General features: G+C 38.9%; 1 protein-coding gene and 1 non-coding gene across 5 annotated transcripts; both read right to left on the bottom strand.

The window, feature by feature from the left end:
- Positions 1–27203: 27203 nt before the first annotated feature.
- On the bottom strand, positions 27204–27312 carry LOC132267992 (small nucleolar RNA R71). The gene has a single exon (XR_009469154.1). It is a non-coding gene; the product is annotated as a small nucleolar RNA R71 (small nucleolar RNA).
- A 10931-nt stretch (positions 27313–38243) lies between these two features.
- LOC132267258 (uncharacterized) lies at positions 38244–101101 on the bottom strand. 4 transcript variants are annotated; one of them, XR_009468954.1, is made up of 8 exons: positions 100798–101101; positions 84145–84257; positions 49282–49329; positions 48315–49186; positions 47899–47998; positions 43923–44074; positions 39622–39819; positions 38244–38638 (listed from the first exon to the last, which is right to left on the bottom strand). XR_009468954.1 is itself a non-coding variant. In XM_059768378.1 (6 exons), the coding sequence occupies exons 1-5, from the start codon at positions 100811–100813 to the stop codon at positions 39760–39762; spliced, it is 441 nt and encodes a 146-aa protein (XP_059624361.1). In that variant the 5' UTR covers positions 100814–101065; the 3' UTR covers positions 38244–38638; positions 39622–39759. The 4 variants fall into 4 exon arrangements, 2 of the variants coding, with proteins under 2 accessions (XP_059624361.1, XP_059624360.1); XR_009468953.1 differs by having other exon boundaries at positions 47896–47998; positions 100798–101100; XM_059768378.1 differs by lacking the exons at positions 48315–49186; positions 49282–49329 and having other exon boundaries at positions 100798–101065.
- Positions 101102–144179: the final 43078 nt, after the last annotated feature.

Raw genomic sequence — 144179 nt, 5'->3', positions numbered from 1 at the left:
TTTGTATTGTGATACATGGTTTGACATATTTATATACATAGATCTTGTTTATTCAATGATTTGTGTAGTTTAATGCTTCCAATTGTTTATTTCATTCTATCCATATGTTTATGTATGCTAGAATATATGTTCATGTGTTTGTTTCTAGATTTTGTGTTCTTGATGCATGTCTATGTGTATTGATGCTATAGATCTAGAGATTGTCAAGACATAGTGCTTAATAAAATGCTCTTGTAGTTTATTTGATGGTTCATACTCATTTCTTGATGGATTGTGCCTTTCCCTTAGTTTAATTAGTTTAATTTCGTCATTAGCTTAATTGTAGCGTAGTTGTAGTTTCGATATTAAATGGGAGGACAATTCATGCTTGTTGTTTGATATTCCATACTTATGAATGCAAGTGGCATATTTCTCTAATTTTGTGATGTATTTGGATTGTGAGCTTAAAGAGGAATTAATCGCTTAGTTTGATATATTTTGCTACTCATTGTGTTGTCTAGACAATATATATTTAATTGGTTATCCATGCTTGTTGAAACAACCACACACACACACCATTGTTGTAAATGTTTTCCCCCCTCATTAATCATTCATTAAGGGTGTAGAAAAGTTATGTTTAGTGGTGATCTCTAAACCCCAAGATCTCTCTCTCTTATTTTCCCTCTATTGTATTTAATTGTTTACTTTAGTCTAAATTGCATCTTAGTATAATTCAACCACCAACCAATCTTTTAATCACTCGACCTACTAACCCTAATCTCGATTCAGCAACCTAATACGACCCACCAATCCCTTGGGACGATCCCTACTCACCCTTGCTATATTTTTAGTTAGCGGTAGTAGTGGCATCTATAAATGTAAAACTTGGCCACGCTATTTTACACACAAATTTGGCCTCACACCATGAGAGACACCAAGTTTTTGGCTCCATTGCTGGGGATTGATTGAAGGCAACGTCGTATTTGTGGAATCAAATTAGGAATTAGTATTCTTTTGATCGTGTCTTTACTTTATTTTCGTTTTCATTTTGGTTACTTGTTGTGTCGATTCTTATTTGACTAGGTACATTGAGTTAGAAGGTGAGCAAGGGAGCATTTTAAGTAACGAGCTAAGCAAAAGTAAGAAAAAAGCTAAAATCTGAAAAAAATTTGCAAGGCCAAAATTGAATATTGAATTGAAGTGCTAAAGGACCCTTTGTGAGCTCTTTCTTAACTTAATCTCTAGTTAAATCGTCGATCCACGTAGAGGCTTGTATTTCATTCTTAGATAAATCATGAGCCCGTGTGGAGGCAATTTACTTTTCTTTGCATGATTGTTCAAGCACGGGAGTATGGGATCATTGTATGTGGAGATTTGTTGATTAATTTGTTGAGTGATAAGCGCTGAATACGGTATATTCAAGCGCCCTAAATTACATTATCAAAGTCCAGTTATTAATTATTTTATGTAGATTAACTCCATTTGCATGTTTTTATGCATTTTCAGGTTGAAGTGCAAAAAGGAAGCAAAAATGATGCCTTGTGGAATTTTGAACAAAAAGGATACCATTTCTGAATTTCTGGCAGCAGTGATCCTGACTTTTGTCGCCATTTTCGACCTAGTAAACTCAAGAACTGTACTTCCCTCATAACATGAAAGATTTATAACTCTGAATCAGCTTTCCAAATCTTCAAACGGTTTGTCATTCGGAGCTCAGAGCAGAGAGTTATGGCCTTGTTACCAGAGGTGCGCAGAACTGCCTGGCAGCAATGCAATTCTGCCTTGATCTTCATTTTCGACCAACCAGACTTGAGAATTGGGTCTTCATCAAAACATGAAGTTTTTAAAGCACTGAATTAGCTCTCTAAATCTTCAAACATTTCATCATTCGGAGTTCAGGGTACAAAGTTATAGCAGTTTTACCAAAATAGGTCAGCGCTGAACAAGAAGAGCATGTTGCACATTGCACTAAGTTAGAGTGCTCGAGATCACTTTTCGAGTGCTCGAAAATCAGGCAGATTGCACTTGGAAATGGCTCAATTTCAGCCACTTGCACATTGGTTTCCTCAATGCCATCTTCCTTCTTTATGAAGTGGTTGGAGGTGTTCCTTGGAGGAGAGAGAGAGGGTTTTGTTGGAGAATAAAAAGCTACCAAAGGCCACACATTTGTTATCCTTGAATATTTTAGCAAGATAGAGGAGAGAGAAGAGAGCAAGGAGGAGGGTGTTCTTGAGTGCTACAGTAGGAGCACGAAAATTGAGTCTTGGATGGAGCTTCTTCCTTCTTCTAGCTTAGCAATGGGTAACTAACTCTTTCTCTAGGGAAGTGATGAAGTCCCTCCCTTGTAAGCATGTCCTAGGATAGTCTATTTTGGGGATTTGCCATGTATATTTTATGGTCTTTTCATAACCAAGAGCACCTCATTTGTTGTAATGAATGTTGATACATGTATGGATGATTTCTTTAAGTTGATTATCTTGTCTTAGATGATGTCTTAGAGTAATCATATTACTTGAGTTTTTCACGGTGAGAGTGGAAGCAAGGTTATGAAATGGTTTCATGGCATGTTGATAGGTAACCTTGATAGACCATTGCTTAGGAAATCCTTTGATGGTGTATGCTTAATCTCTAACTCCATGTGTTTTATCATTTTGTCAAAGAACTTGATAGTCTCTCATTTAAGTAAATGTGTATAAGCTACACCTTAGTTAGGTAGTCTAAGCATGTTTATCTTTTGATGGATTATACTTGTTTGAGACCTAATGTACCTCTTGATTACTTATATGGCAACCATGTGTTGCTATGTAAGCCTTGACCATCATATGTTGTTTTTCCCCAAATTTAGGTCTAATCTAGCATATGTATAGGGATGGAGGCGGATTCACTTCCCTAGTCTCCTCTTCTTAATCTTTTCATCCTAAATTCCTTGCAAATTAGTGTTTTATGCACTTTGAATTCCTAATTTAAGTGGCAACAAACAAAACCTCTATGAACACCCCTTCATCATCCTAAGAATGACTCTAAACACTTAGGTTGCCTTAGACTAGCGCAGTCCCAGTGGTTCGACTTACCCGACCAATAGCCCTATTTTACAATGATTCGTGCTATTGCGAAGGTTGATGTTAGTTGATCAACCGATCAATTTTTGGCGCCGTTGCCGGGGATTTGCAAATGGTTTAGCAACCAAAGTTTAGGGTTAAATTTAGTTTGATTGTGCATATTGTGTCTTGTGAATATTCTTTGTGTGTTTTGATCATCTTCGTGTTGTAAGATTCTAGGGACTCGAAGCTCGCTGTGGGATTGCTAGCAAATTGTAAGTCTAGAGGACCCCAGGTAAGTCTCGTGACTTCTAGTTTCGAATTGTGGATATTGTGCATGTGTTAAGCTTAGAAGTAGATAAATAGCAAGCCCTTGTCGGGGCTATTTCAATTGTGTAGTTTTAATTCCAAGCATCGGTCCTTGTCGTGGCCATTTATTTTCTGTCTTGATAATTGAGGAGAAAGGGAACATCGTCTGTGGAGTATTGATGATGAATTGTGTTGTTGAATATATGCTTTGTTGTTGATGTTTGGCCGTAAGTCACTATCTCTACCCACACTTGACTCGCCTATTGATATAAATTCACTTGAAAGAACTCTTAGACGGAACCTTAGGGAGCCCACTCTTACAAGGGATCTTGAAACTGAATTCAATATAATGGGGGATAACGTAGGAAATCCGGGGAATGAAAGGGCTGAAATTCCTAATGTAGAACCAATGACTCTTAGAGATCATTTCATTCCTACCACCTATGCTTCTCCTTCTTGTATAGTGATGCCAAACATCGATGCAGCTCAATATGAGATCAAATCTAGTACCATTCAAATGCTTCCATCATTTCATGGCTTTGATAATGAAGATCCATATAAGCATCTTGATGAGTTCCTTGAAATCTGTTCGACCATCCGGTTGAGAGGTTTTCCGGACAATGCACTTCATCTCCATCTTTTCCCATTCTCCCTAAAGGATAGGGCAAAATATTGGTTGAACTCCCTCGCTCCCATCTCTATTACTTCCTGGGCTCAATTGCAACAAGAATTTCTTAAGAAGTATTATCCGGTGAGTAAAACCAACCAAATGAGGCGTTCCATTCTAAGTTTTTCTCAAGTTGATGGAAAACAACTCCACGAGACTTGGGAAAGGCTACAAGATCTTCTTCGAAAATGCCCTCATCATTTGATCCCAAAATGGCAATTAGTGCAAGCTTTCTATGCTGGCTTGACCGAAACCCATAGATTTATGGTTGATTCTTCTTGTGGTGGGATGTTCATGTCCAAGAATGCGGCTGAGGCTTGGACCTTACTTGAGAATTTGAGTGAAAATTCACTTCAACACAATTCTCGTAGGGCTCCAACCGCAACCACTCCAAACAACACCAACCCTTGTCAACCAAAGTCAATAAGGGAGGAGTCATCTCAAGTGGATGCCATCGCTCATAAATTCTACCAATTGATGGCACCACATCTTCCTCCTTCATTGTCTCAAATTTCGGCTAGTTCAGTTTGTGCTTCATGTACTAGTCCATTCCATTTCTCGGAAGATTGCCCCACACCGGAGCAATTTGCCAATCCCAACCAAGAGCAAGCTAATGCCATTTTCTCGCGGCCCGGGAACAATCCATATTCCAACACCTACAATCCAGGTTGGCGAGATCATCTGAATTTCTCGTGGCGGCAACAAGCCCCACAAAATTCCCAATTCCAAAACCAAGGGCGGCAAAATCAGCCCTCTTCTCAATATCAAGGTAGACCTTTCCAAGCCTCTTCAAGCTACCGTCCTCCTTACAATCCAAATGTCTCCAATCAACCTCCTGTGTGTCCAACTGACGAGATAGTAGCTGCAAACAAGCAAATGATGGAATCATTAAATAAGCAAATAATGGAGGCCAACAAGCAACTCTTGACATCCTTGCAGCCTACTCTCCAAATGGTTCACTCTCATACTCAATCCATAGCTAATCTCGAAAATCAAGTGGGCCAAATAGCTAACTCGGTGAATCAATTGCTTCAAAAGGACAAGGGCAAGCTTCCCTCTCAACCTTTTGAAAATCCTAGAGGAATGCATGTGATTGACGAAACCCCTCCTCCGAGTGGGCCGACTCATGAACAAGTTCAGGCTATCACCACCCTTCGGAGTGGTAGAGTGGTTGACAACAAGGTCGATGGAGACAAAAGTGAGGAAGTTTCTCCTTTGAAAAATCCAAATTCAAGCTCTTCTAATCCAAATTCTTGTCCAAATACCATTCACGGAAATCCCACACATGTCACCCCAAATGTGGACACGACTTATGAGCCAAAAGCTCCGTTTCCTCAACGTCTTCAAGAGTCGACACATTTTGGGAACAAGAATTGTAAAATTCAAGACATGTGGGAAGTTTTTAAGCAAGTGAAGATTAACTTGCCCCTCTTGGATGCTATCAAGCAAATCCCTCCCTATGCAAAATTTCTCAAAGATTTGTGCACTCAAAAGCGCACTTCTAAAAATCATTTGCCAAAAAAAGTGAGGTTGACTGAAAATGTTAGTGCTATCATTCAGCATAGCACTCCCCCGAAGTATAAGGATCCGGGTGCCCCCACAATCTCTTGCGTCATTGGTGACAGCAAAATCGAGAGGGCCCTCCTTGACTTAGGAGCTAGTGTGAATTTAATTCCATACTCAGTCTACCTACAACTTGGTTTGGGAGATCTTAAGCCGACTTCCGTGGTTTTGCAACTTGCCGATAGATCGGTCAAGCATCCACGAGGTATTCTCGAGGACGTTATCATCAAAGTGGACAAATTCTACTTCCCGGTAGATTTTGTGGTTCTTGATATGGAACCGGTCCATGACCCAAAAAAGCACATTCCCGTGATCCTTGGTAAGCCATTTTTAGCCATGGCTAATGCATCAATTAATTGCCGAACCGGGGTGATGGACATTGCTTTTGGAAACATGCAAGTCAAACTCCACATCTTTCATGCAACTCAACATCCCTCCAATGAGGATGATTGTTTTCTTGTGGATGTTATCGATGAAGTGGTTGAAGAATCTCTCCCCTTCATTCTAAGCAAAGATCCTCTTGAAACTTGCATGTCCCATTTTGACTTCTCAAACTTTGATGTTGATCAAGCCATTCAAGAAGTCAATTCCTTGCTTGATATTAGTGCTATCATGGATGTACCTCCTTGGAAAATTCCAAAAGAACCACTTCCCCAACTTTCCACCACTCCTCCGGTCCCATCATTGTCATCTCCGCCACAACTTGAGCTTAAGCCGCTCCCGGCCCATCTCAAGTATGTGTTCCTTGGTCCAAAGCAAACCCTTCCGGTCATTATTGCCTCGGACCTTCAAAAAGACCAAGAGACCAACCTTTTAGCGGTGCTCCAAGAGCATAAAGAAGCTATTGGTTGGACAGTGGCAGATTTGAAAGGAATTGACCCCTCCATTTGTATGCATCGCATTCATATGGAGGATGACGCAAAGCCTACTAGAGAGGTCCAGCGCCGGTTAAATCCAAACATGAAGGAAGTGGTAATGAAAGAGGTGATCAAATTGCAAGATGTGGGAATCATCTATCCTATCTCTGATAGCAAGTGGGTGAGCCCCACACAAGTTGTCCCCAAGAAATCCGGGCTCACCGTTGTTGAAAATTCAGCGGGTGAGCTCGTGCCACAACGAACCACCACCGGGTGGCGTGTGTGCATTGACTATCGTAAACTCAATTCATCAACTAGGAAGGATCATTTCCCACTCCCATTTATTGATCAAATCCTAGAAAGGTTAGCCGGCCAAAGCTTCTATTGTTTTCTTGATGGTTATTCCGGCTATAACCAAGTGGCAATCGCCCCCCAAGATCAAGAGAAAACAACATTCACATGTCCCTTTGGTACTTTTGCCTATCGACGCATGCCTTTTGGTCTATGCAATGCACCAGCAACGTTCCAAAGGTGCATGATGTCCATATTCTCCGATATGGTTGAAAAGTTCTTGGAAGTTTTCATGGACGATTTTTCCGTATTTGGCTCCTCCTTTGACTCGTGTCTCAAAAATTTATCTCTTGTGCTCCAAAGATGCAAAGAGACGAATCTCATTCTAAGTTGGGAGAAAAGCCACTTCATGGTCCAAGAAGGCATTGTCTTAGGACATGTCATTTCTAAGCGGGGAATCGAGGTAAACAAGGCAAAAGTTGAGTTAATCTCTAATCTTCCTCCTCCGAATTTCGTCCGTCAAATCCGTTCTTTTCTTGGCCATGCCGGATTCTATTGTCACTTCATCAAAGATTTTAGCAAAATCTCACGGCCCTTGTGTAATCTCTTAGCCAAGGATGTTCCGTTCAATTTTGATGACGCTTGCATGGAAGCTTTCATCAAACTTCGCATTCTCCTCTCCTCCGCCCCAATCATGAAACCCCCTAATTGGTCTCTTCCCTTTGAGATCATGTGTGATGCATCCGACTATGCATTAGGGGCGGTTTTGGGCCAACGTGTGGATAAACTTCCGCATGTCATTTATTATGCTAGCAAAACTCTCTGCAATGCCCAATTGAACTACACCACCACTGAAAAAGAATTGCTAGCTGTGGTGTACGCCTTGGATAAATTTCGCTCTTATCTTCTTGGCTCCAAGGTCATCGTCTTTTTAGATCATGCCGCTCTTAGGCATTTGTTAGCGAAAAAAGAGACAAAACCCCGTTTAATTCGATGGATCCTCTTACTTCAAGAGTTTGACATTGACATCCGGGACAAAAAAGGGACCGACAATGTTGTCGCCGATCATCTCTCTCGCTTACTTGTTGAGAAATCTTCAGAATTCGCAGTCATCCGTGATTCCTTTCTGGATGAGCAACTTCTTCAAGTTTCACATTCTACTCTTCCATGGTTTGCGGATATTGTCAATTATCTTGCGGTTGGCAAAATTCCAGCTCATTGGTCCAAACAAGAGAGGGACCGGTTTTTCTCCCAAGTCAAGCATTTCTTTTGGGAAGATCCGGAACTATTCAAGTATTGCCCGGACCAAATCATACGGCGATGCATTCCTGAAACCGAGGCCACAAGCATTCTAAATTTTTGCCATACTCTTGCTTGTGGAGGCCATTTTAGTGCCAAAAAGACCGCTAACAACGTTCTTCAAAGCGGGTTCTTTTGGCCTACCTTGTTTCGGGATGCATACAATTTTTGCAAATCGTGTGAATGATGTCAAAAACTTGGATCCATGTCCCGAAGAGACATGATGCCCCTCACCAACATTTTAATTGTTGAAATTTTTGATGTGTGGGGGATTGACTTCATGGGACCATTTCCATCTTCTTATGGCTATGAGTACATCCTTGTAGCGGTGGATTATGTGTCTAAATGGGTTGAAGCCGAGGCTACCAAAACTGATGATCATAAAAGTCGTGATCCATTTCATTCAGTCTCACATCTTTAGTCATTTTGGTACGCCCCGAGCAATCATTAGTGATGGCGGATCTCATTTCCGAAATCGTTATCTAAAATCCGTCCTTGCTAGGTATTCCGTCATTCATAAGGTTGCTACACCTTACCACCCTCAAACGAGTGGTCAAGTAGAGATTTCTAACCGGGAGATTAAGCACATTTTGGAAAAAACGGTTAGACCGGACCGCAAAGGTTGGTCAGTAAGGCTAAACGATGGGCTTTGGGCTTACCGGACAACTTATAAGACACCCATTGGCATGTCACCATATCGACTTGTCTTTGGCAAAGCATGTCATCTCCCGGTAGAATTAGAGCACCGTGCTTATTGGGCCATAAAAAGGTTCAATTTTGATCTCAAACAAGCCGGCTCTAATCGTGCATTGCAATTAAATGAACTTGAGGAATTGCGTAATGACGCGTATGAAAGCGCAAAAATTTACAAGGCAAAGACTAAAGCTTTTCATGACAAACACATCGTCAAGAAGTCTTTTGCCCCGGGGCAAAAGGTCTGGCTTTTCAATTCCCGCTTGAAACTCTTTCCCGGTAAACTCCGGTCAAGATGGGATGGTCCATACATTGTCACTACCGTCTTTCCTCATGGAGCAATCGAACTTCATGATCCTGCAAGTGGATCACTCTTCAAGGTAAATGGCCAAAGGCTTAAGCCTTGCATTGACGGCACAATTCTAACCCGAAAAGTTGAGGACGTCCTCTTGACGGATCCAATTTATGAGGATTAGTGCCTGCTCTAGCTTTGTCTAGCTATCGACATTAAATTTAGCAACTCAAGGGAAGAAATTCTTTCAATTTCCAAGCTTCCTTCTCTTTGAAATTGCTCGTGCCTTGCAAATTTTCTGGGAAACGGTGTAGAAATGCCAAAATTTAACTTTCTCTGGAACTATCTTAAGTTGTGTTCCACATTTTTAGACTGGCTTCTTGGACCTTCTCAATTCTCTATCAGGCAATTTTCTCGGACTTCCGACATGGCACTTACATGCATAGCCTCTTATCTTCAATGCATTGTTGAATCATGGTTTCTCAAAATCATCCATGCGTTGGAAAGGTGCTACATTTTGAAAAATTTTCCAAATTGTCCACGCATTAAAAAGAAGTTGAAAAGTTTTCAAAATTTTCCATCCATGCATTACATTCGAATGAAATTGCAAAGTTTTCAAAAAAACAAAAAAAAAAAAAAAAAATCAATTTCAAGCCAATGTATCCAGGCAAAATCCCAATCGCATCATGTTTATCCTTGCATAGGACTTTTGCATGCATTCACAATGAATAAGAATAAATAAAAAATAAATAAAAAATAAAAAATAAAAAAAATTCATGCATGCTTCCATGATGAAAATTTTGCATTCATGCATGCATAAAAATGAAAATTTTTTGCCTACATCCATGTTGGATGAAAGATTCAACTTTCATGATGCTCAAAATTCCAGCTTTCTGTGCTCATTTTGAGCAATCCAAAGTCCCTTTGGAGTTCTTGCAGCTTCAAACCCACTGCCTCCTTGTCGAGTACTCTCCCTTCCTGTTGGAGTGCTCGATTTTCATGCATTAACCATGCCCAGCTCACTGCCAAGAATTCGAGCACTCGCCTAGCCCATTTCGAGTGCTCGTCATTGCTCACACCAAGCACCCAGCTCACTGCTCTCAGTTCGAGCACTCGCCAAGCCTCTTTAGAGTGCTCGAACTCTCCAACCAAACCATCCTCATCTCTCTCATCCAACCTTCCCAACCACCTCTCCCTCACCAACCCAGCCTCATCTCCAACCAAACAACCCACTTCATACAACCCAACCTCACTCTCTCATGCCACCCTCTCGGCATTCCCCAACCCAACCCTCACCACCCTGCATCCCCAACCCACTTCCTCACCTCATGCATGCCATGCATAAACACCCACATCCCTCCACCACTCGGCCACCTCTCCACTCTCCACCAAACAACCCACACCTCCCCACCCAAGCATGCAAACCATGCATGCTCCATCACCTCACACCATCATCCAACCATCCCAACCACCTCTCCTTCACCACCCAAGACATCCACGCATGCATGCAAGCTCCATGCATGCATGCAAAACCAAACTCCCTCACCAACTCTCTCTCTCTCCACAACCCAATTATCAAAACAAACCACCCCTCACCTCCCTCTTCCTGCAAACCCACCACCCTTCTAAAAAAAAAAATCCCCAACCACCTCTTCAATCCAAACCTCTAACACCCCTCTCGGCATCTATCTCTCTCCCCAAACCAAAACCACCACCTCCTCAATGCATGCAGCCCATCCTGCATGTAAACCCAAAGCTGCTGAGTGCTCGAAACTACCACTCATCTCTCTGCCAAATTCTAGAGCACTCGAAGCCAAGCTTCGAGTGCTCGCCCCTTGCTTGAGTTCTTACATAACAACCACCCGAGCCTACTACCTCCACTTCGAGTGCTCGAAGTGAAGCTTCGAGCACTCGACCAAACACCCACTTCCTCTCTCTTTTAAACCACCCTCTCTCACTCGAAGCTCCCACCCTCTCTTTCTTTTAAACCCACAAACCCATCTCACACCTCACACCCAACTCCCTCTCTCTCGGCTTATCACCAACCTCAAACAAACCAAACCATACCTCAACCTCATCACCTCGCAGCCAACACCAAATCCCTTCCTCAAGCTTCCCCAACTCCTCACCACCTCTTGGCCTCCCTCTTCATCTCTCCCTCTCACCCCTCACCTTTGGCCACCCACCACATACAACCTTCTCTCCCTTCCACCCTACCTTCCCCGTTTTCCCTCTCATTCATGCATGCATTCACTCCATGTGCCTCCATTCTTTTTCTACTTCGCAAGGTATGTGAGCTTCATTTTTTTTCTCAATTCCTTGCCTTTATTTTCGTTATATGAAGGATGGGAATGCATTGTGGAGGTTGTGTTGTTTGTGGTTGCTGAGTGCTCTATGCTAGAGCTTGTTTTGATTGTAAAAAATTTTGGTTTTCTTCATCCCTCCCACTCATCTTCCCATTCTCTCTTTTGTGGTGCACGCCAGGTGCTCGCTGAAAGTCCTCAACCAAGTCCACCTCTCTAAATGTCTCGTGCCGGTTCTTCTCGCCCTCCTCGACCCTCTTTGGGTGCCCGTGCTGTCAATCGTGAGCGACCACGTGATCTTTGGGATCGCAAACACCTCAACTACAAACTCTCATTTCCGCTCACGGATGCCTTTGACATTCTACCCACTACTTCGTGGGCTGTCGCCGAATTGACTAACCGACGTCTGCAGCACATTTGCGCGCCCCTTGCCAGGGTTGCCTACCCCCGTGTAGTGCGCCTCTTCTACCAGAATCTCCAATGCCCTGAAGAGCCACCCATTTCTCTCACTACATCCATTGATGGCACCACCTATGCTTTCACTATGACTGACATCATTCAGGTTTCTGGTTGCCCCATTGAGTGCCCCGATGACATTGTCAATCGTGAGAATCTCCCTTTATATGAGGAGCCGGATACATTAACTGTGGAGCAGATTGCCGCTGCCATTTGCACTATTGACGATCCTACTAGGCCCCGGTCTTTTATCCGAAAAACCAATCTTCCGGAACGCCTGTGGTTCATTGACACTGTCTTCAAGCACAATGTCTGCCCTTTGGTGCATAGCACCGAGCGTCGGGGCCTCCTTCTGCAAGCCTTATATGCCATGGACCAAGGCCAATGGTTCTCCATCCCAGAGCTCATTTGGACCACATTTATGAAGTTTTGGCATGATGCTCATAATACACGGGTTCCGCGAGTTGAAAATCGGAAATTGCCTTTGCCGTTTTTCATCACTCGGCTCCTTCAGCACAAGGGTTTCGTTGTTCCTCCCCATGAACCAAAAGGCGAAAAGATTAAAATTTTTACCCAGCACCGGTGGATTAATGTTCTTAGCCATTCTAGTACCCCTCAGCCTCCTGCTCCCCTGTTCATCCACGCTCCTCCTCCTCCTCCTGAGGATGCTTCCACCGCAGCAGCCGCTGCAAGGGTAGAGCCCCCGGTCGCCTCTCACCAGGATCAGGCTTTCATTCGGGCTAGCATTGCCGGTATTCATGAGCGACTGGATCGTTTTGAGAATTCTTTGTCCGCGTGCACTCAGACTCTGTGTGAGACTTCTTCACGTGCCGAAGAAGATCGTCGTCTTGCTGCTGAAGACCGTCATGTCGCAGCTGAGGAACGTCGTTTGGCTTCCGCTGAACGGCGTAAGACTCAATCTCTCCTCCATTCCATCCTTGCCCGTTTACCCTCTGGACCATAGCTTGTTGCGAGTGTGGACCTTATCTTTTTGTTTCATATGTAACTATTTCTCTTGTATCTTTTGTTTTCCTTTTGAACTATAAGAATTTGCTATGTATAGGTTGCTCTAGTCGACCTGATCCCTGTACAGCTCTTTTTGTAATCATGTAAACTCTTTTTGCAATGCAAATTCTTTCTGTTCTGTTAACTTTCGGTACATTCTTTTTCTGTATTTATGCTTGTGCTATTAATACTGTTTGTGGTTGTTTCTTTTTGTTCTTCGTGATGCTCTCCAGGTTGCGCAGTCCAATTCAAGTTTGGGGGTTTTTGTTTCCAAATGCCGTTTCCTCCCCCTGGGTATTGTTGTTCCTTTTTATACTCTTTGTCATTTTTGTCTCTAACTTACATCCATGTCCCACATTGAGGACACTGTGCAGTTTAAGTTTGGGGGTGCATCAAAGCATTTTTGGCATATTTTTGGTTTCATAATTTTTTCTAAGCAATGATAGTATAACTTGACACTTGTCGGAGATGAAACATATGTTTAATACCTTGTGTATAGAAGCAATTGAAATTTTTGAAAATAAAGAAAAATTTGAGTTGAAATGATCATGTAGATTCAAATTAGTCTGTATAAATGTTTCAATTAGATTCTTGCTGGATTTACACTCTTATAAGCTTCACAATGCACAGATGCACATTGAAAACTTAACTGTGAGGCATGCAACTTGATCAACCTTGACCTTGGCTTAGTTAATCTGATTTGATGAACCTGATAGATGAATATCTTTGGCATGATTTAAATATCAAAAAAATAAATAAATAAATAAATAAATAAATTTTGACCAGTTGACGTTCGTAGCCTTTCCAACTCAAGCTATTAAGCCCTTTGGAGTGTCTCTACACTTAACACCCTAAAGCCGTCTGGTTTGGGAGTTGTTGGCCTAACGCTTGCTACAAGAATTGGTTAGAAAGCTTAAAGGACTTAAACATTGCACGGTCATTCAAAAAAATTGTAATAAACATGGTTAGCTAGAGTTCGTAGCCTTTCCAACTTGAGCTATTAAGCCCTTTGGAGTGTCTCTACACTTAACACCCTAAAGCCGTCTGGTTTGGGAGTTGTTGGCCTAACGCTTGCTACATAGGTTGGTTAGAAAGCTTAAGGGACTCTAGCATTGCACAACCATTCTATGTTTCGCTTATGAGTTGCAATAAATTGTTAACAGGCAACAAAAGTTGTCTTGAAAATAAAATCATGCCTTAGGGACTTCATGTAAAGGGGAATTCATTGATTTGAAAACTTATGCCTTGGAATTGGAAAAGAAAGTAAAAGCCGCATCTTGAGGATTCAATTCACTTTCACTGGAGTTTGAGTTATTTCCATTTAAGAGATGACAATTGAATTATTTATATGGACTATGATGTTGATGCATGCATGTTGAAATGGTTTTTCCCATTTTTTGTATCAATGCTTCATATATACAAGGTAGTCTTCCCAATGATCCCGTCTCCAGCTTTTTTTCTGTTTCAAGTTGTATTTGAGCTATGTTTATGTTTATCTTTGCCATGGTGAATATTTTTGTAATTGTATTCCCATGTTTTCATTCCATTGAGCTTTGCATTTTGATTTTGCTAAGGGACTAGCAAAATGTAAGTTTGGGGGTGTGATAAGCGCTGAATACGGTATATTCAAGCGCCCTAAATTACATTAACAAAGTCCAGTTATTAATTATTTTATGTAGATTAACTCCATTTGCATGTTTTTATGAATTTTCAGGTTAAAGTGCAAAAAGGAAGCAAAAATGATGCCTTGTGGAATTTTGAACAAAAAGGATGCCATTTCTGAATTTCTGGCAGCAGTGATCCTGACTTTTGTCGCCATTTTCGACCTAGAAAACTCAAGAACTGGACTTCCCTCATAACATGAAAGATTTAGATCTCTGAATTAGATTTCCAAATCTTCAAACGGTTTGTCATTCGGAGCTCAGAGCAGAGAGTTATGGCCTTGTTACCAGAGGTGCGCAGAACTGCCTGGCAGCAATGCAATTCTGCCTTGATCTTCATTTTCGACCAACCAAACTTGAGAATTGGGTCTTTATCAAAACATGAAGTTTTTAAAGCACTGAATCAGCTCTCCAAATCTTCAAACAGTTCATCATTCGGAGTTCAGGGCACAAATTTATAGCAGTTTTACGAAAATAGGTCAGCGCTGAACAAGAAGAGCATGTTGCACATTGCACTAAGTTAGAGTGCTCGAGATCACTTTTCGAGTGCTCGAAAATCAGGCAGATTGCACTCGGAAATGGCTCAATTTTAGCCACTTGCACATTGGTTTCCTCAATGCCATCTTCCTTCGTTATGAAGTGGTTGGAGGTGTTCCTTGGAGGAGAGAGAAAGGGTTTTGTTGGAGAATAAAAAGCTACCAAAGGCTACACATTTGCTATCCTTGAATATTTTAGCAAGATAGAGGAGACAGAAGAGAGCAAGGAGGAGGGTGTTCTTGAGTGCTACAGTAGGAGCACGAAAATGGAGTCTTGGATGGAGCTTCTTCCTTCTTCTAGCTTAGCAATGGGTAACTAACTCTTTCTCTAGGGAGGTGATGAAGTCCCTCCCTTGTAAGCATGTCCTAGGATAGTATATTTTGGGGATTTGCCATGTATATTTTATGGTCTTTTCATAACCAAGAGCACCTCATTTGTTGTAATGAATGTTGATACATGTATGGATGATTTCTTTAAGTTGATTATCTTGTCTTAGATGATGTCTTAGAGTAATCATATTGCTTGAGTTTTTCATAGTGAGAGTGGAAGCAAGGTTATGAAATGGTTTCATGGCATGTTGATAGGTGACCTTGATAGACCATTGCTTAGGAAATCCTTTGATGGTGTATGCTTAATCTCTAACTCCATGTGCTTTATCATTTTGTCAAGAACTTGATAGTCTCTCATTTAAGTAAATGTGTATAAGCTACACCTTAGTTAGGTAGTCTAAGCATGTTTATCTTTTGATGGATTATACTTGTTTGAGACCTAATGTACCTCTTGATTACTTATATGGCAACCATGTGTTGCTATGTAAGTCTTGACCATCATATGTTGTTTTTCCCCAAATTTAGGTCTAATCTAGCATATGTATAGGGATGGAGGCGGATTCACTTCCCTAGTCTCCTCTTCTTAATCTTTTCATCCTAAATTCCTTGCAAATTAGTGTTTTATGCACTTTGAATTCCTAATTTAAGTGACAACAAACAAAACCTCTATGAACACCCCTTCATCATCCTAAGAATGACTCTAAACACTTAGGTTGCCTTAGACTAGCGCAGTCCCAGTGGTTCGACTTACCCGACTAATAGCCCTATTTTACAATGATTCGTGCTATTGCGAAGGTTGATGTTAGTTGATCAACCGATCATTGAGGGGGCAAAGTGTTTACTTAGTTGATTGCATTGTTGTGCGGTCTTAACCAACCCCATCATAACCAATGGAAAATCTAGAGGGTCATCTTGGTTATTTAGACCCAAACTTCATGGAGCATCCTCCTTTCAACCAATTTCCTCCTGGAGTTCAAGCTCCAATTCCTCCAATGATCCTTCGTGATCATTATAATCTTCATCAATATTATGCACCAACTCGCATCATGCTTCCTAATTTTGAGGCCAATCAATATGAAATTAAGCCCTAGACCATTCAAATGTGTCCACTATTTTATGGCTTAGATGGTGAGGAGCCATATAAACATCTCAATGAATTTCTTGAAATATGCTCTACCATGAGGTACATGAATGTCCCGGAAGAAGTTCTAGACTTCTTCTCTTCCCTTTCACACTCAAAAACAAAGCAAAACATTGGTTCAACACTTTGGGGGCAAATTCAATAACATCTTGGATGCAAATGCAAAATGAGTTTTTAAAAAAAATTTACCCTGTAAGCTTGACCAATGTAATACGAGCTTCGATTAGAGGATTTTCTCAAAGGGAAGGGGAGTTGTTGCATGAGGCTTGGGTGAGATTGAATGACTTGCTAAGAAAATGTCCACATCATGGTATTCCAAAATGGCAGGTTGTTCAATATTTCTGTGAAAGCCTAACTAACATGCATAAGGACATAGTGGATACATCATGTGGAGGTTCATATTTTGGAAAACATGAAGATGATATTTGGCACCTTTTTGAGAAAATGAGTGAAAACTCTTTGCACAAATATCACACTTCTCGGTTTGATCATAATTCTAATAAAAAGGAAAAAAATGCAAAACTGTGTCAAATTGAATAATCAGAGGAAATTGTAGCCGAGGTTAAAACTCTTTCTAAAAAACTTGATCAATTCTTATTGAGTCAAAGACCGGCTATCAATTCATTTCCTCTTCATCATGTTTCTCGTCCTTATGAGCCTTGCATGACATGCTCAAGTGTTCTACATACTACCTCCAATTGTCCCCATGGACATGTGTTTGATGAACATTTTGAACAAGTCAATGCTATATTTGTTCATCCTTATTCAAATGCATATGTTCCAATGTGCAATGAAACATCAAGTCCTTATCAAGCTAAAAATTTTCAAAGCAAATACATTCCACCTCATAAAAGGAATGGAGGTTCCTAAGGGTTTGTTTTTTCTTCTCATCATCAAAGAATGAATCTCTTCTCACATCCTCAAATGTATGATTCTCAAGTTTGTTTTCATTATCTTCATGCACATTCTAGCAATCCTACATTCGAAGATAAGGTTTTGGTAGCTTTGGGCAGTTTAGAAATGAACACCAATTTGTTGCATTCTCATTCTTAATCCATATTAAAGCTTGAATCCCAAATTGGGACCATAGCTAATGCATTGAATGTAAGAGAAGTGGGTAAATTACCAAGTCAACCCGAGAGGAATCCAAAAGCCCAATTTTGTGTAAAAGTAAACCCTACCTCGAGGTGTTCTTCCCAGGCACAAGTGCAAGCCATCACCACTTTGAGAAGTGGTAGACAAGTTGACAATAGGGTTGAATAACCAAAGGAAGATAGTGAACCAGTGTAACCAAAAGTTGTCACCCGTCCCGTTTCCAATCCTACTCTTACTTCCTTGGATGAAAATGTCCCTAATCGAAATTCTCAATCTTCTTCATCAATCCCTCTAGTTGCAAGATCTTATGAGCCAAAAGCTCCATTTCCTTATGCTTTAAGAATTAGAAAGACCATCATAGAAAATCTGCACTAAGTGTCATTTAGCAATATCATGGTGTAAACACTTTCTTAAAAGATCATTATTTCTTTACCATGAATTATGGAACTGTTCACCTCGGATTTAGGAAAACGCCATGATGTCTCTTCTCATTTGTGAGGTTTTACCCATAGTCTAGTACTTTTTCAAGAATTAATTCCTGTTGCATCACGTCCCAATTAAATATAGAATTAGATAAAACGGACTGCAACCAAGTTCTTGCTTTATCCTTGAGAAAGAACAAAAAAAGTCGCATCCTAAATGAGTCATTGGAAAGAGTGGTCAACTTGGTAGTTTTAACACAATCCAAAAATACATCTAAGTGCGTATAAGGATCCTCTATTGCAAATCCATGGAATGTAAGAAGCATTTGGATTATAGCAGGCTTGATCTCAAAGTGGGTTGCATTAGAATTTAGGAATACAAAGTACGACGGGGATGAATATGAAGTGGGAATGAAGTGATCCCTCAATTGTTGTGGAGGAACAGGTGCTGCTAGCACTTGTTCTCTATTTCTTGGTGTATTAGGATCAACTATGTTTGTCCTAAAGGATTCTCCTAACAATTCAGAATTATTTTTAAGTTTTCTAAGTTGAGTTAAAGTCTTTTCTATTTCAAGGTCGTACAAAATTAATGGTTCTGATTGAGAACGACTACTTAACATGCACTAATTCTACTAACACAAATAGTAACAAAAATAAAAATTTCAAGTTAAAGAAACCAACAAGAACTCACAAAAGGTCCAAAAACCGAAGCTTTTATTCCTTAAGTGTCTTCGCCATCGCTGCTAATTTCCTGGACTTAAAAAGAAAAAGAATTGAGGTGAGATATCAGAAAGTCCGAAGACTTATAAACCAAAAATAAACTAATTTAAAACTAAACAAATAAATAATAATCTACCGGGCAACGGCGCCAAAAATTGATGTGTGTTCAATGAATAGGACTATATAGAGGGTATCGATGCCACAAGGAGATGAAAGTATTTGTTTTGTTTCTAACTAATCCCATTTTTGATTCGAAGAAAACTGATTTAATTGATTGGTTGTCACGAACATAAAAGAAAAGTAAACTAAAATTAAGATAAAAGATCAGAGAGAAAGATTCTTAGGGCTTGACTTCACCACGAACCTCATACTATGGACAACCATTCAACTTTGGGATTTCAAAAATTTATATATTAAATGAATTAAACTCAATAACATTCGTTTAATTCGGATTTAAAGAAAGAAGTTTTCTGGATTTCAATTAACTATAACCTATCTACGGTTAGCTTGAACTATCCATCTACCTACTTCTAACAACTTTAACTAGTTTTGTAGTATAATCCATCTTTCCTAAGCATAGACTATGAAAATATTCATTCATAAAAAACATTGGAACACCATTGCATGATCTCTATTCTTATAAGAATGGTTTGAGAATAATTAATGAATAATTAAATCTAAGACAAAGTATTAAATATTCAAAAACTATTTAAACATTAAAATCCAATTGATGTGATGCAATTGCTTAGAATCATGCAATCAAAATATATAATTCATTAAAATTCCCAAAGTTAGAACAATCAAACCATAGTACTTAGATCGGGTTACATCAATACCCTAAGAGAGGAATGAGCTACTTATGACAACGTAAGATATCATCTGTGTTGTTGTGGTATTCATCGCCACAGATTGCACTTCTCTTCTCAGGATCTTCACCTTCTAAAACTATAGAAACCCTAAAAGCCGCCACCACAATATGAGAATAAAACAAAAGAGCGAGCCTTTCTGAGGCCTTGTGCCTTCTTTTATAGAATAATTAACTTCTTCTTAGGGTTCTGACGGGCTTTTAGGTTTTCTGATGTCTCCTAGCCCATCCTGAATGAAACAAGACTTAAAAAGGACAAATCCCACATCTAAAAAGTCTAATCTGTCATGGAGAGCTCAAGCTTTAGAAGCTTAAGCTTGAGCTATTTGGCACGGGCTCGAGCTTTCAAAGCATAGCTCGAGCTTTTTAGAATATGGCTCGAGGTTTATGGAATGGTACTCGAGCATCACTTTTATACTTAGCCAAATTTCTTCAACTATTTTTTGAAGTATCTTTTCCATCAACACTTAGAATATTTTTGGGTTTTTCCTTTTAACAGTGCTCGATCCTTTCTTCATGGTGCTCGAGCTCTAGGCCTAAAGCTCGAGCTTTTTGGCTCAGGGCTCAAGCTTTGTGGAATAGTGTTCGATCCCTTTAGTCTTGGCACGAGGTCCTGGAAGCATAGCTTTCTGAAATTAACTCTTCAAATTCCGATGCCTTAAGGGCTCGAGCTTTTGGGCAAAGGCTCAAGCACCTTGAGGTAAGGCTTGAGCACCCTTAAGTAGAGCTCGAGCTCTAGAGGTTAAGGCTCGAACTTTGCTGCCTTAGTTGAATTTCTTGTTTTTCTACTGAGCTCGAGCCTCAGTTTAAAAGCTCGAGCTTTGGCATTTGAATTACTCCAAACTTCACCATTTAGACTCTCGGCTTGCTTTGAATGACCAGTAATGACTCTGTAAACGTTGATATCAGTCTTTTCATCATAAAGTCTTGGTTTTAACCGTTTCTTTTGGAAAGTACCTATAAACACAAAATAAACATAAATTAGTCTAAAACTGGATGGAAGTATCACTTAAGGACTTAACATACATATATTTAACGGCTCAAATATGCAATATTCAGTGCTCATCAGCGTCTGCCCGCTTCTTGTGCTGGCCTCTTGTCAGCCTTGTTTCACAAACTTGTTTCGACTATAACTCTCTCGTCCGGACTCCGAATCAAGTGATTCTTAAGTCTAACTTTGTTAATTTTTCGTTGCCTATCCAATGGTGTGCACAGTAGCATCCATCTTAGTATGAAATGACCATTTTTTCCCTTGGTTAATTTTTTGTCGGGGTTTTAAAACCCTAGTTTCTGCACTAGTCTCATTAAGTTTTGTGGTTTCATGGGGAGTCATTTTTATATCTTAGGGATGACGTACATCTCTAGAGGCCTTATTTTATCTTTCACTTCAGCATTTCAGATTCGTTATTGGGTCAACTTTAGGGTCATCATTGACACACCGAGTTTGGAAAACTTGGGCCATCACATGAAACGTCGATAGAACCTGGCGTGCCCAAGAAATGATCACACTCCCCTTACGGAGGTAGGAGGAGGCAATTTGGAGATCAAATCTACTTTAGCTCTATCAACTTTAATACCCCTCTCTGAAATGATATGCCCTAACACAATACCCTCTTCAACCATAAAATGGCTCTTCTCCTAACTAAGAATAAGATTTTTTTCCGTACAACGCTAAAGAACTCGGGACAGATTTTGGAGACAATGTTTGAAAGTGGATCCAAAAACAGAGAAGTCATCCATAATAAGATTTGTTTCCGTACAACGCTAAAGAACTAGGGACAGATTTTGGAGACAATTTTTGAAAGTGGATCCGAAAATAGAGAAGTCATCTATAAAAATCTCAAGAAACTTTTCAACCATATCCGAAAATATAGACATCATACACCTCTAGAATGTTATAGGAGCATTGTGTAAACCAAAAGGCATCCGTTTATATGCGAATGTACCGAATGGACAGGTGAAAGTAGTTTTCTCTTAATCCTTAGGATCTATCGCCACCTGATTATAGCCGAAATATCCGTCTAAGAAACAATAATAACTCTGGCTAGCCAACCGCTCTAAGGATTTGATCAATGAATGGTAATAGAAAATGATCCTCTCTAGTAGCAGAGTTATGTTTTTGGTAATCAATACACACACGCTATGGAACTAATTCTCCCTTGGAATTCTCAACTACAGTAATACCTGAATTTTTAGGTACTACTTGTGTGGGGCTCACCCACTTGCTATTTGAGATGGGGTAGATTATTCTCGCATCTAACAACTTCACCACTTCTTTCATAATCACCACCTTCATATTGGGATTCAATCTTCTTTGGAGTTCCCAATATGTTCAAGAATTCTCCTCCAAATGAATCTGATGCATGCAAATTGTGGGGCTAATTCTTTTCAAATTAGTCACACTCCACCCAATAACCTCTTTATTTTGCTTAAGAACTTTTAAGAGACTGCTTCCTTGGGAATATGTAAGATTGAAAGCAATGATCACCGATAGGATGTCATTTAAACCCAAGAAAGCGTACTTGAGCTTGTTCGGTAGTGGCTTAAGCTCAAGCTTAGGTGGAGACTCTAGAGAAGGAATAAGCGAAATACTAGAGAGTGGAGGAAGAGGCTCAAGTCTAGATTTCCATGGAGAAAAATCTATGATAGGAATGGTATTAATCATAGAATTCACTTTAGCAATCGAGGATTCGATGTCGAAGTCCTCAAAATTAAAGTGATTCAGACAAGCTTCTAAAGGATTTTTAGTTAGAATAATTGGAAGTGATTCCTTAACCAACTCATCGACAACATCAAGGAAGAAGCATTCACTATCATCGTGGGGATAATGAATAGCATTGAAGATGTTTAGCTTGACTTTTATATTTCCAAAAGATAAATCCGTGGCGCCAGTCCTACAGTTAATGCAAGATTTTGTTGTGGCAAGGAAATGATGCCCAAGAATGACTAGAATATACTTCTTAGAATCGTGGACTGGTTCTGTATCAAGAATTGAGAAATTGACTGGAAAATAGAACTTGTCCACTTTTATGAGTACATCTTTAACAATACCTCGTAGTTATCTGACATAATAGTCAGCAAGCTGTAGAACAACTGACGTAGGTTTTATATCTCCCAAACCTAAGTTCTTATACACCGAGTAAGGAATGAGGTTCACACTTGCTCTAAGATCAAGAAGTGCTTGCTCTATCACATTTTTTTCCAATGATGTAAAAAATTATAGGACCACTAAGATCTTTAATCTTAGGAGGAATGTTGTGTTAAAGTATAGCACTAACTTGCTCGGTGAGACAAATTTTCTTAGGAACTTAGCTTCTTGATTTTCTCTTTTGAGTGCATAAGTCCTTGAAAAATTTAGAGCTGGTATAAATCTGCTTAATAATTTCAAAGAGAGGTAGATTGATTTTGACCTATTTAAAGACCTCCATCATGTCTTGAATTTTCTCCCTTTATTTGCCAAAGTATGAGGTTTCCTTGAGACATTCAGGATAAGACGCTCTTGGCTCATAAGTTGTCTTAAGGTTCAGAGCAGATGAAGAAGAAACTTCACCTTAAACTCCTTAGGAGCTCAATGGAGCAATATTGGAGGGAACATCCTTGGGATATGGATTATGAATGATAGGATTAATGAGAATCCTATGCCTTTCTTGTTCTTCCCAATCCTTCTCAACTTGGTTATCAACCACTTTACCACTCCTCAATGTAGTGATAGCCTGAACTTGCTCATGATGAACACTTAAAGAATTAGGTTAATCAATTATATGAGTCTATCTTTTTGGGTTGGCTACTGGCTGACCTGACAACTTTCCATCCTATCTTCAAGATAGAGTACTTGCTATTTGCCCAACTTGTACCTCTAGCTTTACTATGGCTTGTGAATGAGAATGAAGAAGTTGGATATTTGCTTTAAGATCAGTAAGAACATTGAGTACTTGTTCCTCAAAAGCAAAACTTCTAGGAGGTGGTGGAAGATGATGCGATATTTGTTGTTGCACAAAAATGTGTTAATTTTAGAATATTTAGAATTGTGCTAAATGAGCATTAACTTTTACAATTTATAAAAGCCACTTAACACTTATACGATGAAGTATAGTGAGAAAGGATCGTCCTCAGGGATTGAACTCGTGTTAGAATCTAATTTGACTTTAGTGCTAATGAGATTGAAAAGAGGTTTGGGTTTGTGATTAAACTACAATTCAATTAATAAACATATGCAATGAAAACTAAACTCATTGAATTGGGTTTGAATGAAAAGAAGAGAGTCTTAGGGCATAGGAATCACCACTAAGCTTATTCGTTAAACCACATGCTTTCAACTAATTGGGAAAACATTCTTGTAATCTAAATGCGACTACAAATTGTTAATAAGCATGGACTTTCAAATTCAAGCATGAATTGTCTACTTAACTACAATTACTCTAAGGCGTAGTACAACCCATCAAGCCTAAACAAAATCCATCAAACTAATTAACAATTTTAGTACATATTAATCAAGAGGATAATACAATTTGCAATAATGAGCCATGGACTATCAAAATCAAGCATAAGTTGTCTACCTAACAATAAGTAAACTAAGGTGTAGTGATAAGCGCTGAAAAGTGCGTATTTAAACCCCTTAAGCTTAAGCATTCTAGTACCTTTATCTATCTTACTTTACCGTTATTAGATTGATTTCGTGTTATTTCCATTTTCAGGCACTTATCCTGAAAATAAGCTAACTCCGCCACATAAGAGTATAAATGAAGCAATTCTGAGATGAATTAAAGAAAGGAGCCAAGTGGAAGCAAAAGAAAGAAAAATGTGGAATTCAACATCTTCAATCGATCTCAGATCAAAGTTTGATCGATCCAACATAATCAATCTCAGCACTTCAAGACGGATTAGAGCCATGATGACATTTTCAGAGATCTCAAAAGTTCGATCGATCCAACATCATTCTTCGATCGATCGAACTACCTTGTCCTTATCCAAATGATTGATCTTATTTAGTTGTACCACCCTACCAACCACTTTTGTCCTTTTCCCAAAAATATCTTCGAAATATCTCAGATTTGTTTTTATCCAAAAAGGCGCCGCCATTGAGGATCGATCCAACTTCAGTTCGATAGATCTCAGCCATGTTCGATTGATCCAAGTCCAAGGTTCGATCGATCGAACTTCCTCCAGTGCAAAAAAGTTAAATTTCCAACTCATTGAAAGCTGTCCTTATCCAATCATTGGGGAATATTTTGTGCATGACCCCAGCTCATTTTGTGTGTCACTTGACCTACCTATATATAGAATATGATACACTTTTTGAGGAAGGTTGATCTATCACAATAGAGGCTATTCTTAGGGAGGAAAAAAGGAGGAGAAGGCTAGAAACATAAGCTTGGGAGCTCTTCATCAACCAAGGAGTAGATTTCTTCCATGGAGTTTGCCCTTGAGGGTTGGAGAAGCACTCTTGGGGCTAGTGTTAGCCTCAAACATGCTTTCTACATCTTGAGTTTGTGTATTATTGAGGGATTAGTGTTGTAATACATGTTTTGGCACTTATATATATATAGATCTTGTTTATTCAATGATTTATGTGGTTTAATACTTCCAATTGATCATTTCATTCTATCCATATATCTATGTATGCTAGAATAGATGTTCATGTGTTTGTCTCTATTTCTTGTGTTATTGATGCATGTCTATGTGTATTAATGCCATAGATCTAGAGATTGTCAAAACATAGTGCTTAATGAATGCTCTTGTAATTTTCTTGATGGTTCATGCTCATTGCTTGATGGATTGTGGCTCTCCCTTAGCTTAATTAGTTTAATTTCATGTCATTAGCTTAATTGTTGTGTAGTAGTAGTATAGTTATTAGATGGGAGGACAATCCATGCTTGTTGTTTGATGTTCCATACTTTTGAATGCAAGTAGCTTATGTCTCTAACCTTGTGGTGTATTTGGCTTCTGAGCTTAATGAAAGGATTAATGACTTGCGGGATATATTGTGCTTTTCACATGTTACTTAGACAATATATACTTAATTGCTAGATACATTGTGCTTTTCACATGTTGCTTAGACAATATATACTTAATTAGTCATCATTGCTAATTAAATCAACCAAACACACACACACATCAATATTGCAACACATATTTCCCTCATTAGTCACTTGTTAAGGGTGTAGAAAAGTATTGTTTAGTGGTGACCTCTAAACCCCAAGATCTCTATCTTTTACTTACTCTTTATTGCATTTAATTATTTAGTTTAATTTGCTCTCTAGTTTAATCAACCAACCAACTATTTGTTTAATCACTCGACCTACTAACCCTAATAGTGATTCCACAAGCTAGTACGACAACTCAATCCCTTGGGACGATCCCTACTCATTCTTGTTACGTTAGTAGTAGTGGTGGTAGTGGTTTTATAAATTTAAACTTGACCTAAAAGGCTTTTCTTGAACCACACAGTCACTACATTATTTTGGCGCCGTTGCCGGGGATTAGGCAACGTTGTATTTGTGGAATTCATTAGGAATTAGTACTCTTTTGATCGTGTCTTTACTTTGTTTTTATTTTTCTTTTGATTACTTATTGTGTTTATTCATCTTTGACAAAGAGCATTGAGCTAGGAGGCAAGCAAAGGAGCTAAGCAAGCAAGGAAAAATGCTAAAAAATTAAAAAAAATTGCTAAGCTAAGCTATAAATTTTTGGAGTTGAAGTGCTAAAGGACCTTTGTGAGACTTTTTTTACTCAATCCCTTAGTTAAATCGTCAACCCGTGTGGAAGCTTGTTTTTAAATTCTTAGATAAATCATAAGCTTGCGTGGAGGCATTCTTAATTGTTCTTTGCATCATTGTTGCTAAAGCATAGGAGTATGGGTTAAGTGTTTGTGGAGGAATTTCATTGAATTGTTGTGAAGTTGAAGTGATTATTCATTCATTGTGTTTGTGTGTTTTACATTGTGCGTGCATGGTCGTAGATCACTAAGACCAACTCTTGTCCCTCTTGATTTGTATCTTGAATCCGTAGTTAGAAATCCTAGGGGAAGAGGAAGTTCTAGTTCTACCCAATCTATTACATCAATGGAAGGCCATAATGAAGAGCATGTAGAGGACCTTGGTCACATAAACCAACAAGGTATCCTCTATCCAAATGTGCATCATGAGAACATTCAAGTACCATTAGACATGCCTAGGCCATTCATTCACCAACCACAACAACAAGGCCAAGTTCCGTTTGGAATGCCAAGGCCAATGTATGCTCCACTACCCCCCATCATTCAAGGCAACCAAGGTGTCCATGTTGCACCTCAAATTGCTAATCCTCCACTTACTTTAAGAGATCACTATGTGCCTAATGAATATAATGCACCCACATGCATTCAATTACCACCATTTAGAGCACATCACTATAAAATTAAGCCACAAACCATTCAAATGCTTCCTAACTATCATGGACTTCCAAGTGAAGAACCTTACAAGCATTTGGATGAGTTTCTAGAAGTATATTCCACCGTAAAATATACGGACATGCCGGAAGAGGTCTTAAGGCTCAAACTTTTTCCATTCACCTTAAAGGACAAGGCAAAATATTAGTTTAACAATCTTAGGCCTTTTTCAATCACTTCTTGGGCAGAAATGCAACAAGTGTTCTTGAAGAAGTACTATCTTGTTTCTAAGACCAGATAGTACTTCAATTCAGGAGAGCCATGAGAACGTCAATTCGGGAATTTCACATGGGGATGAAGAAATGTTTCATGAGGCATGGGAACGCTTTAATGAATTGCTTAGGAAGTGTCCACATCATGACATGCCCAAATGGCAATTAGTTCAATATTTCTTTGAGAGCTTATCGGACAATTATAAGGGCATGGTTGATGCTTCCATGGGTGGCTCTTACATTAATAGGCATGAGGATGACGTGTGGCGTCTTTATGAGAGCATGAATGAAAATTCTTTGCATAGAACATTATCATCCAAGAATGGTAGAAATTCACAAGGTAGGAAGAGTGTTGGCTTACATCAAGTCGACCACTCAAATAAAATAGCCGCCGAAATGAAGTCTTTATCTCAAAGGTTTGATCAATTTTTTATTAACCAAAACTCGGCAAACCAAGTATCTTCATTCCCTAACCATTCTCATCGTGTATCAAATGAAACATGTATGACTTGTTCTAGTGTTCTTCATTCTATTTCTCATTGTCCACACAAAAAAGTGCAAAATGAACCTAATGAACAAGTCAATGCAGCTTTTGTGAACCAAGGGAACAATCCTTATGGTACTCATCATAATCCAAGTTGGAGAAATCATTCGAACTTCTCTTGGAAAAACCAATGAGAGGGCTCAAACCCTTCCCAAAGCGGTTTTTAAGGAAAGTATATTCCACCTCCACTTCAAAGCCAAGGATCCTAAGGTTATAGACCTTATCAATCACAAGGGAATCAATTTGCGAACTCTTATTTTCCCAACTAATCTTATTCCTAAGGAAATGTAAGAAGTCCCGCCTTTGAAGAAAAAGTTTTAAATGCTTTGGGCACTCTTGAGGCAAACACACAATTGCTTCATTCCCACTCTCAATCTATTGCGAAGCTAGAAACCCAAGTAGGGCAAATATCAAGCACTCTTAATGCAAGAGAGAAGGGAAAGATGCCTATAAATGCCCCACCTAAGCAGCAATGTGTTGTGGAAACCAATTCCTCATCGGAAGGCCACACCATTGAGCATGTTAATGCGGCGACTACCTTGCAGAGTGGTAGGATTGTGGATAACCAAGTGGGTATGTCCAATGAAGAGAGTGAACTGGTACAACCTCAAGTTGTCACCCGTCCCATTTCACATCACATTCCTCCTTCATTGCATATACATGATCTTGTGAATTAGAAAGCTTCAAAATGTGATTTGAAGAATGATTTTGAAAATGATTTGAAGAAAGATTTGCCGAAAAATGAATTTGAAAGGTTTTGTTGAAAAATGATTTGAAATAAAGTGATTTGAAAAATTCTTGTGTTGAAGAGTTTTCAAAAGAAAATGCTGAAAAAGTGTTTGAGCCAAAAGTTCCATTTCCGGATGCCTTAAAAGGATCCATTTCAAAAGACAAGCAAAATGCAAAAACCAATAAAATTATGGAAATGTTTAGGCAAGTGAAAATCAATCTTCCACTTTTGGATGCAATCAAGCAAATTTCGGCTTATGCCAAATTCTTGAAAGACTTGTGCACCCAAAAGCGGAAAAATAAGAGCCAAACACCAAGAAAAGTGGTTTTGACCGAGCAAGTGAGCTCAATTTTGCAACATAACACTTTACCAAAGTTTAAGGACCCCGGTTCACCTACCACATCATGCATCATTGGTGATCATATCATTAATCGGGCACTTCTTGACTTAGGAACAAGTGTTAACATTCTTCCATACTCTGTTTATGTCAAATTGGGCCTAGGTGAATTGAAACAGATGTCGGTAATTTTACAACTTGTCGACGGATCCATTAAGAAGCCTAGGGGTATCATTGAGGATGTTTTGATAAAGATTAACAAATGTTTCTTCCCCGCTGATTTCGTTGTCATTGACACGGAACCAGTCCCCAATCCTAAAAGCCAAATTCCTGTTATTCTTGGCCGTCCTTTCTTGGCAACCGCTAATGCCAACATCAATTGTAGGACGGGGATAATGAAGATCTCATTTGACCACATGAAGGTGAAGTTGAATATCTTCAATCCTACACCCAACTCATTTGACAAATATGAAGGAGAGGTTAATGTTGTAGATAAATGCTATGATCTTCAATGTCAATGAAGTGAGCTTTTGTGTAAGACCAAAACTTCAAAGGGATCATCTTCAACCTTGCATTCTCAAAGTGTTGTTTCAAATTCTTGCTTTGAAAGGGCATGGAAACCCAAAGATTGTGATTGCATTGACAAGGGCTCAAAAGTTTCTTTTGAGCTTAATCCAACAAGTTCTTCAAAGAACCATTTGTTGGGTGGAGTTCAAAGCATCTATCACCCCAACAAGGAGGGAATGCATTACAAGATCTTTGATCCTGGCTAAAAGAGCCCAATGTCTTGCTAGAGATGTTAAAGACTAGCACTACATTTCATAGGGCGTCAAAACCCTATTCCTCCCTCATTTCTATCTTAAATTTCATTTCTTGCGAAGTCTAGATACTTGTTTTTGGTTCATATGCACTGCTAGGAACTGTGGTTAGGATTGCATGAGCTTTCATGTTGGAGTTGAGCATTTTGCATAAATTTGATAGATCTCAAATGAAAGGTCGATCGATCGAACTTCTACCTGCATCCAACACTTAGAAAAATTTTCGACCTGCATCCACCTGCATCCAAATCACCTCTCTGTCCCATCGTTTAAACTTGTTCTCAGATCGATCATAACTTTTTCGATCGACCCAAACCTCAAGTTCAATCGATCTTGAGTTCCAACACTAAACCAAATTTTTGAACCAAAAACCTGCATATTTTTGCTCTCTGTCAGATCGATTGAACATTTTGTTCAGATCGATCTTAGTTCTTCATCTCACCATCTTTGACTTTGTTTGACTTTTTAATTTTCAAAAATCCAAAAATATTTTTATTTTATTTTATTTTCCAAAAATACCAAAAAGATTTTCTTTTATTTTCTTTTATTTACTTAATTTTTCAAAAAAAAAAAGATTTTACTTTATTTATTTCAAAAATCCAAAAAGATTTTATTTTCTTTTATTTTATTTTTATTCTTATTTTTCAAAAATCCAAAAATATTTTCTATTTTTCAATTTTAATTTTTAATTTTAGTTTTTAATTTTTCAAAAATTCCAAAAATACTTTGAAGAGAGATCATCACAGTTCGATCGATCTGAAATCTCAGTTCGATCGATTGAACTGGACGGGAAAAGTTTTTAAAAAATAGAACCTGAGGGTCTCAAGATTAATTCATTAGATCGATCCAACCCTCTTCTAAACCCTCAGTCCCTCATTCCCGTCACCACTGTGCACCCATCTTCATCATCATCTCCGGCAAATCCCCGGCGAGATCCAGTGAGCTTCGACTCTCTCTCTCCTCTCGGATCTGAGTTTGCATCACCCCCTTCACATCTCATCTTCTCTCCTCAATTTTGGGTAAGATCCGAACCTCATCTTTGATTTTAAGCTTCAAGTTGTTAAATACATGTTTTAAATGTTGAATCCATGATATATTGATGATGATTTCCTCCATTGATGAAGCTTGAGGCACTATGTATATATGTGTATATATATGTTTATATGTTTTGTATATTTTTTATTTTTGAATTGATTTTGGGAGTATGGGCTTTGTAAAGTGAGTAGGATTGATTATATGATGTGTTGATGGGCCCGCGACACTGTTCGTGAACTATAGCCCGCGACACTGTTCGACACTTTTTGACTTTCATCTCGCATAGTTCGATCGATCAAACTTCTATCTCAGATCGATTTGGTGAGATCGATCGAACTCATTTTTTTCAGTTTCTCAGATCGATCGAAGTTTTAAGATCGACCTCACAAATTTTTGTGATCGATCGAACTTCACAGATTTCATACACACATTCCATGCATCTTATCTTGTGTCCATGCTATCTCATTCATGCCCAATGCCTGTGATTTTTCACATTGGATGCATTTTATACTTATACTGCTTAGCATGTTCACCTCCTATCACTTGTATAGATTCATGTCATAAATGTTTTGTCTATCTTATTTGATATGCATGTTTCTATTTTGTGCTTTCAATTCTTTATTCTGGCACTGATTCCCTTTGTAAGTTTTAAATTATTTTTCAGGTCATGCCTAAGTGCAAAACTATAGCCCGCGGTCACTATCACCGATGGGGCAGGCACACTTCTGATGCCGAGGCCGGTCCTTCTCATGTACAGGAGGAGCCATTAGAGCCTACTCCACCTCAGTCACCTTCTCATGAGGCTGATCATATTCCATCTACTTCTGAGGCTCAGCCTGCGTTTACACCATCTCTATTTCCATCACAGGATGAGGCTGAGGCTGAGCATTCACCATTACCATCTCCACCATACCAGCTAGCTCAACCAGCTCGAGAGCGTGATAGGCCCGCGCTTAGATATGCACAGATGTCAGTGGCCCATGAGTCAGTTTTCGACACAGATTCCTTCTCCAGATCGGTGCTAACCCGATCAGCTTATGATGATATTATCCGCAGGGGCCTTGCAGCTATTCTTGCCCCAGAAACTGAGCCAGTCTACCCGCGGCTAGTACGGATGTTCTTCCAAAACCTTCGACCGTCCCCGCGTCCCACGGCAGAGCTGGTCACTACCATAAATGGCCACCAGATTACTATTACTATGGACACACTAGCCAAATCATGCCATTGTCTTCATCAATGCCCTCCGGAGCTACAGGAGCTATATCCGAGGCTATAGATGATACATTCCGCACGGATGTCATGACTGCACTCCTAGACTTATCTCACGATATCCGCGGAGCTCGCCCTGCCCGTTTTCCCTCGTCCACCTGAGATTCCCAGTTTCTTCTATCTTTTCATACTACACCTCTGTAATCTATACTTCATTTTTGTCACTGTATATTATTTGCAGCCGGATATGTCGGCTTTGCTCTTTTGATGTACTCTATACTTTATTTTCTTTATATATACTTTTGTTATGGATGTCATTTATCATATTCTTATATCTGTCTGTTTGACTCCATCAGGTGCATCACAGTGACTACAGTGAGAGAGAATACTACACAATTTTCAGGACCACCCTTATATCTCTCTCCCTACTTTATCTGCTTTATCCCATTTACACTTGCATATCCACTGTGCACTGATTATCCCTTTCGTTATCTGATGAATTTATTCGAGTACCAAATTTCAGGACCACAGTTAATCCTAAGTTTGGGGGGGCTATGCCACCCACTTTGGATACTTCAATCCCAGCCATTCTTTGCCTTAATTGCACCGGTATACTCTTTCCTTTTGTTCTCTTTGCACATTGAGGACACTATGCCGTTTAAGTTTGGGGGCAATGGTGTATGTTACAGTGTTTGCTTTTAAATTTAAAATTTTGAGCATTACTTGTGTATTTGAGAGATTTTCTATGATTGGTCCATATTAGCGATGATTTTGATCTTTTGAGGATTATATTGCTTAGAATTTAAAAATTGCTTGACTTGAGAGTCCAATACTCCTTGTATACCTTGTGGAAGCCATTTAGGAATAAATTTTTCGAAAAATTGATATCTTGTTTGCAATTGCGGTCCACATCATCTTGATTATGTGATTGTTTTAAGATTCATTCTAGGATTCTACACTAGCACAGGCGCACACTAGCATTCATTTGTAAGGTACATGCTTTATTGATTATTGAATTGGTTATATCCCAATTGGGCTAGTAGTGTATTGAAAACTTTCATTCTTGATAAAGGTGGATAACAACCCCTTTTCACAAAGTAGCCGGGATTCTAGCCTCATCAAGCACTAAACTTCTCGCGCCGAAAGGTGGAGGGCCCAAACTCTAGGTTAATAATTGAACTTGCTTACAAAAAAAAAAAAAAAAAAAAAAAAAAAAAAAAAAAAAAAGCAAAAGCAAAAGCAATAAAAAGTGAGGACTTCTCCCAAATGGTGAGAAGTGAGAAATGATTAAATGGAGGTTGTCTTGATTTGAGTTTGTAAGTTTGTAGGGGTATTTGAACGCTTAATGCCCTAAAGTCGTCTGGTTTGGGAGTCATTGACCTAACGCTCGACCTCATGAATCGCTAGAAAGTTTAATAGATCAACACATTGCACCATGCTTCCATCTTTGATCCAATAAAACAAAATAAAAAATAAAAAAATCGAGTGAAAAGAATAAGCGCACCTAGAACAATAAAACTTTAATAAAAGGTTCACTTTTTGTCTTGATGATCGGTACTAGATTTGTGTGCTAGTTTGAAGGTAAGGATGTGATTAATTCTTTAGTTGGCTTAGATAGCAATATATTTGATACCGGTCCACTCAAAAAGGATTTTAGAATTGTTTTGATTTGCATGATCATTTTCTTGATGTGTGGAGGACCATATTTGCTTTCTTGATGTTGAGATTTTGGGAGATTGCTTGGAAATGTTTGAAAAATTGTATACTTGAGGTAGTTTTCTCCCAATGCTTATTTGCAATATTGGTGTCTCTTTTGAAAGAATGAGCTTAATGTTTGTAGGTATCATTTCTGGAAACCCTCACGAGACTTCACTCGTCCACTAGGGGTAACCTAGGGGTTTAAAAGGCTTGTTGCATATACTAAGTGCAATCGTGTTCCCTACGAAAGTGGTGTTATCCATTTATTACTTTCTAGTTCATAGTTAGTTAGTTATTCATTTCATTCCTTTACTTTCTAATTCATTACTAGGGACTAGCAATATTTAAGTTTAGGGGTGTGATGAGCGCTGAAAAGTGCGTATTTAAACCCCTTAAGCTTAGGCATTCTAGTACCTTTATCTATCTTACTTTACCATTTTAGATTTATTTCGTGTTATTTCCATTTTCAGGCACTTATCCCGAAAATAAGCTAACTCAACCAAATAAGAGCATAAATGAAGCAATTCTGGAATGAATCAAAAAAATGAGCCAAGTGGAAGCAAAAGGAAGAAAAATGTGGAATTCAACATCTTCGATCGATCTCAGATCAAAGTTCGATCGATCCAACATGATCAATCTCAGCACTTCAAAATGGATCAGAGCCATGATGACATTTTCGGAGATCTCAAAAGTTCGATCGATCCAACATCATTCTTCGATCGATCTAACTACATTGTCCTTATTCAAATGATTTATCTTATCTAGTTGTACCACCCTACCAACTACTTTTGTCCTTTTCCCAAAAATATCTTCGAAATATCTCAGATTTGTTTTTATCTAAAAAGGCGCCGCCATTGAGGATCGATCCAACTTCAGTTCGATAGATCTCAGCCATGTTCGATTGATCCAAGTCCAAGGTTCGATCAATCGAACTTCCTCCAATGCGAAAAAGTTAAATTTCCAACTCATTGAAAGTTGTCCTTATCCAATCATTGGGGAATATTTTGTGCACGATCCCAGCTCATTTTGTGTGTCACTTGACCTACCTATATATAGAATATGATACACTTTTTGAGGAAGATTGATCTATCACAACAGAGGCTATTCTTAGGGAGGAAAAAAGGAGGAGAAGGCTAGAGACACAAGCTTGGGAGCTCTTCATCAACCAAGGAGTAGATTTCTTCCATGGAGTTTGCCCTTGAGGGTTGGAGAAGTATTACCATGAGTGGCTAGACATCCTCTTAGGGCTAGAGTTAGCCCCAAGCATGTTTTCTACATCTTGATTTTGTGTATTATTGAGGGATTAGTGTTGTAATACATGTTTTGGCACTTATATATATATATATATATATATATATATATATATATATATATATATATATATATATATATATCTTGTTTATTCAATGATTTATGTGGTTTAATGCTTCCAATTGATCATTTCATTCTATCCATATGTCTATGTATGCTAAAATAGATATTCATGTATTTGTCCCTATTTCTTGTGTTATTGATGCATGTTTATGTGTATTAATACCATAGATCTAGAGATTGTCAAAACATAGTGCTTAATGGAATGCTCTTGTAATTTTCTTGATAGTTCATGCTCATTGCTTGATGGATTGTGGCTCTCCCTTAGCTTAATTAGTTTAATTTCATGTCATTACCTTAATTGTAGTGTAGTGGTAGTATAGTTGTTAGATGGGAGGACAATCCATGTTTGTTGTTTGATGTTCCATACTTTTGAATGCAAGTAGCATATGTCTCTAACCTTGTGGTGTATTTGGCTTGTGAGCTTAATGAAAGGATTAATGACTTGCTAGATATATTGTGTTTTTCACATGCTACTTAGACAATATATACTTAATTGCTAGAGATATTGTGCTTTTCACATGTTGCTTAGACAATATATACTTAATTGGTCATCCTTGCTAATTAAATCAACCAAACACACACACACATCAATATTGCAACACACATTTCCCTCATTAGTCACTTGTTAAGGATGTAGAAAAGTATTGTTTGGTGGTGACCTCTTAAACCCCAAGATCTCTCTTTCTTACTTACTCTTTATTGCATTCAATTATTTAGTTTAATTTGCTCTCTAGTTTAATCAGCCAACCAACTATTTGTTTGATCACTCGACCTACTAACCCTAATTGTGATTCCACAACCAAATTCGACTCCAATCCCTTGGGACGATCCCTACTCACCCTAACTATATTTTTAGTGAAGGTAGTAGTGGCTTTTATAAATGTAAAACTTAGCCCTCGCCTTAATGCACACTCTTAAGCTTATGGTAGGACGACGACCATGTAGTACAACCCATCAAGCTTAAGCATAACCTATCAAATTAATTAACAAATGTATCCAATAAAAACCATGCATGACCATCACTAAACACAATTACAAAAAGCATCTAGTGTAGAGCATAATCCTCAATTAATCACATAAGACAACATGCAACCAACATAAAGAATTAATAGGAATAATTAATCATAAACACCTTGGTACAACCAAGTTTTGATATACACAAGACCGTAGCACAAATCACAATATATAAATCTCCAAAAAAAATGAAAGACAAGGGTTTAGATTATAAGCTTAGGGCTCATCCAAGCCTTAAGGAGAAGTTTAGCCAATTATGGAGGAGGTAGATGTGGTTATGGAGCTTTCAAGAGCAATCCCCAAACATAGCTTCATCTTTTTCCTCTTCTTATTTGCTTGAAACCCCAAAATGAAACTTTTCTTTACAAAATTATTCAATCCCCCTTTTATAGATGACCCTTGGAGCCCAAAACAAGTCAGAAATAAGCCCCAAAATGATGCAATCCCATAGTCATTTGGTAAGTGAGATCCAAGCAAAACCGGGAATAAAACAGACTGTTAGGATAATTCATGATCGATCGTGATTCAGGTGCAATCGATCGTAAGTAACTTATGATCGATCGTGATGAGTTGCCATTGAACTTATCCACTTTGATCTTTTCGCTGACGTGGCATTGCAATCGATCGTAAGGAGCTTACGAAAGATCCTGCTAAGTTGGCATCCTTATCTGCTGATGTGGCCTACGAACGATCATAGCTTGGTTGCGATCGATCATAGGTCCAGGTGCGATCAATTGTAGGCCCCTTTCTTAGCATTTTTCTGGATTTTTCTCGATGCACTTGCTTAACTCTATAAAGGCTTCAATGAACCGATTTTAGTCCGTTTGAACCTTATTGACCTGAAATTGACAAAAACACAAATTAGGACCAAAACGGGAAAATAAAGAAAGATTAAGGTCCTAAATATCCAAGATCAAGGGTTGAAATGTGCATATTTCAACACTTTTTAATCCTATCCACTTTTCGAATGAATGGCCATGTCAATTATACATAAACATATACCATTGTGTGCAATACACTCTTTTGTTATTTACTTTATTATTTTTTAATGTATTTATTAAAAAAATTAAATAATTTTTTTTAGAAAAAGTTTTTTTTGAATTGTTTATATGTATTATTACCAACAGCTATATTCATAGCCACTATATTCCCAACTGCTAATAGAATAAGATGTAATTTTAATATTGCATAAGAGTAAAAATAGTCTTTGACATCAAACATATTCCCAACAATAGAGAAAAATACAACCGCTGTATTTGTTATCATGTAGACATATTTTTATGAATAAAATAAAAATATATTATACATATTTTCTCAAAAAATTTAAAAAACACATTATATTAATTATATGAGGAAAAAAATTGAGTGAATTTGAATGTGGTATTTATAGAGATTCCAAAGAGGGAAAAAAAAAAAAAAAAAAAAAAAAAAAATTCAACGAGTACAACTCTTTAAAAATATTTAAATTATTACCCAAAGAAAATGGCTCTTTTTAATTAATTAAATCATGCCTCGTTTTAATTTATTATTGCCTAGGGTTGAATATGTTATTATGGCATAGATTGTGGCCCACCTTCGCCACCAAGGAGGTTCGCCACTCCTTTGGCAAAATCTACCTGGCATTCCAGTTGGCAAGAAATAAATAAAGAAAAATAAAATGATCGTGCACTGCTAATTCAACGCCGTCGTTGTCGCCAGGCACATTATTGTCGTCGCCAATAAGAATAGTCCGTCGCGCCGGCCATTTCAGTGATCGCCGTTGTTATCCATTGTCGGTAAGTTCAGTTGATGTCTGCAATAGGTTCAACCATGTTGTGTTAGTGCACCCAATCCGGATTCTACATCGCCATACGAAATGACCCTCCTCATCCCAGAAAAGCTTACTCCAAAGCCAGAGCAAAAAATCCGAAATAGCCCCCAAATTATGGTTATCATAAGAGAATGTGTACGGAAACAAACTCTACACCACAAAAGCTTACTTCGGAGGCAAAAGCAAAGAAATTTCCTTACATTACAAAGTAAATGACGATCCGAGACTGTTTCAGCTTTGATCACAAAAGGGTTTTGCAGATTAAGCATTTGAAGTCGAAGTTCAGACACAATGAGAGGATTAAAGTTGATGGGGTCCACCTACAGGTCCTCACGGGACGTACACAACTAGCTCTTTGGGGAAGATGATCAAGATGAAGGTCATCGTAGTTGGGATGTAGCCCTGTCATGGAATGGGCTAGTATGGAAGAGGTCGAGGGGATTTCATTGCAGGTTTCTTTGCTTTTGACTTATTTAATGATTTAATGTAGCATATCCACATCGACAGCCATAGATTAGGCAGAGAAAAATTGACTAAATCGACTAATTTCTCAAGTGCAATTATGAATATGGAGCATTGAGTGGAGATTATGATGTGGGCCCCACAAATTGGAGTGGCTTACACCACGTCAGGCTCTCCACTTGTTATAAAACTCTCCAAATGAGGTCTCGCAATAGATGCTCAAACAGAATTGATCGTCAATAGAACCACATAAGAAACTATCACATAATTAATTGCTCTATACTGCCCTAGCATTCCACAACCCAAATTTATATGCATAGAAAAAGAAATTTGCAGCAGAAGGTCTTTCTCTGTATAAATAAAATTTGACGACTTGTTAAACATTGCTTGAAGAGAAAATATTCATCCATTCAGTTGCTCAAGATGCGGCTGCCATTGCTTGAAGACCTGAAAACAGAATTGCATACACATTTTATTAAATAGAAAGACACTATAAATTTCAAATTACCAAAAGAATATACATAGATATAGATTGCATAATCCATCAAAATAAAATGTATTTTATTCATGAATCCGTGTTTTGCATATATATATATATATATATATATTGATATTTATCCGTCAGCGTAGCATAAAATACCTTCAAAAGACTCAAAAATGTTTTGACTTTTTGAATTTCTAAGTACATAGAGATATGCTGCTTGATATCTTTTAGTATTTACTCTGAAAGACCCTAAAACCTCAATTTTGCGACACTAATTTATAACTACTAAAAGGCCAAATTTAAAATGCTCACTACCACAATTAAACCCAAACTGAATTATTTTGACTCAAGGCCCACGTCCAGCTTAAGCCCTGATGATATGAATTTTCAAAATACATGACCTAGAAAAATACCGAAGGCAACTAAAGATAAGTAGCAACATATTAACCTCAAACAGATGAGAAATAAGACTAGCTACCATAGGCAAGAGCATGATTGAACAAAATCATTTATGAAATAAATATTCTATACAAGTATTGGAAAAAATTAAACTATGCAAAAATTAATGCACTTTGCAAGAAGCAAGCCAATAATGCATCTAGGTCTCCTAAAAACTGCATACTCTCATACTGGATTAAACTTGCATATACGAAACAATTCATGTAGCCATTGTACAAACTAGGCTAACTTAAGGTCGATCAAGTGCTTTTGAGCACTTCTACCAACAAAAATCTCTAGCTAGATCCTTGTTCTCAGGAATCCATAGAAAGATTTCTTCCTTTAAATTATGGAGGATCTTTACAAAAATATATTTCATTCCAATTGTATAATGAACTTAACCTTTTGAGTGAAGAAACTAGTAAGACATAAAATGATTATGTCATAGTGTAGCCTAGCAAATATTAACTCATTCTCTGTGCTATAGAAAGGGTATTGTATCACATACCATACTGAAAGTTTGCACTCAACCTCAAACTGGACTGGGAGGATTGTGGAATCATTTAGCATCTTCAGTGTTACCAGGCTCTTCAGAGTTAGCAGGCTCTTCAAGGTACTTGCGGAAAGGCCCAAAGTTGCATTGCTCTCAAAGGCACTCGCGTACGCTCTCACATACAATGCCATCATTAGGAAACTCCTTTCCGCACTGCATTATAGAAAGGAAAAACAAACTTATAAACCAGATGCAGTCCACAAACTTCATGTATTAAAACAGGACAACATTCAAAGAAAGAAATTGTGTGGAAGTAAGCTGCAAAGAAGAAATTCACTAGGAAGGGGGGAAAACGAAAAAAAGAAGAAACCAGAGAAATAGAAAGAAATATATACTCATATATATAATTTATATATATATATATAGAGAGAGAGAGAGAGAGAGAGTGAAAATTACACAGACACACATTTGGTGCGGAGGGAGGTGTTTATTGCCAGCCTCACGGATTGATGAAATAAAGCCATCTAAAGATTGAAGTCATGGTGCTTGAGGTTGATTTTGCGTTTCTATTATGATATGGATACCAATATTTTGGTTTTCCTTATCTGTTTTAGGGGACTCCTGGCAACGTCTGAACACTGATCTGATACTCCAAAATTTTCTAGTGAAAAACTACACTACTGAGATGATTCACTTGTTGACTCACCACTCTATATAGTGCAGGAAGTGAAGTTGTAAAAAGATTCATTCGACTTGATACAACATCTACTCCAGAGTTGTTCCATCTGTGTAATTAATTTCCTGAAAATAATGATTTCTTACAAAGATGCCCACCAAAATCAATAATTTTGTTGGTCTCTGATAGGATGGAGGATGGTCTACATCTTAGACTAGAATCTATACCAGAGGAAATATTTGTCAAGCTACTTCATCATCATCATCATCATCCTACCCTTTATAAGCAAACAATGCTTCCACACTTGAAAGGTGCATCATCGGGTCTACATTGAATATGAACATAACATGTAAGTCCACTTTCCCAAATTTTATAATTTATAATTGCTATACCTAATGTTCCCCTCACACGTTCATTATTTATCTTATATATTCTAATGATTCCTATTATCCAACATAGCATCCTCATTTCCGCTACATAAATGCATTGTATTTGTGCCTTTCAAAATTCCCAACACTTCACTCAATTCAATATTGTTGGTCTACTAACCATTATATCGAATTTTCCTTTTAATTTATTTGGTATTTGTTTGTCACAAAGGATACCACTAGCTTTCCTCCATTTGTCCACTCGGCTCCAATCCTTTTTTTTTTTTTTTTGATAGTTAAGCAAATTCATTCAAAAACGTTTAAAAGGGGAACATGTCCCAATGACAACAAAGGGATCCTATGGTCCCAAAGAAGAAATAAATCAATCATCTCCTCCGGGGAGGAACAAAGCCTACACGAACCCCACAAACATAAGGATGAAATAAAGCTGACTTAAGAACATCAATTAAGGATTCCTTTCCTTCAAAAGACCTATTATTCTGCTCCCTCCACAAACACCACCATAAACACAAGGGCGCCATCCTCCAAAACCCACGAGCATGGCCTCCCACATAGCACCCTCTCCAAGCCTCCATCAATCCTCTCGTAGATCGAGGCATAACCCACGAAATCCCAAACATTCCAAGCAAAAGACACCAGCAATCCAATGCCACTGGACAATGCATAAGAAGATGATTGACCGATTCCCCATTGCACTTACACATACAACACCAGTTAACTGTGATTTGTCTTTGCCTCCTCAAATTATCAAGCGTCAAGATCTTGCCCTACACCACTGTCCAAGTAAAAAACGCCACTCTAAGCGGGACCTTAGATCTCCACACTGTTTTCCACAGAAACGTAATCCTTGTAGTATTTGAGAGGCATCGAAAAAAAGATCTCACTTCAAACATTCCCCACGAAGAAGGCACCTAAACAAGTGAATCTCTATCTCCGCCACGGATCTCAAGCCGATATAAACGATCTAATAACCCGCAAATATCGTCCAACTCCCAATTCTGAAATGCTCGCACAAACCACACATCCCAAGTCAACCTCCCGCTATCAAGCCGATAGCAATCAGCGACCAAGACATGCCTATCAACAGCAATCCTAAACAATCTGGGGAATGAATAAGCAAGTGTATAATCACCACCCCAAAGATCCTCCAAAAAACTCACATCCCTACCATCTTGATCTCTGAATCTGATGTGTTTGGAGAACTCATTCCATCCTTTCCTAATGGATTTCCAAACACGAACACCCCCCCCCCCCCCCCCCCCCCCCCCGGGGGGGGGGGTGTGTTTCTTCCCCAAGCCGACACAAAATAACCCTCCTCCACAACGACGTTCCACTCCAAATCTCCACAACCACTTACCAAGGAGACAACGGATATCCCCCTGGTGCAAACCTCGCGAGCTACCAAAAAACCAGTCGGAGACCCATTAACCAACACTGAAAATCTGGCTGAAGATATGCAAGCCTCAATCCAACTCCTCCACTTATCCCCAAAACCCATTCTCTCCATCAAGTACAGCAAGAACTTCCAGCTCACATGATCATAAGCTTTCTCAACATCTAGCTTACAAAGAACCCCTGGGACGCCACTCCTCAACCTCGTATCCACATATTCACTAGCGATAAGAGCTGAGTCAAGAATCTGACGCCCACCTATAAAGGTGTTTTGAGATTCCAAAATGATATCATCCAGAACATCCCTCAATCATAATGTTAGAACTTTAGCTATTAATTTATAAATACAGCCCAACAAACTAATAGGTCTAAAGTCCTTAACATCCGAAGCTCCCCCCTTCTTTGGAATAAGTGTAATGAACGATGCATTCAAGGAACTCTCAAACCTCCCCTGAATATGAAAGGTGTGAAATGTAGCCATCACCTCTCCACTAACCACCGCCCAACTCTCCAGGAGGAATCTCATAGTAAAACCATCCGACCCCGGAGCTTTGTCCCCGTAACCATTACAATTCCTTAGCGCCTTCAACACTTCTTCTTCACACATCCCTGGAAATCCTCAGCCCGTAACCACATATTCTTAAAACGGAAAGGAGTACTCCTCGTCCTCAATCCCCCACAGTCTAAAACCACAGGAATATGATCAAATGTCGGTCTAGCCAAAGCTTCCTATACCATGTCCGGAAACTTCTCTTCCTAGCCTCCCGAGAGAAGGAAACGATCCAATCGCGACAATGTAGGAGCCTCTCTACCACTCCCTTATGTAAACTTAGCTCCCTCCAGCGGTAGATCATGTGGGTGGTAACTGTCAATGAACTCAGAAAACTGCTCCATAGCCGATGACCATCTTCCTCCTGTTGATCTCTCTATAGGGGATCTAACAACATCGAAATCTCCCCCACCCCCCACACTCCACGGAAAACCCCATTGATCCTTCACTACCCCAACTCTTCCGACAAAATGTACCTATCCCCATCCTTAACTGGACGATACACACTAGAAAACATCCAACAAAACCCATCCTCCATAGACAAAGCACACGAAATAGAAAACCTCCCTCTCCTCACCTCTGTTTTCGAAACCCATCTCCAATCCCACTTATAACATCACCATCTATCTCCACATCTTTTTGTAGTATTGATCATAGGTATGAAACATATAAAACATAATAATAATAAAAGAAGAACCCTGTATGTTAACCTGGTGTTAAGCTATGGTTCCTTTTTATGTTTGTGCAATTATCCTCTAGGATGCATACAATTGTTTAATTCTGTGTTGCGGACCACACTAACCATAATTTAACAAACATTAACATGGTGCAACATCCATAATCTCTTTCCACATTTCCCATTTAAAGGGTAAAAACCTTAATCTTTTCTCCAGCTTTAGCTTCCAAGGGATTTTGTGAATACATAAAACGAGGTGAGCATTCATCAAAAGGTGGAATGCTAATGGCAGTAATCACAATTCCAATTTATTCTTGACAATTCTGATATTACCTGTAGTTTCAAGAATCTCATTCAACATGAAGTATCGATCCATCAGCTAAAACATATATCTTAAAAATTAGCATAAAATAATTGATTGTGTGTGTGTGTGGGGGGGGAGGGGGGAATCCAAATCTTCTGGATAAGAATTTTTAATGAAAATATGGTATTTAACTTTGCTGGTTTTAAAAGAATATCACAAAATTTGGAAAAATGATGCTCAAATAAAGAAAAGATGGGAAAAAAGAAAAGCTTAAGCCAGTACCATATAATGCATCAACCATCCCATGCGATTTGAGATGAAGTACTTACATCTTTGAGCCACAACTCAAACATTTTGCAAGCAAAAACAGTGCTGCTGTCGTGCTCTTCGGAATTATGAAAACCCTTAAACAGTGCATCCCAATCAATGAAAGCACTCCTGCTGGCAGCAACTTCTTGAGTTAAGGTATCATTGCCAATGCCTGAAAAATAAACCAGAGAAGAATATGCACGTGAACTTAAAAAGAGAATGCAATCCAAATAATTAATAAAATCATAAGATGACATGAATTGGCTCTTTGAATGATTTCTTTCATTAAGCTCAATTTTCCATCTAACCTCTGTTAGGATAAGCAATCTTTATATTGGAAAATTCCATGACCAAGAATGCATTGTGAATGGGCAAGCCAGTTGGTCAGTCTGGTTATGTATGTCCATCACTTTAGTCATTTTCTTGTTGAAGAGTTGAGGATCAATCCTTAAGCATGAAGGATTGAAATCATTGCCCTAGAGTGCAGAATAATGCCCAAGATCAATCTCAATGGCTCAGAGTGAACCTTAAATGAGTCTCTGACTTTCGAAGTTCAAAAAGATATCTTACAGCTCTTTGTAATCTTTTATGTTTTGGCTCTCGCAGCTTTGATCCTCTAGTTTTTCGTTTTGGTCTCTGACTGATGTTTACCAAAGGCATGCCTTTGCTTATAGCTTTGTACTATATTGTTTTATTAATAATATTTTTTATCTTGCCCAAGGGAAAAAAAAGGTCCAAAGAGATCTCTAATATCATTGTTTTACTGGGAATAGGATCCCTGGACACCATACAGGGCTAAGGATCTTCATATGTATATGAACACAGAGGTGAAAAAGAATAAATTCTGATATTCTTTTTTCAATATCACATATGTTAGTTTAAAGGCCTATATATATAGAAGTGTATTACAAATTCTATCTAAGGAAAAGATATATACAGATCATAATTCCTATAATTAGTAAAATTAAAAAAGTCAACTATCTAACCATGGATAATTCCTAAAAATCCTCCCTAACTAATTTCCTAACAATTCAGCCTAGATCTTTCCACACTCCCTTCAAGCTGGCTCGAAAAATATCTTCCATTCCCAACTTGCATGTAAGATTGTCAAATTTCCCCTTCGGTAATCCTTAAGTGAGGATATCTGCTACCTGCTTTCCTGTAGGAATATAGGGCATACATATCACTCCTTCCAATTTCTCCTTAATAAAATGTAGATCAACTTCCACATGCTTAGTTCTATCATGTTGGACAGGATTGTGAGCTATGTTGATTGCAGCTGTATTATCACAGTAAAGCTTCATAGGCATCGAACTTGAGATTTTTTTTTTTTTTCCCTGAATATCGAACTTGAGATTTTAAGATCTTCAAGTAATCTTTTCAACCGCAAATGTTCACAAATTCCATGAGCAACTGCTCTAGACTCAGCTTCTTCAATACTTGCTACGAAACAGTTTGCTTCTTGCTCCTCCAAGTAATCAAGTTACCATCAACATAAGTACAGTAACCTGAATTAGACCTTCTATCCGTCACACTACGTGCCAATCAGCATCGGTATAGGCTTCAATACTTAGATGGCCGTGGTTTTCAAATAACAAACCTCTTCTAGGTGATCCCTTTAGGCATTTGAGAATCCGGTAGACTAACTCAAAGTGTTCTTCTCCTGGTGAGTGCACAAATTGACTTACTACACTCACTGCAAGGTAATATCTGGCTGAGTGTGTGAAAGATAAACGAGTCTTCCAACCAGCCTTTGGAATTGCTATCAGTTCACTTTTTCTGCACTTGCTGCCTGCAACTTTAAATTGGGCTCCATAGGTGTTTCCACCGGTTTGCAGCCAAGTAAACCTGTCTCCATAAGTAAATCCAACACATACTTCCTTTAGAGAGACAAATATTCCTCTCTTGGATCTGGCAAATTCCATTCCTAGGAAGTATTTCAAAGCTCCAAGATCTTTTATCTCAAATTCCTTCGCAAGAAAAGACTTCAAATCCTTCAATTCTCTTTTATTATCTCCGGTCAAGATTATGTCATCCATGTAAACAATAAGTATGGCTATCTTACTATCACTTGAATTTTTGTAGAAAAGAGTGTGATCAGCCTGACTTTGACGATATCCATGACCCTTGATAGCTTTAGTGAATCGATCAAACCATGTTTTGGGTGATTGTTTCAAACCATATAGCGATTTCTTCAATTTACACACCTTTCCAGCTCCATAATCATTTTCAAATCCTGGTGGTAGATTCATAAACACTTCTTCCTCTAGCTCACCATTTAAGAACGCATTCTTTACATCAAACGGCTGCAATGGCCAACTCAAGCTTGCAGCAAGAGACAACAGTATGGAATTCACCTTTGCCACCGAGGTAAAGGTTTCTTGGTAATCTATTCCATATGTTTAGGTGAAGCCTTTAGCTACGAGTCTCACCTTGTATCTCTCAATATTACCACCACCCTTATATTTTACCGTGAACACCCATTTGCAGCCTACGGTCTTCCAACAATCTCCCAAGTTTTGTTCTTATTAAGAGCCCTTACCTCTTCCATAACAGCTGCCTTCCACTCAGTATGATTCAAGGCCTTCTGTATAGTTCTAGGAATTGAAACACTAGAGAGATTAGTGATAAAAGCTCTATAATTTGGAGATAATCTATGGTATGACACATATTTAGCAATAGGATGCATGGTACAAGAGCGAGTACCCTTCCTAAGTGCAATAGGAATATCAACGTCATGAGAAAGGCTCTCGTCATTGCTGGTTTCAGAAATTAAAGATGGATTAGAGACAGAAATACTTGTTTCATTCAAGTTGCCTTTATGCGGAGAATTTTCTTGGCAGGTAGTAGGTTGGGGCTGTTTATTTTGATCCTTCCTTATTCGAGAGTAAACACGGAGCTCAGATTGAGGTTGGGTTTGAAGTGGTTCTCCCCCTAAAGTGTAGTCTATAATGTTGGACTCAATAGGCTTTGGAGAGGTTGAAATAGAGGTAGAGTTTGGTGAAACACTCGGCAATGGTAAAGAGCCCAACACTTCCCAAAAATGATCTTCCCTCTCATTACTCTCCCCCTGAAGAGTATTTTTGGTCAAATAGGGTTGAGTCTCAAAAAAAGGTCACATCCACACTCGCAAAGAATTTTTTTCTAGGTGAGGTTATAACATTTATACCCTTTCAGTTTAGGAGAGTACCCAACAAACACGCATTTTTCAGCCCTAGGATCAAGTTTTGAACGGTCCCATGTATGAACATGTACAAAAGCAGTGCATCCAAACACTTTAAGAGGTAGTGAGGTGAAGATCCTAATATAGGAAAAAACTGACAGCAAGCTATTTAAGGGTGTCTCAAATTTCAACACCCTAGTTGGCATTCTGTTGATCAAGTATGAAGCTGTAAGAACAGTCTCACCCCATAGATATTTAGGAACCCCCATAGTAAACATTATTACCCTAGCAACCTCAAGTAAATGGCAGTTTTTTCTCTCAGCTATCCCATTTTGTCGTGGGGTATCGAAGCAAGTGGACTGATGGAAAATACCCTTTCTTTCAAATAAATCACCAATAATAGAGTTAAAAGAATTCTTTTCCATTGTCGGTTCTAAATACTTGAATCCGGGTTTGAAACTGGTTTTCAATCATGGCATAAAACTCTTTAAACACTCTTGCAGCCTTAGATTTTTCTCTCAAATGATATACCCAACACACTCTAGTATGGTCATCAATGAAAGTGATGAACCACCTAGTTCCAGTCACGTTAGTAACCCGAGAAGGCCCCCACACATCACTATGAATGGTTTGGATGCTTGATATAAATGAGAAGGATAAGAAACACGATGGTGCTTTGATAATTGACAAGATTCACAATGAAATAGCAAAGGATTTAAATTTTTGAACAGTGATGGTAACAAATGTTTTCAAGTAAAAGAAACTGGTAAAGCCTACCCTATAGTGCCATAACATTATTTGACTTTTAACAGAAATAGAAATATCATTACTACTTGCAGCTTGAGCTTGTCCACTCTTGAAGATTTCATTATCAAAATAATAGAGTCCATTAACCATCTTAGAACTGCCAATCATCTTCCCCGAATATAGGTCCTACATTCACAGTGAGAATCAAGAAATTTGACAACACAGTTAGAATCCTTGGTGAGTTTACTAACTGATAAAAGATTGCATGAAAGGTTGGGCACATAGAGGACAGATTTTAAAACAAGGTTTTCTGAGACAACTATAGAACCTTTTCCTGCAACTAGAGACAAACTACCATCAGCAATACGAATTTTTAAGTGACCAAAACTTGGAAAATATGTACTAAACAAATGTGATAAACTAGTCATATGATCAGATGCACCAGAATCAATGATCCAAGGTGCCGGATTTAAAGAACTAGTGAGAGCACTTAAAGAGATACCTTTTTGGGCAAGAGAACCTGAGGAGACACTTGAAACCTGAGTTTGGTTCAGCAGTTTGGAGAGATGATCAAGTTGCTCCTTAGTGAATGGAGATGTCTCGGTTTCAGTAGTAACCTACATTCCACGCCCATTCTTGTCTCCAAATCTGCCTACCTTCCAATTTGCTGGTTTTCCATGTAGTTTCCAGCATGTTTCTCGCGTGTGCCTTGGTTTGTTATAGAAATCACACCAGATCTTGGTTTTCTCTTCAATCTTCTGCTGTGGGTGATTTGTTGGTTTTGGATTAACTGCAACTGCTGCCATTTCAGTGGTTGTTACATTGAGTGCAGAGTTCTCATTATGAGTGCTAGAGGATTTCTTTCCCATCATCACCAACCTGCGGCTTTCTTCCCTCTAAACTTCCGAGAAGACTACTCTAGTGGTAAGCAGTGGCTCTTTGCCTAGAATACATCCTCTTACTTCGTCTAACTCAGCATTGAGTCCAGCTAAAAAGTCAAATACACGGTCCTTCTTAACTGTTTCTTGAACTGGCCACTATCACCTGTACAGTTCCATTCAAAATCATAAAAGAGGTCGAGTTCTTGCCACAAACCTTGTTATATGTTGTAATACTTTGTAACAGTCTGATCTCCCTGTCTTGTTTCTCGGATCCTTGTTTTAATTTCAAATACTAGTGCGGAATTGCCCAAGTCTGAGTATGTCTCCCATAATTCTTTAGCAGTGGAGAGATACATAAATGTTTGGCATATCTCCGATTCCATGGAGTTCACTAGCCATGACATAATCATGGAATTTTCTGCATCCCAAACGGCATATGTTGGATCATCTTCCTCTAGGCCTGCTTTGCACCAGTTAAATAACCAATCTTCCCCTGCCCTCGGACGAACAACTTTACGGATTGAGACCACCGTAGAAAATTATGTCCATTCAACCAATGAGTGGTAATTTTGAGGATTGGGTAGTTACCTGAACCGGATGAAGTGATCCAGGATTTCCGAGCATTTGAAGAATCGACTGAAACGTCCAGAAATGACGAAGGGAAATAGAAGAATAAGTCTTCTATAATTCTGCTATAAACAACCAGAATTAACGATGAATGTTTGCTGATTTTATCAGATAATCAGCAGAACAATGTAGTAATTTACCGTCCTAATGAGGGCGGCTCTGATACCATGAACACAAAGGTGAAAAAGAATAAATTCTAATATTCTCTTTTCATATATCACATATGTTACTTATCAAAAAATATATATATATCACATATGTTAGTTTACAGGCCTATATATATAGAAGTGTATTACAAATTCTATCAAAGGAAAATAACTATACAGATCATAATTCCTATAATATAGGAACTATTTATGTAAAATTTAAAAAAGGCAACTATCTAGCTATGGATAATTCCTAAAAATTCTCCCTAACTAATTTCCTAACAATTCAGCCTAGATCTTTCCACAACAAACAAGGGGTACGAGAGACTCATCTACATAAATGAAAGAGTATGTTGTAAGATTAAGAGTTCCACAAACATGAGAACACCTAGAGATTATTGTGTGGTTTTTTTCCGGTTATGCATGGTACTTCATTGGTAATATTTGAATATAAGTTAATTGTCGCGACCTGTCTTAAGTTAAATGAAGGTTAGGCCACTCAAGCGCCACGGATGCGCTTTTGGTAAGGTAACATGGCAACTACATGACATGCTATAGTCTTTTAGTTTCTAAAGTGCTCCAAAATTGTGTGTAAATAAGCAAGGAATGATGGAGATTTCTAAAATGTGTTTGATAATAATAGAGTTTAATAGATTAGGATTTCAATGGCAATCAAAAGTGTGTAAAAATCTAAGATACTTGGTAAGATTGTTGTAGAGAGTTGATATACACCATTTGATTAGATTAAAGATGGCCATTAATTTGCTAGGTTGCTGCATACAAATAAGTAGGGGGCGAAGAAACACTAATACTAAAACAGCTAAGAGAAATAGTACGACAAACAATAAAATAGTAATATAATATTATGTTATTATACAAAAAATATTAATTTTGATAATTTATCACAAGGACAATCATGGGAGCCTTTGAAACATAAGGTATATATGGGACATTTACATGACAACTTTTTCAATTTTGAGGCATATAATTCACATGTCATGTGGAGTAGCAACGCATCACTGCTTGGGAGCATCAATATTAACAACTTTCAGTATTGTGGTTAGGAAAAGTGTACTTCTAAGTACAGAACCATAGCTGTCAAAGGCATCCAGGCGCCTTACAGCGCAAGCCCGACGCCTCAACATAGCCGAGCATGCCTTGGCTCAGGCACACCAAGCCTAAAGCAACCCAGATTGAAGCCCTTGTTTTTCTATTTTTCTTCTCACGTGACTCACTAATGGTTATAAAAAAATTTAAAAATAATAATAATAAATTAAAGATATAAGAAGTTGGGTCATCTTGGGACAAAATGGGAGTCGAGAATTGAGATCTAGGGCTTGCAAAGAGAAAGCTGCCGCGATTTGCAAGGAGAAAAAAGAAGCAGGGTCATTTTTTTTATTGACCAACGTCGATTGATTTGTCCATGTTTGTATTGTTGTCCATTATTGAAAAACCATCTTAACTGGGTGCCATTTTGTTCCCCGACTTGTGCCTCGCTACAGTCAGCGTGTGACTCACCTTGCACCACATGCCTCAAGCTCCAAAAGGAATTGACGCTTTGAGTCTTCAACAATTATACTGACAACAACTATTTTGTTACAACAAAAATAAGCAATTCCTCAATGAAACCATTGGAACGCTTATCTAATCCATGAAGGAATTTATCTTCATTCATTAATCAAGCAAAAGGGTACTTTTCAACAGTACCAAATGGCAAATAACCAAGCACTAAACCTAATGCGTTTCAAATTCTCCACTTTTGGAGAAAGATGTCTAATTTATACACCATGAGAGAGAGAGTACCCACAAAGCTTCCAATCCAATAAATTCCAATTTCTTTGGTCTTAGTTAACAACTCTAAACACTGTCTACATACTCATTTGATGGTGAAACATATTCCATATCACCCCTCCAAACCTTTGCCTATCACCATTTTAATTTCTTTTGCCTTGCAAATACAAATTTCTTATGGGCCTTGCAGGTCTTTAACATGATAGTTCTACCCTTATATTTGAATACATAGGTATCATCCAGCTAAATCATAAGACCAAGGGTGACCAAGGATCATGTGGGTGACCTCCATAGGTAGACGTCATACCAAATCTTATCTGAATACTCTTTCATTTTTATTTTTATTTTTTATAAGTAAGAATAATATAGAAATCGTTCAAAATGGGAACACATCCCACGAAGTACACAAAGGCCAGAGCCAAAGAACGGAGAAAATAAAAACTTAAGGAGCCTAAAAAATCAAACTCCTCTATGGATTTACAATTTCCCCCCATCCCCCAACTAATAATATGAAATTTTAGTAAGAATAATATAGAAATTGTTCAAAAGGGGAACACATCCCGAGAAGTACACAAAGGCCAGAGCCAAATAACAAGGAACTAAGGACTCAAGAAGCCCAAAAAAATCAACAAACTCCTCTATGGATTTACAATTTTCCCCTATCCCCCAACTAAAAAGAGAACTAATAGTATGAAATTTCAAAACCCCGTGGAAGATTCTTCCCCGTCGAAAGATCTTCTATTCCGCTCCTTCCAAATGCGCCACCAAACACAAAAGGGTGCCGTCCTCCAAAAATCACAAGTGTGGGCTCCCACAAAAACAGCCTCTCCAAGAGTCGATCAAACCTCTCAAAGACTGAGGCATAACCCACTGAACACCGAACAAATCAAAGATAAGGCTCCAACAATCATGAGCCACGGAGCAATGCTGAAGGTGATCCACAGACTATCCATCCCTCTTACACAAGCACCACCAATTGACAGTAACCTGTCTTCTCCTTCTCAAGTTATCCAACGTCAAAATCTTGCCCCAAGCTGCACCAAACACCTCTCTGACATTGTACATCAATCTTACCTACCCAAGCTACCCTATATGGCTAAGGGATAGGAAGAACATGCACAGATAAAAGGGCAAAGAATTATGTCGGACACTGACAAACACCAAAAAACGTGCCTTAAATTTTTTTTATATTTAATATACAGACACGGCCATGATACGTGTCCGACATGTGTGTCGCATTCTTCGGTAATTGTTCATACTCATCTAAGTCCTCTAATTCTTCTTATGGAAGCCTCCAATTTGTGACTCGACGGTGAACATGTGAAAGAGGTTTCCTATGGGAATGTAGAATTTGACTCTCCCTTAAGTTAGAATCTCCTTGTTGAGGGCTTCGAGAAGGCTCCAAACCTAGGGAGAAGACCACGACGAGGATTTAAAGACTTTATTCCGTAATGATGGAGACTGTCATTAGGACCCGGCATGGGTCATGGAAAAGCTAATGTGTCAGCCTTATGCATCATAGAGTTGGGCTATTGAGTCCTTCATAGATGTCATCGAGTCCATAAAAGTACTCATGTTTTGTTCTAAATTTTGAAAACTCTCATCCATTGCCTGTGGGCATCATCATGAGCTGGAAAGCTTTGGAAAATGAGGAGATGATGGCTGCCAAAAAAGCTAGGGATTTAATGACTTCATGAATTTTAGCTCTCCAAAGTGAGGAAGGTTTGTGGTCTACAAAATTGGATCATATAAGGTAGGATTTTGTGAAATATTATCAGAAATTGTTCAATGTGGATCAATCTCAAACTGTTACTTCTATTCCCATTGATTCAATAGTGAAATTGACACTTGAAGAAGCTCGGATTCTGGAATCCAAATTTTCTGATGGAGAAAATCAAAGCTGTTATTGACCCGCTAAGCCCAGACAACAGGCCTAACTTGGTGGATCCTCTCCAAGGTTTTTTAAGCAGTTCTTGGGTATTTGTGTAACAAGGTGGTTCAGGCTATTCAGTTCTTCTCCCAACCGTCCAAAATGTATACAGGGTGAACTCTTCTTTTATATGTTTGAATCCCAAAGCAAATACATGTGCCAAGGCCACCGACTGTAGAGCTATTTCCTTATGCACTACAGTCAATAAAATAATACAAAGTGATTAGAGCTCATTATTGGTAATATCCATATACAATCAAAAATGGTCGCCGCCGCCCCCACTCAAGGAACATTTCAACAACAACCTACTCATGTTAAACCAAGTTGGTGGAGGCCAAGGAGGGCGTTATCCGGATAACGGGCATGCAGCAGGGGCTAATTTGAATTTCAAATCTTCAACACGTGGCCCTTTGAACAGAAGATGTTCACGTGACCATTTTATGACATCGGCTTAGGCTGGGCCAAGAGGAAGATCGCATTCTCATGCGCCTGGACAATTGAAATATGGATGAGAATACCGGGAACTGGTTCATGGAATGCATTGAAGAGGCTGCAAATCTGTTGGGGTTGTCATGTGCAGGGGAAGATAAACAAGTTCATGAGATTTTTCAAACTGTGGACAACGAATGGGCCACGGTTAAGCACACGAAGAGTCCGTGTTGGAAGGGGGAAAGGGAACTTAGAAACCTCCTTATTTCTTATGTGAACTATTAGGGGCGGAGTGGTGGAGGCAGTGAGGGGAGAAGTGGAGGAGGAAGTGAGAAAGAGAAAGGCCAGGAGAAGAGGAGGGGGGTGGGGGGGGGGGGGGGGGGGGGAAGATATCTATGAAGCTTAAAATCGTGTCTTGGAATGATCGGAGATTAAACGACCCGAACAAAAAGAAGGTGGTGAAGGCCTTGTTGAGAAAATGGGAGGCGCGTGTGCTGTGATTGATGTGGTTGGGTCTTCAGGGGAAATTGTGTTATTTTGGGATATAAGGTGGGTGTCAAAGGTTGATGTGTGGAAAGGAGGTCATCTATCTCCATTTTGTTCTCTTTAGAGGAAGATGACACCAGGGGGTAGTTTTCGGGAGTTTACGGTCCAGTTGGGGATGCGGAGAGGAGGTGGTTGCGGGAGGAATTGGTGGTTGTTAGGAACAAATGGTCAGCCTCGTGGTGTGTGGGATGGGATTTTTTTTTATGAGTAAGATTGTATTAACAAGAGCGTCCATAAGGGGAACACATCCCAAGGAAATTACAAAAAAGGCCAAATAGAGCTTCTAAACTCTCAAAGAGTACAAAAAATCAACCAACTCCATCATGGATTACAATTTCTCCCTAGAACCCAACAAAAAAGAGTGGTAATGTTGGCAGATCAAATCTCCTCATATCTGATTTCACAGATCATGCAATATGATCTGGAAGATTTGTACAAACAAATCTGCACGTGAGCTGTCAGAGTTTATACAGCTGTAGTTGACTATTTTATTATTTCTTTTTTTTACCTTTTTTTAGCTGTACACTTTTTGTATATATATACTCATGTAATACCTCTAATTTTATGTAGTGAGAATCATTTTATACTCTCATCTTTCTTGTCTATTTCCACTTCATGGTATCAGAGCCGGAAAAGAAGTTCTAATTCTTTCCTGGTTCATTTCTCTTTTTGGCCTTCATTGCCATATATCTTCTTTGTTTTTTCCTCTTCTAATTCGAGTCCTTCAGTACCCTATTTTAAGTCTTTCAGTGGCAGAAACCTCAATCCAAGCCAAACCATTCATTCATTTTGAAAATCCCACACTTCAAATCACCCCAAAAAAATTAAATGGCAAATATTTCCTTGAGTGATCCCAATCTGTCCACCTTTTCTTTAAAAGTAAAGGGAAAATGAGGCATCTTCGTGGGTCAGTAAAAGTACCAAAGGTAATTGATCATTCCTATGAGTCGTGGGAAGCAGAGAATTCACAAATCATGACATGGTTGACTAATTCTATGCAACCTGAAATCGGCAAGCCTTTTCTCTTCCTTTCCACGGCAAAAGAGATATGGGATAGTGTGTCTAGAACCTACTGACGAAGTTCTCGAAGGATCTTTGAACTAAATAGAAAAATCCATAAAACAAAGCAAGGCAATCTGCCCGTAACTGAGTATTACAACATTCTCATGGACCTGGGGCAAGAATTGGATCTTCATCGACACTTTGAGATGAAGGATCCGGAAGATGCAACTCAACTTGCTGAATTACTTGAACACGACCGAGTTTTTGAGTTCTTAGCTGGACATAATTCTGATTCTGATGAAGTCAGTGGACGAATACCGGGAAAAGAACCTCTTCCCTCACTGCAAGAAGCATTTTCTCACGTTAGTAATGAGGAGGACTGGAAGGCTGTTACCACTCCTCAAGAGATCTCGGCACTTAAGTTTTTTCAAGAGTAGCCTAAAAACTTCAATCCTGCTGCTGGACAATTTAAACCAGCAATGAGCAAAGCTGGAGAATCCGACAATAGGTGTTGTGATTTCTGCAAATAGACCACGGCACACTCGAGAGACCTGTTGGAGGTTACATGGAAAAACCCCTCTTGGAGACAAAGGAAACAAACAGCCACCAAGGAGAGTCTATCAGGCCGCAACAGCTCCAAAAGATGATCCTTCTAAAGGTGTTGGTCATGACTCTGAAAATCAGCCCTTCACTAAAGGTCAGTTGGAAACTCTGTATAAACTCTTGGGACAAGCCGGAATCTCAGGGAGTTTGAAATCAACACTTGAAACCACCAATGCCTCTAGTAACTTTGCTCAGGTAATAGCTATACAGCTTTGAGTGCTTTAAACAATGTTTGTTCTAACCCTTGGATCATTGATTCCGGGGCAACAGATCACATGACTAGTGATTCACATGTCTTCACAACCTATAATCCTTGTTCAGGAAAGGATAAAGTCAAAGTTGCCAATGGTTCCTTTATTCCAATTCATGGGAAAGGGTCTATTCCCATACCATCTTCATTAGTTTTACCATCTGCTCTTCATGTTCCAAAAATTACATGCAAGTTACTATCCTTGAGTAAAGTCACTAAAGAGCTAAATTGTTCCGTAACCTTTTTCCCCACTTAAAGTATTTTTCAGGATTGTACTTCCCGGAAGAGGATTGGTAGTGTTGAAGAGAGAGAGGGGCTCTATTACTTGTGTCCAGAAACGAGAAAAGATGCTCAAGCTTATGTCTCTAAAGCTAATGGTAAAGAAAGGGAAATCTGGATACTTCACTACAAACTTGGTCATCCGAATTTTGTCTATTTAAGGTTCTTGCATCCTGAAATATTTGTTGGTCTAGCAACTTCAAGGTTTCAGTGGTTTTGTGAAATGGCTAAGAGTCATCGAGTACCCTATCCAATAAATAATAAAAGGTCTGAGATTCCATTTTCTATTATTCATAGTGATGTGCGGGGACCATCATCATGTGTCAGTTCATACTCAAGGTTTAGATGGTTCATAAGTTTCATTGATTATTGCACCCCTATAACTTGGATTTTCCTATTGAAAGAAAAATCAGAAGCTGCTATGATCTTCAAATCTTTTCATGCCATGATTGAAAATCAATTCAAGAAACAAATTCAGATTTTTAGATCAGATAACGGAAAGGAATATTTTAATAAACTATTGGGCTCATACTTTGTTGAAAAACGAATAGTTCATCAATAACAAAATGGAGTCGCTGAGAGGAAGAACAGATGCTTGTTAGAAGTTGCTAGAACTCTTATGTTTACTCGGGGGGTTCCAAAACTTTATTGGAGTGATGTTGTTTTACCCGCAGCATACTTAATAAACATAATGCCCTCAAAAACCCTTCAATCCAAAACTCCTGTTCAAACCTTACAAATGCTCTTTCCTAGTGTTAAGCTATTCGGGTAAGCCATTCGGGTCACTCTCTCCAAAAATCTTTGGGTGTGTAGCTTATATTCATTTACCAAGGAGGGAAAGATCAAAACTAGATCCTCAAGCCTTAAGGTGTATCTTTCTCGGATACTCTCCCACACAAAAGGGTTTTAAGTGTCATCATCCTCCTTCCAAAAAAACTTATGTCTCTATGAATGTTAAATTTTTTGAAGAATTGCCCTATTTTTCTAAGACTGATCTTTAGGGGTTTTTTGGTAAGTAAGAAGTAAATAAAAAGGCATTCAAAAGGGGAACGCGTCCCTTATAAAAAAGTGGAACCGAGGGCTAAGGCCCCAAAGAATCCAAAAAAATAATTAAATCATCGGAAGAGGAGCAAGAACTCCTCTTCACATAATTGAAAAGAGAACGAATAATATAAAGTTTCAGCGTCGCCGTAGACGACTCCTTCCCTTCGAACATTCTATTATTTCTCTCCTTCCAGATGCACCACCAAACGCAATGTGGGACAATTCTCCAGTAATCGCCTACACCTCTTCTCACACGACATCCTCTCCAAGCATCAATCAAATCCTTAGAAGAACGTGGCATTACCCAACGCGTGCCAAAAAACCCAAGAATAAGGTTCCAGCAGTCGTGCACCACGAGGCAATGCATGAGGATATGATCAACTGACTCACCATCTTACTTGCATAGGCAACACCAATTAACAAAACATTTCCCCCTCTTCCTTAAATTACCAATCATCAGTATCTTACCCCATACAGCGGTCTAGAAAAAGAATGTCACCCTAGTTGGAGCCATAGAACGCCAAATGGTCTTCCACGGAAAGTCAAGGCTATCAAAACTAGATAGACATAAGAACAAAGATCGCACTTCGAAACGACCATGGGAAGTGGGGATCCATGTCAGAGCGTCATAACCTCTGCCAACTCCCTCCTGCCAATACAACTGATCCAAAAGAACACATACCTCGTCCAACTTCCAATCCTGAAAGGAACGCCGAAAGTGCACATCCCAAGTAATCCCACTACTATCAAGCCGATAACAGTCAACTATGTAGGCGTGTCTGTCAACTGCAATACTAAAGATTCCACACTAAAGATTCCAACCGCCAATCTCTTCCTCAAATTGACATGAGACTAGCCTTTGCCAAGGACGATGTCTTTCCCTCCTATATTGCCACAACCATTTACCCACGAGAGCTTGATTAAAAGGAACCAATCTTCTTATACCAAGACCACCAAAACATCATGGGCTTGCAAACTTGCTCCCATCTAACAAGGTGATATTTAAACTTTCTCCCCTTCCGCCCCAAAAGAAATCCCTTTGAATTTTTTCAATCCTATCAACAACGGAGCATGGGATTTGGAACATAGATAAAAAATATGTGTGAAGGCTCAATAAAGTGCTCTTTATAAGAGTAACTTTACCCCCCCTTAAACAAGTATTGCTTCTTCCATCCTGCCAATCTCTTTGCATACCTGTCAATCACAGGATCCCTACTCCCCACTCTCCTGGAAGAAACCCTTAAGGACAAACCCAAATAAGGAATGGGAAAAGAACTCATCTTACACCCAAAGACTGCAGCTAAAGAAGAAATATCTTGAACATTCCCTACCGGGACAAGCACGCTCTTAGCCACGTTGACCTTCAGCTCAGAAACCACCTGAAAACAAGCCACGATGCACCTCAAATATCTAAGTTGAGACACATCAGCATCACAAAAAACCAGGGTATCGTCTGCAAAAAGTAAATGAGAGATCTCCACCTGATGGACTAAATCTCTTCCCACCCTAAAGCCCTTAATAAAGCCAAGATCCTCGGCCCTTCGCATAAGTCTACTTAAGCCCTCCATAACAACTAGAAAAAGGAAAGACGACAAAGGATCTCCTTGTCTTAAGCCCCGAGTACAACCCAAAAAAACCAACGGGAGATCCGTTCACAAGAATTGAAAACTTGACAGACAAAAGACATGTCTCAATCCATTTCCTCCATCTACTTCCAAACCCCAATCTTTTGAAATAAATATAGTAGGAAATTCCAATTCACATGATCATACGCTTTCTCAATATCAAGTTTGCATAAAACTCCAGGAACACCACTTCGCAATCTGGAATCCACACATTCGCCAGCAATAAGAACTGAATATAGAATTTGCCGTCCTCCGACAGAATCCGAGATAATCCCATCCATTACTTCCCTCATCCTTAGAGCAAGCACCTTAGCCATGAGTTTGTAAATACAACCCACTAAGCTAATTGGTCTAAAATCCCTAATGTCAGAAGCGCCTCTGTTCTTAAGGATAAGGGCAATGAATGAGGCATTTAGCGACTTCTCAAAGACGCCAATAGAATGAAACTCCTGAAATGTACCCATCACCTCGTTTCTCACTACCGCCCAACTTTCCATTAGAAAACGCATGGTAAACCCCTTCAGGCCCCAGAGCTTTGTCCCCGTTACAACTTGATAAAGCCTTTAAACTTCATCTTTAGTAAAAGGAATCTCAAGCCCATCTCTATCCATCTCAGAAATAGCCTCAAAATGGAGTCCGTCAAGTTTGAGTCTCCAAGCTAACGGCTCGGCGTAAAGCTTCTAATAGAAAAAAACGGTCCCATTACGCACCTCTTCCTCCCTCCATAACTCCACACCTTCCACCCGAATTCATCTTATGTGTGATTACTCCTTCTGTGAGCATTAGCTAGTCTGTGAAAAAATTGTGTTAAGGTCTACCTCTTTTGGCCAAAGAGCCCGGGATTTTTGTCGCCACGAAATCTCCTCCATACTAGCAATCTCAGCAAGAACTGCCTAATAGAAAGCTCTCCTAAAACGTAGAGACTTCACATCCCCGCCCGCCTCCTTAAGACGATCAATCTCGAAAAATTCAACAAGGACTCTATTCTTCCTCCATTCAAGACAACCATCTACTATCCCACATAACTAAAATTTCACCTGAAGTACCTGTAACATTTAAGGCCTCCCATTCCACAAACCTTCCTCCCCACAAACTCCTAACCACCCCGTCAGAAATGGATGCCAACTTGGTTTCTTGCAAACAAACAAGCTGGCCCCCACTTCCTTAAAGCTACCTTTACCACCCTCCTCTTGTTCGGGTCGTTGAGACCACGAACATTCCAAGTAATGATTCGTAGCTTCATTAAAAACCAGATAAGATTATCTCCCCTCCTCCCTTCCTTATGTTCCTGCTTCTAGTCCTTCCCCTCTCCTTCACCAACCTTCTCTTCCCTTCATAATTAACATAAGGGATAAGATTCTTGACCTCCTATGCACCTTTCTAGGACGATAAAGGCCTGGGATTCATGACCTCATTAGTCACTGCAACCTCTCTTCCTTCCACTACTGCTTGAAGAATGGATAATGTCCGGTCATTATTACCCTCTGATGAAACACCCAACAACTCACTAGTGACTCCTATATTTTCGACTACCCAGTCCTTTCCCATATCAGCAGCCGTTCTAGAAGAGCCAAGTCGCATAACAGCCAATGGTTCCACATCAGAACAGTCATTCTCCAGCCAAGGGGCAAGCTCATTAGAGCAAACCTGTTGGATGGAACCCAGGTCATCAGTCACCTCATCTTCAATATCTCTTCCATTCTCATACATCGTATCCGAATCTGTAACATAGTCATCCATTCCATTACACAACACACGAATCTAACAAGCTCGTTCTCCTCAACCCCTGCAAGTGGCAAACAATTAAAGCCTTTCAAGGCTACACATAGATAGGACTGCAAATGAACCGAGCTGTTCATGAACAGCTCGGGCTCAGCTCATGAAGGGCTCAGCTCCGGCTCGTTCGTTTAACAAACGAGCCGAACTTGAGCACAAATTTTGAGCTCGTTTAATAAACGAGCCGAGCCCGAACAATGTTAGGCTCATGAACAAGCTCGTTTATAAGTAATGTATAAGGTTTTGATCCAGCCCAACAACTTTGATCCATTGAACAACATACCCATTTTTATAATTACATTCCTATTATCTAAATGAAAAGCCCAAAGACAAAATGGCCCATATTTCATTTTAAAAGCCCAAGTTCAACTAACCTACCCATTAATGTTAACACATAACAAACCCTAGTCTTACTACATATCATTCTCTGCAACGATGCGCAGCGCCAACGCAGCCCATTCTGCATCTCGATTTTCATTCTTCTTCTTGTCACTCTTTGCCACGATCGGCGACGTTCTTCTTTTTGATACTCTCTGCAACGATCGGCAACGACCAGCCTCTCCCTTCACCGATCGTGCAATATTTCGTATTCTTCAGTATCATGAAATTAATTGCAAAAAATGAAGATGCACAACTGTTGATGATATCATACAACCTCAACCTCAAGGTATGCACATATATATATAACAATATATCTATAACTCAACACACAAATTGTTTGTGTTATGTACTCTGTGCAAACGAGCCCGAACCGAGCCAAGGCCGAGCTCACTGATATTCTGACAAGCCGAGCCCGAGCTTGGCTAAATCAAGCTCGCCCAAGCACCTCCCAGATTTTGGTGAGCCAAGCCCGAGCATGCCAAAGCTCGGCTCAGCTCGGTTCATTTGCAGCCCTACACACAGACGGAGCTCTTTGAGTAGAGCCGAAGCCTCATCATTAGATAACTGAAAATGGAGATATCTCTCCACGTAGACCGTGACCCCCTCAGGCGTGTCCTTAACTGCACAATCCACTGGGTCAACATACCCAAAAATAACAGACCCGTAAGCAGCCTTCCCTTCCGTATTCAAACCATACTTAATTTCAGATATCAAAGGCATCACTAATAACTCACATCTCTTCTCCATTACCAACTCAACATCACTCCTCAACACCCCACAAAAAGGAATAGAAGAAGGAGTAGTAAGAGAGCTCCGAAGGTGAAGAGCAGAGGACTTAACTGGGTCGTTAGTAAAAATCCACTTCTGCTTGTCTTTTCAAGACCATCTTATAGCCATGGCGGTGACTACGGGAGTCCCGAGACGAAAATCTAGAGATTCTTCCCTTCGATAGTGCAGTTTCAGGAAAAGACTATTCTGAAATATTAGCGCAGCACTGAGTACGACGAAAAACCTTCTCATCAATGCTTACACCAGTCTCGTCAGCGCCGAGTTTCATCCACCTTTCTCCAGCAAGGTCCATGAAATTACAGAGCTACCGTAAAGACGACTCCTCTGTGGATGATCTAAATTGCTGGGTTTTGTAATGATAGGGGTTGGGCTTGGTGTTAATAAAAAAACAAAAATGAGGTTATTGCCCCCAGGATACCTTTCTTTTTGAATCTGAACATTCATGTGGCCCATATCGTGACTCTTCTTAGCTGGGCTTAGGCATAGTGTGTGGGTTGAGCTTGTCATTCAGAAAGGAAATGGATAAATGGTTGTTGGGCCCCTATGTAAACTGTACTCTTCAAGTCCTTTATAGCTTGTGGCCCGTAAGCAGCCCAGTACCCTCATCAAGTCCAAACATAGGCCCATCAGAGGCCACTGCATAAGTGGCCTCTGTGATGCCACATGACCGTCCATGTGGTTGGTATCCATTAAGGTGATCATTATGAAGAATTGAAGGGCGCTGACTGAGGGCGTTAAACGCACGGCTCTTATTTCTGCCTTCCCCACTCGCAGCTAGCGCGTTGACAAACACTAACCTCTTTCCTTGGGGACCAATATGGATTTGCATATTCCGGCGCCGTCCACTAATGATCGTTTCATCAAACGTGAGGTAGGAACCCTCATCAACACCAAAATAGGACTTCGGGAGGATGCCAAGTGAGATTTCATCTATCAAATTGACCTTGAAGGCCACTCGCTGCTCTTCAACGAAGACAAACTCCGGCATCACATCTTCGGCAGAAACATAGAGAAGAGTTCTCTCGCCACTCGCCGAAACATTCGCCTCCACGCCTCTAAATCCATCGCATAAATCTCCGATGGCTTCGAACAGCTTATGGGACCACAGATTCAGGGGCAAGCCAAACAACATCACCCTTCGTATCTTTTCTCGGTTTCCCACTGCTGAACAGCCCACCGCGAAGTACCAAATATCGATGGCTAAAATGGCGTCGCCCCATCTCTTCCTTCCTTCATCCAAAACCCTTAGTGCCTCAACCTCCAATGGTAGCCTAAACAAAAATAGGCCGTCAAGTAGTGAGGAAACTTTCACCCCACACGAAACCTTCCAAGACTTCGTTGCCCACGCCTCGATCCCTTCAATACATCCCACATCTCGATCAAAGCGGCCAACTAAACAAGATCAATACAGATTCACGTTCAGTTATGCTTTGGTGATCACCCTTAAAAACCATATCATTGCCAATGGAACAACTTTGATCTCTCCATGGAGATTTAGGCGTGGTAAGCTCGCCGCTTTAAGATACGATTGTTGCATATCATGAATCCCTACCCGAGAGCCAGAGATACAAAGCAATAGGCACCGGAGTGAAAGACTCTGGCGTCAAAAAGGGTAAAGAGAGAAGAGAGAAAAGTCAACCATGGTCAATGCGCATATTGAAACTTCAGGGGGAGAAACTTGATATGGAAGATCAATCTTACTCTTTGCTGATCCCAGTAGACCAATCTGGAAGTGTGGAGACAACCGCTACGGAACAAGGAGAAGAAAGCAGAAATGAAGAAGAAAACTCTCCAAGTCCACTGGTCTACTCAAGAAGGAAACAACAGACACCAAGAATAAATGGAGATCCTAAATCTGATCAAGTAACAGAATCCATCTCTCTCATGGTGAATTCCAAACTCCGGTAGCAGGTAATCCGTCCAATTCTCAGCCTTTAATTGATACTGACCTTGATATTCCAATTGCTATTAGAAAGGGAGTGAGAAGCTATACTAAACATTCCCTGGCCAAATTTGTATCATACCGCCGCCTTGGTCCCAGTCTTAAGAGCCTTCACCTCTAAAATTTCTTCCGAGACCATTCCTAATTATTTTCAAGAGGTATTTAAAGATCCAAAGTGGAAGACAGCCATACCCGATGAAATGAGAGCACTACACAAAAATAAGACTTAGGAGATTGTTGAATTACCAAGAGGAAAGAAAACAGTGGGCTACAAGTGGGTATTCACTATAAAATATAAGGCTGATGGAGAAATTGAAAGATACAAGGCTAGACTCGTAGCTAAGGGGTACACTCAATCTTTTGGAATTGATTACCAAGAGACCTTTGCCCCTGTAGCAAAGATGAATTCCATCAGAGTTCTGTTGTCTGATTTTGTCAATCAAGATTGGCCCATACACCAATTTGATGTAAAAAATGCTTTTTTGCATGGTAAGTTGGAAGAGGAAGTGTATATGGATCTCCCACCAGGTTTTGAAGAAGGATCGGAAAATAAGAGAGTTTGTAAGTTGAGAAAATCCATGTATGGTCTTAAGCAATCTCCCAGGGCCTGGTTCGAGAGATCTACAAGATTCTTGAAAGGTGGCGGTTATTTACAAAGTTAGAGAGATCATACCTTATTCTTTAAGAACTCTCCACAAATGAAGATCACAGTGCTCATCGTCTATGTTGATGACAGCATTGTCACAGGTAATGATGTGGAAGAAATCAAAAGCCTGAAAGAATGCTTAACAAAGGAATTTGAAACAAAAGATTTGGGGAGTCAAGGTACTTCTTGGGCATTGAGGTAGCCTGAACCAACAACAGCATTTTGTTAACCCAAAGTACATTCTAGACTTACTAAAGGAAACTGGGATGACGGGCTGCAAACCTGCTGATACTCTAATTGATCATAATCCCAAAATTGGAGCAGACAATGGAGGAAACCTTGTGGAAAAAGGGAGGTATCAGCGGCTAGTTGGTAAATTGATCTATTTATCTCATACTAGGCTGGATGTAGCTTATGCAGTAAGCGTGGTAAGCCAGTTTATGCATTAAATAATGTGGAAGCTGTACAACGAATCTTGAGATATCTGAAGTCTTCACCAGGAAAAGGGCTTATGTTCTCAAAAAATGGTCATCTACAAATTGAAGCCTTCACTAATACAGATTGGGCTGGATCTCCGATAGACAGAAGACCAACGTCTAGGTATTGCACCTTTGTAGGAGGTAACCTAGTCACTTGGAGAAACAAGAAACAAACTGTCGTAGCTAGGTCGATTGCCGATGCAGAATTCTGAGCAATGGCTCAAGATATATGTGAAGTTCTATGGATCAAAGGGCTGCTTAAAGAACTCAAACTGGAACCTGAAGGGCCAATGAAAGTCTACTGTGATAATAAAGCCGCAATCAATATTGCACACAATCCCGTCCAACACGATCGCACCAAACACGTAGAGTTGGAAGGACAAAATTCTACACCATTCATAATGACTACACAACAACTAGCAGACATCTTCACCAAAGGAATTCAGACAACTAGTTTCGGTTCTCTAGTTTTCAAGCTGGGAATGCATGACATCTACATACCAGCTTGAGGGGGAGTGTTGGCAGATCAAATCTCCTCAGATATGATTTTACAGATCATGCAATATGATCTGGAAGATTTGTACAAACAAATCTGCACGTGAGCTGTCAGAAGTATTGCACACAATCCCGTCCAACATGATCGCACCAAACACGTAGAGTTGGAAGGACAAAATTCTACACCATTCATAATGACTACATAAAAACTAGCAGACATCTTCACCAAAGGAATTCAGACAACTAGTTTCGGTTCTCTAGTTTTCAAGCTGGGAATGCGTGACATCTACATACCAGCTTGAGAGGGAGTGTTGGTAGATCAAATCTCCTCAGATATGATTTCACAGATCATGCAATATGATCTGGAAGATTTGTACAAACAAATCTGCAAGTGAGCTGTCAGATTTTATACAGCTGTACTTGACTATTTTATTATTTCTTTTTATAGCTATACACTTTGTGTGTATACATACTCATGTAATACCTCTAACTTTATATAGTGAGAATCATTTTATTCACTCATCTTTCTTGTGTATTTCCACTTCAACTAATAATAGGAAACTTCAATAATCCAATAGGATTCTCCTTTCCTTGAAAAGGTCTCCTATTTCTTTTAAGCCATAAGCACCACCAAATACACAAAGGCGTAACCTTCCGACTATGCCCAGATCCTCCACCAAATCTCTGGAGGATCTGGGCATAGCCCACTGTAACAACAAACCCAATAGCTTGACCCAGCAATCCCTGGCCACCAGACATTGCAAAAGAAGGTGGTCCACAGTTTCTTCATCTCTCTTGCACATGTAGCAACAATTAACCACCACCTGTCTCCTCTTCCTTAGATTACCCTGAGGAGATTGCGCTGATGGAGGAAATCTCATAGAGACAGAAGTCCAGAGCCTTGTGGTTAATAGAAGGTGATAGGAACACAAAATTATTCCTTCGTCTGGCCAATGCCCACAGAAGAGGAAATCACATTGGCAGGATGAGTTTCAATGAGGCTATGGTGACTAGGGAAGACGATGTTCGGAATAGGTTTATGTCTTTTTATCAACATAGCTTTTCATGGAGACTGCTAGCAGGAGACCATAGCTGGAAGGCCTTGAGTTTGTAGGGATCTCGGGTGAAGATAGGGATTGGCTCCAGAGGCCATTTGAGGAGGAGGTCCTGAAGGCTTTTAAAGTTGTGATGGTGATAAAGCTTCAGGGCAGACGGATTTGGCTATTTTCCAACAGAATTGGGAGGTGGTGAAGACAGAGGTAATCGGTGCTCTCATTGCTTTCCACTCAGATGGTCATTTTGAGAAGAGCTTCAATGCTTCTTTCATTACCCTTATCTCTATGAAGGGTGGAGCTGTCGAGGCAAAGGACTTTAGGCCTATTAGTTTGGTGGGCGTTGTATATAAAATCATTGTGAAGGTCTTAGCTAACCGTTTGAGTAAAGTCTTGGACGAGGTGATATCGGAATCCCAGAATGCCTTCGTTGGAGGGAGTCAGATTCTGGACTCAGTCTTGGTTGCTAGTGAGTGTGTGAAGGCCAGGATGAAAAGTGGAGTCCAGGGATTGTCGATATCGAGAAGGCATATGATCATGTTTGGTGGGGCATAAATAGAGGATTTGGATTCACCATTGCATTTCTAGAGCGCGCTTCTCTGTTTTGATGAATGGCTCCTAGGGTGTTTTGCTAGCTCAAGGGGGTTGCGTCAAGGAGATCCTTGTAGACATTAAAATTTTGTGGGTCTTTTACCCGTGATAAATTGGACTCACCGCAAATTATGGGTTGTGGATAATTCAAATTATTTAATTAGCCCAAACTTTAGTGGGTCATCTCAAGTCATTAAACTAACCCAAGCCAACTTCAAATGGGTGAGTTAAATAAAAGGATAATTATTCCCAATAAAATATATTTGTGGATAATTACTCTAATGGATAATTTTTTTTTTTTTTTTGATAAGTAAAATATATTAGAAAAGCGTTCAAAAGGGGAACGCATCCCCAATACACAAAAACGAAAAACCTAAGGACCAATAGATCCAATAGATAAAATAAATCATCAATCGAGGAGCAAACACTTCCTCTTACATAACAAAAAAGAGAACAAAGACTACGAGTTTTTAAATTTGCTAGAGACGATTCATTTCCTTCAAAATTTCTATTATTTCTCTCTCCAAATACACCACCAAACACAGTGTGGGACAATCCTCCAAAAATCACGGGCATGACCTTTGACTGGGCATCTTTTCCATGCGTTAATTAATTGAATGGTATGCTTAGGCATCACCCATTGAACGCCAAAAATACAGAATATAAGATTCCAACAATCATATGACACAGGACAATGTATAAGAATGTGATCCACAGACTCACCGTTTGTTTTACATAGGCAACACCAGTTAACAACAGTATTGCCCCTCTTTCTCAAATTATCCAATGTCAAAATCTTTCCCCATATGGCAGTCCAAACAAAGAATGCGACTCTAAGAGTAGCTTTAGAGCGCCAAATAGACTTCCATAGGAAATCTTGGCAAGCGAAATTGAACAAACACAAGAACATGGATCAGACTCCATATCTACCATGAGTGGAAGGGACCCACAAAATATCGTCACAACCTCTACCAACATCCTTCTGTCTATACAACAGATCCAAAAAAACGCATACTTCTCCCATCTCCCAATCTTGAAAAGAACGCTTGAAACACACATCCCACGTAACCCCAATGCTATCAAGTTGATAACAGTCAACTACGTAAGCATGCTTATTCTCGGGAATATTGAAGAGACGAGGAAAGGAAAGAGACAACAACTGATCACCACACCATAGGTCTTCCTAAAATCGAACAAACCTTCCATTACGAACCTTGAATCTAATGTGGGTGGAAAACACATCCCAACCCTTGCGAATGAACTTCCACACGCCAAAGCCTCCCGTAACAGAGACAGGACGAGGGGTCAACCCCCATTCTTCTGCCCAAAGCGACACGAGGACAACTCTTCTCCATTGTTGATGACGCTCTTTACCAAACCTCCATAACCACTTTCCCAATAAAGCTCTACTGAAAGGGACCAGCTTTCAAATGCCTAAACTGCCTAATTTCAAAGGTTTGCAAACTTGCTCCCAATTAACAAGATGATACTTGAACTCCTCTCCTCTTCCACCCTAAAGAAAGTGTTAACCTTGAATCTAAGGCTATTCATTAATGATGTTCTATGCGTACTAATGTCTACCTTGAGCAAAATTACAAATCTAAGCTTTCATCAAAGACAAAACATTACACAGAAAAGCAAAAATGAAGAAGCATCATAAAGGCATGAGAAAAAGTCAAAGGAATCAAGACTCAAAAACAAGTCATCAATGGATCAACATCTCATCAAATGGGATTAGCTAGGATGGTGAGCTTTTTAGGAAACCTTGTTAAAGCATGTATGGACATCTTGAAGCTCACACTCTCAAAATCATGCATAGAAATTCATTCATTAAGGTTAAGGATCATTGGACTAAGTTTAAACATAATCAAAGCATGCTCCTAGAATTTAAGTTCCATTTCGGGGATAATTTAAACCGGTCGACCGGTTCTATCCATGAGTCTGAATCATAGCTTCTTAGGTATTTCGGTCTACTGAAATACAGGACCAACTCAGTTCAGTCTACCGAACTAAGAAAATGAAAAGTTATTCTAAGAGTTTCAGTCTACCAAAATAGAAAGGGCAAATGAATCGGCTCGTCCGATTCTCACAGAATGTTTTAGAACAAAGGAGGAAGGAGTTTCGGTCAACCGAAACAAAAGAAAGAATCCTTCGGTCTACCGAAATAAATATACTGGCCAACCTCAAACAGTTTCGGTCGACCGAAACACAGTGTCTTATTTCGGATGACCGAACCTGCGAGATTCAAAATTTGAAATGGCTATCTTGTCTCGAACTAAGTGCCCAACAGCTAGAATACATATCAGATAGTTCTGAAACTCTATATAATGACTTGTAAACTTCATAAAAAGGTATTGCATTCATTGGGAAACATTTTCTTGCAATCTTAGAACCTTTTTATCATCATATACATACTTCATATCTCCAAAGAGTAAAGAGCTTCAATTTATTCATACATACTCTAGAGTAAGCTGAATCTTGTACTTTAAATCTAAGAGAGATCATCTTGTACTTCAACCATCTTATTCAAATCTTATAAGGGCTGGTGTGGCCCAAGGAAGACTAAGAGAAGGTGTTTCTCTTAGCACTTAGAAGCAAGGAAGAGCTTCTTATAAAAGGTTTGCTCTCCACCCGCAAGGAGAAGCCATAGTGAATTGGGAAGTCTCAAGAGGGGTCTTGAGCCGAGGAGTAGGAGTTTCCGAACCTCGCTAAAATCGCCGAGTACTTGTTTGCAATCTCTCTCTTTATCTCTTATATCTATTGCTTCAAGTTCTTTTGAATTTATTTCTCGATAATTGCCGATAGGTGTAACTTAGACTTCAAATTGCTTTGTTAAATTATTATCGAGAACCCCCCCCCCCCCCCCCCCCCCCCCCCTCTTTTCTTCCTTCTAGAGTCCTTAATTGGGCAACAATTGGTATCAGAGCCTAATCTCTAAAAGACTTAAGTGTATTAGAGAACGATCATGGCAAACTTGAATGGTCACTTTCACTAAGAAGGTCAATCTAATTCTAGACCTCCTTGGTTCGATGGAACAAACTATGGTTATTGGAAAAATAGAATGATAAACTTTCTTCAATCTGTAGACTATCAAATTTGGTTGGTTATTGTCAATGGACCCTTTGTTCCAATGAAAGTTGTTGACTCAAGAAGTGTCCCCAAAACTGAAGATGAATGGGACATAGAGGATTACAAACTCATTTCCCTAAATGGTAAAGCCAAAGTTAATCTGAATTGTGCCATAAGTCCTAATGAGTACAATAGAGTCTCCACTTGTACCACGGCTAAAGAAATCTGGGATAAACTTCAGATTACTTATGAAGGGACATCACAAGTTAAGGAATCCAAAATTGACATTCTTATGTATCAATATGAGCTGTTTCATATGAATGAAAATGAGTCTATTAGTGCAATGTTTATAAGATTTACTGACATTATAAATGGCTTAAAGCATCTTGGTAGAACTATTACTAACTCTGATCTTGCAAGGAAAATTCTAAGAAGCTTACTTGAAAAATGGGATGCAAAAGCCACAACTATTAAGGAGGCTCACAACCTCAACACACTTGAGCTAGATGAACTTCTTGGCTCTCTTCTTACATGGGAGATCACTCTAAAAGATAGAGAAGGAGATCATCATCGAAAGAAAGAAATCGCTCTCAAATCTTTTCAAATAGAAAAGGAAGTTGCCGACAACGAAAGTGAAAATGATGATCTAGCTCTTATTACTCAATCCTTCAAAATATTTCTTAATAGAAAGAAATTCAACAAGGGAAAATTCAAAAAGGGTGACTCATCCAATGAACAAAGCAAATGAGACTCTCCTACCTGTTTTCATTGCGGAAAACTGGGACATTTCAAAGTTGATTGTCTTGCTTATAAAGAGGAAAAGAAAAAGAGAAAAGCAATGCAAGCCACTTGGGAAGATGATGACTCAAACGGTTCCGAAAGTGGATGAGGAAAAGGCTATTCTCTGTCTCATGGCAAACAGGGATGAGGTAAACTCTAATTTTGACTCTTCATCTTAATGTGAAATGTCTTATGATGATTTGGTTGATGCTTATAATGGCCTACTTGATGGCTTTAGAGAATTGCATGATGAACTAGGTAAAATGGTCAAAAAATGTGATTCTCAAAGAAGAGAAAGCTTATCATTGAAAACAAACTTCAAACTCTTCAAAATGAAAATGAACCCTTGAAATTAATTATTGAAGACCAAACTGGTGGTCTAGCAAAGTTCATTCCAGGAACAAAAAATCTAGAACTCATGCTAGGTGCTCAAAGGAGTGTCTTTAATAAAAATGGACTAGGATTTGATCCTTTTGATAAAAAGGCATGCCTATTGAAAAAGAGAGAGCCTTTGGCTAATCATTTTGTTAAAAGTACGAACACATATTCTAAATGCAACTATTGTAAAAGATTAGGTCATCTTATTCAAGATTGCTCAAAAAGAAGGCCGAAAATTATCAAGAAGTGGGTTCCCAAAGGAACGTACGTGCTTCTAGCTAACTCTTACGGACCCAACAACATTTGGGTACCAAGTGAAGACTATTTGAAATCTCTCTTGTAGGATAAATTGAAGACCTCCACATCCTCTAAGGACAAATGGTTTCTAGATAGCAGATGTTCAAGACACATGACGGGAGACTACTCAAAATTCTCTTCTCTAAAGACATACAACGAAGGAAGCGTCACATTTGGAGACAATTCTAAAGGCAAGGTAATTGGCATTGGAATCATAGGTATTTCTTCTTCCTTATCTATTGAAAATGTCTTGCTTGTTGAAGGTTTAAAGCATAATCTATTTAGTGTTAGTCAACTTTGTGATAAAGGGTTTGATGTGATCTTTAAAACAGATAAGTGTATCGTTAAAAGAAATGAAACTCAAATATTTTGTGCTCCTAGAAGTGGTAATGTATATACTTTGCTCTTGGGAGAACTTCATGATCAAGATGTTAAATGCTTTTTGTCTTCAAATGAATATAGTTGGTTGTGGCTAGAAGGTTAGATCATGCTAGCATGGATTTAATCTCAAGATTGTCTAAAAACGAATTAGTCAAAGGTCTCCCAAAGACAAATTTTTCAAAAGACAAACCTTGTAACGCTTGCCAAATAGGTAAGCAAGTCAAGTCTACCTTCAAACAGGAAAAAGGATATAACCACTTCAAAACCACTTGAATTGATTCAAATGGATCTTTTTGGACCGGAGAAAATTGTTAGTCTTGGCGGTAAACTTTATGCTTTTGTAATTGTTGATGACTACTCTAGATTCACTTGGGTATTCTTTCTTGTACGTAAGAATGAGACTCATTCAATTCTCTCAAAATTTTGCAAAAGAGTCAAAAACGAAAAAGAGTGTAAGATGAAAACCATTAGAAGTGATAGGGGGAGAGAGTTTGACAATCAAGACGTTAAAAGATTTTGCGATGAAAATGGCTATAATCATAATCTTTCGGCTCCTAGGACTCCCCAACAAAACGGAGTTGTTGAAAGGAAAAATAGATCGCTTCAAGAGATGGCTAGAACCATGCTAAATGAGCACAAATCACCTAGATCTCTATGGGCCGAAGCCGTTAATACTTCATACTATGCCATAAATAGAGTCATCATTAGAAAAATTCTCAACAAAACACCTTATGAGTTGTGGAACAAAAAGAAACCTAATGTTGGCTATTTCAAAGTTTTTGGGTGTAAATGTTTCGTTCTAAATGACAAAGACAATCTAGGAAAATTTGATGCTAAATCCGATGAAGGCATCTTTCTTGGTTATTCTTCTAGAAGTAAAGCATTTAGAGTATATAATAAGAGAATGTTAGTTGTGGTTGAATCCATACATATTGTGTTTGATGAATCCCCAACTTCTCCTATAAAAGGTGTGATGAACAATGATAAAGAAATTGAGCTTGAAAAGGGTACCAGTGAACTTAATGTTAATGAATCCCCTATGGTGCTTGAGAAGAGTATCAATGAACTCAATATAAATGAGTCTCCTATTGATGTCTCTCAAAATACCAATTCAAGTGATGATATCTCTCAAAATAAAACTACTCCAAATGAATGGAAGTTAGTTCATAATCATCCACTAGATCAAGTTATTGGTGATCCATCCAAAGGTGTTAGTACAAGGTTACAATTAAGAAATGTATGCAACTTTGTGGCATTTGTTTCTCAATTCGAACCTAAAAATATACATGAGGCTGAAAATGATGAATCTTGGCTTTTGGCAATGCAAGAAAAACTCATTCAATTCAAAAGGAATAAGGTGTGGCATCTTGTCCCTAGACCTCAAAATAAAACAATTATTGGCACAAAATGGGTTTTTGGAAACAAAAAGAATGAGTCGGGAACTATTGTTAGGAACAAGGCTAGACTTGTTGCAAAAGGCTATAACCAAGAAGAAGGTATAGATTATGAAGAGACTTTTGCTCCCGTAGCTAGGCTTGAGGCTATAAGAATGTTACTTGCATTTGCATCTAACAAAAATTTCAAATTATTTCAAATGGATGTAAAGAGCGCTTTCTTAAATGGTTTTATAGATGAAGAAGTATATGTAGAACAACCACCGGGCTTTGAAAGCTATAATAATCCAAACCATGTTTATAAATTGACTAAAGCTTTATATGGTTTGAAGCAAGCTCCTAGAGCTTGGTATGAAAGACTTAGTGGGTTCCTACTTTCAAATGGTTTTGGTAGAGGTAAAATTGATAATACACTTTTTACCAAAATCATCGATGGTAATTTGTTGATCATTCAAATTTACGTTGATGACATTATTTTTGGATCAACAAATGACTCTCTAAGTAAGAGTTTGCCACCTCCATGCAAAACGAGTTTGAAATGAGCATGATGGGCGAACTCAACTTCTTCTTAGGGTTGCAAATCAAACAAACTCTTGATGGAATTTTTATTTCCCAATCAAAGTATACTAAAGATTTACTAAAGAAATTTGGCTCGGAAGACGCCAAACATGTTAAAACTCCCATGAGTACTTCATTAAAGCTTGATAAGGATGAGGAAGGCAAGGAAGTTGATATTAAGAAATATAGAGGGATGATCGGAAGTCTTCTTTATTTAACGGCTAATAGACCGGACATCATGTTTAGTGTGTGCTTATGTGCTAGGTTTCAATCTTGTCCCAAAGAATCTCACTTGAATGCTGTCAAATGCATCTTTAAATACTTGAGTGGCACTATTAACTTAGGACTGTGGTATCCTAGGCACACATCCTTTGAACTTGTAGGATTTACGAATGCTGATTTTGCCGGTTGTAAAGTTGACAGAAAAAGTACAAGCGGCGCTTGTCACTTTATAGGTCAATCCCTTGTATCTTGGTCATGCAAGAAACAAAATTCAGTCCCATTATCCACCACTGAAGCCGAATATGTTGTTGCTGGTAGCTGCTGTGCACAAATCTTGTATATCAAACAACATCTTGAAGACTTTGGTTTATTCTTCGACAAAATCCCTATCAAATGTGACAATACCAGTGCCATTTGCATATCAAAGAATCCTATTCAGCACTCTAAAACAAAGCATATTCAGATTAGATATCATTTCTTACGTGATCATGTATCAAAAGGTGATATTGAATTAATGTTCATTAGTACCGAGAATCAATTGGCTGACATTCTCACGAAGCCACTTCAAGAAGATAGATTTTGCAAACTTCGTTGAGAAATCGGAATGGCAATAGAGAAAGAGATCCATGACCACTGATGAACACTGAATACATTACACTGAACATTCTACTTCTGACTTTGTTTGGCAGACCGAAACTATGCTTCGGTCGACCGAAATAAACATTTCGGTAGACCGATACTATATTTCGGTCGACCGAAATAAGAAATTTAACTCCTCTTCAAAATGCAAATCGGACGACCGATGAAGCCATTTCGGTCGACCGATTCTTCGGGGCCCCAACACGTAAGGCCCAAATATGAGTTTAAGAGGCCCGCGAATCCCATTTTGATATCAAGCTCAAAACTCTCTCTCTCGCTCTTAAGAGGCGACTGCGAACAACCCCATCTCTCTCATCCTCGCATCAGAGGTAAGTTCCATTTCTCTCACTTTGATTCAATCAACTCCTCGTCAAACTCCTCTATTTTGATTATTGATCTCTGTATAGCATTCTATGATCTGATATCATACTAGGTTAGATTTTCTTGCACAAAACCTTGTCATCTATCTCACAAAATCTATCATCTCTAGAAAGAACTCATGGCCTCTCGAAAAAATCCTTCTAGAACTGATAGAGACCTAGAAAAACGCACTAGCATTCTCATGATATGGATGCAGGAAGGTCTAACCCACCAAACCCTGAGCATTCCGACTCCTACCCTGCCCCAAACATGCGTCTTTTCTAAGAACCCAAGTTCAAGGAAATCTATGAAACCAGATTCCTTCATAAGATAGTAGAGAAGGGAAAATTCTTTGATAGTAGTGAAAGTGATGAGTTGATTCAACACACATTCTCACTATTTGATGGTATTGGCTTGGGTGGATTTGTATCCCTCAAGGTGCCTTATTATCCTAAGCTAGTGAAGCTATTTTACACCCATCTTGAGAAAGAGCTAGGACAAAACACTTATGATTCCTTCGTTGTAGGCACTCACATTCGCCTTACCCTGTCCAGTATTCGCCGCATTCTCAAAATTCCTCACGGTGATATCACCTACTTCACTGCCTATAACTAGTACCATGGGGAAGAGCTTGATCCTCTCCAAGCTGTTCAACAAATGAGCCATTCTCCCACTGAAAACATTGACAAAATATTTGCGAGTCAGTTAATAGTACAAGCTCGTCTCATTTACCATGTCATCATTCATACCAACCTTCCCAAATCTGGCGGTCGCTCGGATGTGTCATTTATGGAAGCCTTTCTAATCTGGTGCATCCTGAATGAGAAGAAATTTGACCTTGCTTTCATCATCTATCATCACATGCAAGACTACGCCAAGAAAGAAAAGACTCACCTATTCTATGCCATGCCTCTAACGATAATCTTCAGAGCCTACAAAGTACAAATAGAGGGGGAGGATAAAAAGGAGCTTACCAATCTCTACAGATTTGACAAATAGTTGCTCGGTCGAATGGGTCTCAAAAAATCCGAAGCCAACATTTGGTATGACCCTAAGTTTGGAGATCCGACAAATGAGGTCCAAGACATTGTCATGGCAGAGCACCAAGCAGGAGATGCTGAAATGGGTGGTCATAAAGACAGAGAAGAAGAACAAGTAGAGGTAGAAGGAGAAGAAGAGAAAGTAGAGGAAGAACAACGAGAACCTATTCCTCCTTCCGAAGAAAGATCCCTCCGTGAGCTTCTGCTTGAGAGTATTGCTCTTTCGAAAGAGTAAATTGCCCTTGAGAAGGAAAATCGGGACCACATTCTCGCCTTGCGCGAAAGAGTTGAAGAGGTAGCAACCGAAGTCGATGTTGTCAAGCACGACCTTGCGACCTCCGAGCTACGGGACTCCCTCACTTTTGACCTCTTATCTTGTCTCGAACTGAGTGCCCAACAGCTAGAATACATATCATATAGTTTTGAAACTCTATATAATGACTTGTAAACTTCATAAAAAGGTATTGCATTCATTGAGAAACATTTTATTGCAATCTTAGAACCTTTTTATCATCATACACATACTTCATATCTCCAAAGAGTAAAGAGCTTCAATTTATTCATACATACTCTAGAGTGAGCTGAATCTTGTACTTTAGATCTAAGAGAGATCATCTTGTACTTCAACCATCTTATTCAATTCTTGTAAGGGCTGGTATGGCCCAAGGAAGACTAAGAGAAGGTGTTTCTCTTAGCACTTATAGAAGCAAGGAAGAGCTTCTAGTAAAAGGTTTGCTCTCCACCCGCAAGGAGAAGCCATAGTGAATTGGGAAGTCTCAAGAGGGATCTTGAGCCGAGGAGTAGGAGTTTCCGAACCTCGCTAAAGTTGCCGAGTACTTGTTCGCAATCTCTCTCTTTTATCTCTTATATCTATTGCTTCAAGTTCTTTTGAATTTATTTCTTGATAATTGCTAATAGGTGTAACTTAGACTTCAAATTGCTCTGTTAAATTATTATTGAGAAATTTACTTTTTTATTACACATCAATTGTAATTTAAAAATTGACCATTGTTTGCAAAGACTCTATTCACCGCCCACCCACCCCCCCTCTATTCACCGCCCACCCACCCCCCCTCCCTCCTTCCCCTTCTTCCAGAGTCCTTAATTGGGCAACATAAAGTTTCTCTGAATTTTTTCAATCCGTTCGGCAACAGAGCATGGGATTTGGAACAAAGATAAAAAGTAGGTGGGAAGGGACGATAAGGTACTCTTAATAAGAGTGACCTTCCCCCCTACAAAAGATATTGTTTTTTCTATCCTGCCAATCTCTTTTCATACCTATTAATCACCGAATCCCAACTCCCCACTCTCCTGGAGGGAACTCCCAAAGGCAATCCCAAATAAGGAAGTGGAAAAGCACCCACTCCACACCCAAGAACTACAGCTGAGGAGGAAATATCTGGAACATCCCCCACTAGGACAAGCACTCTCTTTCCAACATTGATCTTTAAGTCTGGACACCGCTTGAAAACAAGCAAGAATGCACCTAAAATATATGAGTTGGGAGACATCGGCATCACAAAAAACTAAGGTATTGTCCGCAAACAACAAATGGGAAATCCCTATCTGATGAGCAACATCTCTACCGACTCTGACCCCTAATGTAACCCAGATCCTCCGCTCTTTTCACTAATCTGTTCAATCCCTCCATGACAATAAGGAATAAGAGAGACAATAAGGGGTCTCCTTGTCTCAAACCGCGCGAGCTCCCAAAAAAACCAGCAGGAGATCCGTTCACAAGCACAGAAAACATAACGAACGAGATACAAGTTTCGATCCATTTTATCCACCTATCTCCAAACCCCATCCTCCGAAGAAGCAAGTAAAGAAGAAACTTCCAATTAACGTGATCATAGGTTTTTCAATGTCAAGTTTGCATAAGATGCCAAGAACTCCACTCTTTAACCTAGAGTCAACACATTCCCCTGCGATAAAAACAGAATCCAAGATCTGCCGTCCTCCAACAAAAGCATTCTGTGACTCTAAAATAATTCCATCCAAAACATTTTGCATCCTAAGAACAAGAAACTTGGCAATAAGCATATATCCAATTAAACTGATTGGCCGAAAGTCCTTAATATCAGAGGCGTCGCCCTTCTTAGGAATAAGGACAATAAAAAGGTGCGTTCAGTGATTTCTCAAATGTGCCATGAGAATGAAATTCCTAAAAGGTTTCATTTAGGAAAAAAAAAAAAAGAAAAAGAAAAGAAATTCCTAAAAGGTGCCCATCACCTCACTGCACACCACCTCCCAGCTCTCCTTGAGAAGTTAATAAAATTAAAGGTACTCATTTAATTTTTATAAAATTAATAAAATTATTGTTTGCTCCATATTTCAATCTTTAATTTGCAGATTCAAAATTTGTGTGTACAATCCTTCCTCACCCTTTCTGTTTATCATTGTCATGGAGGCCTTTAGTAGGTTGACGAGAAGGGCGGAAGAGTTGGGTTTCATCCGAGGGTTTGGAGTGGGAAATGGCCCCAATTAATTGGTTGTCTCTCATTTGCTTTTTGTGGACAATAAGATTGTTTTTTGTGATGCGAGGGTCGACTAGTTGAGGTTAATGAGATGTGTTTTGGCTTGTTCCAAGTTGTCTCCAGACAAAAAATCAACATTGAGAAGAGTGAGCTTGTTCCGATTGGGACAGTTGAGGAGATCCACGCCTTAGCTGATATTCTTGGGTGTGGTGTTGGTTCTTTCCCGATCTCTTATCTTGGGTTGCCTTTGGGAGCTTCTTCTGGGAGGGTGGTTTTAGTTTAGGATCCTGTGGTTGAGCACTTTGAAAAGAGACTAACAGGTTGGAAGAGGTAATACCTTCTGAGAGGGGGGAGGCTTACTCTCATAAAGAGTACGTTCTCGATTCTTCCCACCTACTTTATGTCCCTCTTCTATATGCCAAAGTCTGTCACGCGGAGATTGGAGAAAATTCAAGGACTTCTTATGGGGTGGAAAGTAAGGTGAATTTAAGTATTACCTGGTGAATTGGGAGAGAATTTGTTCCTCTATTAGAAAGGGAGGCTTGGGTATTCGTAGGTTGGGTTTGTTCAACAACGCTCGGTTGGGCAAATGGCTTTGGAGATTTGGGAGGGAGAGGTGCATGTTATGGAGGAGGATCATTGTTTGTCAATGTGGAGAGGGAGACGGAGGATGGTCTTTAGGGAGGTGCGTTCCCCAGCACGGGTGGGTATTTGGAAGATTATCCAGCGGGGTGGGATGAGTATTCCAAACACATCCGATTCAGAGTCGATAATGGGAGGCATGTTAGATTTTGGGATGACCTCCGGTGCGGGGATTTGCTATTGGCCAAAAGATTCATTTGGCTTTTTAGGATCTCTATAGATACGCATCCTTTAGTGGCAGACTGTTATCGGCTCGATAATGGTAGATTGACTTAGAACATTCGGTTTCGTCATGATTGGGAACTTGCGGAGGTCTTCGATATCTTTGCGTTGTTGTAGGGCATGAATGAGATGATGTGGGTAGGATCCCCTAAAGGGATTTTTGAGGTCAAGGCCTTCTACCAGTTAATGTCAAAGGCCCCCAGGCCAAGCTTTTCCTTGGAAGGCTATGCTATTTGGAGGACAAAAATCCCCCTTTGCTTGCTTGGCTGCCATAGGAAGCATTCTCACTATCAATACTCTTGGAAGGAGAAGGCACATTATCGTCTATATGTGTATGTGTAAGAAGTCGGGCGAATCAATTAATCACCTCCTCCTTCATTGCCCAGTTGTGAGGGATGTTTGGTCGATGTTCTTGGTTATGTTTGGTATTTGTTGGGGGCTTTCGGCTTTCACAGTTGATTCGCTTGTGGCTTAGAGAGGATGTATAGTGGAGAGCAGAGCCAAGGATGCCTGGATGGCCACACCCCTCTGTTTATGGTGGGATTTGTGGCGTGAGAGGAATAAGAGATCCTTTAATGGAGAGGAGTCTCCTATTTGGTCTCTCAAATACAACATACTTTCTTCTTTATCTTTTGGGTCAATGGGAGAAATTGTAAATCTTTAGATCATCTTTTGGAGTTTACGGATAGTTTGAAACTATAGTGTCGCCTTGGGCATCTTAGTATTTCTTAGGGTTCGCTAGCGTCATTTAATAAATCTTACTTATTAAACAAAAAATGTTGAAACAAGTTGGTGGCAAAAAAAATATCTTCTATTTCCTCCTCTAAACATAAGGCTGGTGGAAGGTGACTAACAGCTCATCATGTAACAAGCAAGGTGGAGATGATCAATGACGAAGACTTTACTTGTACCCATGTCTTCTAGTAGGTCAAGGACATAAGCATTGGAGCTAAAATTCCTAAAGAATTTTCATGGTTCAGCACTTTGAATGAAGTTCACTGTGTAAATGCCTTTAGGATAGCAATCAGGCCTTATCCACATCATAGTCATGTTTATCATCATCATCGCCTTTAAACCATGTGGATAGGGTCGGCCACTTGAATTCTCTTTTTTCATTCTTTCCCATTATCTATCATGTCTTCTCTTAGATTCAATATTTTTAAATCATTTTTATTACTTCAACCCACACAAGTTTTCGTCTGCCTCTTTGTCGCTTACCTTCTATGAAAACTATTTTCCTCTTTTAACAAGTGCATCATAGGGTCTACGTTCAATATGGCCAAACAACCTAAGTCTACTCTCTAATTTTATCATTTATAAGCGCTATAGCTAGTGGTCCCCTCACACATTCAGTTTGAATCACATCTCCTCTAGTTAAATCTATCATCCAACATAACATCCTCATTTCCCCTACATGAATGCATTGTTCTTCATTCCTTTTCAACGCCCAACACTCTGCTCTATATAATATACCCGGTCTAATATTTTTATTTATTTATTTTTGGTAAGTAAGATTATATTAGAAAACGTTCAAACAGGAAACGCATCCCGCAAAAACTACACAAGGCCAAAAAGAGCCCCCTAGACTCTCAACAAGTCCCGAAAAAAAAATATTCAAGTATTTCCCCATAGATTTACAATTTCTTCCAAAAACCTAACAAAAAAAAAAAAAAAAGAACTAATAACAGAAAATTTCAGCGCCCCAATAGGAGTCTCCTCTCCGTCAAAGGATCTCTAAAAATCCCTGAAGAAACCCATAGGAATGTAATCTCTAACTATCCCGGGCCACGGAAAATGCGACAATAGATGATCGATAGTATCTTCTTCTATTGGTCTAATAAATATTCTATCGAATTTTCCTTTTGATTTATTTGGTATTCTTTTGTCACAAAGGATACAACTAGCTTGCCTCCATTTTGTCCACCCCACTCCAATCCTACTTTACTAAATCAACAACTATCTCAACATCTTTTTGACGTATTAATCCTAGGTAACGAAAGAAGTTATTTTGAGTAATTCTTTGGTCTTGTATTGTAACATAATTTAGTACTCTTCTTTTTTGTTTTTGGACAAGTAAGTTTGTAACTGAAAGCGTTCAATAGGGGAATGCAACCCACAAAAACAAACAAGGACCAACCTCAGCCTCTCAATGTGTCCAAAAAATCAACTCTCTCCCCTAAGGATTTGCAATTTCTACCAAAAACCCAACAAAAAAGAGAACCAAGAATAGAGAACTTCAGAGCCCCAATAAGAGTTTCCTCCCCATCACATGCAACACCTATTGAAAACAATACGTCTCCTCCTCAAATTGTTCAGGGTCAGAATCCTACCCATAAGCCACCTTGTAGATGTTTTTGTGCGCCATACTACTTTCCAAGGGAAAGCAACTGTCAGGGCATAAGAGAGAGCTCTATAAAAAGAACACACATCAAGCGCCCACAAAGCAGAGAGTGCCCACCCTCAAGAGTCAACTACATCACCATCCACCTCTTGGCAATACGTATCCTGTAGGCCACTTCCAACTCCCAATCCTCGAAGTGCCTTGAAAGGTGCACATCTTAGGTAATCCTCCCGCTATCAAGCTTATAACAGTAGGCCATCGGAGCATACATATCAGTAGCGATCAGATGTGTTTGGATAGTTCATCCCATCCCTTGCAAATGAAGTTCCAAACACCAACCCTCTAAGAATCCTCACCTCAAAAGAGCACCAACCACTACTCTTCTCCCCTAATCTGCCAGCAATGACCCTCCTCCACAGACTCTGTCTCTCCACTCCAAATCTCCACAACCACTTTTCCGAGAGAGCCTTATTGAAATGCTTCAATCTTCGACTCCCCGGCATCCTAACTAAATTAGTTTGCAAACCTGCTCCCAGTAAACAAGATGATGCTTGGACTCCTCCTCCCAAAGGAAATTGTGCTAAAGCCTCTCTAACCTCATAACCATAGAAGAGGAAATCTGAAATAGAGATATGAAACAAGTAGGAAGACTCGACAAAGTGATCTTCATCAGGGTGACCCTCCCGCCCTAAGAAAGATACTGCTTCTTCCACCCCCAGGCCTCCTCTCAAACCTCTCAACCACTGGGTCCCACCCACCAACTATTCTCAAAGGCAATCCTAATGATAATCTAAGTACGAAATAGGTTAGGATCCAACTCCATATCCAAGAAAATCAACAAAGGCAGAGATCTCCACAACCTCCCCCACCGGACCAGCACACCCTTCCCCACATTGATTTTCAAGCCAGAAACTACCTTAAACAAAATCAAAACACACGGCAAGTATCTCACCTTGAACATGTCATCATCACAAAAAAAAAAAAAAAAAAAAGAAGAAGAAGAAGAAGAGAAAAAAAAAAAAGGTAGTGGGAAATCTCCAACGGGGAAACATGATCTCTACCCACCCAAATCCTCTGATGAAACCCAAATCCACTACTCTACTCATCAGTCTACTAAGGGCCTCCATCACAAGGATAAACACAAAAGAAGAGGGAGGATCCCCTTACCTCAGACCTTGCGAACTGCTAAAGAAACCAGACGGAATCCGTTCAGCAGAACTGAGAATCTCACTAAGGAGATGCAAAACTCAATCCACCTCCTCCACTTCTCCTTGAACCCCATCCTCTTTAACAAGTAGAGTAAAAGCTCCAAGTAACATGATCATACGCCTTCTTAGTGTCCACACACACACTAGCAATAAGGACCGAGTCCAATTCTACCGGCTGCCAACAAAAGCATTGTGGGTATCCGAGATGATACCATCTAGAACGGAACTCAAGCACAAGGCTAGAACATCACCTTTTAGCTTATAAACACACCTCACCAAGCTAATAGGTCTAAGTCATGTACTCTATTGTGTTACCTTTAATGAAACTCCACCACCATTTATAGGAGAAAAAAAATAAGAGTGTTCCAGAAATGGTAATGTTAAAATAAATGTGTGACATGGTACCAAGAAGAAGTAAAATTGAAACTCCACCACCGTTTTGTTTTGTTTTTTTGTTTTTTTCATTCTTAGGTGTTGTTGATTGTTGGGGTATGCCCTGGTCATCTTTTCTCATTTATCGCTCTGGTTTAGAGTTGTTAAGCCTATAGGCTTTCCTATGTACTTTATTTCACTTTGTATCAATAAAAACACCACATTCAGGAAGAAAGAAAAAAAAAATGCAAAATTGAAGTTGATTCAATTTCGTGAGATGGTTGAAATGACATTTATTGGAGATAAAATGTTAGAAAACAAATTAAGCTTGTTTGGCAATGTGCAGCAAATAATTACAGCACCATGCTAGTTAGGAAATTACGTGATCCTTATCGAGCATAATTCTGGGAAAAATTCAATCAAGATGTTTATTCCAAATAAAAATTAGTGGTCACATCCTTGTCATGTCAAAGAAATAACCCAAAAACAATCTGCAAGCTTTGAGCTAAGACGGTAAAATATAAAGGTCACTTAACCAAAGGAAAAATGCACAACGAGCGTATTGTGTGTCTATAGATATGCAAAAATAAACGTTTTGAAACAAAACATCAATACCATAAGTTTAAAAAACTTCAATCTCTTACCAACCTTAGGCTTTCGTCGGAAGAAGGATGGCCAATGAAAAGATCGAAACCAGGAACTACCTCCTGAGAATCCAAAAGAGGATGACGAACTAGAAGATCGAGAACCACACGTACTTCCTAGAAAGCCAAAGCCACATTTAAAATAGTGACCAACATTTAATTGAAAAGAGGGCGAAATAAACAAAAAAATTAAATCTATCAACTAAAACCAACATTAGGTACATATGAACAACATTACAATATTTATCATGCTGCCACATAGGTACATTCTCAGAAACAAAAAACACATTGCAACTTAAGGGATTCAAGGGCAACACACCAAAATCACATAATTAGACATCACCAGCAATTCTTTACATAAGAAGATTGCTATAAAAATAATTTAGAGACACACAGAGAGAGCTAGTAATTAAAATTTATGTATTATTTTCTTCTTTTTTTTGGCAAAATTAGATTCTTGAACAAAAAAATTAACACATCAAATTTCATGAGAATCTAGCCATGCAATTTTAAAATCCGGGATTTTAAATCCAATGGTTATCAAATCCCATATTCTCTTAAGCTATGTTACATGGACTCAAGTACAGATTTGGGACATGGGTATGTATCCATGAGTCGGACGTGTCAAATCTCCAACAAAAGGACACACAGACACGGCTAAATATTCACTTTATTAATTATTTTATTTTATTTTATTTTCTAGAGTAAAATAATATTTTTATTTAATATAATGTTCAATATAGGCATTTAACTCATTTTAAAGTAATAATATAATGTAATTGAATGATTGGCTATGTTTTTTAAGTACATGTCCAACCAAAAGTGTCAGACACATCACATACCCAAGTCTGAGGATATGTGTCTGACACCAGTACTTCACTACTTTTGAAGAAGCAATTTCTTGAAATTTATTGAAATTCTCTAAGCAATTTAAACCCCTGTTACATGGACTCTTTAAAAGTATTGAAATACCCATGTCGGACACATATCCCTCACACATGGATATGGGATATGTGTCCGACACTTTTGGTTAGACATGTACTTAGAAAACATATCCAATCACTCAATTACATTATATTATTACTTTAAAAAGAGTTCAATGCCTATATTAAACATTATATTAGATAAAAACATTACTTTACTCTAGAAATAAAATAAAATAATTACTAAAATGAATATTTAGCCGTGTCCGTGTGTCTTTCTATTTAGAGATTTGACACGTCTGACATATGGATACATACCCGTGTCCGACACCTATACCCGAATCCATGTAACATAGATTTAAACAACAGCAAAATGATGAGTATTTTAACAAACATTTTCAATGTTCATGTCATTTTGGCTGGGACAGGAATTGGTAAATCCTACTTTTTTAGGATAGAGAACAAATGAAACAATTAAAATACCAATTCTAAAAACCCCATCCTCCGAATCTAACAAGAGGTCCATTAGGAAACAAGGGATCATACCTTGCCTAACATGCTTTTTAGAGATTTCTCCCAATTTTAAAATTTTCTTCCAGCTTGTAAAGCTGTTCTCCTCAAGGAAATGAATGTTACCTGGAGAGAGTAAAGCACACATTCCATAGGTGTCTACCTATAGTTAATTGATTCCAAAAATAAGGCTTTTGATTTCAATTCCTCCCTCCTCCCTCCATTTTAGGAAGGCAGATCTCCTCCCAAGCAATCTTTAGAGCCACCATAAATAAAGCACCCCCTTTCAATAAATCCTCTAGATATTTCTTTGTTTCCCTAATGACTTTCTTGGGCAATATACAAACGGAGCTGCTCCATAAAACTTGAATAGAATGGTGACTGTGTGGGAGGATGAAGTCTTTTCTGGAGGTTGCAAGGTTACCAAGGTTGTCACTGGGGGGAAGTGTTAAGATAGCTTTACCGCACAGAGGTCCATCGATTTACATTGATGAGGCGTCAGTAGAAGGTAGGGGAGAGATTTTAAAGTCCTGCTTGGTTGGGTGCTTTGACAAGGACGTTGTGGGATGTGAACACATAGAAGACTAGGTGGAGCGGGCGTGGAACTCTTCATGTAGGGTGGGTGTGACGCCATTGTCTGATTCTCTCCTTCTGTTTAGATTTCCTTCATCTTCAGAGGCTCAACGGGTACTAAAGTAAGGAAGAAGACAGTGGGGTTCTGCTACACTGAGGATTGACGTTTGGAATTTTAGGGTCAGATGCTCTGGACTTCTCAAGGATAGAGGACTCAAGAAGATTCGGTTGTTTGGCCTTCTCTCTGGTGTCATGCACTTTTTGTTGAAACAGGGAATTTATGTGGAGATTTTGTTAAAGTAGAAGCCAATGAAACAAGAGATACTAAAAGTGTACGGATTACAGTGAATTTTGGATCTTCTTGCCCGAAGTTTGTGTTTATTTACGATAATTGTGTCTGCTATAAAATCTCGGTATGGGAAGAGGCTTTACCATAGCTTGTTCCTACAACCAAAAGCTTGGAAGGAAGTGATGGGGCACATCTTATGACAGAGGAAGAATGGTTTAGGATCTTAAGCAAAGGGCCAGGAGGAGCTCTTGAGATTTAAGATTGGCTGAAGGAAAGAGAGATTCAAAGATCAGTGAAATTCGTGGGAGGAAGACGACGGGGAGGTTACGCGCCGGTCAAGAGCGTGGGGAAGGATAGGCGACAGGCGACACGTGGAGCATCACAACACGCTCCTTCAGATTGCATTAAATCTTGTTCGTCGGTTATTTCACCCGCGTGGTATGGGATTTTCAATAAAGCAAAAGAAAGTCAAAGTAAAACTAATGGACATACTGGCCATGATGTAGCTCATGGGGCCCGCGAGTTTGAAGGAGGGGAATGAAGTTTGGTTGGAAGGGCTAAAGCTGAGATCAGAAAGAAGATAAATAATGTTTTATTCTCTAGGGAGAGAATGGGTCAGGGGTGTGATGGGCTGCGACACAGGATTGGGCTACTCAAAAGGGTCCGAATCGAGGAAAGGCTGGAAAGGCCCATGTCACTAAAGGGAGACAAGCAGATGGGAGAGAGAAAAGTCATGGGCTGATTTTATGTAACGCATTTGGGCCATTGGAGGAAGTCTGCGAGAATGGGCTGGATAAGGTCCATGTGGAGTCTCTATTTAAGGGGTTGGATCAGTACGGAAGTAATATGAATGAGGATATTAAGATGACAAAAATCGATTTTGAGACAAAGGAGATGCCACCGCGGATCGTCAAGGAAGGGGATGGTGCTGGATCCCAATAGAGGGAGTACATGACTTCACATAATTATGGCCCAGAGAGCAAGCAGAGGGTTGGGAAGGATTTTTTGGAAAAGGAAAGAAGAAGAACCAGACTTTGCGATCTCAGCGTAGACTTCTTTAGTTCTGATAGATCGGCGGCGTCGGAGAGGAAAGACAGATATCAAGGTCAGGGAAGGGCGGATATGCATGCGAGAAAGTCGAGGGATGAAAAGATGGGGTGGCGTCGTCTACGTGGGAGGAATCGTGACTGTTCTGGGGCCATATGTGGCAGTGACGCTGCTATAGATGATCAAAGATGTGTACGGGGAAGGACGACGAAGATTCTGGATAAGGGTGTTGATGGGGCCAGACAGTGTTTGGGCACGCAGTTAGACGGATCATTCAATCCGGGCCTACACCCAACTGGGCCGAAGTTGCCTGAGATTGGTTCTGGCCTGGGCCAGATTATTTTCTTAACTCAAATGATCGGGCCGTCTGTGGGGGTCCAATTATTAATCCTTCCATTTCTATTTATAATGTGTAGCCAAACTCTGTTATCTCATGTGCGAAGTCCATAACTTGTGCTACTGAACAGAGAAACTCTAAGCATTACAGAAGTCACAGTGGGAGAAGATCTAGAAAGGAAAAGCAGAATCCTCACCAACCCAGGAGTAGAAGAAGAAGCATCAGAGGAGGAGAGGGAGTGAGAAGAGGAAGAAGGACTGGGGGGTGTTGTGTCTCGATCTTCAGAGACTCTCATCGGTGTCTGAAGGGGATGAGGAAGGAGAGTCGGCAGAAGATTCCCGTAATTCAGTACGGGAGAATCCTAGTTTGGAGACAGATCATAGTGAGATATTTAAGCTGTTGCTGAATTCAACCGTGGACGGAAGTGCTTTATTATGTGTGGGACGAGAAAATAAAGATTATTATTGACGGGGAAGCCGCGGAAATGCTGCATTCTGAATTAAGGGGGAGATGGGAAAATAATAATTCTTATGGTATAAATTCTCTTGGGGTGTCTGGGGCTGATGGAACCACACAGATGGTTACATGTATAAGAGCTGATGATGTATCCGACTGCAATTTGTTAGATCTTCAAGCAGACTCCTGGGAAGGAGAAGAAGGTGGTGAGGGGTGGGTGAGAGTTCATACACTGTTGGCAGTGGATAAGGAGAATCAGAACCTGGTGCTACTGGAAGGAAATAATGAGGACTGGTTCATGAGTTCCATAGAAGAGGAGAGCAAACTTTTGGGGCTAACTTGGGCAGGGGATGATTAGAAAGCTAAAGGTATTTTTCAAGCAGTGGAAGATGAATTGGGGGGGTGGGAAGAAAAAGAAAATTGGGCCCATTTCGAAAGGGGTGAGGGAGTTAAACAGACTTTTTTAAGATATTAACTATGAGGGAAGGAGTGGAGAAGGGAGGGAGAAGAGGAGTGGGGGGAGAAGGGGAGGTGGAGGATTAAAGATGTCTTAATGAAGCTCAACATTGTATCATGGAATGTTCGGGGATTAAATGACCCGAACAAAAGGAGGGTGGAGAAGGCATTGATTAGGAACTGGAAGGCTCATGTAGTCTGTTTGCAGGAGACTAAGCTAGATGTAGCCGAGGGCAAGGTTATGAAAAGTTTATGGGGGGGTAGATTTGTGGAAAGGGAGGCTATTGATGCAGTAGGGACGGCAAGGGGTATCGCTGTGTTTTGGGACAGAAGGTGGGTCTCAAAGATGGAGGTGTGGAAAGGGAGATTCTCGTTATCCATCCTGTTCAAGCTCAAAGAAGATGGGTCTATATGGTTCTTCTAAGGGGCTTACGGGCCAGTAGATGATATAGAGAGGAGAGGGTTGTGGAAGGAACTGAGTAGTACAAGAAGAAGATGAGATGCCCCTTGGTGTATTAGGGGGGATTTTAATGATGTTCTCAGGCCGTATGAGAGATCTTCAAGGAGGCCTCTGAATAGTGCGATGATTGATTTTTTGGATTTCGTGGAGGCTCATTGCTTGCTGGATTTGCCGATGGAGGGAGGTCTCTACACATGGGCTAGTGGGCGTGACTCTCCTGTCATGTCTTGGCTAGACAGATTTTTACTATCAGTGGGAATGGAGGAAATGTTCCCAGGTGTGTCGCAGGTGGCTTGTGCTAGGGCTGTGTCGGATCATATTCCCATTCTACTGGATTGTGGAGGAATTAGGAGACGAAGATCCCCGTTCAGATTTGAGAATATGTGGCTTCGTGTGGATGATTTTCAAGAAAAGGTGAAAAACTGGTGGTGTAATTATGTCCTGAGGGGAAGTCCCAGCTATCAACTTGCAGAAAAATTAAAAAGATTAAAGGCTGACATTAAAGTATGGAATAAAGAGGTTTTTGGGATGTTAGAGTGGAGAAAAAATCGTCTACTCAGTGAGATATCAGATCTAGATAGGAAAGAAGGAATGGAGGGACTGAATCAATTTGACAGAAGAAGAAGGGAAGAGCGTAAGGTGCAATTTGAAGAAACAATGAAAATGGAGGAAATATCGTGGAGACAAAAGTCTAGAGCATTGTGGCTTAAAGAAGGGGATCGAAATACAAAAAAATTTCATCGCTTAGCGAATGCTCATAGAAGAGGGAATTACATTGGGAGAATTATTTTGGACGGGGTTATGGTTTCAAATGAAGATGATATCCAAACAAGTTTCGTAGAGTACTATCAGAATTTATTTACTCAATCTGTCACTGGGAGGCCTTTGTTGGATAACCTAGAATTCAAAAGTATTTCTAGTGAGGACAAAGACTGGCTGGAAAGACCGTTTGGGGAGGAGGAGGTGTTTGAAGTAGTCAAAAGCTATGATGGAGACAAAGTGTCGGGTCCGGATGGTTTTACATTGGACTTCTTTCAAAAGAACTGGGATTTGCTGAAGCCGGATGTGATGAAAACTGTAGATGTTTTTTTCTTTAAGGGGTACTTTGAGAAAAGCTTGAATGCTACTTTTATCACCCTTTTCCCTAAAAAAGGAGGAGCAGTGGAAGCCAACGACTTCAGACCAGTTAGTTTGGTGGGGTCAGTCTATAAAATCATTGCAAAAGTTTTGGCGAATAGACTGAAAAAGGTTTTGGATGGTGTTATATCGGAATCCCAAAATGCTTTTGTAGGAGGAAGACAAATTCTTGACCCGGTGTTAATTGCCAGCGAATGTATTGATGCGAGAATTAAGAGTGGTGTTCCGGGGATTGTATGTAAGTTGGACATTCAAAAAGCCTTTGATCATGTAAACTGGCAATTCCTGATGTATTTGTTAGAGAGGATGGGCGGTTCCAAATGGAAAAAATGGATATTTCACTGTATAAGTTCAGCAAGGTTCTCTATTTTAGGCTATGTTTGGTAGGATGGGTTTGAAGGGGGAGGATAACATTAGTTATAAGGGAAAGGGAAGGAAAGGGAAGGGAAGGATAAGTTTAATCCTCAATCGTGTTTGGTTGATTAATGAAGGAAAAGAAAGGGAAGGATAACAATCATGTTTGGGAAAAGAAAGGAAAGGGAAGGATAATAAAAAATTTACTATTATGCCCTTTATATATTTTAACAGATAAATTTTTAGATTTAAATATGCAACAATATTTTTGCCCCAAGATTCGGTTCTAAGGCTCAGTTTGGTAGCAAATGCCACATTCATCTTCTCTTTCCAAATCAATATTTCAAAACTCAACAGCACTTAACTAATTTATGCAGTGGTATTGAGGCTAAGCAGCCCAACTCTGCCATGAGAAAATCTGCTCGTGTGCAGCTGATTAAGAATGGGAAGAAGATCGCTGCATTTGTACCCAATGATGGTTGCTTAAACTATATTGAGGAGAATGTAAAAGTCTTCGACAAAACTAGTGTAGATCTTCTTTAATTGCTTGCTTTGTGTTGTAGGACACAAAGCAAGCTAAATCTTATAAAAGGAGCCGGCTCAAGTAAAAGTGGAGGAGGCTCCAATATGAATGGAGCAGGCTCTACTTTAAGTAGAGGAGGCTCCAATATGAGTAGAGCAGGCTCCCAAAATGGGAGGCGGCTCCTTTCAAGAAAAATTGTTCTGGGAACCAATTTTATGTCATGTTAGGTGGCAGAAGTAAAACAAAGAAAAAGAAATGCAATTTACCCAAAAATAAAAAATAAATAAATAAAATGTAACTCACTTTTATTCCTAAAATGAAGTTGAAATAACATTCATACTCAAGAGCACAAATGAATTTCCTATTAAAAGTTTGATTTCCTTCAACAAAAAAGATGATAAAATCAACAAAACAATAATAAAGTCAATGAAATAATCATATTGGTAAGTACTGAAACAATCAACAGATCGCATAGAAAACCCAATTACTAGATCTTCCTTCAAGCAAGTAACAACAGAGAAAAGTAAAAAAATGATCATTAATTTAATCTTTAAATTTGGCTTCTTACTTTTTTGGGTGAGGGGTTTGATCACAAATGTAATCAATGATGATCAACAACATAAAACAGTAAGTTAGGTTCTTTCTGACTTTATTTAAAAAAAAAAAAAACTTAACAACCCAAGGCATGAAGTGGATCGAACATACAGATCCACCAATTTCTTGCAAATAATGACCCCAAATTAGGAAGTGCCGAGATATAATGGGAATAGGACACTTGAAGGGAGCCGGCTCAACCATGATCATGGAGCCGGCTCTTATGGGTTTTTGAGAGGTGCCGAGTGGAGCCGGCTCTTCCTTTTTGTAGAGCCGGCTCCACATTTTTTTTAGAGCCGCCTCAAGTAATTGCTGGAGCCGGCTCTCTTGGGCATTTGAGAAATCCCGAGAGTTGGTGTATGCAGGCCAATAATACAGGCCCTAATATGAAGAGGAAATTTGAGGGTAAAATTGGCTTAACAAATATTTTGTATGCCATTGCCTTCCCTTTCCTTCCTTATCCTCCCAATTTTGGAAGGTTAAAAAATTACTGTACGTTGCTTATAAATATCCCTCCAAACCCCTCCCTCTCCTTCCCTTTCCCTCCACTAACTTTACCCAAACACAATTTTTTTATTACCCTCCATCCCCTTCCCTTCCCTTTCCCTTCAAACCCATCCAACCAAACTGACCCTTAGTGAATGGTTCTCCAGCAGGTTTCTTTGAGGGCACTAGAGGATTACGTCAGGGAGATCCACTCTCCCCATTTCTATTCATTATTGTGATGGAAGCTTTTAGCATGCTTATAAAAAGGGTGAAACTTTTGGGGTTCATTCATGGCTTTGCAGTAGGGTTCAACACAAATCAGATTGCTATTTCACACTTGCTATTTGCAGACAATACCATAGTGTTTTGTGATGCGAGTGTTACTCAGATGAGACATCTGAAATGTGTTTTGGCATGTTTCCAAGTGGTTTCAGGGCTGAAAATCAATGCAAAGAAAAGCGTTTTTGTCCCAGTGGGACAGGTGCCGCAGACCCAAGAGCTTGCTGACATTTTGGGTTGTGGGGTGGATGTTTTACCGATCTCGTATTTGGAGTTGCCTTTGGGATCTTCGGTGAGGAGGGTGGCAGTGTGGGATCCAATTATTGAGCGCTTCCAAAAGAGACTATCGGGGTGGAAAAAGCAGTACTTGTCAAAAGGAGGAAAACTAACCTTACTGAAAAGCACCCTTTCCAATCTGCCTACTTATTACATGTCCTTATTTCCTTTGCCCAGAAAAGTGGAAACGAGGCTTAATCAAATTCAGGGGAATTTTCTATGGGGAGGCATGGGAGAGGAGTTTAAGTATCATCTAGTGAAATGGGAGACAGTGTGTACACCCATAAAGAAAGGTGGGTTGGGGATCCGTAATCTGGAATGGGTGAACAAAGCTTTGCTTGGGAAGTGGCTATGGAGATTTAGTAGTGAGTGGGCTGGTTTGTGGAGGAGGATTGTAGCATGCCGGTTCAGGGAAGAAGGGGGGGGGTGATGGAGGTCTAGTGAATCATCAACTTCTGCGGGTTTGGGTGTGTGGAAGGATATTAGGAAGGGTTGGGATGAGTTCTCTAAACGGATCAGATTTAGAGTCGGGAATGGGAGGTTTGTTAGGTTTTAAAAGGACTTGTGGTGCGGGGATATAGTGTTGGCGAGAAGATTCCCTCGTTTGTTTAGAATTGTTGTGGATAAGAATGTTATGGTTGCTGACTATTATCCGCTTGATAATGGGAGAGCAACTTCGGAGGTGATTTTTCACAGAAATTTTGACGACTGGGAACTGAGGGAGATTACTGATTTGATGGATTTACTGTACAGCCAAGAAGTGGACGGAGAGGGTAGTGATAGGATGGTGTGGGAGGGAAACTCAAGTGGGGTTTTTGAGGTAAGGTCATTTTATCGGAGTCTTACGGAGGAGGGTATTCATTCGCCCTTTCCTTGGAAAGCTGTTCGGAAAACTTCAGCTCCAATTAAGGTGTCTTTCTTCACATGGATGGTGTCTCTTGGAAGTATTCTCACTATGGACAACCTGAGGAGAAGATGCCAAATTGTAGTTAACAGATGCTATATGTGCAAGAAAGAAGAGGAATCTGATTGAAACGTGGAGAGGGCAGCAAGTGTTTAGAAGAGTTAGAGACGCGTGGAGATCTACTCCGCTTTGTGTATGGTGGGGGTTGTGGCGCGAAAGAAATTCGAGAGCCTTTGAAGGAGTAGAGTCCCCTATTTGGGTACTCAAATCGAATATTTTACACTCCCTTTATTTTTGGGTAAACGGAAAAAGCTGCTCCTCTACTGTAACTCTTTTAGAGTTTGTTGAAAACTTGCATTTGTAGAGGAATATATGGTTCCCGTTTCTTTATATTTGTAAAGGGTTCGCTCCCCTTTTCTAGAGCCTTTTTTTAATGAAATTTCTGTCTTACTTATCATAAAATAAAAAATAAAAAAAAAAAAAACTTGAATAGAAAATAGCACTAAGTTAATCGTTGAAGCCGATCAACAAAAAAACCACTAGTTTGTCCAAGACTGGAATCATTTAGTGCTTTTTCACCAATAGGAAGCCACATAACCCTATCAGATCTTTAGGTTGGGGCTTTAGAAGAGGAGGATTTCCTCTGCCAGTTCCCTTAGAGCTCTTATCCCGTAGTTTGGCCAGTTCCAGTCACCATTTCATATTATTTGAGCAACAGTAGCAAGTATCCCCAGACCAAGATCCCGGACCAGAAATCATACCTTGCTTGCCGTGCTCTTTAGAGATTTCTCTCAATTTTAAAAGTTACTTCAAGCACCATGAGCATCCCGGGAAATTTTGTTGTTCCCAGAAGCAAAAATGGGTTCCTCTGCTGATACCACTAGTATGTGTTCTGCTCGGAACTCTCAAATCTCTTCTCTCTCTACTCCTTCATCTTCTTCTCCTCCTTTTTGTGGGGCGTTGAGGGGGTGGTGGGGAGATAGGTGGATGTTTGTTGCCAGAGAACCAGGGACTCTACCAGTGTTTGAATTGACCTCGGAGGAATGTCCGGATGATGGTGAGAAGCTGTCAGTTTCTTCTGGGTTTATAGGGGTTTCTTCTAGTTTCAGTGGTGATTATTTTGCAACGAAGGGTCATAAGATGTAGATACTTTCATGTGGTAGGGATGATGGGAGTGTGGTTTTATGTATAGGAAGTGGGACCAAGATATATATTGCTAAAGCCTCTGCAGATGCTCTGCGGGTGGAATTGCAACTTCAATGTACTCGTTTTGGGGAAAGATTTGAAGAGTATGGTTTGGTAGTGGTCGACAAGGCTTCGGAGGACACACATGATTTCATCTCTGGGAATAGGGAGATGCATGACTTACAGACCAGCACAGGTGATGCGCTGTCAGCTGCCGAGTTTGCTGGGGAGGTTGACATTCCACCACCAGTCTGGGAAATGAAGGAAACTGTAGGGATCGACATCCCTTTGGCGGCTGTCCGGGATACGCAGAGTGCGCTTCACATGGAAGGATCAGAGGGGAGTGGTTCATGGACTGTATTGAAGGGATGAGTAATTTGCTGGGGCCGACATGTGCAGGAAATGAGATCAACACGCATGAGTTGTTTCAAGTTGTTGATGATGAATGGGCAGCAGTGAAACAAACGAAGCAACCCTACTGGAAGGGGGAAAAGGGAGCCCAAAAATTTCATATCTTATGTTAATTATGAGCGAAGAAGTGGTGGAGGAAGTGAGAAGAAAAAAGAGGGGAGGGGAGGGCGGAAACAAATTGTTTGCCTATGAAGCTCAAAATTGTCTTGGAATGTTCAGGGATTGATCGACCTAGACAAAAGGAAGGTGGTGAAGGCGTTGATCCATAGATGGGAGGTGCAAGTGGTGAGCCTACAAGAATCCAAGCTGGCTAGCTCAACAGATAGTGTGTTGAAGAGTCTTTGGGGGTGGCAGATTTGTAAAGGGGGAGTAATTGATGCAGAGGGGTCCTTGGGGTGTATAGTGGTTCACTGGGATAAGAGATGGGTTTCGAAGGTTGACATTTGGAAAGGGAGGTTTTCTCTCTCTTTTTTTGTTCTCCTTGGAAGATAATGGTTCTCTTTGGGTGTTTTCGGGGGCTTATGGGCTGGTCGGTGATGTGGAGAGGAGGGGCTTTGGGAAAAGTTGTTGTCTACTAGGAGAAGGTGGTCGGCCAAGTGGCATGTGGGTGGGGATTTTAATGTTGTGCGGAGGGCAAGTCAGAGATTTACAGGAGGGAGATGGACTCCGGCAATGGCAGAGTTTTCAGATTTTATTGATGCTCATCATCTCATTGACATCCCGATGGAGGGCGGTTAGTTCACACAGTCGAGTGGCCAAGAGTCTCCCACCTTGTCCCGCTTGGATAAGTTCTTGATTTCTGGCGAGTTTGAGGAAGAGTTTCCAGATGTGTCTCAGGTGGCGACGGCTAGAGCAGTCTCAGATAATATTCCTATTCTCTTGGATTGTGGAGGTGTGAGGAGAGGGAGAACCCCATTCCGGTTCAAAAATGGTTTTGTGTGGAGGATTTCAGATCAAGGGTCCAGCATTGGTGGTCCAATTATGAGGATAGGGGCAGCCCGTGTTTCATTTTAGCATCTAAACTTAGGTTGCTGAAACGTGATATCAAAACCTTGAATGGCACAAAAAAAAGAATACTTTGTGAAATTTCAGATTTGAACAAGGAGGAGGGTGAGGGAGGACTTAACAAGGGAAGCGAGTAGGAGAGAGGAATGCAAGGCAGAGTTTGGTGAGATTATATTAATGGACGAGATCTCATGGAGACAGAAGTCTAGAGCGTTGTGGTTGAAAGAGGGAGATTGGAATACAAAGCTTTGACATTCCCTGGCTAATCCTCATAAAAGAGGTAATCACATTGGGAGGATTCGCTTTGATGGGATTTGGGTGACAAGGGGTGAGGATGTCCGGAACAGTTTCGTTTCTTTTTATCAGCAGCTCTTTACGGAGGACGTCGTTGCTCAATGGACTGGAGTTCTCGGGAATCTCCATTGAGGATAAAGAGTGGCTTATGAGGCCATTTGAGGAGGAGGAGGAGGTGTTAAAAGCTCTAAGGAGCTGTCATGTCGACAAAGCTCCAGGCCCAAATGGTTTTTCTTTGGCTTTCTGTCATGGTAATTGGGAGGTGGTGAAACCAGAGGTGATGGGTACTTTGAGTTACTTTCATTCTGAAGGGCACTTTGAGAAGAGTCTCAATGCATCCTTTATTACCCTTATTCCTAAAAAGGGTGGTGCAGTGGAGGCTCAGGACTGTAGACTGATTAGTTTGGTGGGAGCAGTTTACAAGATTCTTGCTAAAGCTTTAGCGATCCGTCTAAGGAGAGTTCTGGAGGAGGTATTCTCGGAGCCCCATAATGCTTTCATCGGTGGTCGACATATTTTGGATTCAGTCTTGGTTGTTAGTGAGTGTATGGAAGCCAGAGATAGAAGTGGTGTTCCGGGGATTATTTGCAAGTTGGACATCGAGAAGGCTTATAATCATGTTTGCTAGAATTTTTTGTTGTATTTGCTTGAGAGGATGGGGTTTGGCCCCAGATGGAGGAATTGGATTTACCAATGCATCTCGACAGTGCGGTTCTCGATCTTAGTTAATGGATCCCCAGCGGTTTCTTCGCTAGCTCTAGAGGTTTGCGCCAAGGTGACCCCCCTCTCCATTTTTGTTCATCATTGATATGGAGGCTTTCAGCAGATTGATGAGGAGAGCGGAAGAGTTGGGTTATATTTGAGGTTTCACGGTGGGAAATAGCCTTAATCAGCTGGCTATCCCTTATTTGCTCTTTGCAGATGATACCATCGTCTTTTGTGATGCTAAGGTGGATCAGTTGAGGTTTTTAAGGTGTGTTCTGGCCTGTTTACAAGTCATCTTAGGGCTAAAGATCAACATTGGGAAGAGCGAGTTGGTTCCAATCGGGCTGTCAATAGAATTTAGGACTAAGCATATATTCTTGGGTGTGGTGTTGGCACGCTTCCAATATCCTATCTTGGTTTGCCCTTTGGGCCAATTTCAAGGAGAATTTAAGTTTAGGATCCCGAGCAATTCGAGTGGAGTCTTGTTGGGTGGAAGAAGCAGTATCTTTTGAAAGGGAAGAAGAATACCCTTACGAAGAGCACTCTTTCAAATCTTCCTACCTATTTTATGTCTCTTTTTCGTTATGCAGAGATTAGATATGATTCAAAGGAATTTCCTGTGGAGTGGCATTGGTGATGAGTTTAAATACCATTCGGTGAACTGGGAGAAGGTGTGCTTACCAATTCAAAAGGGGGGCTTAGGTCTCTGAAGATTGGACTTGTTCAATAAGGCTTGGTTGGATAAATGGTTAGCGAGGTTCGGGTGCGAAAGGACCCGTTTATGGAGGAGAGTCATTGTTTGCCGGTATGGGGAGGGTGACGGTGGGTGGTTATCTAGGGAAGTGAGGTTTCCAATAGTTATGGGCATTTAGAAGCTTATATAGAAGGGGTGGGATGAGTTTTCCAAACGTATTCAGTTCAAAGTTCGGAGTGGGAATCTAATCAAGTTTTGGGAGGATCACTAGTGTGGAGACATTGCTCTAGCTTGTAGGTTCCCTCGGTTGTTCAAGATTTGTTCGAGTAGACATACTTTGGTTGCCAACTGTTATCATCTTGATAGTGGGAGGTTGACTTGGGATGTGCAGTTTCGTACATAATTTCATGACTCGGAGCTTGCAGAGGTTGTTGAGTTACTAGCGCTGTTCTATAGCTGGGAGGTAGAGGGGGTGGGGATGGATGAGATTGTGTGGATGGGTCAGCCAAGAGGGGTGTTTGAATATCACAGTCTTGTAGAGATTCCAGGTAATTCTTTCCCTCGGAAGGCGATTTAAAGGTCGAAAGCCTCCTTGAAGGTGGCATTTTTTGCGTGGTGTGCTACTCGTGGAAGCATTCTCACTCTCGACAATAGGAAGAGAAGGCAGATCGTGGTTAATGGGTGTTGCATGTGCAAGGGGATAGAGGAAACTGTGAATCACCTTCTTCTTCACTGCTTAGTAGAAAGTGATATTTGGGCTATGTTTTTGGTTGTATTTGGTGTAACTTGGGTGTTTCCAAGATCCGCAGTGGAGATGGTTAAGGCTTCGAGAGGATATCTAGTGGAGAGTCGAGTCAAGGATGTTTAGAGGGTCATTCCCCTTTGTTTATGGTGGGATTTGTGGCGTGAGAGGAACAAGAGATCCTTTGAAGTAACCTCAAGATCTTGGTTATTTGACAAGAGAGAGAGACAGATTGGATTCTATAGAAATTAGGGTTTGATTTGATAAGTGATAATAGCAAGTGATATATATCTATATAAATAGTTAAAGGGTACTTTAGTCTTAAAATTTTAGTTTTTAATGGTTAATAAAAATAGGAGCAACATATTAATTAAAACTATAATGATTTATTTTTTAATCAAAAGTAACAATAAATGTAGAAGGGTAGTCGCTTTGGGCGAATGTCCTTAGCACTCCTCCTTGGGTAATATACAAACAAAGCTCTCCAAAAGAATTGATTAGCAAATAGCATTAAGTTAATTGTTGAAGCCTATCAACAACTGACGATCATTAAAATAGAGAGAGTTGATGTTATTGGAGCACACATTCCATAGGTGTCTGACTATAGCTTTTTTTTTTTTGATAAGTAGGCGTCTAACTATAGCTACTTCTTAGTTTCAAGAATAAGAACTTTTGACTCCAATTCCTTTCTCCTTGTTAGGAAGACCGAACTCCTCAAAAGCAATCTTTAGCACCACCACCAAATAAAGAAGCACCCTTCCAAAAAAATCTTCTTTTTTTTGGCTTCCCTAATGCTTTCTTGTGCAATATACAAACAAAACTCTCCAGAAAAACTTGAACAGCAAATAGAACTAAGTTAATTGTTGAAGCCTATCAGCAAAAGATAATCACTAGTATGTCAAAGACGGTCATTTCAAATTATTTGAGCAACAGTAGCTGCTATCCCCATACCAGGATCCCAAATCAGGGATCATACCTTTCTTGACGTGCTCTTTAGAGATTTCTCTCAATTTTAAAAGTTTCTTCCAGATCCATGAGCATTCCCTGAAAATTTTGCTATTCTAAAGCTGTTCCAGTTAAGAAAATTAGAAAACAAGCCCTCATCATCCATAGAGTATTCATCCTTTATAGTTTCAAGCACGTCCTTATCCTTTATAGCACGTCAGTCCTTGTTCTGTGACTGAGCAGGGTCTCCTCAACAATACTTTCATAACCCTCATAATGAGGTTGCTCACCCTGAGGGGACAAAATCATCCATCATACTTTCTAAAACAACCTCGTTCTCGTATACACTAGGAAAGAAAATGTCGTTTTGGAGAGAGAAGAAATGTCAACTGAAAATTTTTACATACAAAAATTTCATGTGATTTGGATACTCATTTGACTATGGTATGGACATGATTACACAGGCCTCTGTCATGAGGTCATTGTCAAAGACAATGCAACAACAATAAGGCAATTTGCTTCCGGTATACGAACTAACCCCTCGGTCAGATTTATTCATGAACCAACACTCGCACAACTTGCACACCAAATATAAATGAGTGGGCTGCATAAAACTAATAAGTGATAGTATCTTCAATGTTTATTCATGTTTCTCGAAGAAAACCCAAGACATAAGATTAAAAGCAAATACTGAAATACAGACATACACACGAGTGACACAAAGAAGACGAAAATATGAAAGACCTACACTACGCCTGAAGCCACAAAAACTAAAAACTAATTTACGATCAGCTTATTTATGCAAAACATATTTCGAAAAGACCCAAAGCAAGAATGCATGAAATACATATATAAGTACAAATCTAATCCGGGATAATTGAAAACCAAAGGGAAGAAGGAAAAAATAAAATCAAATCAAAGCAGAATAATATCAGACTGTTCCTCCTTATACTGTAACCCAAGGTTCAATTGCAACAAATTTTCTAACCCAAACAGAATTTTAGACAACAAAAACACAAACAAAACTTGAGGAAAGCAATATGATTCAAACAAGTAAAAGGCTCATAATTACCTCTGCGACAAGACATTATTTACAGATAAAGAGCAGTCAAATACAGGTGAATCTGAAACAGTTTCTCCGTTGAACGCGATTAAACGGAACTTATTGTTCACGCCATCGACACTAGGGTTCGGATGCTATATACATAATGCAAGATTTTTTTTTTTTTTTTTTTTTTTTTTTTTTTTTTTTTTGTTTTTTTCAAGGACACCATAGAAAAAAGGTTTAACCTTTTTCTTTTATTTTTTTTCTATAATTTAAAATTTAATTAGTAAAATATCTAACTACTATACTATTATCCAATTTATCCTATATCTATATTTATACTATACATATATTATTTTATTTTATATTGTATATTTTTTTATATTAAAAGCATAAGGTATATCAAATCATTGAATTGTATTAAAATTCTTCTACTAATTTTAATTTTAATTAACTAAAATAACTAATTTAATTTTAATAAAATAAAATACCAATTCAGTTCTAATTCAAAATTCTTCTACTAATTTTAATTTACCAAATCCCACACTAAACTCATTTAATTTTAACTAAAAGAAAGATTTCCAATTTAAAACTCTTCTACTAACTTTAATTTTAATTAAAATACCAATTGACTAATTTTAATTTTAACTAAAATAATAATCTAAAACAAAATATCAATTGGGTTTCTAAATTAAATTCTTCTAATAATTTTTTTTAAAAAAAATACCAATTGGGTTTCCAATTTAAAATTCTTCTACAAATTTTATTTATTTTCTTCTACTAATTTTAATTTTAAATTAGATAACTAATTTTAATTTTAATCAAAATAAAATCCCTAAAAAAACCCTCTATAAACTAATTTTAATTTTAACTAAAATAAAAGTACCAATATGAGGTTTCTAAAATTCTTCTATCTATACTATTATTTTCAAATCATTGACTTTTATTAAAATTCATATGCTAATTTTAATTTTAATTTTAATTAACTAAAAGAACTAATTTAATTTTAATTAATATAAAATATCAATTGAGTTTCCAATTAAAAATCCTTCTACTAATTCAAACCCCTTCCCTCTGTAAACTAATTTTAATTTTAACTAAAATACAAAACCAATTGAGTTTTTAATTTAAAATTCTTTTACTAATTTTAAAGTAAAATACCAATTGGGTGGCAACACCTAATGTTCATATATGTTGGAGTTGCTACACAATCAACCAGATGTTTTGTTTCTAGTTGTTGTGGCAGAAATGCAAAATAAACAACGTTGTTCGAGAAATAATCAAGCAATCACAAAAAAAAAAAAAAAAAAAAAAAAATCACACACAAGAACACAAGATATACATGGTTCACCCAAATCTTAGGGCTACGTCCAAGAAGTGTACCGAACAAATTCACTATGAAAAAGATGAAGAATTACAATGGAGAATTTTCTCTCAATCTCTCTCAATTATTCACTCTTGTATTGGCACAAATTAATCAATCATACAACACGTATAGTGATCCTCTTTTTTCTTTCTATTTTCTCCATACCCTAAAATATTATTATAGTTGATATATATAGACCCAAAAAAACTTGTCCTACAAGAAATTTGCCTTTTGTAGAGTCCAAAACCAATAAGGAATAAAAAAACAGATTAAGAAACTAATTAGGAAACCAATAAGAGACTCCACAAAACCATAACAATCTCCCACTTGGAGGCTGCAGTACTTGTAAACCCATCCATCTTCTTCTCATGCATGTCTTATGCATTTCGATGCGCGTATCTTTATCTTTAAGCTAGAAGACCAACTAAAACTTTGCACATCTTTAGTTTCTCTATAGTCATTGTCTTGGTCAACATGTCAATCGGATTTTTGGTGCTAAGTATTTTCTCAAATGTCGGCACCCCATCTTCTAATAAAGATCTGATGAAGTGATACCAAAGTCCTATATGCTTAGTCCTTGAATGAAACGTTGAATTCTTTGCCAGATGTATTACACTCTGACTATCACTGTGAAAAACATTCTTTACCTGTTTGAATCCCAATTGTGTCAACAAACCTTGTAACCAAATCATCTCCTTGCTGGCCTCTGTCATCGCCACATACTTTACCTTTATAATAGATATATAATCCTCTGTATTTACGAAACCCAACTAACTCCAGTTATACCCACCATGAACACATATCCGATAGTACTTCTTTTGTAATCTACCTCAGCAGCAAAGTCTGAATCTACATAACCATTGACTTCACCTTGCCTCTTTTGAAACATTGGCATCTGTCTGTAATACCCTGTAGATATCTCAATATCCGCTTCACTGCTGCCCAGTGTAGCTTGCTCGGATCCTTCATGAACTTGCTTACTGCTCCCATTACATATGCAATGTCTAGTATTGTGCACACCATGTCATACATCAAACTTCCAATGGCTGAGGCATATGGAATTTTAGTTATGAAATTTTTCTTATATTCTATCTTCGGACACTGATCTTGAGATAATCAGAAGTGACTAGCTAAAGGAGTACTCACCGCCTTAGCATTATTCATGTTGAACCTTTTCAGAACCCGTTAAATATACTCAGCCTGAGACAATTGCAAAATACTTTTATGTTTGTCTCTGCTAATCCTTATCCTAATAATTTGCTTTGCTGCACCAAGATTCTTCATCTCAAATTCACTAAACAACTGCGTTTTCAATTTGTTGATTTCTTCAAAATTCGAACCTGCCACTAACATGTCATCAACATAAAGTAGAAGGATAATAAAACTTGACTTAAACCTTTTAAAGTAGCAACAATGGTCAGCGTTGCACTTGTTATAGCCATGTCACTTTATAAAACTATCAAACTTCTTGAACCACTGCCTCGGGGCTTGCTTCAAACCATACAAGATTTTCTTTAATTTGCTATGACACCCCTTGTCTCCGAGACATGAGTTGATCAAGCCCAAACCCAAACCCAAACCCGAGAGAAATATCAAAACAATTAAGTAATAAACAAGCATAATATACAAAAGGAATTAAGAATAAATAAAATAGGTGAAAAAAAATTAAATAATAAATCCTCCAATAAAACTCCATTAAAATAATCCAATAATCCAAAATTTTCCATTAAAATAATCCAATAATCCAAAATTTCTGATGCCAGTAACCGTCTAGATTACAATTCGGGAATCCATCATGTGGACCCCTAATAAAATCCCAACTGAAAACTAAAGTAAATAAAATTCAATATTGGAATGAAAGGGAAATCCTACATAGATGAGTGATAAAAATTGTCTCTGCTCAACATGAACAATCTCTATGCCAGGAACTGACGAACACTTGAAAAACAATGGTGGGTTAGGCGCACAAACAAGTTCTACTCTATTACAGTCCAAACAGAGACCCGATACACGTATACATCCTAGTCAACTCAATAATATCTACATAATCCGTATATATATATATATAGAGAGAGAGAGAGAGGGAGAGAGAGAGAGAAAGAGAGATACACACTAAAGGACTCTCATTGGACTATAGGGCGGCATTAACCTGAATAGTAGACAACATGCAAAACACATATATAGTAAACATGAGTACCTAGGTCTAATAGGGCACACAACTAGCCACTATATCCAGCTAGGCATCTCAGATAATATACACTCCCTAACCACTAATCTTAAGACTCAAGCTCATATCGTAGAATATATTCATATATATAATATCCATCCTATCCAAAACATAAAAATAAATTATCCGCCACATTATTTAAATGGCATGTCATCCAACTGGTTCCATGGCCTAACATAAAATAGGTAGGACTTAACTTTTCCGTTAATCCACCCCATATGCCCCCATATCCTAATAATATTGCATTCATCCATATCCAATAATTGATGCAATAATATATCTATACACCAAATAATCCATGTACAACATGATATAAATCATACTTTGCATTTAATTAAGCAATATAACAAATTCTAAGTAGCATGCAGTTAATCTTACAAAACAAGTAATTAACATGCATCTCAAATAGATTATATAAACCTCCATTACATAATTTAAACTATTTAAATCCAATATATTTGATTAAAACAATTTAATACAATATAATCATCTATTAATTAACTTTAAGTTAATTAAATTCCATATTTAGCATATTAGAATATATTATGCATTCCAGCCCTTTTTCAAGTCCATTGAAATCTTTTAAAATCATTTAAACAGATCCAAACATACCCTAAGTCCAAGATCCCATGAAAATACATCACAGAACCAAAACAGTACCCAGCGCCCCAAATCGGTCGATATGAACCATGCAGACGTCAACTAATTTGCCTAGAAACCGGTCGACAAAAAACCTGCAGACGTCAATTGGTTTACACAAACCGGTCGACAGGTTCTTTAAACCGGTCGACGTGTCCCTATGACACTTCGTCTTCTCCAGCTCCGGCAACTCTTTTCTCCTCCGTTAAGGGTCCTATTGCTTATGTTCTAAGTCCCAAATGACCCCAAACATTATTTAAAGCCTTTATGCATAATTTAAATTATTTAAAACAAGAAATCATGCTTCCAAGATCAAAATTAAACAAATTACATAAACTTAGCATACATACTGTTTTAAATCTAATTAGCATGCAAAGTTTATTTATTTATTCTAACTAATCATCCTGGAGTGTCCTAAGCTTGTATAGAACACGTGATCAAAGGGAAAGAGATAGAAGAAGAAATTGCCTTTAAGGATTTCAAATTGAAACCTTAAACCTTCTTTTTCCTTTGATTTTCCGGCGACCTTGGTTGCAGTCAAAACCCCTGCTGCTCAAGCTCTAGCCCACGTGTAGCCTCTCCTTCCTTTCTCCTTGGTTCGGCTTTGAACCTTTGGCTGAGCTCTCTCTTTCATTTCTCTCAATTTCTCTTTCCTTTCTCTCAGTTTCTCTTCTTTCTCTCTCTGTTCTCAAGTCTCTTTCTCTGTGTGTCTGTTATAAGGGTTTAAGACCCTTTTACAGACCATCCTATGTATATATATAGGCTATACAAAATCCTATCTTAAAACTAATTGTAATGTCTTAAGGATTTTAAAAGAAAAAGGAATATAAACTTATATGTATATATATAACTATATCTATTATATTACATAAATACAGAAATAATTAAGCATTAATATATATATATATATATATATATATATATATATATATATATATATATATATTTAACATTATAACTATATATAATATTCTAACTATAGATATTAATATTATTATTTATAATACTAATAAATATAATATTCTTATATACATATATACCCATATATATATGTACAACTATCCATGGGTAAATTCATACCCATTAAGACTCATATCCAAGTAATCCATGTAACCCAAATGGTTGGTCCATTACTATTATCCAATTTCATAAAAATAAAATAAAACATTTAAATCATTTAATCTAACATATAATTGCACATCATCACATAACATTTAAATAAATCAATTCATACCAATAATTAATTAAACTACACCATTTAAGCACTAAATTTAAATTAAATAATTAATTCAATTAAACATATAAAAAAATAGCCAAATAATTAAACAATTAATTAAAAATGCAATAAAATAAATAAATAAATCCTGAGACTATCCTTTTAAAATTAGGGGTATTACACTTGCACACTAGTTTCTCTTTCCCTTTGATTGAGAAACCTTTAGATTGTTACATGTAAATCTCATCCTCTAGGTCACCATAGAGGAAAACAGTTTTGACATCTAACTGCTCAAGGTGCAACTCCTCTACTGCAACAATGCTAAGAACTGAGCGAATGATACTCAGTTTCACAACCAGGGAAAAAATGTCTGTGTAGTCAATGCCTTGCTTTTGCTGAAAGCCTTTAACCACCAATCTTGCCTTGTATCTCTTGGAACCATCATGTTCTTCTTTTACCTTGTACACCCATTTGTTATGAAGAGCTTTCTTCCCCATCGTCAACTTGGCTAGTTCCTATGTTTTGTTGGAGATAAGGAATTTCATCTTATCTTCCATTACAAGCTCCCACTTGCTATCATCTTCAACCTGACATGCTTCATCATAGCATTCAAGCTCACCATCATCTGTGAGCAACATATAATCTATATACTGCTAATTTGGTACATGAGGACGCATGGACCTTTTGGGTGCTGGCTTAGGAGTTAGAATCCGCAGTGAACTATGCTCTGTGAGTTCTGGCCAAGAACCCTCATCTGTTTATTCTACAACAATACTCTTTGGCTCATTATCTAACTCAACACACTCAAGCTTAGTTGACTGTGTTGCATTTCTATCCTTATACATCACCTTTTCATTGAAACCACGTCTCTACTTCTGATGATTTTCTTGTTCTGATTATCCCATAATCGATAATTAAACTTATTTCCACCATACCCAACAAAGATGCATTGTAATGACTTGGGGTTGATCTTTCCCCTAACATGGTCACTAATATACATATATGCAATACAACCGAAAACTTTTAACCATGAAAGATTTACCTTTTTGCCATGTCATACATCTTCCGGTATTCGATACTCTAAAGGCATCGATAGTCTACGATTAATTAAGTAGGATGTTATATTAACTACTTCTACCTAAAACTATTTGGGTAGACCCGAATATATGTGCATGGCTCTCTTTATCAATGTTCGGTTCATCTGTTCTGCCACCCCATTTTGCTATGGGGTTCCTTGTATAGTCCTCTCTAATCTGATCCTATTATCAAAACAGAACTTCTTGAATCTAGTGTCTTCACTCGCCACCATTGATTGACCTTAACCTTTGATCTTTAAACCTGTCTCATTCTCCACCATGGCCTTCCACTTCTTGAACACGTCAAATACCTTAAATTTGTACTTCAAAAAATAAACCCATACATTCCTCGTGTGGTCATCAATGAAAGTCACGAAGTAGGATCTTCCGCCAACGGATGAGATAGTAGTTGGCCACAAACATCTATATGGACTAGCTACAACAAGAAAAATAGCTTTTTACCATTCACTTTCAACCATGGTTTTAAAATAACTATGGTAGAAGACCCACAATTTTAAAATAATTAGCTACAACTGTGGTAGAAAGTATATCTTTTACCACGGTTATTTTAAAACTATGGTAGAAGACCATTCTACCACGATTAATGAAAAACCGTGGTAGTAATCACGCACTTTCTACCACGGTTATTTTAAAGCCGTGGTAGAAGATTTTTTCTACCACAGTTAATGGAAAACCATGATAGTAACCACACACTTTCTACCACGGTTTTAAAATAACCGTGGTAGAAAGTGAATTATTTTTAGTCTCACTTAGGCGGGTCTTATTCCCGCTAGTTTCATTAAAAAAAAAAAAAAATTATATAATCACACAGAAACCACACACAACATATATACTACTCCATAACACAAAAAGATATATATCTGCATATATCTCCAAAGCTGGCCCCTTTCTCACGTGATCTATACTCGATCATATATCGATCTGCAAATCTGATTTCTCTGAGACAGTCTTTCTATCCAAGCCTGACCCATGCCTCTTTCTCTCTAAGCCCAACCCTTCTATCGAAGCCATAGATTTTCGAAATTTCCACTATTGAGGAGCAGTGGAGGGTTAAATCGACGATCAGCGCAGCGTTAGAAAGAAGATAGCGGCACAACTGATTGAAAGTTCCCTGAGTTTCAGGGTACGCAGTGCCTCTATAAAGTCCACCACAAATGGGCGTCAAGATTGAACAAGGATTCGCCCCTTTCTCCAAGCCCTAACCCTAGTTCTCTCTCTCATTCGAAGCCCTAAACCCTCCCTCCTATTTGAATGACACTTTAGTGTCAAACCGAAGCCCTAATTTATCATGTGTACATCGATAAATTTTGAGGTTTGTATTTTCATCCCCTATGCGGGTTGGCCAGGCCCACACCCGAATACCCAAGGATATCAAAAAACAAATCAGTAATAATTGAACACATAATACAAATATGATAAAAAAAAATAAAAAGCTGAAAAGAAAACTAAAAGGATAATCCAATATTGAAAACATCAAAATAAATTTCTATTGACTAACAAATCCTTCTGATACAGTTAATCCTCCATAATATTACAACTCAGGAATCCATACTATGTGGATCCCTAAAAAAACTAAACTGAAAGCTGAAACATAAATGAATCTCCTAAGTAAAATTGGAAGAATGAAGTAGACTGATCTCTGCTCAGCATGAACAACCTCTACTCCTGATGAACACCTGAAAAATAATGGTGGATCAGGCCCATAAGCAAGTTCTACTTTATTATAGTCCAAGTAGAGATCCGATACACGTATACACTCTAGTTAACCCAACAATAACTAGTAGTCCGTATACACACACACACACACACACACACACACACTATAAGGAACCTCACTAGACTATAGCGTTGTCTCAACCTGAATAGTAGGCAACATGCAAAATGCACATATAGTGGGCATGAGTACCTAGACTTACCAGGGTATACAACTACACTATATCTAGTTACACATCCCTGGCAATATACGCACCCTAATCATGATTCTGAGACTCAAGCTCATATCATGGCACCATAATCATATATATAAAGATCCGTATAAGCATAAAATAAATGTCATCCATCTGATATAGTGGCCTAACACGAATAAGGAGAACTTAACTTCTTCGGTTAATCCATTCCCTTATAAATAAATAGGTAGGACTTAACTTCTTTGGTTAATCAGTCCCTAGAAAGTCACCGTCCCATATCGGTGCATTAAACCACACAGTCTAATAAATGATGCAATAACTAAAATAATACATCAATTAATCTAGAGATAATATGATACACATTTTACAAATAAATATTTCATTTATTTAGGCAAGTACAACAGTTTAAATAACATGTAGCTAACTTACTTTCCAAGTAATTAACCTACATCTCAGATAAACATTATAAAAGGTTCATAAACATTGTTCAAAAAACATCTAAACTTTAATTTTAATTATTAAAGCAATTAAATTAATCCATTCATCCAATTAAACAACATATAGGTTATTTAATTTCCGAATTATCCATCTCCTTAGAATACATACGTATATTATGCATTCTGGGATCTTGCCAACCTATATATCAATCAAAGTCCATGTTGTTCCTATCATTAACATATCAATATTTAATCATGCTTTTCCATCCCTCCATGAATATAATTAATCAATTTAAATTATTAAAATAGATTCCAATAATTATAAAAATATGAACAGTATACAAATATCTCAAAAATCCAAACTCAGTACCAAACCGGTCGACCGAAGTACAAAATCGGTCGGCCAATACAGCTATTTCGGTTGCCTGAAATACCTAATCCGGTCGCCCGAGATACCCAATCCGGTCGCCCAAAATATAACCTCTACCTTTCACTGCTGAGCCGCTTCGGTCAACTGAAATAGTAAACCGGTTGATCGAACCTCCACGGCCGTTCATTTTCTTCGTCTCCGACAAGCCTACTCCTTCAAACCTCCATTGTTGATGGTTCAAAGCTTATCAACTAAATCCCTGAGTGTTCCCATTAATTTATAAAATCCATACACATCTTAAACACGAATTAAAAGGTTTCATTCAATAAATTTCAAGATCAAGAAAGAATATGTATCAACATATATAAACATATATATTCCGTTTTAATCCAGTTTAAACATGCATATTAGGTTGATTTATTATCTAATTAATCCCTGAAATTAACTAGGCATGTACATAACATAGACCTAAGGAAAAGAGTAAAAACAAAACTTGCCTTAATGGTTTGAATAAACCCCAACTCCTTCTTCTTCCTAAGCTTTTTCGGCGACTTTCGGGCTGTCGTCGAACCTTTCTACTGCTCAGTCCTAGACTTACGAGCAGTCTCTCATTTCTTCTCTCTTGGTTTCTTCTATTTTCCCTCTTTGTTAGGTATATAATATATTATGTGATATTATATCAGCCTCCACAGACCTATACTAGTATATATATATATGTAGGCTAAATACAATTTAACTTAATCCTACCCTAAAAGTAAGTCTGCTAACATAAGGCAAAGATAAAAAAAAATAAGAAAAATAAAATAAAAGGTAACTAAATTATATAATACGCATATACATAAACTTATATATCACATTTAATATATAATTATATATATATATATATATATATATATATATATATATACCATCTTATAATATATTAATACTAATTCTATTAATATTAAGATATATTAATAGCATTAGTATTAATATATTATAAGATGGTATATATATATATATATTAATATAATTTCCTCATGTGACGCAAGGCAAATGATAAAGAAATTGAGAAAAAAAAAAAAAAAGAGTTTTCTTAGTACACATTAAGACATGGAATTTATAAGTAACCCTAATTGAATAAAACTAAAGTCATGCCATACCTATTTGAGTATCAATTTGATTAAGATAATGTAATACCCCTAATTTTAAAATGATAGTCTCAGTATTTATTTATTTATTACATTTTAATTGTTTAATTGATTAGTTGGCTAATTGCTTATGTGTTTAAATTAATTTAAGTGTTACTTGATTAATTGTCTATTTGTCTATGTGTTATTTATATTATTTATTTAATTAAATTCAAATTGGATCACATTGACTACTTGGATAGGAGGTATAAATGGGTATGGATTACTACCCATGGATAGTTGTAAATGTATATACAAGTAACACTTAAATTAATTTAAACACATAAGCAATTAGCCAACTAATCAATTAAACAATTAAAATGTAATAAATAAATAAATACTGAGACTATCATTTTAAAATTAGGGGTATTACGTTATCTTAATCAAATTGATACTCAAATAGGTATGACATGACTTTAGTTTTATTCAATTAGGGTTACTTATAAATTCCATGTCTTAATGTGTACTAAGAAAACCTTTTTTTTTTTCTCAATTTCTTTATCATTTGCCTTGCGTCACATGAGGAAATTATAGTTTTTATTTTTTGTTTCGGTTTTGGAGTAACATCCAGCAGTATTTCAGCAGATCTAAACTATGTATAGTTATTATATATCCATTGTCTTAGAGCAATCAAATGAACCATAAAATTTCTGGTTAATCTAATCTTATTAATTATGCTTCTACATTTGCCATAGTCAGTATATTCTACCAAATGATTAAGAGTATATGGTATGCAATCGCAATGCAACAAGCTGAATGTGTATAGTGTGGCCAAGTTTGAATTTGTAGAATGCCACTATTACCTTTAACTACTAATATAGCTAGGGTGAGTAGGGATCGTCCCAAGGGAAAAGAAGCAGTATTTGTATAGAAACAGTGTTGGATTAGTAGGTCGAGTGATCAAAATATGGTTTGTTGGCTGAGTTAAACTACAATTAAACAAGACAAATGCAATATAAAACAATTAAATTGAATAAGGTGTAGAGAATATGAGAGAGGAGTCTTGGGTTATAGAGTTCACCACTAAGCACCACCTTCCTAGATATTCAACTTTTGATGGATTAAGGGGAAGTTGTGTTATAAATAAAAGTGTGTGTCATTGATTGAAACATTAGCATGGATGGCCAAGTAAGCATACATTGTCTAGCCAATCTAGTGAATAACACAACATATCAAATTAAACCATTAATCCTTCCATAAGCCCACAATTAATGCACATCATGAAATTAGAGAAATATATTACTTGCATTCATAAGCATGGAACATCAAACAACAAGAATGGATTGTTCACCTATCTAAGAAAGTAAAACAACAATCCTAAAACTAAACTAGTGACATGGAAATTAAACTAATTAAACCAAGGTTGTGGCACAATCCATCAAGAAATGAGTATGAACCATCAAATAAACCACAAGAGTATTCCATTTAAGCACCATGCCTTGACCATCACTAAATTCATAATATTAACACACTTAGACATGCATCAATGTAACAAAATCTAGAAATAAACACATGAACATTCATTCTAGCATACATAGACATATGAATAGAATTAAATGGTCAATTAAAAGTATTAAACTACACAAATCAAGGTAGAAACAAGATTTATATATATCAAAAGTTAAGACAAGAATTACAACACTAATCCCCATTAATTACAAAACATCAAGGTCTAGGAGGCATGCTTAGGGCTAACTCTAGCCCTAAGAAGATGTTTAGCCACTCATTGATGTTGTCATCCAACCCTCAAGGGCTATCTCCATGCTAGAAATGATCTCCTTCCTCCTTGGTTGAAACCCTAGAAGAGAGAAAGAACTTCCCAATTTTGTGTATTCTCTTTCTAATCTCTAACCAAGTCTCCTTAACTCATCAACCTTTTTACTCAAAATAGCCAAAATCCTTATATAGGAAGCTCAAATGTTATACCTAATGGCCGGACCTCATGCATTAGGGCCTCCCAATGATTGCACCACGAGCACACATTTAATTTGGATTGAAATCAACTTTTTCACGCACTTGAGAAAGTTCGATCGATCTCAAGGTTGATTCGATCGATCGAACCTTGGCGGCGCCTTTTTGGAATAAAGACAAGGCTGAGATATTTTTGGGATATTTTGGGAAAATGAGAAAAGTGGTAGGTAGGGATAAAATCAGAAATGTTCGATCAATCGAAGGAATGTTGGATTGGTCGAAGAAGATATTTTGCTTTGGAAAATGACAAAAGGCTCGATCCATCTTGGCATTATTGGAACGATTACTATGAGATCGATCTGAGCTTGGTTCGATCGATCGAAGAGGCTTCCTTTCACCAACTTGCTTCCACTTTGCTCCTTTCTTCTATTGAGCTTAAGATTGCATCTTTTATGCTTTAATTCAGCTGAATTAACTTATTTTGGGGATAAGTGCCTGAAAAGGAAAATAACATAAAATTAGACTAAAATGGGAAAATAAGATAGGATAAGGTACTAGAATGTTCAAGCTTAAGGGGTTTAAATGCGTACTTTTCAGTGCTCATCAGTATACCAATATATGGCAAAACAAAATAGGAAAAGAAGTAGATGAATGCATAAATGATTGATAATTACTGCAAAATCTCTGTTTCTGTAGTTGGTTACTTTTAAAATTTACATTTCTTTTTTCATTTTTCCACGATTCCATATATCATCAATCTGTACTTCAGCCATTTATCATTAAATTTCTCATTAAAATATTTTTTACAGTACTTCAGAATATTGCATCATTCAAGATATGGTATATTTACTTATTGTGTGAACTGTAGAAGAGTGTATATATCTTGTAAGCCTTCTCATTACTAGTTGTTCTGGTAAGCATTTGGTCCCCAACTTTGCTATACAAGAAAAACTCTAATCATGAACCATGCTAGTTTGATCCTTGACCAATAATCTTAGCAATAAAAGTGTTGTTTCAGTAATTCAACAATATATATAGTACTTCAATGCATTTTTATGTTTTACAATGTGTGCTTGCGCGAGCAAAAATGTATCGCTGTGCAGTGAAGTTGAAACCTATGTTCTTCTTTCATTATTAATATATATCAGATGAGTAAACTTCAACTCATGTTTAAGCTAAACATTTTTCTGCCCCAGGCTACAAAAAGAAAGCCACCTCTGTTGGACCAATCTTGGAGGGCTCAGGATCTTCTAGGAGCTTAGTGCCATCAACGATTATAAATGAGTAAGATATATAGAAGTCTCTTAATTATCTGTTTGGTTTACATATTCCATTTTGTACATTTATCATTAAGCTAACATTTACAACCTTTTTTCTTTAGGTCTCCATCGGAAAATGAAAGAAAGTTGCATGTGAAAACTAAGGTAATTTCCCCTTTCTAGATTTTAACACAGCTATATATTCAGTTAAATTAGCAGGAATTACTTTGAATCCATTTAAAGCACCTGATTAGTATATACCATTTGAATTTCTTTGGCTGTAATAAGGAATGCTCAAGAAATAACATCTCCTACTACAGTAATATATTTTAAGAGTTGAGTAAAAAAAATGGATCAACCACTTGATTCTGTACTTATTAGTAAAAATTCCATTAGGCCAGCTAGATTTGGAACATTTGATTTGAACATTTTTTCCCCTTTTGTAGCATTTTTTTCCTTATTTTTGGTAGGTGCCCCAAAACCCAATGAGAATTCCAGAATACCTAGAAGAATCAATTCCAATATTACTTAAGAGGGGAATTCACATGCTTAAGAAAAGGCCTTGGGAATGTTCCAGGTTGTTGAAGCTTACCTCTTGGCAAATCGTGATGCCTACAACTAATGATGCTAAGTGTATATTGAGACATATATGGTTTGATGATTAAAGTGCCTTTTCTTTTTTGTTTTTCTTTTATATTGCTTTCAATATGTTTTTTCACCCAATCAAAAACTACTTTTTGGCTTTTGATTATCTGGTTGCTTGTATGGTTGAATTTGATAAAAGAAACTATTTCAATAAATACAAATGTTTATGGTGAATGACCAATTTTTTTTGGAATATAGAGGTGCTGTAAATGAATCTACAAGCTTCTAATTGAGTCTTCCTATCATTTCTATTTGCATCAATAAAACAAAATAAAAAAAATTGGCCAGTGGCAGTTGAAATCTTGGCATGATCAATGTACCTTTATTATAAGGAGAGTACCTAAGCCAATTCGTAGTAGCTTTCAATGTACCTTTATTATAATGCTTGCTTTGCTTAGTTTAATTTCAGCAACTTTACAACTTGCTTTACATTCTCTTACTTTAACTATTACATCTTTGTAGGTAAAGCTAGGATTACGAGATTGCGATTGCTGTTACTTTTTTTTTTGTCACTATATTTTTTGTATGGCTTATGAAGAAGTTGCATATATGGAAGATAGAGACTTTACAAAGCAAGAAGATACAAAGAATTTTTGTTTTATTTTGGTTCAGTAAAGATGTAAGGTGTGGATCACGTACTTCTTTAAAATTTGTATATGGTTAATTTTTGTATAAAACTATGATTTGGAATTTGTTATATATATATGATGTTATTCGCCAGTTGTAAGTTATTTTAGTTATGATGCTATTTTTATTTATTTATTTGGGGTTTACTTCTGGGTTCTTACAAGGCCATAGTAGGGGGAAAAAAAAAAAAAAGGCTTCATAGGGGCTATATATTATTTTTTTTATAAGAATTATATGACATTTTCTACCATGGTTCTGCACTGTGGTAGAAAGTCTTTTTTTCTACCACTGTTCAGAATCGTGGTAGAAAGATATTTTTCTACCATGGTGCAGAGCCATGGTAAAAAGTCACCGTGGTAGAAAGTCTTCACTTACTACCACGGCTGTTTCTACCACGGTTCAAAACCTTGTAGAAAACATTTTCCACCGTGGTAAAAAACTCTTTTTCTTGTAGTGAGCTCAAGTTTTTTCTTTCTGAAATCTCTGCCACTCTTATTGAAACTAACCCTCTTATGCTTACCCATCATGCAACTCTCACAGAAGTCAATATCAATTGCCCGTATGCCTGGTAGTTTCCTCTTTAAGTGCATAATCTTGAGTCCCCTTTCACCCATGTGACCTAGTCTCTGGTGCCAAATGTTATGATCTTCTCTATTTTTTGCAACTGCTATAGACCCACAAGCACTAGTAATTGTGTAGAGAGTGCCAGATTTCCTACCACGTGCAATGGTCATAGCACATTTGGAAACTTTCCATGATTCTCCATTCAAGGTGACAACAAAACTTTCCTCTGACAATTGTCCCACCAAAATTAGATTCTTCCTCAAGTCAGGGATGTGTCTCATATCCTTTAACTTCCAAGATGACCCATTCAACTTGATTTGCACTTCATCCTCGTCAACGACGCTGCAAGGCTGATCATCACCAAGATACACCTTACTAAGGTTACCCGGTTCATCGATATTAAATAGCTCTTTGCTTAAGGTGCCATGAAATGATATGCCAGAATCTAAAACATATGACTTCGCCTTGCTCTCCAAAGAGTATATCAATGCATCATCTAATTTTTCTGATACAACATTTGCTTCAGTTTTTATTTCGGTTCCCTTCTTTAGAAGTCTGCAATCAACATGGTAATGTCCTTTCTTTCCATAATTCCAACATTCAATGTCACTGTGATCTGTGGAATTCCTAAAATTTTGAGACTGTGTCATTCCATTCCTTGACTTGGATATGCCTCTGTTTCTATTACTGTTTCCCTTCTTCTTATTTGAACCCTTACCTCTGCTTTCAACATTCAATGCCAAACCGCTGGTGGAATTTCCTATTGTTTGCCTTCTGATTTCTTCAGTCAAATTCATGCTTACAATTTTATCAAACTTCAACTTTGTAATACCCCTAATTTTTTGAGAATTATTGTTATTAGAAGAATTATTATTTAATAAAGTTTATTTAGATGATTTTATTATTACTTTAGTTTTTCCTTTCAACATTTTATTTATTCTTTTGTATTCTATGTTCGATTATTGCTATATTGAATCTGATATCCCCGTGGTTTTCAGGTATGGGCCTGGCCAACATATACGTGGAAATTCATGGGTATCACAGTTGGTATCAGAGCACTCCATATTCAAGTGTCCCTAGGGTGTCTTTCGTTATGTGAATTTCGCATTGCGTCTTTTGATACATAGAGCGCATAATACGATTCATTGTACTATATTTACAGTCCATTAGGATGTAATGATGTCAGTAATATTCTGTAATTACAAAGTGGTTGATGGTAGGAAAAGAAGGAGGTCCGAGACGAAAACGATGGAGGACCAAATGATGTAAGAGAATACATATTCGATTTCTTTGTTAAAGAAGAACTCAGGGTTTGGAATTAGAGATCAAAGATCTTAATAGAGGGATTTCGTAGTTTTCAAGAGAGAGGGTGTCGAGCCTCGAAGATGGGTGGTAATGTGAAAGAGATAGTATTTGCTAGAAGTATAGCGAATGATATTAGAAGAATGAGAGTTTTTCAACTGACATATAGTTAACTTTATGTTTATTCTCTAAAGAGAGATACATGGGGAGTATTTATCGGAAGTTTGGGGATCTGAGGAAGTTTTTATTAGAACGACACATTTGATTATAAATATCAGGTTCATGAGAGCACTGAGATCATGTCATGAGGTTTCCATTCCCTTTGTTATAAAGTTACGTGGGATAGTTTACATTCCTCATATAAAGAGGTATAGGGTTGAGCCCTTGGTATTGGGTTAGGCGAGCAGATTTTGCTTTTAAGCTATATTCAAAGGTTGTGGTTCAAGGTTGGATGATTACCTATGAAATTATGAAAGGAAATTGTGTGAAACAATTTTTGTGAGTATGATTTCTAAGGAGATATTCCCTAGAAAGAACGATGTCTTGAGTATGAGTACATTACTTGTTATGATTACTGTTTCCACAAAATTTGGACACTTGGAATGTGCAGGTGTGCCAGAATCTCGGAAGATTCAGAGAGGTCGAACGAAAAAGAAATTCCTTTTGGAACGATCAAGCGATTGTGAGGTTTCAAACTTTCCTTTGATGAAAGGACTTTTAGTTAAGACTACAATGCTATCTAATGAATTGAAATGCAATATTGAAAGTAAGTGAATGAATGTAAAGGAATTGAAAAGACTTATATTGAAATTGCTTGAATTGAAATACAAAGTATTGAATGTTGATTGATGTCGTTGAGAGAGATTGAAACATAGTCCTAAGTAAACTATTTATAGGCATTACAAGCCTTACAAGAAGAGCCCATGTCCTTTTAAGCAACTGCCTATTTCTTCTATACATAACACTTATCCCATGTCTAGTTGCAGAATCCTAACTTCCAGACCCACAACCTGTGAACTTCTTCCACTACGGCCATGTGTCCCACGTTCTTTTAATTGCTCATCCGAATATATATATATATATATATCACGTCCTTCAACTATTGCTGCTTCATTCCTCTCTTAAAAAATAGATTTTATGTATGCAATAAACCACGGTCTCATTATCCCTAGATTTTAGGAATCACTTTCCTTATCCACTGTTTGACTTCAAACTCTTAGAAAATAGGGATTTCTAAACTGAGTTGGTAGTTATATAGAAGTTTTTATACGTGTCGAAGGCCAATCTCCTCTTTGATTATAAGAAGCAAACTATCTAAGAATTCCTATTGCCAGCGGCAGAAGTTCAACTTTGAGACCCACGAACTGCAGTCTTCTTCCAGTGATGCCATGTGTCCCACATCTTTGCTTGCTTTTTTGAATATATATATATATATATATATATATATGCACACATATAAATGTGTATATATATTTATACCACGTTCTGCAGCAACGACATTATTCCTTTTAAAATAGGACTTCTCTTAGTGTTTACAGTTGACAAATTCTAACTTTCTCCTTAATTTTAGGAACCAACTCATCCCACCTTCTTTAGCAAGTACTTGGCCCACTTCCCTTGTAAATAAGAACTCCAAACAAACCAAACTAGGTAGTTTGTAAGAGTTCTTCTATGTGCAAACTTTATGGGGCCAATTTCCTCCTTAATTATAGGAACTCCCTTATCTATTAAGGTGTTCATATCCTAGTTTTATTCTGGGCTCAAACAAGGCTTTATTCATGGCTGAATTAAGATGACTAGCTGTCCTATTATCTAGCTGAACTAAAATGGACAGCTGTCCTTATTTTCCAGTTGAACTAAAATGGCCAGCTGCCCCTTCTTAATTCTGCCATGTGTAATATTTCAACTAGCATAAGTGTAGCTTCCTATAATATCCATATGTTAGAATTTTGTTCATCATCTATCATTGCTATGTGTCGACCCAAAATTGGACCATGAGTTGGTCCAATTGCCTTCTTTTTATTGGCCCATGTCAACGCCAAAGTGGCTGCCACCTAGGCTGCCATTTTTGTGTGTCAACATTTTGCCCCCAAATTTTAAATGTTTTATGGCTGCCTAAGCCAATAATTTTTTTTTGAAATTTAAAATATATGTAGGAAAGGACCATGGCTGAACTAGTAGTTGGAATAATACAACAAACCTCCAAAACAATCATCAATTTTGTTTATTTCGAACCACCACTAAGATGGTCCTTTTTTCATATCAGCCTACTGCCATGGCCGATCACATTCTTCCTTAACTTTGCAAAAAGTTGGCTGATACCCTTCAAGGTTTCTGCCATCTATAGACCCAAGATGAACTTCACCATCAAAGTTTTCAAACACTGCAAACAAGGCATGATCGTGATTGGCCGGAATCAAGTTGTTATGTAACATCATATTAGCCAATCTAACTGCTATCTCTGCTGGAAGAACGGCATTATTCCGGTATGGAATTATTCTGGTGCCAAATCTTTTTGAATTTTTGTATGCCCATGAATATTTTGATAACAATTTATGCCAAGTCTTTAGATTTGCATTTTCTTCAATAATTTTTGCCATGTTGGCCGAAACCATTTGCAATAGAATTTCTTAGACGGCTGATTGTTTCTCAGCCAAGTAAGCTTTTAATTTAATGGAAGCAGCCTGAAAGGCCCGTTCCCTCCTTGATTCTTTATTAGGTTTTTCTTTCATCACCAACTGCTTGGATTTTAAGAACTGGCCGTGGAAGATCTATAATCGGCTGTGAGATTTCTTTAAGTAACTTATTGAAATTAACATCAACCAGACTTAGTTTCATAGTGGTCGATATTTGTCGCCCTGTTTCTTCCATGCCTGTGAACTTGATAAACATATAATTCTCATCATAGAGAATTGCATCGGCCACGTAAGACTTTCTACCGAATGGCCGATGTACTTCTTTTCACAAACTTAAGGTTACGACAGGAATAACGTTAATGGCCGATTTGTTATCTTCCAACACCCTTTTTACTGGTTATCCTTGCACCCAAACCTTCATATAAAGCGGCCTTAACTAGTGGGTCATTATTAATGGTGGTTTTTTAAAAATCACCTTATCAGTAACATCTGTTACTTCCGTAGTAACCTATCCCTTCTTGGCCGAATCAGTGTTCTTTATTGTTGACTCAACAATTACCACTTCTTTATTAGTGGTTTTGAGTGGTTCTTCTACCTTAAGTCTTTCTTCTGTTGTCATTGACTGATATGGAATAACCTCAAAGACTGCTGGCAGAACATAGGCTATATTGCAAGCCACTTCTTTTAGAAAATTTCCAAAATGAATTATGTACTTTGGAACATGCTTAGGATCCATATCTGTATCAGCTTTATGCCCCCGAGGTGCTGCTTCATCATCAAAGGCAATGGCTATGTCCATATCTTCCGGTTGATGTTCAAATTTTCTATCTCTGTTCTTTACCGATATAGAACAACCGTTATCAGATTCTTCCTTCTTCCATCCCTCAGCCCTTTGATCGGTTGGTCAATTAACATCAACCTTCGCAATAGCACGAATCATTGTAAAATAGGGCTATTGGTCGGGTAAGTCGAACCACTGGGACTGCGCTAGTCTAATACAACCTAAATGTCTAGAATCATTCTTAGAATGATGAAGGGTTTATAGAGGTTTTGTTGGATGTCACTTAAGCTAGGAAATTAAAAGTGCATAAAACAATAAATTGCAAGAATTCAAGGGAGTGAAGTACAAGTAAAGAAGGCTAGGGAAATGAATCCACCTCCATCCCTATACACATGCTAGGTTAAGATTAATTTAAGGGGAAAACAACATATATGATAGTCATGATACATAACAATACTAGGTTGCTATAATATCCTTAAGAAGTTCATTTAAATAGAAAGGCAAGAATAAACCATCAAAGGTTCACATGATCAACTACCTAAACTAAAATGTAGCTTAGAACATGCTTACTAAGCCAAGGATTATCAAGCCCTAATTTAAATGGTGAATGCACATAAAGCTAAGAATCAAGTATAGCCCATCAAAGGGAAACCCTAAGCCATGAACTATCTAGGTTCTCCAACTCCATGCCATTAAAACCATTCCATGATCTAACTTCCATTGTCACCATGGAAGTGCAAGCAATATGATTAAGAAAAGCAACCATCCAAGACAAGATGAATAACTCACAATAATCATTTAAAACATTCAACATTCATTACAACAAAAATGAGGCTCTTGAACATGGAAAGACTATCAAAAATACATTGTAATCCCCAAAAATAAACTATACTAACACATGCTTACAAGGGAGGGGTTTCATCACCTCCCTAGATGAGGTTTAGTTGCCCATTTGTGAGCTAGAAGAAGGAAGAAGCTTGAAGACCTCCTCTATTTTCGTGCTCCCTTCTTCAAGCTTGAAGAACTCTATCTCCTTGCTCTCCTCTCTCTCTTCTAATCTTGTAGAATATGGGATAATGATATGTGTGGCCTTCCTTGCCTTATCTACCACCAAAAGGTCACCAACCAACATCTCCAACCACTTCATTAAAGAGGAAAGCAAAGTGAAGAAACCAAGGTGCAAGTGGGCTGAAATGAGCCATTTCCGAAGGGCATTCTGCCCAAAATTCGAGCACTCTAAGCAAGGCCTCGAGCACTCGAATTTAGTGTAAAAATGCCCATGCTTCACTTGCTCCGCCCAGACCTACTTTGGTTAAACAGCCATAACTTTGCACTCCGAACTCCGAATGATGAACCGTTTGAAGATTTAGAAAGCTAATTCAGAGGTCTAAATATTTCATGTTTTGGTGGAGATCCAAATCTCAAGGATGGTTGGTCGAAAATGAAGATCAAGGCAGAATTTCATTGCTGCCAGGCAGTTCTGCGCGCCTCTGGTAATAAGGCCATAACTCTCTGCTCCGAGCTCCGAATGACAAACTATTTGAAGATTTGGAAAGATGATTCAGAACTCTAAATCTTTCATGTTGTGAGGGAAGTCCAGTTCTCGAGTTTGGAAGGTCAAAATGGCGAGCAAAGCCCAGGTTCTACTGCTGCCAGAATTCAGCATTGGCACCTTTTGTTGCTCAAGATTCCACAAGGCCTTATTCTTGTTCCATTTTGGCCAATGAACCTGAAAATGCATAAAAACATAGAAATGAAGATAATCTACATAAATTAACATACAACGGACTTTACTAATGCAATTTAGGGCGCTTGAATATATAATATTCGGCGCTTATCACACCCCCAAACTTACATTTTGCTAGTCCCTTAGCAAAACTACAATGAAAAATTTAATGAAAAGACAACCATGGGCTTGCTACTGCAAAAATATCATCCATGGTAAAATAAGATATATACATTGCTCAAAAATAACTTGAAATAGAAAAAGAGCTGGAGATGGGGTCATTGGGAAGACTACCTTGCATATATGAAGCATTGATACAAAAAATGGCTAAATACATTTCCACATACATGCATCAACATCAAAGTCTATATAAATAACTCAATTATCATATCTTGAATGGAAATCAACTCTAGCTTCAGTGAAAGTGAATTGGATTCTCAACATGCGGCTTTTACTTTCTTTTCCAATTCCAAAGCACAAGTTTTCAAATCATTAAATTCCCCTTTAAATGAGGTCCCTAAGGCATGATTTTATTTACAAGACAACTTTTGTTGCTTATTGACAATTTATTGTAACTCATAAGTGAAACATAGAATGGTTGTGCAATGCTAAAGTCCCTTAAGCTTTCTAACCAACCTATGTAGCAAGCGTTAGGCCAACAACTCCCAAACCAGACGGCTTTAGGGTGTTAAGTGTAGAGACACTCCAAAGGACTTAATAGCTCAAGTTGGAAAGGCTACGAACTTCAGCTAACCATGTTTATTACAATTTTTTTTGAATGACCGTGCAATGTTTAAGTCCTTTAAGCTTTCTAACCAACCCTTGTAGCAAGCGTTAGGCCAACAACTCCTAAACCAGACGGCTTTAGGGTGTTAAGTGTAGAGACACTCCAAAGGGCTTAATAGCTCGAGTTGGAAAGGCTACGAACGTCAACTGGTCATTTTTCAATATATTTTTTTTTTTTTAATGACATAAATCATGCCAAAGATATTCACCTATCAGGTCCATCAAATCAGATTAACTAGGCCAAGGTCAAGGTTAATCAGCTGCATGCCTCACAGTTAAGTTTCCAATGTGCATCTGTGCATTGTGAAGCTTATAAGAGTGTAAATCCAGCAAGAATCTAATTGAAACATTTATACAGACTAGTTTGAATCTACATGATCATTTCAACTCAAATTTTTCTTTATTTTCAAAATTTTCAATTGCTTCTATACACAAGGTTTTAAACATATGCTTTCATCTCCAACAGGTTTCAAATTCCATTATCATTGCTTAGCAAAAATGTAAAACCAAAAATACATAAATGCACCCCCAAACTTGAATGTCACATTGTCCTCAATGTGAGAAGACAAGTAAATCAAAATAAGTGCAAAGAGGGTAAAAGAACAATAATACCAAGTGGAGTGACGACGACGTAGATGTTCAGCCATGTGAGTGCGCAACGGCGTCCCCCAAACTTGGACATGAAGACCTATCAAAACAGAACTAATGTACACAGGTGAAAGCATAGGTCTCGTAAGAAAAATCAAAACAGAAAGAAAAATACTAACCTGAATGTGATTGCAAGGTAAAAATCCATACAAAATACAAATTGGCACACATGAGTCATAAGTGTAAAATGGAAAACAAAATAATGCCAAAAGCCGTGCATTTAGAGAGATAAAGTTGGCTTAGGCAATTCGTCAAACACGTGGTGTGCAAGACAAAAAGGAAGAGGGCCAAAGGTTGATTAGAGATGAGAAAATCCAAAAATTTGGCCCTGTAATTGCAATACACAACTCCCAAACAATCACAAATCCTTCACACAAGCAATCCCATCCTCCATGGATCAAAAAGTAAAAGAAAAAGAGGGTAGACACTTACCCAACAATGGAGAACACAAGGCCCATTATTTTGTGGTTAATGGAAGATAAGGATGAGAGATTGATAGATGGGTGGGTAAGCATGCATGGGGAGTGGAAGGAAATGGATAAGCATGTATGGAGAGGTGCATGCATGCATGCATGGTGGGAAATGTGGGGTGGAAGTGGTGGTGCATGCATGAATGCATGTCCTTGTGTGGTGGTGTGGTTATGGAGGCATGCATGAGGTGGTGGGTTTGGATAGTTGGGTTGGAGCTTAAGGGTGCCGAGAGGTTGAGTTTGGAGGATGGTGTGCATGGTTGCCGAGAGAGGTGTAGTGGATTTGGGAGAGGGTTGTGAGGTGAGGTTGATGAGTTGTGGAGAGGTTGAGCCGAGTGAGAGGGAGTTGGTTGGTTGAGGTTGTGTTTAAAAGAGAGGGGGCTTGGTTTGAGCACTCGAAGTGTGTCTTCGAGTGCTCTAAAATTCTGCAGAGAGTGAGAGATGAGGGATGGTGATGCATGGTTTGGTTTGGGAAGAGAGAGAGAGGAAGGTTGGTGTGCATGGTGTGAGGTTGAATGGTTTGAAGTTTTTTTTTTTTTTTTTTTTTTTTTTTTTTTTTTTGTGTGAGGTTGTTTGCTGGGCTCGGGATTAAGTGAGTTGGGGTGATTGGATGATGTTGCCGAGAGGGGCATGCAGGGTGGCTTGCATGGATTGTGGGTGGGTTGTGGCGTGGGAAGGGTAAGGTGGTGATGGTGTGTTGGGCTCGAGTTGCCGACTGCATGGAGATGAGTGAGTGGATTGGGAGGTTGAGAGAGAGAAGGTGGAGTTTGGGTGGTGAGAGAGAGTTGAGGTTTAAGGTGTGTTGCATAGAGGTGGTCGGTTTGTGGGTAGCCGAGATGGGGAAGATGGGTTGAGAGAAGGTGATTGCTGGGATGTTGGTTGTTGGAGTTGGGTTTCTTGGTTGAGAGAAGTGGTCGAGCACTCTAAGCATGGAAGTAGAGTGCTCGAATTGGGACCAGTAGCCTCAGCAGCTTTGGGGTTTAAAATTCAAGCAAGGTCGAGCACTCCAAATTGGAGTTTAGATTGCTCGAATTGAAGCCAGAGAGTTCGGGTTTGCTGGGATGTGGCTGCGAGCACTCCAAAGGAACTTGAGAGGGCTCGAAAATGAGGCAGTGGTGCATGCAAGATTGGAGGCATCAGCGAGCACTCGACAGGGACGGTAGATTGCTCGAAATTGGATCATTAGGCTTGAAAATGAATTCATTGCAATGGAATGTGTAATGTGAGCAACATGGAAATGGAAGCTGTTCAAAATGGAGTCCATGCATGGAAAGTCAGTGGCTTGGAGATGAAAGAATGCATGCAATGAATGCATGCAATGAAAGAATGCATGCAATGAATTTTAATGTAGGGAAAATTTTTGAAGCCTTGCAAGAGAATTCCAATCCAATGCATGGATGGAAATTTTTTGAAACTTAGCACTTTATCTCTAAAGCATGGAAAAAATTTTAAAATTTGCAAATTCAGTCCATTCCACTGCATGGATGGAAAATTTTTGGAAAAATTGTCGAATTGCTCAACATTTCTAATGCCTAGATGAAAAATTTTCAAACTTTGCATTTCATCTCCAATGCATGGAAAATTTTGGGGAACCATGATCCAACAATGCGTTGAAAACGAGAGGTTGTGCACATGAGTTGCATGCCAAAGATCCTATGAACTTGCTCGAAAGCGATGGAAATTTCCGGGAATGAAAATTAGAGCTGAGAAGGTCTAAGAGGCCAGTCTAAAATTGCGGAACGCAACTGAAGATCATTTCAGAAAAATCAAATTTTTGGCTTTTCTAAACCATTTCCCAGAAAATTTCAAGGCACGAGCAATTTGAGAAGGTAGGGAAGCTTGGAACATCGAAAGAATTTCTTCCCTTGCTTTGCTAAATTTAATGTCGATAGCTAGACGAACCAGGATCAGGATCCATTGGAGAGATGGATCCTTAACGCTCCGTATGCAACTTGCCTCCTTCATATGGTCTCAGACTTGGATCAATGAATGGTGAGGGATATTGATCCTTCCGAAGAGAAACAAGGTTGGCCTTAGAGGATTTGAGCATCGCTTTTAATCTCACTTCTTTTATTTTCAGATTTAAGCAAAGGTGTTGCTTGTTCGAGATTATGGAGGCTCGTTGAATGTCATTGTTTTGACTAACAATGGTAGGATCATGACCTTTCATATTTGCAATCTCCAAGTCATATACCTTATTGTACTCAAATGGTTTGTTCACAGGTTGAGTATCATGGACAATGATTCTAGATTGGGCTGGAATGATTGGAAGAATTTTCAGCAACTTGTCAACATTTTCCTTACCTTTGTCCGGTGGTTCACCCTCAAAATGTTGAGGTAACTCCGGTGAAGAAATGGAAGGAGATGGACAATCCCACGATAGAGATGGATTTGGTGCTTCCCATAAAGGAGAGGAAAATGGTGATGGAATATCAAGCAAGGAGTTGACTTCCCGAATGGATTTGTCCACACCAAAATCCTCAAAATCAAAAGGGACCAAGCAAGCATGTAGGGGATCCTCCGTTGGAGGAGGTGGGATTGGATTTTGAATGTGTTCATCAGCAATAGTGATTTCAAAACACTCATTGTCATCTGAAGGAAGTTGCACAGCATTGAAGATATTGAGCTTAACATTCATATTCCCAAAAGAGATATCCATCAATCCAGATCTACAGTTAATGGAAGCATTAGCTGTAGCTAGAAAAGGACGTCCGAGAATTATGGGAATGTGTTTTCTTGGATCATGGACTGGTTCCGTATCAAGAACCACGAAGTCTACCGGGAAGTAGAATTTGTCCACTTTTATGATCACATCTTCAATAATTCCCCGTGGTTGCTTAATAGATCGATCAGCAAATTGCAACACTATCGGAGTTGGCTTTAGATCTCCCAAACCAAGTTGTAGATAAACCGAATATGGAATCAAATTCACACTAGCTCCTAAGTCAAGGAGGGCCCTCTCGATTTTGTTGTCACCAATGACACAAGAGATTGTGGGGGCACCCGGATCCTTATACTTCGGAGGAGTGCTGTGCTGAATGATCGCACTAACATTTTCGGTTAACCTCACTTTCTTTGGTAAATGACTTTTGGAAGTGCGCTTTTGAGTGCACAAATCCTTAAGGAATTTTGCATAGGGAGGAATTTGCTTGATAGCATCCAAGAGAGGAAGATTGATCTTTACTTGCCTAAAGACCTCCCACATGTCTTGAATTTTGCAATTCTTATTCCCAAAATGTGTCGACTCTTGAAGACGTTGAGGGAACGGAGCTTTTGGCTCATAAGTAGTTTCCACATTTGGGGTGACATGCGTGGGATTTCCGTAAATGGTATTTGGACAAGAAGAACTTGGATTTGGACTTGAAGAGCTTGAATTTGGATTTTTCAACGGAGGGTTTTTCTCACTTGTGTCTCCATCAACCTTGTTGTCAACCACTCTACCACTCCGAAGGGTGGTGATAGCTTGAACTTGTTCATGAGTCGGCCCACTCGGAGGAGGGGTTTCATCAATCACATGCATTCCTCTAGGATTTTCAAATGGTTGAGCGGGAAGCTTACCCTTGTCGTTTTGAAGAAGTTGGTTCACTTGGTTAGCTATTTGTCCCATTTGATTTTCTAGCCTAGCTATGGATTGAGTATGGGAGTGAACCATTTGGAGAGTGGGTTGCAAGGATGTCAAGAGATGCTTGTTGGAATCTATGATTTGCTTGTTTAATGATTCCATCATTTGCACATTTAATGATTCCATCATTTGCTTGTTTGCAGCCACTATCTCATCAATTGGATTCACAGGAGGTTGAGTGGAGACACTTGGATTGTATGGAGGTTGGTAGCTTGAAGAGGCTTGGAAAGGCCTACCTTGATATTGAGAAGAGGGCTGATTTTGAGGCCCTTGATTTTGAAGTTGGGAATTTTGTGGGGCTTGTTACCTCCACGAAAAATTCGGATGGTCCCTCCAACCCGGATTGTAGGTGTTGGAATATGGATTGTTCCCGGGCCGTGAGAACATGGCATTAGCTTGCTCTTGGTTGGGATTGGGAAATTGCTCCAGTGTCGGGCAATCTTCCGAGAGATGAAATGGACTATTACATGAGGCACAAACCGAACTTGCCGAATTTTGAGACAATGAAGGAGGAAGATGTGGTGCCATCAATTGGTAGAATTTATGAGCGATGGCATCCACTTGAGATGATTCCTCCCTTATTGACTTTGGTTGACAAGGGTTGGTGTTGTTTGGAGTGGTTGCGGTCGGAGCCCTACGAGAATTGTGTTGAAGTGAATTTTCACTCAAATTCTCAAGCAAGGTCCAAGCCTCATCCGCATTCTTGGACATGAACATCCCACCACAAGAAGAATCAACCATGAATCTATGGGTTTCGGTCAAGCCGGCATAGAAAGCTTGCACTAATTGCCACTTTGGGATCAAATGATGAGGACACTTCCGAAGAAGATCTTGTAACCTTTCCCAAGTCTCGTGGAGTTGTTCTCCATCAACTTGAGAAAAGCTTAGAATGGAACGCCTCATTTGGTTGGTTTTACTCACCGGATAATACTTCTTAAGAAATTCTTGTTGCAATTGAGCCCAAGAAGTAATAGAGTTGGGAGCGAGGGAGTTTAACCAATATTTTGCCCTATCCTTTAGGGAGAATGGGAAAAGATGGAGATGGAGTGCATTGTCCGGAAAACCTCTCAACCGGATGGTCGAACAGATTTCAAGGAACTCATCAAGATGCTTATATGGATCTTCATTATCAAAGCCATGAAATGATGGAAGCATTTGGATGGTACTAGATTTGATCTCATATTGAGCTGCATCGATGTTTGGCATCACTATGCAAGATGGAGAAGCATAGGTGGTAGGGATGAAATGATCTCTAAGAGTCATTGGCTCGATATTAGGAATTTCAGCCCTTTCATTCCCCGGATTTCCTACGTTATCCCCCATTATATTGAATTCAGTTTCAAGGTCCCTTATAAGAGTGGGTTCCCTAAGGTTCCGTCTAAGAGTTCTTTCAAGAGAGTTAATATCAATGGGAGAATCGATTGTGGGTAAGGAAAGTGACCTACGACCGAACATCAACAACAAAGCATATACTCAACAAAGCAATTCATCAACCACAACTCCACATACGATGTTCCCTTTCTCCTCAATTATCAAGACAAAAAAAAAAAATGGCCACGACAAGGACCGATGCTTATGCACAGAATTAAAACAATAATATAGCCTCAACAAGGGCTTGCAAATAAATTAACTACTTCTAAACTTAACACATGCACAATATCTTACAATGTGAAACTAAAAGGTCAAGAAACTTACCTGGGGTCCTCTAGACTTACGCTTTGCTAGCGTTCCCACGGCGAGATTCGAGTCCCTAGGATCTCACTTACAACACGTAAAACATTGAGATGGTCAAAACACACAAGAAATATTCACAAGACACAATATTCACAATCAAACTAAAATTAACCCTAGAACTTTGGTCGCTAAACCGTTTGCAGTCCCCGGCAACGGCGCTAAAAATTGATCGGTTGGTCAATTAACATCAACCTTCACAATAGCACGAATCATTGTAAAATAGGGCTATTGGTCGGGTAAGTCGAACCACTGGGACTGCGCTAGTCTAATACAACCTAAATGTCTAGAATCATTCTTAGAATGATGAAGGGTTTATAGAGGTTTTGTTGGATGTCACTTAAGCTAGGAAATTAAAAGTGCATAAAACAATAAATTGCAAGAATTCAAGGGAGTGAAGTACAAGTAAAGAAGGCTAGGGAAATGAATCCACCTCCATCCCTATACACATGCTAGGTTAAGATTAATTTAAGGGGAAAACAACATATATGATAGTCATGATACATAACAATACTAGGTTGCTATAATATCCTTAAGAAGTTCATTTAAATAGAAAGGCAAGAATAAACCATCAAAGGTTCACATGATCAACTACCTAAACTAAAATGTAGCTTAGAACATGCTTACTAAGCCAAGGATTATCAAGCCCTAATTTAAATGGTGAATGCACATAAAGCTAAGAATCAAGTATAGCCCATCAAAGGGAAACCCTAAGCCATGAACTATCTAGGTTCTCCAACTCCATGCCATTAAAACCATTCCATGATCTAACTTCCATTGTCACCATGGAAGTGCAAGCAATATGATTAAGAAAAGCAACCATCCAAGACAAGATGAATAACTCACAATAATCATTTAAAACATTCAACATTCATTACAACAAAAATGAGGCTCTTGAACATGGAAAGACTATCAAAAATACATTGTAATCCCCAAAAATAAACTATACTAACACATGCTTACAAGGGAGGGGTTTCATCACCTCCCTAGATGAGGTTTAGTTGCCCATTGGTGAGCTAGAAGAAGGAAGAAGCTTGAAGACCTCCTCCATTTTCGTGCTCCCTTCTTCAAGCTTGAAGAACTCTATCTCCTTGCTCTCCTCTCTCTCTTCTAATCTTGTAGAATATGGGATAATGATATGTGTGGCCTTCCTTGCCTTATCTACCACCAAAAGGTCACCAACCAACATCTCCAACCACTTCATTAAAGAGGAAAGCAAAGTGAAGAAACCAAGGTGCAAGTGGGCTGAAATGAGCCATTTCCGAAGGGCATTCTGCCCAAAATTCGAGCACTCTAAGCAAGGCCTCGAGCACTCGAATTTAGTGTAAAAATGCCCATGCTTCACTTGCTCCGCCCAGACCTACTTTGGTTAAACAGCCATAACTTTGCACTCCGAACTCCGAATGATGAACCGTTTGAAGATTTAGAAAGCTAATTCAGAGGTCTAAATATTTCATGTTTTGGTGGAGATCCAAATCTCAAGGATGGTTGGTCGAAAATGAAGATCAAGGCAGAATTTCATTGCTGCCAGGCAGTTCTGCGCGCCTCTGGTAATAAGGCCATAACTCTCTGCTCCGAGCTCCGAATGACAAACTATTTGAAGATTTGGAAAGATGATTCAGAACTCTAAATCTTTCATGTTATGAGGGAAGTCCAGTTCTCGAGTTTGGAAGGTCAAAATGGCGAGCAAAGCCCAGGTTCTACTGCTGCCAGAATTCAGCATTGGCACCTTTTGTTGCTCAAGATTCCACAAGGCCTTATTCTTGTTCCATTTTGGCCAATGAACCTGAAAATGCATAAAAACAAAGAAATGAAGATAATCTACATAAATTAACATACAACGGACTTTACTAATGCAATTTAGGGCGCTTGAATATATAATATTCGGCGCTTATCACACCCCCAAACTTACATTTTGCTAGTCCCTTAGCAAAACTACAATGAAAAATTTAATGAAAAGACAACCATGGGCTTGCTACTGCAAAAATATCATCCATGGTAAAATAAGATATATACATTGCTCAAAAATAACTTGAAATAGAAAAAGAGCTGGAGATGGGGTCATTGGGAAGACTACCTTGCATATATGAAGCATTGATACAAAAAATGGCTAAATACATTTCCACATACATGCATCAACATCAAAGTCTATATAAATAACTCAATTATCATATCTTGAATGGAAATCAACTCTAGCTTCAGTGAAAGTGAATTGGATTCTCAACATGCGGCTTTTACTTTCTTTTCCAATTCCAAAGCACAAGTTTTCAAATCATTAAATTCCCCTTTAAATGAGGTCCCTAAGGCATGATTTTATTTACAAGACAACTTTTGTTGCTTATTGACAATTTATTGTAACTCATAAGTGAAACATAGAATGGTTGTGCAATGCTAAAGTCCCTTAAGCTTTCTAACCAACCTATGTAGCAAGCGTTAGGCCAACAACTCCCAAACCAGACGGCTTTAGGGTGTTAAGTGTAGAGACACTCCAAAGGACTTAATAGCTCAAGTTGGAAAGGCTACGAACTTCAGCTAACCATGTTTATTACAATTTTTTTTGAATGACCGTGCAATGTTTAAGTCCTTTAAGCTTTCTAACCAACCCTTGTAGCAAGCGTTAGGCCAACAACTCCTAAACCAGACGGCTTTAGGGTGTTAAGTGTAGAGACACTCCAAAGGGCTTAATAGCTCGAGTTGGAAAGGCTACGAACGTCAACTGGTCATTTTTCAATATTTTTTTTTTTTTTTAATGACATAAATCATGCCAAAGATATTCACCTATCAGGTCCATCAAATCAGATTAACTAGGCCAAGGTCAAGGTTAATCAGCTGCATGCCTCACAGTTAAGTTTCCAATGTGCATCTGTGCATTGTGAAGCTTATAAGAGTGTAAATCCAGCAAGAATCTAATTGAAACATTTATACAGACTAGTTTGAATCTACATGATCATTTCAACTCAAATTTTTCTTTATTTTCAAAATTTTCAATTGCTTCTATACACAAGGTTTTAAACATATGCTTTCATCTCCAACAGGTTTCAAATTCCATTATCATTGCTTAGCAAAAATGTAAAACCAAAAATACATAAATGCACCCCCAAACTTGAATGTCACATTGTCCTCAATGTGAGAAGACAAGTAAATCAAAATAAGTGCAAAGAGGGTAAAAGAACAATAATACCAAGTGGAGTGACGACGACGTAGATGTTCAGCCATGTGAGTGCGCAACGGCGTCCCCCAAACTTGGACATGAAGACCTATCAAAACAGAACTAATGTACACAGGTGAAAGCATAGGTCTCGTAAGAAAAATCAAAACAGAAAGAAAAATACTAACCTGAATGTGATTGCAAGGTAAAAATCCATACAAAATACAAATTGGCACACATGAGTCATAAGTGTAAAATGGAAAACAAAATAATGCCAAAAGCCGTGCATTTAGAGAGATAAAGTTGGCTTAGGCAATTCGTCAAACACGTGGTGTGCAAGACAAAAAGGAAGAGGGCCAAAGGTTGATTAGAGATGAGAAAATCCAAAAATTTGGCCCTGTAATTGCAATACACAACTCCCAAACAATCACAAATCCTTCACACAAGCAATCCCATCCTCCATGGATCAAAAAGTAAAAGAAAAAGAGGGTAGACACTTACCCAACAATGGAGAACACAAGGCCCATTATTTTGTGGTTAATGGAAGATAAGGATGAGAGATTGATAGATGGGTGGGTAAGCATGCATGGGGAGTGGAAGGAAATGGATAAGCATGTATGGAGAGGTGCATGCATGCATGCATGGTGGGAAATGTGGGGTGGAAGTGGTGGTGCATGCATGAATGCATGTCCTTGTGTGGTGGTGTGGTTATGGAGGCATGCATGAGGTGGTGGGTTTGGATAGTTGGGTTGGAGCTTAAGGGTGCCGAGAGGTTGAGTTTGGAGGATGGTGTGCATGGTTGCCGAGAGAGGTGTAGTGGATTTGGGAGAGGGTTGTGAGGTGAGGTTGATGAGTTGTGGAGAGGTTGAGCCGAGTGAGAGGGAGTTGGTTGGTTGAGGTTGTGTTTAAAAGAGAGGGGGCTTGGTTCGAGCACTCGAAGTGTGTCTTCGAGTGCTCTAAAATTCTGCAGAGAGTGAGAGATGAGGGATGGTGATGCATGGTTTGGTTTGGGAAGAGAGAGAGAGGAAGGTTGGTGTGCATGGTGTGAGGTTGAATGGTTTGAAGTTTTTTTTTTTTTTTTTTTTTTTTTTTTTTTTTTTTTTTTTTTTGTGTGAGGTTGTTTGCTGGGCTCGGGATTAAGTGAGTTGGGGTGATTGGATGATGTTGCCGAGAGGGGCATGCAGGGTGGCTTGCATGGATTGTGGGTGGGTTGTGGCGTGGGAAGGGTAAGGTGGTGATGGTGTGTTGGGCTCGAGTTGCCGACTGCATGGAGATGAGTGAGTGGATTGGGAGGTTGAGAGAGAGAAGGTGGAGTTTGGGTGGTGAGAGAGAGTTGAGGTTTAAGGTGTGTTGCATAGAGGTGGTCGGTTTGTGGGTAGCCGAGATGGGGAAGATGGGTTGAGAGAAGGTGATTGCTGGGATGTTGGTTGTTGGAGTTGGGTTTCTTGGTTGAGAGAAGTGGTCGAGCACTCTAAGCATGGAAGTAGAGTGCTCGAATTGGGACCAGTAGCCTCAGCAGCTTTGGGGTTTAAAATTCAAGCAAGGTCGAGCACTCCAAATTGGAGTTTAGATTGCTCGAATTGAAGCCAGAGAGTTCGGGTTTGCTGGGATGTGGCTGCGAGCACTCCAAAGGAACTTGAGAGGGCTCGAAAATGAGGCAGTGGTGCATGCAAGATTGGAGGCATCAGCGAGCACTCGACAGGGACGGTAGATTGCTCGAAATTGGATCATTAGGCTTGAAAATGAATTCATTGCAATGGAATGTGTAATGTGAGCAACATGGAAATGGAAGCTGTTCAAAATGGAGTCCATGCATGGAAAGTCAGTGGCTTGGAGATGAAAGAATGCATGCAATGAATGCATGCAATGAAAGAATGCATGCAATGAATTTTAATGTAGGGAAAATTTTTGAAGCCTTGCAAGAGAATTCCAATCCAATGCATGGATGGAAATTTTTTGAAACTTAGCACTTTATCTCTAAAGCATGGAAAAAATTTTAAAATTTGCAAATTCAGTCCATTCCACTGCATGGATGGAAAATTTTTGGAAAAATTGTCGAATTGCTCAACATTTCTAATGCCTAGATGAAAAATTTTCAAACTTTGCATTTCATCTCCAATGCATGGAAAATTTTGGGGAACCATGATCCAACAATGCGTTGAAAACGAGAGGTTGTGCACATGAGTTGCATGCCAAAGATCCTATGAACTTGCTCGAAAGCGATGGAAATTTCCGGGAATGAAAATTAGAGCTGAGAAGGTCTAAGAGGCCAGTCTAAAATTGCGGAACGCAACTGAAGATCATTTCAGAAAAATCAAATTTTTGGCTTTTCTAAACCATTTCCCAGAAAATTTCAAGGCACGAGCAATTTGAGAAGGTAGGGAAGCTTGGAACATCGAAAGAATTTCTTCCCTTGCTTTGCTAAATTTAATGTCGATAGCTAGACGAACCAGGATCAGGATCCATTGGAGAGATGGATCCTTAACGCTCCGTATGCAACTTGCCTCCTTCATATGGTCTCAGACTTGGATCAATGAATGGTGAGGGATATTGATCCTTCCGAAGAGAAACAAGGTTGGCCTTAGAGGATTTGAGCATCGCTTTTAATCTCACTTCTTTTATTTTCAGATTTAAGCAAAGGTGTTGCTTGTTCGAGATTATGGAGGCTCGTTGAATGTCATTGTTTTGACTAACAATGGTAGGATCATGACCTTTCATATTTGCAATCTCCAAGTCATATACCTTATTGTACTCAAATGGTTTGTTCACAGGTTGAGTATCATGGACAATGATTCTAGATTGGGCTGGAATGATTGGAAGAATTTTCAGCAACTTGTCAACATTTTCCTTACCTTTGTCCGGTGGTTCACCCTCAAAATGTTGAGGTAACTCCGGTGAAGAAATGGAAGGAGATGGACAATCCCACGATAGAGATGGATTTGGTGCTTCCCATAAAGGAGAGGAAAATGGTGATGGAATATCAAGCAAGGAGTTGACTTCCCGAATGGATTTGTCCACACCAAAATCCTCAAAATCAAAAGGGACCAAGCAAGCATGTAGGGGATCCTCCGTTGGAGGAGGTGGGATTGGATTTTGAATGTGTTCATCAGCAATAGTGATTTCAAAACACTCATTGTCATCTGAAGGAAGTTGCACAGCATTGAAGATATTGAGCTTAACATTCATATTCCCAAAAGAGATATCCATCAATCCAGATCTACAGTTAATGGAAGCATTAGCTGTAGCTAGAAAAGGACGTCCGAGAATTATGGGAATGTGTTTTCTTGGATCATGGACTGGTTCCGTATCAAGAACCACGAAGTCTACCGGGAAGTAGAATTTGTCCACTTTTATGATCACATCTTCAATAATTCCCCGTGGTTGCTTAATAGATCGATCAGCAAATTGCAACACTATCGGAGTTGGCTTTAGATCTCCCAAACCAAGTTGTAGATAAACCGAATATGGAATCAAATTCACACTAGCTCCTAAGTCAAGGAGGGCCCTCTCGATTTTGTTGTCACCAATGACACAAGAGATTGTGGGGGCACCCGGATCCTTATACTTCGGAGGAGTGCTGTGCTGAATGATCGCACTAACATTTTCGGTTAACCTCACTTTCTTTGGTAAATGACTTTTGGAAGTGCGCTTTTGAGTGCACAAATCCTTAAGGAATTTTGCATAGGGAGGAATTTGCTTGATAGCATCCAAGAGAGGAAGATTGATCTTTACTTGCCTAAAGACCTCCCACATGTCTTGAATTTTGCAATTCTTATTCCCAAAATGTGTCGACTCTTGAAGACGTTGAGGGAACGGAGCTTTTGGCTCATAAGTAGTTTCCACATTTGGGGTGACATGCGTGGGATTTCCGTAAATGGTATTTGGACAAGAAGAACTTGGATTTGGACTTGAAGAGCTTGAATTTGGATTTTTCAACGGAGGGTTTTTCTCACTTGTGTCTCCATCAACCTTGTTGTCAACCACTCTACCACTCCGAAGGGTGGTGATAGCTTGAACTTGTTCATGAGTCGGCCCACTCGGAGGAGGGGTTTCATCAATCACATGCATTCCTCTAGGATTTTCAAATGGTTGAGCGGGAAGCTTACCCTTGTCGTTTTGAAGAAGTTGGTTCACTTGGTTAGCTATTTGTCCCATTTGATTTTCTAGCCTAGCTATGGATTGAGTATGGGAGTGAACCATTTGGAGAGTGGGTTGCAAGGATGTCAAGAGATGCTTGTTGGAATCTATGATTTGCTTGTTTAATGATTCCATCATTTGCACATTTAATGATTCCATCATTTGCTTGTTTGCAGCCACTATCTCATCAATTGGATTCACAGGAGGTTGAGTGGAGACACTTGGATTGTATGGAGGTTGGTAGCTTGAAGAGGCTTGGAAAGGCCTACCTTGATATTGAGAAGAGGGCTGATTTTGAGGCCCTTGATTTTGAAGTTGGGAATTTTGTGGGGCTTGTTACCTCCACGAAAAATTCGGATGGTCCCTCCAACCCGGATTGTAGGTGTTGGAATATGGATTGTTCCCGGGCCGTGAGAACATGGCATTAGCTTGCTCTTGGTTGGGATTGGGAAATTGCTCCAGTGTCGGGCAATCTTCCGAGAGATGAAATGGACTATTACATGAGGCACAAACCGAACTTGCCGAATTTTGAGACAATGAAGGAGGAAGATGTGGTGCCATCAATTGGTAGAATTTATGAGCGATGGCATCCACTTGAGATGATTCCTCCCTTATTGACTTTGGTTGACAAGGGTTGGTGTTGTTTGGAGTGGTTGCGGTCGGAGCCCTACGAGAATTGTGTTGAAGTGAATTTTCACTCAAATTCTCAAGCAAGGTCCAAGCCTCATCCGCATTCTTGGACATGAACATCCCACCACAAGAAGAATCAACCATGAATCTATGGGTTTCGGTCAAGCCGGCATAGAAAGCTTGCACTAATTGCCACTTTGGGATCAAATGATGAGGACACTTCCGAAGAAGATCTTGTAACCTTTCCCAAGTCTCGTGGAGTTGTTCTCCATCAACTTGAGAAAAGCTTAGAATGGAACGCCTCATTTGGTTGGTTTTACTCACCGGATAATACTTCTTAAGAAATTCTTGTTGCAATTGAGCCCAAGAAGTAATAGAGTTGGGAGCGAGGGAGTTTAACCAATATTTTGCCCTATCCTTTAGGGAGAATGGGAAAAGATGGAGATGGAGTGCATTGTCCGGAAAACCTCTCAACCGGATGGTCGAACAGATTTCAAGGAACTCATCAAGATGCTTATATGGATCTTCATTATCAAAGCCATGAAATGATGGAAGCATTTGGATGGTACTAGATTTGATCTCATATTGAGCTGCATCGATGTTTGGCATCACTATGCAAGATGGAGAAGCATAGGTGGTAGGGATGAAATGATCTCTAAGAGTCATTGGCTCGATATTAGGAATTTCAGCCCTTTCATTCCCCGGATTTCCTACGTTATCCCCCATTATATTGAATTCAGTTTCAAGGTCCCTTATAAGAGTGGGTTCCCTAAGGTTCCGTCTAAGAGTTCTTTCAAGAGAGTTAATATCAATGGGAGAATCGATTGTGGGTAAGGAAAGTGACCTACGACCGAACATCAACAACAAAGCATATACTCAACAAAGCAATTCATCAACCACAACTCCACATACGATGTTCCCTTTCTCCTCAATTATCAAGACAAAAAAAAAAAATGGCCACGACAAGGACCGATGCTTATGCACAGAATTAAAACAATAATATAGCCTCAACAAGGGCTTGCAAATAAATTAACTACTTCTAAACTTAACACATGCACAATATCTTACAATGTGAAACTAAAAGGTCAAGAAACTTACCTGGGGTCCTCTAGACTTACGCTTTGCTAGCGTTCCCACGGCGAGATTCGAGTCCCTAGGATCTCACTTACAACACGTAAAACATTGAGATGGTCAAAACACACAAGAAATATTCACAAGACACAATATTCACAATCAAACTAAAATTAACCCTAGAACTTTGGTCGCTAAACCGTTTGCAGTCCCCGGCAACGGCGCTAAAAATTGATCGGTTGGTCAATTAACATCAACCTTCACAATAGCACGAATCATTGTAAAATAGGGCTATTGGTCGGGTAAGTCGAACCACTGGGACTGCGCTAGTCTAATACAACCTAAATGTCTAGAATCATTCTTAGAATGATGAAGGGTTTATAGAGGTTTTGTTGGATGTCACTTAAGCTAGGAAATTAAAAGTGCATAAAACAATAAATTGCAAGAATTCAAGGGAGTGAAGTACAAGTAAAGAAGGCTAGGGAAATGAATCCACCTCCATCCCTATACACATGCTAGGTTAAGATTAATTTAAGGGGAAAACAACATATATGATAGTCATGATACATAACAATACTAGGTTGCTATAATATCCTTAAGAAGTTCATTTAAATAGAAAGGCAAGAATAAACCATCAAAGGTTCACATGATCAACTACCTAAACTAAAATGTAGCTTAGAACATGCTTACTAAGCCAAGGATTATCAAGCCCTAATTTAAATGGTGAATGCACATAAAGCTAAGAATCAAGTATAGCCCATCAAAGGGAAACCCTAAGCCATGAACTATCTAGGTTCTCCAACTCCATGCCATTAAAACCATTCCATGATCTAACTTCCATTGTCACCATGGAAGTGCAAGCAATATGATTAAGAAAAGCAACCATCCAAGACAAGATGAATAACTCACAATAATCATTTAAAACATTCAACATTCATTACAACAAAAATGAGGCTCTTGAACATGGAAAGACTATCAAAAATACATTGTAATCCCCAAAAATAAACTATACTAACACATGCTTACAAGGGAGGGGTTTCATCACCTCCCTAGATGAGGTTTAGTTGCCCATTGGTGAGCTAGAAGAAGGAAGAAGCTTGAAGACCTCCTCCATTTTCGTGCTCCCTTCTTCAAGCTTGAAGAACTCTATCTCCTTGCTCTCTTCTCTCTCTTCTAATCTTGTAGAATATGGGATAATGATATGTGTGGCCTTCCTTGCCTTATCTACCACCAAAAGGTCACCAACCAACATCTCCAACCACTTCATTAAAGAGGAAAGCAAAGTGAAGAAACCAAGGTGCAAGTGGGCTGAAATGAGCCATTTCCGAAGGGCATTCTGCCCAAAATTCGAGCACTCTAAGCAAGGCCTCGAGCACTCGAATTTAGTGTAAAAATGCCCATGCTTCACTTGCTCCGCCCAGACCTACTTTGGTTAAACAGCCATAACTTTGCACTCCGAACTCCGAATGATGAACCGTTTGAAGATTTAGAAAGCTAATTCAGAGGTCTAAATATTTCATGTTTTGGTGGAGATCCAAATCTCAAGGATGGTTGGTCGAAAATGAAGATCAAGGCAGAATTTCATTGCTGCCAGGCAGTTCTGCGCGCCTCTGGTAATAAGGCCATAACTCTCTGCTCCGAGCTCCGAATGACAAACTATTTGAAGATTTGGAAAGATGATTCAGAACTCTAAATCTTTCATGTTATGAGGGAAGTCCAGTTCTCGAGTTTGGAAGGTCAAAATGGCGAGCAAAGCCCAGGTTCTACTGCTGCCAGAATTCAGCATTGGCACCTTTTGTTGCTCAAGATTCCACAAGGCCTTATTCTTGTTCCATTTTGGCCAATGAACCTGAAAATGCATAAAAACATAGAAATGAAGATAATCTACATAAATTAACATACAACGGACTTTACTAATGCAATTTAGGGCGCTTGAATATATAATATTCGGCGCTTATCACACCCCCAAACTTACATTTTGCTAGTCCCTTAGCAAAACTACAATGAAAAATTTAATGAAAAGACAACCATGGGCTTGCTACTGCAAAAATATCATCCATGGTAAAATAAGATATATACATTGCTCAAAAATAACTTGAAATAGAAAAAGAGCTGGAGATGGGGTCATTGGGAAGACTACCTTGCATATATGAAGCATTGATACAAAAAATGGCTAAATACATTTCCACATACATGCATCAACATCAAAGTCTATATAAATAACTCAATTATCATATCTTGAATGGAAATCAACTCTAGCTTCAGTGAAAGTGAATTGGATTCTCAACATGCGGCTTTTACTTTCTTTTCCAATTCCAAAGCACAAGTTTTCAAATCATTAAATTCCCCTTTAAATGAGGTCCCTAAGGCATGATTTTATTTACAAGACAACTTTTGTTGCTTATTGACAATTTATTGTAACTCATAAGTGAAACATAGAATGGTTGTGCAATGCTAAAGTCCCTTAAGCTTTCTAACCAACCTATGTAGCAAGCGTTAGGCCAACAACTCCCAAACCAGACGGCTTTAGGGTGTTAAGTGTAGAGACACTCCAAAGGACTTAATAGCTCAAGTTGGAAAGGCTACGAACTTCAGCTAACCATGTTTATTACAATTTTTTTTGAATGACCGTGCAATGTTTAAGTCCTTTAAGCTTTCTAACCAACCCTTGTAGCAAGCGTTAGGCCAACAACTCCTAAACCAGACGGCTTTAGGGTGTTAAGTGTAGAGACACTCCAAAGGGCTTAATAGCTCGAGTTGGAAAGGCTACGAACGTCAACTGGTCATTTTTCAATATTTTTTTTTTTTTTTTAATGACATAAATCATGCCAAAGATATTCACCTATCAGGTCCATCAAATCAGATTAACTAGGCCAAGGTCAAGGTTAATCAGCTGCATGCCTCACAGTTAAGTTTCCAATGTGCATCTGTGCATTGTGAAGCTTATAAGAGTGTAAATCCAGCAAGAATCTAATTGAAACATTTATACAGACTAGTTTGAATCTACATGATCATTTCAACTCAAATTTTTCTTTATTTTCAAAATTTTCAATTGCTTCTATACACAAGGTTTTAAACATATGCTTTCATCTCCAACAGGTTTCAAATTCCATTATCATTGCTTAGCAAAAATGTAAAACCAAAAATACATAAATGCACCCCCAAACTTGAATGTCACATTGTCCTCAATGTGAGAAGACAAGTAAATCAAAATAAGTGCAAAGAGGGTAAAAGAACAATAATACCAAGTGGAGTGACGACGACGTAGATGTTCAGCCATGTGAGTGCGCAACGGCGTCCCCCAAACTTGGACATGAAGACCTATCAAAACAGAACTAATGTACACAGGTGAAAGCATAGGTCTCGTAAGAAAAATCAAAACAGAAAGAAAAATACTAACCTGAATGTGATTGCAAGGTAAAAATCCATACAAAATACAAATTGGCACACATGAGTCATAAGTGTAAAATGGAAAACAAAATAATGCCAAAAGCCGTGCATTTAGAGAGATAAAGTTGGCTTAGGCAATTCGTCAAACACGTGGTGTGCAAGACAAAAAGGAAGAGGGCCAAAGGTTGATTAGAGATGAGAAAATCCAAAAATTTGGCCCTGTAATTGCAATACACAACTCCCAAACAATCACAAATCCTTCACACAAGCAATCCCATCCTCCATGGATCAAAAAGTAAAAGAAAAAGAGGGTAGACACTTACCCAACAATGGAGAACACAAGGCCCATTATTTTGTGGTTAATGGAAGATAAGGATGAGAGATTGATAGATGGGTGGGTAAGCATGCATGGGGAGTGGAAGGAAATGGATAAGCATGTATGGAGAGGTGCATGCATGCATGCATGGTGGGAAATGTGGGGTGGAAGTGGTGGTGCATGCATGAATGCATGTCCTTGTGTGGTGGTGTGGTTATGGAGGCATGCATGAGGTGGTGGGTTTGGATAGTTGGGTTGGAGCTTAAGGGTGCCGAGAGGTTGAGTTTGGAGGATGGTGTGCATGGTTGCCGAGAGAGGTGTAGTGGATTTGGGAGAGGGTTGTGAGGTGAGGTTGATGAGTTGTGGAGAGGTTGAGCCGAGTGAGAGGGAGTTGGTTGGTTGAGGTTGTGTTTAAAAGAGAGGGGGCTTGGTTCGAGCACTCGAAGTGTGTCTTCGAGTGCTCTAAAATTCTGCAGAGAGTGAGAGATGAGGGATGGTGATGCATGGTTTGGTTTGGGAAGAGAGAGAGAGGAAGGTTGGTGTGCATGGTGTGAGGTTGAATGGTTTGAAGTTTTTTTTTTTTTTTTTTTTTTTTTTTTTTTTTTTTTTTTTGTGTGAGGTTGTTTGCTGGGCTCGGGATTAAGTGAGTTGGGGTGATTGGATGATGTTGCCGAGAGGGGCATGCAGGGTGGCTTGCATGGATTGTGGGTGGGTTGTGGCGTGGGAAGGGTAAGGTGGTGATGGTGTGTTGGGCTCGAGTTGCCGACTGCATGGAGATGAGTGAGTGGATTGGGAGGTTGAGAGAGAGAAGGTGGAGTTTGGGTGGTGAGAGAGAGTTGAGGTTTAAGGTGTGTTGCATAGAGGTGGTCGGTTTGTGGGTAGCCGAGATGGGGAAGATGGGTTGAGAGAAGGTGATTGCTGGGATGTTGGTTGTTGGAGTTGGGTTTCTTGGTTGAGAGAAGTGGTCGAGCACTCTAAGCATGGAAGTAGAGTGCTCGAATTGGGACCAGTAGCCTCAGCAGCTTTGGGGTTTAAAATTCAAGCAAGGTCGAGCACTCCAAATTGGAGTTTAGATTGCTCGAATTGAAGCCAGAGAGTTCGGGTTTGCTGGGATGTGGCTGCGAGCACTCCAAAGGAACTTGAGAGGGCTCGAAAATGAGGCAGTGGTGCATGCAAGATTGGAGGCATCAGCGAGCACTCGACAGGGACGGTAGATTGCTCGAAATTGGATCATTAGGCTTGAAAATGAATTCATTGCAATGGAATGTGTAATGTGAGCAACATGGAAATGGAAGCTGTTCAAAATGGAGTCCATGCATGGAAAGTCAGTGGCTTGGAGATGAAAGAATGCATGCAATGAATGCATGCAATGAAAGAATGCATGCAATGAATTTTAATGTAGGGAAAATTTTTGAAGCCTTGCAAGAGAATTCCAATCCAATGCATGGATGGAAATTTTTTGAAACTTAGCACTTTATCTCTAAAGCATGGAAAAAATTTTAAAATTTGCAAATTCAGTCCATTCCACTGCATGGATGGAAAATTTTTGGAAAAATTGTCGAATTGCTCAACATTTCTAAT

This window comes from Cornus florida, unplaced genomic scaffold, assembly GCF_030987335.1.
Source record: "Cornus florida cultivar Cherokee Brave unplaced genomic scaffold, ASM3098733v1 CherokeeBrave_3.0.0_Hap2_Chr07, whole genome shotgun sequence".
NCBI lineage: Eukaryota > Viridiplantae > Streptophyta > Magnoliopsida > Cornales > Cornaceae > Cornus > Cornus florida.
This window is presented reverse-complemented; position numbering and strand designations above follow the sequence as displayed.

What these genes read in the sequence shown, in the direction of transcription:
- LOC132267258 (XM_059768377.1), bottom strand. An exon ending in TCTTCCGACGAAAGCCTAAG is followed by an intron (nt 47,999 to 84,144) that starts GTTGGTAAGAGA and finishes CTGTGAATGTAG; the next exon opens with GACCTATATTCGGGGAAGAT. An exon ending in ACAAGCTCAAGCTGCAAGTA is followed by an intron (nt 44,075 to 47,895) that starts GTAATGATATTT and finishes TTTATTTTTCAG; the next exon opens with GCATTGGCAATGATACCTTA.